The sequence below is a fragment of the Corvus kubaryi genome, unplaced genomic scaffold (genome assembly GCF_017639235.1).
Source record: "Corvus kubaryi isolate FWS band 111438036 unplaced genomic scaffold, C.kubaryi_AGA036_p1.0 137, whole genome shotgun sequence".
In the NCBI taxonomy this organism is placed as follows: Eukaryota; Metazoa; Chordata; class Aves; order Passeriformes; family Corvidae; genus Corvus; species Corvus kubaryi.
Genome location: NW_024580671.1, coordinates 8,809,066 through 8,951,493, shown reverse-complemented (window position 1 = coordinate 8,951,493; position 142,428 = coordinate 8,809,066). Strand labels below are relative to the sequence as shown.

Genomic DNA, 142,428 nt, shown 5'->3' with positions numbered 1-142,428 from the left:
TAATGTCCATTTGCTCTTCACAAAAAACTACTCAAGATCAAAACATCAGTGTGAATTACAGTCCATTGGTAAAATCTTCGCTCGTATTAAAGTATAGTGAAGGCTGAGCTAATGATTTTTAACAGTTGAGAAAAAAATACTGGGGTTTATTTCAAGTGAATTACAGAAGCTTTTTGATACTCAGAATTACTTAGGATGTGCAGAAACGAAATACAAGCAGTAATTTGCTCCCTGGAACAAAAATTTGAAGTGTTATTTCAGATTTCACATTCACATTTAAAATGTAACAATTTCCCTTGCCTGGCACTTTGAGAGCACAAACTTTCTAAAGCTGAATGCGAAAATTCTCCTAACAAAACTTGTATTTCAAATAGAAGGTTGTGTTCCAGGACAGTGGAGGGATTCTGTGCAGCATTCCTCAAAACAGAATACGGTACATAAAGGCACAGGCTAGAGGAAGTGAACAAAGACTCATGGTGGTAGCTAGCGGTAGGGCTTTCAGACTTTCCACTTTAACTGAACTGTCTTTATTGTAGTAATGATGAAGTGAAGTTCCGTGAAGACTTGATGAACATTGCAGGAACAACTCTTTCATCAAAATTACTTACTCACCATAAGGATCACTTTGTCAAGCTAGCTGTAGAAGCTGTTCTTAGGTTGAAAGGTTCTGGTAACTTGGAGGCTATCCATGTCATTAAGAAACTTGGTGGAAGTTTGGCTGATTCCTACTTAGATGAAGGTAAGTCTTTTGAGTGTTGACCGTATATGCACTTGAGAAATAAAGCTTCTGAAAGTTACACATCTATGTAAATTTGTTATAGGAAACATTACTGTGTTATTATTAAATTGAATACTAAAGATGAGGGGATTTTGTTATAATTATGAATTGTACTCCTTTTTTAATTGGAAGTTTTACAAGACCTTTCTGTTACTATAGGCTTTTTACTTGACAAGAAGATTGGTGTAAATCAACCAAAAAGAATTGAAAATGCAAAGATTCTTATTGCAAATACTGGTATGGATACAGACAAGATTAAGGTATGTGGCAGAACTACTGTTGAGATACAGTGTTTCTGTAAATGGAGTGTTGAGAGTGATCTCTCTTTTCTTTCATTTAGATTTTTGGTTCTCGTGTTAGAGTGGACTCTACAGCAAAAGTGGCAGAAATAGAGCAGGCAGAAAAAGAAAAAATGAAGGAGAAAGTGGATCGTATTCTTAAACACGGAATTAATTGCTTTATTAACAGGTATGTATTTCTTGAGAAAAGGGGAGAGTTACGTTGCTTCCCATGTTGTTCTAGTTCACTCTGCTGGAATAGGCAGTTAAGTGCCCTGCAGGCACTTAGGATCAAAGGACTTAAAGCATATGGCTGCCTGTGCTTAGTGTGATAGTGTTTCTTCAGAGGCAGGGTATTTCAAAAAGCATCATAGGTTGAATTGGTTTTTTTTCTTAGCATTTTATGTTTTCCTGTCACTGTGTTTGCTTCTGTGTTGTGTAACATTCCATGTGTGGCAGGTGCCTCATACGTTGACTGCTTTAGTAGCTTTCAGAAATCTGTCCTGTGTCCATGCTACTGAGAATCTGGTGTCTTTTGTTACTCTGTTGTTTTCAAAGGTTTGTTCTGTGTGTGATGGGGAGATGTGTTTTAATTTTTTAGGCAGCTGATCTACAACTACCCTGAACAGCTCTTTGGAGCTGCTGGTGTCATGGCTATTGAACATGCAGACTTTGCTGGTGTAGAACGTCTGGCTCTTGTCACAGGTGTGTAGAGTACCATCTTGTATGGAACTTGGAGGGGCACATTATTTGTTTGATCGTTAGTAACCGTTAAATTTACTTGAACATTGCTTCTTTTTCTCCAGCATCTTTGAATAAAGGATCATAATGGAAAACATGGGATATAATTTAGCAAGTTAGTGCCAGTTAGTAATTTTCTTCCATATTTTAAAAACATTTTTAGTTAAGTTCCCGACGGATAAGATTTTGAAATGTTTGTTTTCTAAGGAAAAGATGAAACTTAGCAATAAAAGAAGAACTCCACAAATTAATACTAATAGTTCTTGATTCTGTGATAATAACACTTTGTTCTACATGGCTGTTGTTCAGTTGTAATGATAGAAAAGACTAAAGAGCCATCCTTTGTTAAAAATGTGGGCTTGAGTTGTCGACTTGAGGTGGACCTGAATGTCCATGTTCAAATGACATGAACAACCTGGATATTCTGATAGTGGTCAGCATAAATGTGATTCTAGTAACTAATGAAAATGAAATCTCTGGAATGCTACAGATAATTCTCGTTGCTGAAGTTAGAGATAGTTAACTGGAACATCATAGTTGATTCTGAAAGTGATCAGGAGGATGAAGTAGTTTTGCAGGAGAAAGGAAAAGACAATGACTTATTTATCTTAGCAAAACTGAAGTAGCAATTGTATATAACTGTCAGTAGGCACATTGACAAAGGCAAATACGTGATTGAGAGGAGCATTGCTTTCTTTCTGAATTCAAAGCAAGCTTTCTAGGCAGAGCAAATGGGCCTTACCAGACCACACTGGCTTGAATAGTATAGCTGAAAAAAGGACAAGTTTTTAATATGCACAAACTCTCTGCTATGTATCTTGGTTTTCCTTATAGTGCTGCAACTACACAGTGCTGCAAGCTACTGTGGAATAACTGAGCATGCATTGGTAATGCAAAGAGTTTTCTCATAGGAAGAGGAAAGAACTAGAGCAGTGTTCTGTTCAAAGACATTTTGGTCTTTGTAGTACCTATTTTGTTGACAATATGGCAGTTTACAAATTGTGCACAGTATTGCTGCTACAGCATGGAATGAGACTTGTGATGCAGGAGAATGGTGGCCACTGGTTCTCAGCCATCATCAGGCAGGCAAAGTGAATACTGTCACAAGGTCAAGTTTTAAAGCATAAGAGACTTCATTTAGTATTTTCTAAATATTTAATTAGTAAATACTGTGAAAACTTGGAACATACTGACAATTTAATGCTAACGAAGATGAATGTTTATTCTGCTATCAGACACAACTCGAAAGCATTGTAGTCCTTGTGATGTGAAACAAAACATAGGTGTTTTAGGGATTTATCAGCATTGGTTAAAGGTTTCTGGTGCCATATGCTGACATGAGAAAATCTTGGCTTATCAGTATTGTTAATTTAAATTTATTTTGGGGCAATTACAAAGATGATTTTTTTCACATCCCCTCCCTGTCCCCTCTTGGTAAGACATTGCCTGAAGGGATGCTTTCGTTGTGAGCTCTGATTGCTTTATGATCTTACACTTGTAGGTGGTGAAATTGCATCAACCTTTGATCACCCTGAGCTAGTAAAACTAGGAAGCTGCAAGCTTATTGAAGAAGTCATGATTGGAGAAGATAAACTCATTCATTTCTCTGGAGTAGCAATGGGTAAGTGTTTTGTCACTAATGGTGTATGGTAATGTTCGTTACTGTAACCCTCTGCTAATGCTGTTCAGTTTCCAGTGAGGCATAGGAATTTTGTAATGATTCATGTCACTGTTTTTATTAAAGTCTTGCTTTTCAGTAAAAATCCTGTGTATGTTTCATGTTACATAAATGAACATGCAATCATTTTTAAAGATGGGAACCAAGACTTCTGCTTTGGGAGATTAAATTGACAAGAAAAGTAGCAATATATCATACATAAACAGCTTTGAGAGCTTGTTCTAGTAAATACCAATACTCTCTTAAGTTTTCAAGGAGTTTTGAGGTGATATTAATTTTCTGTTAAATTAAATAAGGTGTTGTGGAACCAAAGCAATAGCACTGTGTACATAATTTCATCCTATCTTTGAAATGTCATCACGCTTGCTTTTGCTCCCAAAATTAAGTAATACAAAACTTGTCTGCAGTGATAGCAAAACCATTTAAAATGCTTTGTGATAGCCTATTTTTGTGTCTTGGATTCTCTTTTTAATCCTTTTGCATTTGTGCTTTCCAGGTGAAGCTTGCACCATAGTTTTGCGTGGAGCCACACAGCAGATTCTAGATGAAGCAGAGAGGTCTTTGCATGATGCTCTCTGTGTCCTGGCCCAGACTGTGAAGGACACAAGAACTGTGTATGGTGGAGGTGAATATCAGATTCTTTGTATATGACACACATTTTGTATTACTGTACATCAGATATATAACATCTGTGTGTCTTCAATGAATAGGTTGTTCAGAGATGCTGATGGCTAATGCTGTTGCAGAACTTGCTGTCAGAACACCTGGCAAAGAGTCTGTTGCAATGGAGTCCTTTGCTAAGGCTTTACGAATGGTAGGTTTATTTAATCAGTTTGCTGGATTAAGAGACAAAGCTTCATGAAGTTTACTAGCTTATGACATCAGATAGTTGCTTCACTTTAAAAGTTTTGGTTTTCTGAAATAAACTGAAGTTTAGCAACACATCTTGGATAAACAAAGGGAGAATTTTGGTTTTTGTGTTAGGAAAAAGTACTGGTGTTTTAATAATTCTGCATGTTACAGAATTGTGGAGGTTTATATGCTAGCCCTCCTCTAATTGGTTCTTGTTCACCTTACCTGCTAGTTAAAAGTGCTGTAGAAATAGTACATAAAAATCTCATCTTACGTAGTTGATGACTGATTTAGAAAAGAGCGACCCTTCTGTTCCATTGATGCTCTAGTGCTCTTTGGGTGTATTCATACTCCAGTACTACCTACAAGTTTCTAGTCTTGGGTTGTAGATTGCATCTTAGTAGGAAGTAAGAGTGTCACAAGAAACATTAATAGAATTGTGCTAACAGGCTGTCAATTTGAGAAGAAATTTACTTTCTGCAATTTAAATTAGGCAAAACCTTTCTCCTAAGAAAATTAATTTCAAGAGCATAGTAGCACGTGACCTCTTCAGTCAGCACATGCAAGTTTGCACTGCTGTCACGGAAACAGTGAACAGAATGATCAGGTGGTTAATGTGCTTACCAGCAGGCTTGTGCTGTTTAAATGGAAACATTTCTTTAGTTGTAGTCTGAAATGATAAACTACAAGATTCTTTTTTTTCTTCTGTCCATGTAAAATGAACTGATAAATCTGCTAACATACTTCTGTCCTCTTAGATACTTTCTTACACCAGGATCTTGAAATTCTTGGAAAAGTAGTTTGGATTTTTTACTTTTTCTATATCTTCTGAACACAGTAACAGATCATCTGCCATGTTTCTGAAGCATCTTTTTGAAATTCAGTTGTAAACTTAAAACATCGAAGTATGTTTCATGTTTATTAGGGATCAGTCCCTGTGTTAAGTAAAAACAACCTGTGTTTATCCCCTTAGATCCCAACAATAATAGCTGATAATGCTGGCTATGACAGTGCTGATTTGGTTGCTCAGCTCAGAGCTGCTCATAGTGAAGGGAAGACTACTTATGGACTGGGTAAGGGGTTCAGTTTTACTTCTGTGTTTGAATTTCTGTTTGGCAGGTCCATTAGGCTCATTAAAGTTGTTCACATATGTCTGTCACATATTATCAGCTGGGAGAACTGAGTATGTTGATTTGTTTGCTTTGCATAGAACTTGGGTGTACAGCACTATGTTCCTTTTCTGTTCAACCAGGCTTTTGACAGTGGAGTGAAAACCTTTATGTTTGAAGTGGATGGTTTACACCTCTAAAAACCACTTTCCTTACACTGAGTCTAGTTATAGGAAGCTTAAAAAGAAAACATTGTTTTAAAACCAGCAACCTGCTAAAAACCCAGCAGAATCGAACACATCCTTCCCCTTGCTCCTTTCTTCCCCCTCCACCCCCCGCCCCCAAAAAACAACCAAACAACAACCAGAGTTGTGGAGAAGAACCTTGAAGTTAATATATCTAAGGGAATAGTGTGGAGAGTCCTGTTGGGATCTTGTCTCCTTATCACAGTGTATAAAATTTTTATCATTAATTGTTTGTATGTAATTGCAACATTAGGCTTAAATCAGGAGTCTTGAGGTAAAAGACTTTATTTAATACTTCCCTTACTATCAGTGTAGTTCATCTGAGCATGTAAGTTACTATGCTCTCAGCTTCTTGTAATTTCCTTAAAAAAAAAGCCAAGTTAAAAAAAAACAAAACCGAAAAAACTACCTCTTAATGTATTTCTTCTTCCAGATATGAAAGAGGGTGTCATTGGAGACATGTCAGTTTTGGGAGTAACAGAAAGTTTCCAGGTCAAGAGACAAGTTTTGCTGAGTGCAGCTGAAGCAGCAGAAATGATTCTTCGTGTAGATGACATCATTAAAGCAGCACCAAGGTATGACCAGAGTATCTGCATGGTCGCTCACAGTGGTGTAGAGTAAACCTCCTTCTGTGGAAGAGTAGTGGTGCAGAAAAGTCTTGTTCTAAAAATACTTCACTTGAAATGGAGCCTGACACCTGACATGCTGATGTTCATATTAGATAATTTTACTGCATTAGCTAGCAGTATTGTCAGGCCTTTAGAGCCATGAGCAAACTTAAATTGCTGTGCCTGAGTAATGCCTAGTTAATCTTAGGTCACCAGCTGCTTGTGTTGTGTATAGCACTCAAGCATCTGCACAAGTGGCTGACCAAAATGTAAGGGATCATGCTTTCTTTTTTCTTTTGGCAAGAGTTGTAGTGAAATGTCCAGCTGCTTCTGAGATAGAGTCTGCAGCTGAAACCGGAACACGTTTGTTAAAAGGTTTGGGAAGAATTGCTGCTGTTAGGCAGGTTATCCCATGGGTGCCTGCTACCAGGTAGTTTTCAGTGCTTTTTGAATCACAGGATTTTTTTTACCATGGTCATAGGTGGTGTGTTAGCTTTGAGGTGATACTGCTTTTTGTGCTGTGAGATAAAGATGTCACTGAATGCAAAATACCAACTAAAGATTAAAAATAAGGGTGGGTGGGGAGGGGCTGGTGGACATCAGCGTGGTGGGAATTTTCTGATTTTTCTTTTTCTCCCCAGAAAACGTGTACCAGACCATCGCCCCTGTTAAATTTTCTTCAGTTCCTGAGGATGTGTGGACCAGATCTCACCTAGTAAATTTTTTTAATGGTCTAGTTTTTGTGAGGTTATGGAACAGAAGCTTGAGATAAATGTCTCCATCAATGGCACTGTCTTCAGTTGGTTTTTACTTACTGGAGCTTTTATGTGTTGTGGGGAGGAATTCACTTTCAGGGGTGTATAAACCAGGGGTTTTATACAACCCTATTCATTCTGTTCCTTCCCAGGTTCCACTTAAAATACACAGAAATAAAAAGCTAGAAATAAATAATTCAGATTCCCCAAAGTTGTATTTCTTTTCTGTACAACCAGGAAGGGCAGATCCATTAGGACTGCTGTGGTGCACATCCTCAGGCCTTGGATGCTTCAGGGAGTGACTAAGCCCTCGTTGCTCACTGGTTCATGTTGGCCTGCTGTGTTAGTGTAAGTGGTGTATTCCAGTCCTGGCTGCATAGGTTTTGAGTTGGGGTTTTAGAAATAGGCTCTGAAGTTAGATGATATCTTTTTCTAGGGGTACTGGAATATTACTTTTTTTTTTTTTTTTTTTTTTTTATGATGGAAGAGAGAGAGTGGAAGAGGAACCTCAGTCAATGCCCAGAACTACAACTAAGTGATTTTACAGCTTTTTACACCACAGATTCTACATTCTGCTGAGGGGAGTTGAGAGGAACATGGAGTTTGGGAGAGATAGCAACATTGTGGACCAAACAGTCTGAGTGTTGATCTCTAAAGTACTGCGCTGACTTTACGAACACTTACAATAGAGGGCACTTAGCAGTAGAGGGCACTTAGCAGAAAACGTGCCAGGCTCCATAACATTGACTTCCTGCCCTTTCTGCCCTGCCCTTTTCATGTCGGTTGTAGCCTGTCTTTATATTCACTTTCCCATTCTAGTAGTTACTGCAAAGGCAACATGTTTCTTAACTGGACTGGTTTCTTTGTGCTTAGGTTGTAAGGAAGCCTCTGATGCCTGCAGAAGTCTGCATGCAGATTTATGATGACTGTAAGCACAGACAAGCAGGGGCCCTGTCTGTGTGGGGGCCCAGAATGATGCCTGCAAGGCCTTGTGACCTTTCTGGCCCTTGCAAGTATAGTAAAGCACCTGGCAAACACCAGGGCAAGTCTGCCAAAGCAGAAAGATTAAATTGAAATAACCAAGTATATGTGCAAACATTTTTCTCCCTTAGATTTCATAAAATGAAGGGAATCTGCTTAGAGAATCCTCCCCTTAACTCTTGACAGAGACTCTTCAGCTCTCCAGAAGTGACAAGACTGGAGAGAGCTGAGTGCAACACAAACCACTGCTAAGCAAGTGGAAGTACACTCTTCCCCATCCCCTCAGCTGAAGACAGTACCAGCTCAGTTTTATGGGTTATAAAACATTGACCTTGGATATTAAAAAAGCTTTGTTCTACTTTTCTTTTTGTAGGAAGAAATTGTTTGAACAAGACTAGATAAAGAATTTGCTGTTAATTCCAAAGAAGGATGGTTTAACTTGGCAAGATGCTAGTATACTTTAATTTGACTAGTAGCACACTACATGGGTGCCAGCCAGATCCAAATTTGGACTTCATTTAACAAGACAACACGTGCTAGCAGAGTATATATATTCCCAGATAATTTTTCAAGCATGTAGATGACTTCAAGCAGTCATGAACTGGCATGGAATCAAATCTTTTCTGGGAAGTCAACTGCTGCTTCTGCAGGCTGCACTGCTGAGACAGTTCTACTAGAAGAGCGTGCTGCCACGGCTCTCCACCCTTTTAAAACAGCTGTCTTTCATCTAATTCAACCATGCTATGGAGTCTAAAGTTTAAAATGTCACTTTGAGACAGATTTCTGTTACTCAATTAAAGCAAAGCCTAAAAAAAAGGGCATTTTTAGGGGGATCTGGGCTGGTCCAAGCTGCAAGCTTGAGAAATACGCAGCTGAAATCAGTTGAGTAAAGTTTGCCTCACCTTCAGATTATATGCAAGCCTGTAGTGACAGGCTTACAGCCCTGGATTTTATTCATGCAAGTTTACCTTTGCAATTCTTGTAGCTTTTCCTTTTCAGTTAGGCTTTGATTTTCTTCTTTGCTCCTGCATGAAAACTTGTCCTGTACAGCTGCCCTTAGAGGCAGTGTTGTCAGTAACAAAACCCAGCAGTAAAGCCTACAGCTCTCCTCACCATCGTTTGAAATGCTGTTTGGCAGTACTCAAACAGTACCAAGAACTATTGCAGGAAGAAGGCAGCAGCAAAGGAGGAGAGCCCCCTTTTCATACATGCTGTTTCCTTGGAAGTGCAGCCAGGACTCTGCTACCACTTCGCACGCGTCAGACAGGGGAACCTTCAAGGTGTTGCTGCATTTCAGATAAGTAATTTGAGACAAATGCTGTGGGTTGCTTTAGAGCTGTGGGTCTCAGCAGTGACCATCTTGAACAGTAGCTTCCAGCTGAGCTGGGACACCTCAGCAAGGTGGAAGGGAGAAGAGTGAGCCCACAGGTGAAGAGCAGCAAGTCCATATGTGCTCCATGCAATCTACCCATAGAAAACAGCTAGACTGAGTCTTCATCTCTGCTGTGAACTCTGAGTGGTCCCAGCATGGGGGGAGGGGGAAAGGGAAGAAGTCTGTTCTAGGAAGAGTGCTGGGTGGTGCACAAAGACAGGTACAAGATGGGTCTGTACAAGAGTTTTGCTGTCGCATTATCTCCAAGCTGGTGCACATACTCCTGATGACTGCCAGGTGGTGTGGTGATCCCTGGACACCAGCAAGCAAGGGCGAGGTAGAGGTTGGGCAGTGGCGAGTGCACTACCACCTTGGGCAAAAGGAGCAATTGAGCATCAGCAGGGCTCAGCTTCTGGCTCGGTCTTGGCGGCAGGAGGTAGCAATGGTTTCTCATCGAGCGTGATTTCTATCACCGCCCCGGATCGCTTGCGGGGCTCAGGGGTCTCCTCTGACCATCTCCCCACCCTGCGCACCCCTTTGGCCACTTTGGGTGCGTTCCTGCAGGGGTTGTGGTCGTAGATCACCAGCTTCAGGCCAGGGAGGTGAGCTAGGCTGGGGAAGAAGCGGATGGAATTGCGATCCACGTCGATCACCTCCAGGAAGGGCATGTCCAGGAGCACGGGAGGGAACTCGGACAGCAGGTTTCCTGACAGCCAGATGGTGCGCAGCTCCTGCAGGCACTGCAGCTGGGGAGGGAGCGTGCGCAGGGCGTTGGAGCCGGCATGCAGGGTCTTGAGCAGTCTGAGCTCACACACCACTTCGGGCAGGTACTGCAGGCAGTTGGACTCGATCCAGAGGGTCTTGAGGTTCTGCAGGAGTCGGAGCTCGAGGGGCAGGCTGCAGAGCTTGTTGTTGCCCAGGTAGAGGATGCACAGCTGCTTCAGCGTGCACACAACTAGGGGCAGTGCTTTGAAGTTGTTGAAGTCCAGTGCCAAGATCTGCAGGTTTTGCAGCTGCTCCAGCTCCGGGGGCAGATGGTTAAGGTTGTTGTCACTCAGGTACAGCTTAACCAGTTCTCTAAAAGAGCAAATATGCACAGGCAGCTGCCTCATCTGCCTGCCACTCAGATCCACCATTTTATCCACTGGCATCTCTTCTAGGTCTTCTAGGAGGTACTTCTGGCACTTGTTAGAGGGCACAAAAGCAGCTATGGCTTTCAGACTGTTGCCCATCTCGGGATTTTGTTTTGGGATGGCCGGGACTGCGAGGGACGGAGAGGCCCGCCTTGTTCTTCTCCTGCTGCGCACTGGCCTGTTGGTAACTCATTCTTCCCAATATAAGGCTCTGTTTGCATGGCAGCAGCCTTTAATCTCAAGGGCTCTGAAATGTTTCTGATAACTGAGTGTTTGGTGACGGGGATTATAGACAGGGCGACTCAGGGCCCAGGTCTCCCTCTCTCACTCACACTCCCACTTGCTCACCCCTCCCCAAAACATTCCTTCTTGCCTCTTCTTGCACACTGTAAATGTTCTCTGATTTTGCCCCAAACAAAATCAGGGTCACGCCAGTGCCCCAGCCCCTCACCTCTTGCTTGCAGCCGCACTGTCTGTGTAGCCAATGCAGGCAGCAGGGATGGGCTTGGGAAACTAAACACTACAGCAGACCAAATTTTTAAGCTCAGATGTTTAACTTTCATGAAACTTTCAGCAGAAATGTCAGATATAATCAAATAGTGATTTAAAATAACTGTCAAGACTTGACTGACTTTCAAGATGAGTGGCACTTTCAGGATGTATTTTGAAAGGTGCCAAATACTTGGATTTCAGAGTGTAACTTGCCACCCAATACCTATTTTAAAGCTTTAACACTAACACTTGGCAAATTGCTATCTTGAGCCATTCTACTATTTATATTCCTAGTTTAATGGTATTTATTATAGCCTCTGGCACTCTTGACTGTGTAGGGCCTTTTTCATTACATTATGTTTTACTCCTTGTCTGAATCCCAATGTAATGTGCTATCGCAAACTGCCAAGGCTGTTCTCCATTCACCTTCCAACTGTGCTACTGCAGTTCCCGTGTCTGTACCAAAACCTCTCAAGAAACTCCCATGGATTTAATTCCATCAAGATTCTCACTTGTTATGAGTGACATAAATCCAATGTTGCAAAGTTACGGCTATTTAGATGTGACAGTATAAACTGTTCTCCTCTCATCAAGACCCATTTTGCTATTCAGTTCTAATTTCCAGGAGCATTCCCATGTATAGGAACCTCTGCATAGTTTGACTTGTTGAGCTGCTGCTATTTCAAGCTTTCCTGGGGACTCATATGTATCCCTGCCCATGGCAGGGGGGTTGGAATTACATGATCTTTAGGATTCCTTCCAACCCATCCCATTCTCTGATTGTCCTGCCTGTGTGTTGGCCATGGCTCTACCATGAACTTTGGACGTTAAAGCTGGCAGAGTGTTTTAAGGTAAAAGAACCTTTTCATCACCTGGCTCTTTGCTTTGATATCTACAGCTCATTGCTGTCATTTTCCACACTCTACCATAATTTAGGGAGAATATTTTCTTCGAACAATCAGCAATTGGTTTAGGCGTATTAGGTTATATACTACCAAAATCCATGACTGCTGAGAGGCATATGCTCTTGAAAAACAAAAGGCTGAGCAAACAAGATTGAGGAAAAGGCACCACTTAAAGGGGCCTATAGATTTCTGGTCAGATCTGGTAATACAGAGCTCTCTACTATCACTAGCTATCAGTTTGGTATAGGATGTTTATGAGCCTTTTCCCCACAAGGTGAGTGGTTGTGCCATGCAGCAGTGATGCTATGAAATGTATGGAGGGCTTTCCTCTGGGAGGAGAACAACAGAGAGCACACCTGGGAACCAGTATTGCAGCAGGACGGAGAACGGTGAGTGCTGAGACCTGAGTGCCATAAAATAGGGTTTGGATGGAGAAGCTGGGCAGAGTATCAAGCCTGGAGAACAAAGATAATGTCACAGTCGTCTGTGGTGGTGCTGTGGAATAGAAGGCCTGAAAGTTTCCTCTCTGATGGCAGGATGTGCTGTGCATGGCACCCCAGCAGCAAGAGGCTGGTTTGCACTGCATGAGCATATCCCTCTAGACACTTCTTTCTGCTTTGACACTCTGTGTCCTGTCAGAGGACCACTGTGGGGAATGTGTCAGCAGGTTTTTGTATTTGTTTTTCATTTCTAAACAACCGTGGCACCTTCTGAAGGCAAGGGTCCCTCCCCTTAACGCACTGTAGGCTACAGGTGTGGAAAACCAAATACATTTGACATGATCAATAATGAATGTACATCCACAGCAAAGCCTTGTCTTTTAGACAAATCTTTTCAGATAACCTACTAATCATAACAACATAAGAGCATAGGTAAGAATATAGTAATGATTTAGTTTAGGCATATTTTTCCTCAATAATCCATATGTAGACAAATAACTTTGCAAAGTACCTTGTGTCTGCAGATACAGATATGGATGTATTTTTTTTCTACTTGAATTATTTCTACTTAATGGAACTTTTAAGCTGCAGATAACTATTTCTTAGGGATGCTCTGCATTGTAGTTTAATCATTATTCCAGCTTATCAAAAAAAGTCACGATGACCTTTTGTTGCCGCATTTTGTACCTCTGTTAGCTAAATTAATGTCTGCTTGGAACATAGTGTGAGATCAGAGAATTTGGGAAAGAATAACCTTTGTGTGTGGATTAATAAAGGACTACACTTGCAATAAAATTAACAATCATGTTCTTTCTGAGAATCAGCCACTCAGTGGAGGCACCAAGGCAAAGGCAGTCCCCACAGTAGACCCAGGCAGTGTTTTGAAAGCCACTTCATGTCTTCAAAGTTATTGTGGTGCCCTCCAACACGAACATTAGCGACTTCCCAGAAACATTTGTAGCATTTGAGGAAAAGTTCAAGTGATAAGGGCACTCAGCACAGACATTGTCTTGCTCTTGTCAAAGTGACACTGCCTCACCCAAGGGCATGACATCTGCTCTGCTGTGCATCAGATGACAGGTGGAGGCTCCTTGAGAAATGCCTTTGCTGTCTAGAAGTTTGCATATGACCACATTTTGCTCACCATTCTCATTTCCAGCACCCAGCTCCTGCAGCTCAGTGGCTGGGATGACTCTGGGACAGAAAATGTGATCATTTGCTGATAACTTGTGTAAAATCTCTGAGTCCAGGAGAAATATGGAATATTACTCAGAGCTAGATAATTGAAAAAACTAATAATAATAAAATAGAAATCAATATAGAAGATGCGTTTTGGAGATTGTATTATTTTTTGAAATAACATATTATAATAGAGATGCTGGTGCTTTTTCAGATCCAAAGCTCTGCCTGCAGCTGTGTGATGGCACCAGACTCAGTCTTTGCTGAGTTTTTTTAGCCCTTACAGTTTTGGAGGTATGCTGGCAAAAGCAAACTATGTATTTCAAAATCCCTGGAAACTAATAAATAGAGCTCTAAACTTATTGATTTTAAGGCTCTCATGCCCCTCCTCAATCAGTTTGACATAGCAAGGGAAGTGACTGAAAGGAACAATTTTGGTTTGCTTTGCATTTATTTAAAGTCTGTGACAGGCGTTTAGACCCCTTCTTGGCTCACAAATGCTGTGTTTGGGTTTTTCAGCTGTTTTTTCTTGACATTGCTACTAGGGCAGATGATGACAACTCCTGCCACCTCCATGTCCTTTGACATTCATTCCTTGCTGTGCTGTTGCACATCTGCTCTCTTTTGAGAGGATTACTTAGTTCCAGTTCACTTTTGCATAGTGAGCAGTTTATTTTAAACAAGTGGTGTGTTGCAAGGAAAGAAACATGGTTGCTCTTTTCCCAGCATCCTACCATAGCCTTTTGAACAAAAATGGCTGGTTATTCAAAGTTAGCTTTAATATATAGGCTGCAGTACATGGTTGCTTCCTGCACTTTCTTGCGCAGAGGAAAGATTCAAAAAGTCTTGTAAGTAAATTGCAGGCTCAGTGCTCAGCTTCCTCCTAGGCAGCTGATGGTTTTGGGGTTGTGCTCTGCCAAATCAGCCTCTTTTTGGCACCATTATTTCTCTGCAGACTTGACTTGAACCCAAGTGTTAGGCAGGGGTGGGAGCCACTAACCTCAGGAAATTTGCAGGAAAATAAATCCAAAAGAACTCTTCCAAATGTCTTGCTGAAATGTGTGCAAAATTATTGCTGTTTTTTACTGTGTGTTGCAGTATTGTACTGTTGTGTTTTTTACTTTGAAGATCCATTTTATGGGGTGGCAGTCACATTTATGTTTAGACTGGAGCTCTCCCATAAATAGGGAATTAAACTTCAGCTGTCAGGGGGTGACTTGTCACAAACCCATCAAATGTCTGTCTGCTCAGCCCTGCTGAAATGTCTCCATGCAAAAGGGAAATGGTTATAATGTCCTCTTTCTCTGCGTTGAACACTTCTGAGCAACATCTCACTAAAGCAACTTGAAAAGCAGCAAGTCCTTGGACTGCTTCCTCTTCCTCATGCTAACAGGAGCCAAGCTCACCCCATGTATTGTATTTATGTAAAAGACATTTAGGATTGTTAGTGAAATGTCTGTTTGGTCTAGACTGTGCCCTGGTTATCTGTGCCTGAGTAGCTCCACTGGACACCACTATTTGCACAAACCAGTGGTTAGTCTGAGAGTAAATTAATCCCTTTTCTGCCAAAGCACTGACCTCCTGCGATTGATTGACCTGGCAAACGACCCTCAGCTGACAACGGGCCATAAAAAAGGGACTTCTGAGCAAAGGAGTGTCATTAGCTCTGAACCGCTTGGAGCCATGCGGGCAATACTGTTGGCTGTGGTTTGCATCCCATTCATCGTGGCTGTGGAAAGGTAAGAAAACATGTCTGGCTTGGCTGGCACACATCTCAGCTGGCTTCATGGGGTGACCTGTGCTTGTTGCTACTCGAGGTCTCAAAAAAGAAGCCTTTTAAAAAAAAATTGAGTATATGACAGTTCTAGAAAGGACAGTCTGTTATTTTTTTGTGTGTTTATTTTATCTGCATAGAATCCCCTTGATTCGATTCAAATCTATCAAGAAACAGCTGAAGGAAAAGGGAGAATTAGAGGAATTTTGGAGGAATCACCACCCTGATGTTTTTGCCCGGAGGTATCTGCATTGTTTCCCTGCAGATATTGCTTTATCAGTAGGAACTGCTTCAGAAAGGCTGTATGATTACATGAATGTAAGTACAGTTTTGGTAATGCAATCATTAGGACTCATCGTTCTATTGAAGGCAGGTTTTTTTTCCCAGCACATTTCAAATCTATTCTGTCAATGAAATTATAGGGCTTGAGGTATCTCGTTGCTTTATGCTATAAATATTAGAGCATAAAAAACCAGGTTGAAATCTGCGAAATAGAGCATGTCTAGATCTAGGATAGCATGGGACCTGGGTAGAAAGCTGATGTAGAGTAGCAGTGGTAGTCCTGTGACAAGCTTTATTTTTATATAGGTCTGTGTTGGACTCCATTGGGTCCCCAAAGAAATATGGGAGTTTTGCCTGTATCAGTCTTGGGGAAGCATAGGGTTTTTCATAGCAGAATCTGATTACTTCATTTAGTCATATTCTATTTACCAGACACATGGATGCTTCTGTGTTATAAAAAAATCCTCCAAATCTCATTTATTTGGTCAGGTGGAGCCATAAATCAGCGATAACAAAGACCTAAGTAGAGTTTTTTATTTTTCTGCTTTTATCTCTGGAGTTTTTTTATGTATTAAATATTGGAGACTGACCTGGGAGGATCTACCATCTAAACTGAAAAAGGAAAAATATTAATTTCACTGGATCTCAGACAGGCAAGTCAGCAGGTCTACCATTTTGTAAGGTGTCTTTCCTGGGTTTAGAATTTTGTCCATTTGGATGGTCTCTGATTTTTGTTTTATTTGGTTCTTCTGCTATGCTTATCTCAAGGAAAACTAAGCTGCAGAAATGTTGTGAAGTCTTCATCTGAATAGGGAACAGAATTGAAGGGAAGGCCAAATTCATTCAGCAAGAGCTTACTGACACTTGAGGGCCATGAAGAAATAAGTATGTGAAGAAGAACAAAGGACACTGAAGAATTTCAACCTGCTTTAAAGCTTATTTCAAAGAGGCATAAATCTCAAAACAACAAAGCAAAACCCACTTCCCCATCATATTCAGGTACCACCAGGAATGGTTTCATTGCAGTGTGTCTGGAGGTTTTACTGCAGTGTGTATGTGGGTTTTCTGGTTGTATGTTTTTTGGAATTTTTTTTTTTAAATGAACATCACTTAGGTTTATTTAATGCAGGAAGAAATACAATCCTACTGTACAATTGGATATTTTCTTAAATGGCATGCTTGCTTGCATTCTCAGGAGTATCTCAGACAGTAAATTCTGGGGTCAGAAATGTCAGTGTATTAATTAACAAGTATGCACTTGAAGGTACATATTCAAATACTTGTAGTGCTGAACAAAGTTTGGCACTAGCTATTGCTTCTTTATCTGTGGTTGAATTCCAGAAATGCCTCTTCCTAAAAATAGGCCTCTTAATGCTGAAGTGCTCTTCCAGGGCCAGATAGGAGCACTTAGACACTTGTATATGGGATGTGGATAAGCACTTCACTCCAGCATTCACGTGTTCACAGATTATCTCAGTATCCAGGGATGGTCAGTAGTTTCTTCATCTGCTGGATGAACTTTGTCCAGTACATCAGGAACAGTTTGTGCAACACAATACTTTTTGACTTGCTATAATACCTGATAATTACAAAGGAAAAAGGGCAGCCACATGTGACAGTGTTTGTGCCACTGGTTGGAACCCTCTGAAGCTGGCAGAGGCAGGTCATGCTGACTTTGCACTGATTTTTTATTGACATCAGTAAGGAACAGCCTGAAAGACTGTGTGGTCATGTGAGAGTTTCATCTTGGAGATGACCTTGCCACCTCTGAAGCCAGTGAAAGTGGGTTTGTTGACTCCATAGGGAGCCCAACTGAACGTTTGCTTAAAACGCTTTCAAAATGCCACACTGTTGTGCATTCAGCTGAAGTGAAACCTGCTGCCTGGAGCCACTGGAACCAGACACGCTTTGTGTGGTGTGCATTTACTTTTAAGTGGAATTGCACAGAACCCCCTGAGGAAGTGCTGTGTGATGCTCCCCAGCAGGCCTCTTCCTCAGGAATAGCTGGCTGGAGGCTGCCCCGGGGCTGAGCGGGTTGTTCCTCCTGCAGGCGCAGTACTACGGGGTTGTGAGCGTCGGGACACCGCCCCAGAGGTTCACCGTCGTGTTCGACACTGGCTCCTCCAACTTCTGGGTCCCTTCCGCTTATTGCATCAGCGAGGCCTGCAGTAAGAAATGTTATTCTCCCTGATGCTTCTCGTGTCTTGGGTCCAGAGACCTTGCCCACTTCTCCTTTCCCAAGAGGCTTGTCTGCAGCAGGGATCTGCAAGGCGAGGATTTGGAGCATCCCTTAGGGCCGCTCTCCTCTCCCCAGTTTGCTCCTCTGTCTCTGTCCCTCGTGTCACGCTGCAGCCAGGGCAGGCGCCGGCTGCAACTGCCCAGAGTCCCTCTGCACCATGAGGTAAAAGGCATGACAACAGACCTGGGAGACCTACCAACAGAGGTGGAAATTCCCATTTTTGTTCTAGTTTTTCTTTAAAATGCAAAATTACCTCTCAGGTACAGAAAAACTGGTGTGCCTGCAGGGGAACTGAGGTACCTGCAGTACTTCTTCAACACTTTTCTCATGAGAGAAGCAAAAATCTGGCTCTCCTACATCTCATCTGGTTCCGCATTGAGGAGTGGGTGCAATGCCAGGACCTCCCCTCAGCGTAGAGATGTCATTTTTTTTTTGTGTAGGAGTGCATCAGAAATTTAAGTCCTTCAAGTCAGATTCATATGAGCACGGAGGGGAAGCCTTCTCCTTGCAGTACGGCTCAGGACAGCTTCTGGGCATTGCTGGCAAAGACACACTGCAGGTGAGTGCCCACCTAAAATGGATGTCAGCCTCCACATCAGCTGTTTTCAGGGCAGTTCAGATACTGTCCTTGTCCTGGAAAACCTTGTTCATTTAGGCAAGGGCAGGGTGAGGTCCCACCAAGCCAGGTTCTGAGAGGTGTGGGTGCTGCTCCAACACCCACACCTCTTTGGACTACCAACACAAATGCCTCAGATTTTATTTTTCATTTCTGCTTGTCTTCTTGGATCCTATCCTGGGTTTATGAACAAGCAGCCACGTAATTATGGCTACTAAATATAATTCTATAATAAATAATTTTAAGGAATCAGTGCAGCCTACCTGCCAAATGGGCACGTGCTATATTGATGCAAGTCGCACAAAGATACCGAGGCTTTTTAAACTGAATGAATCCATTGATATGGATCAGAAATATGGCTAATTTCTTGATATAGATGGTGTCATTACTTTCAGTTGTGGTTGTTCTTTGCTTGGTTGTTTTTTGCTTTGTTTTTTTACCAAACAGATAAGTAACATCTCCATCAAGGGACAGGACTTCGGCGAGTCAGTGTTTGAGCCAGGAGCAACTTTTATCCTTGCCCACTTTGATGGTATACTGGGCTTAGGCTACCCCTCCTTAGCAGTGGGCAATGCTCTGCCTGTGTTTGACAGCATCATGAACCAGAACCTGGTAGAGGAGCCGGTCTTCTCTTTCTATCTGAAAAGGTCTGTCTTTAAAATGACACTGCCAAAAAAGAAGTAAATCTCTTTCAACAGTTGATAGAAACAACTGTGCATCTCTATAAAGCTTCAACCCTAGAAAATGTCCCCCTTTTTAAAGATTCTTTGTGGTTTTTTTTTTTTTTTGTTTTCAATTTGACATTGAAGATTATGGCATGAAAAGAAAAAATGTTATGGGGAGGATCATGACTTTTTGGACAGAGATTTATTCTTTTTGGAGTTGGTCATAAAGAAGAGAAAAGTTCCCAGCTCAGACTCTCCATGTCTGTTGCCAGAGGTTTCCCTCTGGCCCATGGAGATGAACAGAAATGCTGTGTTACACCCAAATAGCCACAATTCAGAAAAATACTGTTCTCTAATCTGGACCTAGCTGCAACTCCACCTATTTCACTTGTGTTTATTCTTAGCTGAGAGTAGCAACTGTCTCAGCCTGCTCCTGATGCCCACCTTGGTGTCTACAGTAAGTCTTCTCAGAGGTTGTTTGGAGGGTCTGAGTTGGGGCATATACAGTTATAATTTAGAAACAATCCCTTTCAGCCACCCATACCTGAATTTAGAAAGGGCTGTGATTTGTCTTTCGCTTTTTAAGTGTAATCTCACTGGTGCCTGCTGGCACACTCCCATGCCTGTGTTAAACTGTTTTCTGCTTTCAGAGGAGACGACACCGAGAATGGTGGTGAGTTGATTCTGGGGGGAATAGACCATTCTCTCTACAAAGGTTCAATCCACTGGGTCCCAGTCACAGAGAAAAGCTACTGGCAAATACACATGAACAAGTATGTATGTATATATAAAAAACCTGGTGGAATTCACCTCCTTTGGTAAACTCCCAGAGACAGAAGCATCTGGTGACATGGGTGCAGGAGGACTCAGCTGCAGTGTTGTACCTCCATGCCTCTCAAAGAGGGGTTTCTCCAGGATGAGATTGGGGTTTGTTAGTTCTCTAAATCTGCTGTGATGTGGGTAGCTGGTTTCTGGGAGAGCACGTTAGTATGTTTTAATATGATGCACCAGTGGTTGAGTTGAGTCTTGGTGGGCTGTTCATTTAAGAGGTTAAGGCACCCAGGAATGGAATCCAGCTCTGGGTCCTGCTCTCATCGGTCCTGATAACTTTGGTCAAAGTAGCCAGTGTTCCTTTGTCCCACCTCTAGCACCCTGCCTAAATTCATGAGAACACATACCTGGGGATGAGGACAAATTCATAAGCAGGAAGCACATGATTAGAGCTGTAGGAGACCTGAGAGAGAACAGTGGGTCCACAGACATTCTTGTCTTAAGCAAAGCTTGGCAGCTAGTTTTAATCATAGAATTACAGAATCATTAGGGTTGGAAAAGATCTTTAAGATCATTGAGCACAACTGTAAACCCAGCACCACCACCAAGTACACCACTAAACCATGTCTTCAAGTGCCACATTCATACATCTTTTGGACCCTTCCAAAGATGGTGACCCTACCACTTTCCTGGGCAGCCTGTTCCAATGCTTTACAGCACTTTCTGTGAAGAAATTTTTCCTAATATCCACTCTAAATCTACCCTGGCGCAGCTTGAGGCCATTTCCTCTTGTCCTGTCACTTGTTGTCTGGGTTTAACTTTGGTCAGTACTCTGGTACTTTAGCTAGCAATAATATGGTGTTTCAGTCACAGTGTATATGCTGTTTGCTTAAAGCTGCTTTTTTGTTTACTTACAGTATAAAGATCCAGGGCCGGGTGGCATTTTGCTCCCATGGCTGCGAAGCCATCGTTGACTCGGGCACTTCTCTTATCACCGGCCCCTCTTCACAAATCAGGCGATTGCAGGAATATATTGGGGCAAGTCCTTCAAATACTGGAGAGGTAAAAACTGTGCAGCCATAAAACAGCTAGAGAGGAAGAGAAACTGGTATTTGATGCAAAGAGTTGGAAAATAACCAAAATGATTGCTTAGACAGGTGCCAGTGAAAGCCTTGTTTCCAGGACAGCACTGAACTCTGAGCCAAGCTGCTTGCGACCTCTATGCCTCACCCCAGCTCTCCTCCCAAATGTTCACCTCCTCTTCTATACTGGTGTGTAAGGAAACAATGGGCACATCTGTTTGAGGAATCGATCTGTACTCTGCATGAGAGAGAATTTTCTTTTGGAAGCTCAGAGGATTTTCAAGACCCCCAGCTCTAGCTGTTGGCTCTCCCAGGCCAAGAGGGATTTGGTGCTGATGGCCAGCTATGTCAGCATCAAATGGAAAGGGAATGGTATTTTAATGACAACCCCACAGTGGCTTCACTGACAGGACCTCTCACTGTCAGCTTGCAGTGGAGCAGTTGGTGTCATGCCGGAGCTCCTGGGAGGGAGGCACATCAGTGTCACTCACAATTCTGTCTCCTTGCAGATGAGTCAGAGGGTACAGGACAAAGCTTGCTGTCTCTTACTCTTCCTCCTGAACCTTATTCCTCTGATCACTTGCTGGTTTTCCTTTCTTCCCTGCTGCTGTCTCCTGCATCTCCCTTGCAGACACTCCTCGCCACTCTTTCCTGTCCCTGCCTCCAGGGAAAGAGCAGCTTATTTCTAGCGTGCCTTATTGCTGGTCCTTGGCTGACTCCCACAGGTCACTAGCACGTTACACAGCTCCGGTGCCCAAGGAAAGCTGCTGTGTATGGCTTTTGTTAACTTTGCATTTCACAGAATATTCTGAATTGGAAGGGACCAACAAGGATCATCAAGTCCAGCTCTCAGGTGAATGGCTCGTACAGGGATCAAAACCACGACCTTGGTGTTATTAGCACCATATTCTAACTAATTCGTCTTTATCCTGACCCAAAACTGCTCTTGGAAGAAAATTAAGGGTATTACAAGTGCCCAGTGCACTGGACAAGGAGCAAAGACAAAAGTAGACTCTTGATCCACTTTCATTTGTAATAGGAGGGCTTGGAGTGACATCTGTAACTCCTTAGGCTCCTGATTCTTTCTCAATTAAACCTTTTATCTTGATTTTGTTCAAATTTTTAGATACATGCTGAAGAGTCTGCTTTGATAACAAGTTGATTTTATAACAGTTCATGCTAATGAATATAGATAAAATACGTATTTCCAATGTGCTTATACTAGCCTAATACAAACAAGGAATGGGTCATTGCTGTGTAAGTTCATATATGCTAGTGCTGACGGAAGAACACTCAGCTGGCATCTCAGATTCCGCAAGAAAGCAGCCTGAAAATAAGACTTTCTATGATTGATTTTTAGCAATCGAAGACAGACTGCACATATCAGCTCAAATTTATCCCAGTAAAAGTGACTGTATCCATCCAGGATTTTACCAGAATTTTCATCTCTTTTCAGCAAGGATTGATTTGTTCTGGATATACTATTCTGTAATAGCTATGTAAAAGAATTATATCTTGCTTCTTGTATCCTACAAATCCTTTTACTGGCTTTTTTTTACCCTTGTCCTCTGTATCCCATGGTTTGTTTTGTTCTAATGATATGACAGTTGGTAAGTGTACACAAGATGTAAGGTTATGTTTTCATAAAACAGATCGAAAAACAGCAAAAAGCAGATTCTTCCTTCTGGGAAGCCTCTACAACAATGGCTTTAACCACTACACAGTTTACAGCAGCTCTGGGACTTGGAGCACTCTGCAATGCCATTTCACACACCAGTTGTTTTATGAAATAACTAGAAAGGACAGGAAATTATCTTCTCTCTTACTGTAACTGAATGTATTATTTATGGAAATTAACGACCATGCCAGAGTTTAGTCCTTCTACTCTTTAAATCCCACTCCAAGGCAAAGTATAAGCATAAAGTGCTGTATTCCTCACTAGCTGTTTTTCCCCTAACGTGATGGTATTATGGGAGGACCTGGGGTGAACTGCAGCCATCGGATGCTCCCTCTGTGGCTGGAGCAGCTCCCTCTACCCTGTCAAGGTCGGAGCACTGGAGGACTTTTGCTCAGCAGACCTTGCTGATGTAGGCTCGCTGGGGCTCTCACACTTCGTTTTGCCTTTGAGTTGCACAGGGAGGATATTAGAGCCCACTTCACCTCTTTTCTTTTGGGACTTGCAAGGATTTTCATCAACTCTGGGTCCCTAGGGTGCTGTGGTGTGGGCTGCTGGGCTGGTTTGACCAAGTACAGGAACTGGAAAGCTGGGGGGCAGTGTTAGGCTGTTAGTCAGCCCGATTCGGGCTGTTAGTCAGCCCGAAACAGCTGTTTCTCTGTAGTAAATTCACTATTACCTACTCCAAAAGCCTTGAACTCAAAGGGCAATACTTAAAGAAAGACAAAGCGATCCCGTCTCAGTCAGTGCATCGTGTCCAGTTTCTCGTAGACTGCAGAAGATTGTCGAGCTTGCCTCACATAAGCTTCGCGATCGGACACCGCGAGTACAAGCTGACTGCAGAGCAGTACATCATCAAGGTGCGTATCCGCAGCTTCCCTGCTCCCTGTTCCCTACTCCCTGAGCTGGGGAGGGAGCAGGCTGCTGCAGGGACAGGTGCTTTCTCTTCCAGGAGTCTATTGATGACCAAACCTTCTGCATGAGCGGCTTTCAGTCTCTCGACATCCCCACTCGCACTGGCTCGCTCTGGATTTTAGGAGATGTCTTCATGTCTGCATTTTACTGCATTTTTGACCGTGGGAATGACAGAGTGGGATTTGCAAAAGCTGTTCACAGGAAGGATTACCACTGAGCCATAATAGCATTTATTCTGTCTTTACTCAAATGTTAATGTAATGATCTTCAACACATGTGTGAAGAAGAGCTTTTACTGAAACTCTGGACCTAAATGCATATTGTGTTCTCTCCCTCCACATTTTAAGGACTTTGCAGTGATCCTTGTCCCAGATTATATAGTTTGGTTAAATATCTATATGTTTACAACGGAGAAACAATTTTTCCTGAGTAACTCACGGACACTACAGCTCCCAGGATAAAGCAGCAGAACAGCTCAGCACTCAGATTTGCAAAAGATCAGGAAGAATAAAAATGCTGAACTGTGTCAGGCTAACAAGATAGCAGCTATTACTGGGCAAAACTAATCCTAGTCCTGTCTGGTCTGGCTACCCTTTTTTTTTCTTCTTGCGTGCTAGTTTCCACCTCATTTCCTACAGATTTCCTTTTCATCACTATTTTCCATGGTTTGGGTCTTGTTCAACTTTGTTTCCTGAGTGCCATGGAAATTCTCTTTAAATTAGCTTGCTCCAACCAGCTTATATAAAAGGGAATTTGACTGATGCCTGTGGGGTGACTAATTTCGACTACTGTTCCGTGCACAATTTCCTGCTCCTTACACCGTCTCTCAAACCTGCTTTTTCCCTTGGGCTCATTATCCCTTGATAATTCTCCTCTTTTGGGTCTCAGCATTTGATATCTGTGCCTTAGGTCACATGCTGCTATTAGCGCCTGACTCCTCTGCCCCCCGGCACTGTGAGCAGCTGGAACAGCATCTATTCACATAAACCAGACTGAAAACAGAAAACAGAAAACCCAGACTGCAGCCCGTGCAGAGATACCACAGTGTTCCTCCTCAGAGGAGGAGTTGTGGGACCCATGCACCAGCACTACACATCTACTGCCTCTTGCTCAGCCAGTTCTTGTCAGCAGTGGCAGCAGTTTCAAACAAAACAGCCACAGGTAGCTGTGCTGATTCGGCAAAAGTTTCACTGAAATTATGCCCATTGGAGTATTTGTTTGGATTGCTAAACATACTGCCCCCATACACATGAATAAAAATTAACCAAACAAAATCTGCTTTGATCTTAGCACTGTTTCAGTTACATTTTATGGTTTTTTACAGTGGTTCCAGCGCTGGAGAGGAAGGGGAGTTGGGGGTGGAAAACCAATTGGAAATTCAGGTTGCTCTGTGTCCTGGAGGGAAGAAAATGTGATGTGTTGGCGTGTTTGGGTTGCTTGTATCTTTCTAAAGCCAAAAAAGTCTGCAGTCCCAGCCCTGTGCACTGGGCACCTTCCCAGCACGGCAGAGCCATGGGGAGACAGAGACTGGCCCCATGGTGGCATCGCTGGGACAGGGGTTGGTGGCCCTCAGGGACTTGCTGCTGCCGTCTGTCTGGATGCACCTGGCACAGACCAAAGGCAACATTCATTGCTGGCCTTGGCGGTATCACAATCACAGCCCCTTAGATTTTAAGTTGTCAGTTTTAAGACTCAGTAAGTATTACAAAACCAGGATGGTTTACTGTAGGTATCTCTGAAATACTGCTCTTGCCTTCCAGTATGAAATACTCCTTCTCTCTGGTGCCTGTTCTCATGATTCTGTTTGCAGCCACATTGTGTTACACATTTGGCATCCAGGCTATCAACCTCTAGCAAAGGAGACTTTGCTGCCAGCTGTCTCTTTCTGCAGACAAGACTGAACTGTGTGAAGTTACTGTGTATTTCAGGCCAATCTTGCCTTGATTGCCCTTTGTCCATGTCACTCCTAAAGAATGGATTGACCATGAGCTAACTTATTTGTCTAGAAAATGCCATTCATTTGGTTAGGAACCCAGACAAGCAAACATCTATAAAGCCCCATCCCTCATTTAACAGCAGCAGGGTATTTTTGTTTTCTCTACTATGCAGCAGACTTAACACTCTGGTACATTTTCATTATGTATAAAATATGCATATATTCCTCAAATATGAGTTTGCAGTCAGAGGTAGAGATCCGTTATTTACGACAGAAGATTTTAAGGGTGTTGGGACATGTCCCCGCAGCCAGTTGGTCCCAGAACCAACATCTTGGCTCTATGAATTCCAGCTCAGAGTGTGAACACATCCTAGAAACAGGTGGAAAGTCAGGCAGCATGCAGAAGAACTAGCCCTCTCTTTGTTCTGATATATCTGATCCTGCTCAAGATTAACACCATCTGATGGGAGCAAATTGCTGCTCTGACCTACTTGTCTATCCTGGCCCTGTTCTATCCTTTTCCAGCTTTGCCAGTTTCCGTAAGTCTGCCTTGCTGTTCCTCGTAGACATCAAGTTGATTTGCACGACAGGTCAAACCTTTGCCAGAAGTGTTTCTTGAGAGTTCAGTACAACCAGGACGATGGTGTTTCTCAACGTGCCTTTATTGAACATTGCTTATACCCATGAACATGAATTGTAGATTGTTGGGTTTGCTAAAATAACCCATTTACCATGCTATGGCAAATAGTTTACTGAGAGAAGTGCCCAAGAGAACCCATAATCCCAAAAGATAATTTAATACAAATCAGAGTCCACAGATGTTTGCAAAAAGTGAGATAACAGAGTAAATAAGGAGAGCAAATTTTTCTGGTAACTCATCCCAGCACTAGCTTCTTCACAAGCAATTAACAGATTACTGTAGCTAATGTGGAGCTGGCCCACTGTGTGAAATGTTGGTTGTGTATTACAGATTGCATTGTGTGGCTTCAGAGCTGTAACTCCTAACTTAGCATGCATCTACATGTCTAATAGACACCTCTGTGGGGCTTAACTGAAGCTCTTACCTACCTAATGGCTGCTGTGTGGCCACCTTCATCTCCATCAAATAATGAGCACAGTTTCAGGGCCAGGGAGTGCTGGCAGAGTGAGTGGGAGAGGTAGCAAAATCATTGCTGATCAGATGTCTAATGTCCTGGTGGAAAGCAGCAGCGTGCATCCTAGGCAGCGGCCAGGCTGAGAAGAAGATGAGCAGAGCTGGATGATGAGAAGCTGGGATGCTTAGCAGTGCTGGAATGAAACAAACTGGTGTCTGGGTTGTGGACACAGAGCACTTTGGTCCAATACTTTAAGCCCTGGTGGAAGCTGTGTGGGGTAGAATGAGGAGGTATGGTGGAACCGGACTCTCAATGCAGATTTGTGGTGGACACTTGAGAGTCATCTCTTATTTCTGGCTTAAATTCCCTTACAGTGTGAAGCACAGCTCCTCAAGCTTATATACTGTGAGAAGAGAGCTAGATAATGGGCCAGGCTTCCTTCACAGCTGCTGAAAGCTCTTCCTATACATGCACGGCTGGAAGGAGTATGGCCAAACTCCCCAGGAATTTGTATTGCTCTCCTGACTTTAAAAAAGTGCTATAGAGGGGAGCAGCAGTTACTTTTACTTTGTTTCTAGCTGTGTGACTGGAGCTGTCTGGCTATCCTTAAAAATGTGTTGTTGATACTTAAAATTTGCCATTTATTTAAGTTAAGCTCATTGGCAAATTAAGTTCCTTGACAATTGCAGATACAATTAGATTGAGAAAACATTTAATTGGAAACTGTGGCTTCAGCTACAAGAAGAAAGAAGGAATTGGGAGAAAAAAGGGAATGCTTCCTGAAGTTGGGTAAGGGGCATTCAGAAAATTGGACTCCTAGGCTGAGGTGCTGTTTACTTCAGTATAATTTCACTCCATAGAGTTTCTCATTTTGTTGGTCAAACCTGAACATAGCAACCTGAATTGCCTGAAGACTTGTGGAGTGGCAAGGGTGAGGTTGCACCAGAACACTGGACTCCAAGCTGTGATCAAATTTCAATAAGCTGCTGTCAGACACCAGTGTCAGCTCATCTCATGGTGTGAAGAAGTCTGTCCATTGGTGCCTGACAAATCTGTGCTTGGCTTTTCTGCATATCTGGAATTCCCATAATGTGGGTTTAAATGGTGCTTCCTTGGGCTAAGTGTCCTGTGCTTCCTAAACCAATGAGATACATGTGCTTTTGTCTAGTGTCTTTGGAGGATTTGAGAGTGTGGCTCTGCTCAGACCTTGCCTAATATACAGCAGCAGGAGCCAATTCCCAGACTGAAATAAAGCTGGAAGAAGTAGAAGTGAGGAGAGTGGTTGATTTTGTTCAAAGCCTACTCAGATGACATGGAGTCCTGCTGTATGTGACAGCCTGCTAGAAGGGCTTCTCACCTAAGTTGTTGGCCATAGGAGCAGGAGCAGGCAGGTCTGTTCATCCCCTTCCCAGTTTCAGGGAGTCCTAAAGTCTCCCAGGAACCACTGGTGTTGCCAGTTACCCATGCAGAGAGGCCGGTTTGTTTTCTGAAGTGCACCCTTCTGAGCAAGAGGGCTGGGTGGACTTGCTGTCCATGCAGCCATACTGCCTTTGCTGGCTGTAGCAGACTCATAACTTTTGGTCTCCCCCTCTCTCTGTTCGTTCCAGTCCCTGAGCTTCCTTGTCTCTCCCTTGTCTGGGGAGACCCTCTACTTGGATACTCACTCATGGGAGAATGCTGGCAACATGCTCCAGGCTGCACTTCAGTAAATGTGGGTGAGAGCAAAACCAAGGAACTGTGGCAGCTTTCCTGGCCTGCTTTGAGACATCTTGCAGGAGTCATAGCTGAAAGGCCAGGTCACTCCCAGGAGGTTTAGGGAGGTGGCTTGGTCACCCCTGGAGTAGCAGGAGCCACCTAATGCTGACTCAGGTTTGTATGTGTGTGGTACATCTGGGAAGCATGGGAATGGGGGACAGGTTTAGGAAGTGGAGAACAATTTTGCTAGCAGCCATGGACCACTTTGTTTTCTGCCTGGGATGACTACAGCCCGTGCGCTTCCAGCTGGAGATCTCCACAAGACTGGAGCCCTAAGCTTAGTAGCACCTGCAGCTCTATCAGCTCTTGATAGAGTGCTGAAGCCCTGTCATCACTAGGGAGGCTGCCTGAGAGCCTCCTTTTACAATAGACTGTCACCACATATGTGCTCCAAGGCTCAGACATCCCATGCCCAGCTCATCAGCTGTTTTGCACCTTCCATTTTTAAAAATGAAATTAAATATTTAATAATTTTAATTTTTCTTCTCTTTAGTGGTATAGCCTCATCAGGAGCAGGGCAAGATACTGTCCTACACAAATGAGGGGCCTGATTTTTCAAGTGTCCCTTCAGGCAGTGAGAGATGGTGGGCTGAATCTCTTCAGGCTGAGAAGGGAATTGAGCCCACCATCTTGCCTTTGAGCCACATAAGCAGAAACCAAAACTGTTGGTGGATCTTACAGGGATGTCATGGACTTCAAGCTGATGGAGCAGACAAAGGCAGCAGAGTTCAGTGTGTATCCAAAGTGGACAGAACCACCCCCACTCTTCTGATAACCTTAGTGTTTCCTCTAGCTGAGCCTACACAGCTTGCTGCCATATACACCAGCTGAGTGGATTTGCACCCACTCCTGAGGCTCCCAGTTCTCTGTGTAAATGTATTTCCCACAGGGTCACAGATTTCAAGCCAGTGACCAAGTGGCTTAAAGTATGTCACCTCCTATTTAGGTGCCCAAATCCTCTGTTGGTTCTTGTTCGTGACTTGTCTGAGTATTGAGTCTGCCCTTCTGCACTTCCAGCAAATTTGTATGAGAACCATGTACAAGAGAAGACAAGAAGTTCAGTCAAACCCAGAGGAAGAATGGTCAAAGTTTTCTTTCACTTTCCTCATGAGAAAATTCTACTATGGCTGTTTCTTTGCTGTCCAGGTTTTCCCATAAGTCCTGCATCTCAAATGTTTGCACAGCAGAAGCAGAAGTAACATTTTTTTCATCACTGAATGTCCTTTGTTGTGAAGTTGTCCCAGAATTTGTTGAAGGCAGTGCAGCACCAGCATTTGATGCTGTACTAGGACTATGGAAGCTTGGTAAACTCCATCTCTGAAGGCTTCTCTCATGATCTGTTATGAGACCAGCTATGTTACTAACCTGGGGCTCATGTTTGGGCTCTCCTATCACACTAGGAAGTGACTGATGCACGTCTGAACTTGAGACGTATGGAGTCATTTCTGGTGGGAAAAAGTGTTGGTTCAGAAGGGCCACATTTGCCTCAGATAGGATCCTTTGGAGCTTCTCTTCTGGCATGCTTGCAGAGCGCTCTGTGGGCAGGTCTGGTTTGTCCAGCATATCAGGTGCAATCTCCTTGGCTTCAGAGATGATAACCTCAGGAACTGGCCTGTTTGTCTCGGATGAGGTGTCACTGTCACCAAACTGTGCCTCGTTCCTTGAGGTTTCTGTTATGGGTCCAAGCTCTCGGCTACCATGAAGTCTGCTACTTCTGTTAACTCCTTCATGTTTCTTCTTGAAGCTTGAGGTAGAGCGCCTCCCTCTTGTGTGCATTTCCTGCAGCTGTCTGATGTGCCCCTTTTCATCTGCTGGGAAAAAGACCGAATTCTCACTTGTCTGCCGACTGTAGCGGTGGTGAGTTGGGTACGAAGGACCTTCATGGACGCTGAGAAACCTCTTGACTCTTCTCAAAACAGAATATTGTCTCTGATGCTTCTCTTCTTCCCAAGGCCACTCCTCCCCATAGAGGAATTCTGTATCAGCCAGCCTGCCAAATAAAGCCAGGTAGTAGATGTCACTTAAATATAGGAACCATTGGGTTTCTGTGCGCATATATATCCCTCTGTTTCAGAGAGAGGAACCAAGACACAGGAACCAAGGCCCTAGTGTGTCCCTAAAGAAAAGCAGGAAAAGGATGAGGGTGCCAGGAAAGAGTGTCAGTGCCTTTGATGCAGCCAGATCACACAGAGAACTCTCTACATCCAGGTGTCGCTTCTCCTAAGGACCAGGCTGGGAGGGCGTCCAGCCAGGCATCTAGCACCATTTCATATTTGAGCTGCAGCCTTCTGAGGCAGCTCCACATCATTAAGCTTGTGCTAAGGGTGAGGGAAAGGGGAGAAAGGAGTAGGAACTCGGTGCTGTAGTTACTTTTTCAGGAGAATCCTACAGGCAAAATAACAACAGTGAAAAAGCAACTGCTGGAAACAGAGGACAACAGTTTCAAAAAATGTTGAAATTACTCAGATGGCCAAATCTCACTTACTTCTGGGGCATGACAGTGTGTCTGGAGGTCTCACCTGTACTCGGTACTCTTCTCCTGCACAGCCTTGGTGCTTCATGAGAACAACTACTGCTGCACGTGCCAGTCAATTCAGTACATGTCACTGACTCAGTGCAGGCCGGACAAGCCAAACGGGCCCAGTTACCTGTCCTAAGGACAAGAACAGCAAAGGGGCTTGGGCCAAATCTGAGGCAAGGAGCACAGGCAGGCAACACTAACCTGGAGGGACAGAGGATCTTCATCCAGCATTTGTGAAGATCATGGAATAGTTTGTGTTGGAAGGGACCTTTAGAGGCATCTAATTCAACCCCCTGCAATGAGTGGGGACATCTTCAACTAGATCAGGTTGCTCATTGCCCCATCCAACCTGGCCTTGAATGTTCCCAGGAATGGGACATCTACCACCTCTTTGGGCAACCTGTTCCAGATGTTAGCTTGAGGTGACTGGAGAAGACTTTGGTTTTGGGCTCAAGCTTTATATATTTGCTTTGGACTTGGAAGAATTTTTAGAGCTTGTTTTTGACGTTTGATAAGATCTACCCATTATTTTTAGAGATACAAACAGAGAAGTGGTTCAGATGAGAAGATAATTAATAAAAAAATCAACACATCAGAGCTGTTTGCATTCCACAGGGGCTATCAGGGAGCTACTTTTCATTCACTCCTTCCTTAATTTTTTTGTGTGAAGTACTTCTTATTAAAAAATTGTTTGCTGACTTAATGATGCTTCTTCTTTGCCACCTTTTCCCCCTAGAAATTGCCTTAAAATGAATTACATTCTATGAATTTTTCTTCTTTACTTTTTTACTTTCTTCTTTACTTTTCTTTTTGCCATTTTATGGTTTTTCCACAAGGAAATAACTTCTGAAAAGGCGGTATGTGATAAAAGGAACTCATATAAACCATTGTCCTTTGTAGTAGAATGCATGCAAAAATGAAAAAATAAGAGGAACAAAAATGAGAAAACCACAATTTTGAGGCCAAATGAAACAAAAAATTAAAGACATTTTATTTTGATAATGGTGGGAAATGATGGGAAAATTGTAAATATCTTGAGATAATTTTTAAAGTTAAAAAAATGGCTTCTGTAAAGTTTTAAAAAAGATTTTCAGATGAGAACATCTACTTGCCTGGTATTTTTTCAGGCATGATATTTTTATACTTATTGACCCGCCTATATTACAGCATGTCACAAGTATTTAAACTAACAGCTTCTAAGCTAACTTGCCTATCCCTGATTTCTCATATAGATCCTGACAACAGGGGGCAATCCTATACCCTCTATGTTTCTTTCTAACCATTGTTCTTTGCTGATCTCTGCAAATAAATCCTCTTCATACCCTCACAAAATCTGACCATTTCAACTTCCATGCCTAGATTATTAGCAGATGAAAAGTCATACAACATTTAAGATGACTTCTTGTTGATCTTCACAAAAATCTGAACTGATTTTAACTGTCAAAGAAATAGCTATTTTACTAACTGGGGATGCATGAAGAAGCTGTAGTAAAGAAAGCACTATTAAGAGAAATCAGTCACTGTCTTCAGGTATCATCCTGTGCTCAGAGGCTATCAACAAACCCTCCCTGCAAACACGCTCTATTTATTGGTTATACAATTTAAGATATGCATGCACAATTTGGATGAACACATGGACCGCTGGAGACATCATCCCACCAATACCAGCCTGTCCACTCCCATCTAATTTCTTTTTCCATTTCCATCTTGCCCTCTTGCAGTACTGTCAGAGCCCGCATCCCTGCACTGACTGTCTGCCAATCAGCGTGGGCTGTCGGGGTGGTGATCTTTCTGATGGCATTAAGGACCCTTAGTGCCACTCACCCCATTTCAATAGTTGATCCAAGAAATGAAGGAATACAGTAATCAGCAGCTGCTTTTGTGTAGGGTGGCCGGGCAGAGGTATCATTCCAGTAAATATCTTTCTCCATCCTCGGCAAGTTCATGTGCATCTCATCCACCGCCAGAAGTGAAACCTTAGATTTTTTTTGTATAAATCATGTCACTTTCAACATAGTGCAGTATAAGAAATAGTCTGCTTTATACTCCCTGGGTCAACATTTCTTTCAGAAACCCTTTAACATAAGCTGTGTATGATGGCCTGGGCATTAGGAAGAGACTCAGTATGATAAAGTAATCCCCCTATATCTGCCTATACTCATGAAAGCATAAATTTTATCATAACTTGAGTCTTCTGTACTGCAAAGATATTTATGCCAGATTGAAGTCCTTCCCACATATATAATGAGTTAAATGTGATCCTTCACGTGCTATGGAAAGTCTGTGTAAAGTATTACACGTGTTCCTTAAATGTCCAGAGGTCAAGAATCTTTCTGATAGGTTTCATTGCCATTTTAAGACATTTTGAATCAAGTATGTGAATATTCTTCTAGTAAGTTTTACACAACAGGCTCTAAGGCACAGTAGCATGAATATCCTGAAGTGGTGCTAAGCCAGAGGGCATCTTTGTCAGTGTGAAGTCCTTTCCCATTCTTGCACGTACCTGCACTGATTACTTTGGTTATTTTGCTTAATTTGGTGGTTTGTTTGGCCCTTGCTCCCCCTAACTCCTGGGCTCTGCTTTGCTGAAGTGGAGTCCGACAGCAGCTCAGCCAGCCCTATGCTTGGCTCTATGCAAGGGGAACAGCAGGTGCTGTGAGACCTCCTCATATCTCTGAGCTCCTTCACAGCACAACAGACAGGGCTCTTTGGGAATCAGGGGTACCTGCAATAAACACGTGCCCTTGTCATCTCAAAGCTCCTGCCACTGGGGACACTGGCTCCTGTGCTGACCATGGATACTGCCGTGCCTGGCAGCATCAGAACATGAATCATGGTACTGGCCCTGCTTATTAGTTCAGGGCCCTGCTTGGTCTTTTTTAGTATTTTTGATGCCTTTCTTTTTAAAGGAAGGTTCATGTGCAATATTTTAACCTCAAGACATTCAGATTAGCAAAACATGTTCTTATCTATGCGGGAATGGCTTCTGGATTTTGCAGGATTGACCTACATTACAAGTTTTTCCAGGCATAGAGTGATCTTATAATTTAAGGTCAGCTGTTTGCATGCTTATTCAGGCATTTTAAATGCCAAATACCAAAATCAAGACGAATTAGCTTGTAAAAACAAACTCTGTGGATCACAGCCATAGGTAAACCTTCAGGGAAAGAGTATGTTTTGCTGACACTTGTTGCCCTAATTTGTTCCTCTATATATGACATTGTATTAGATGTAATGATAACGTATGGTAGAGTAGAGCTGGAAGTAGAAATAACAACAGCAACCTGTAAATTTCTATCGATGCACCAGTTTGTTTCAAAATCATCATCATCTTCTCCAAACGGATTAATGAGTTGTTCAGCGACCTGGAAAGAAAATGAGACAGTGAAGAGAGGTTGGAATGTCATGTCAGAACTACTGCTGCAGAGAAAGTAGGATTGGATTTTTCCCTCTCTCCCTGCCTGTCACTTGCAACCATAGCTTGAGCTCTGTGTGATGGTTCTGCCAGCCTAGCAAAGGAACAGCTTGCTTTCACTATAGATTCATATCTCTGTGCCTCGCTGGTGCTGTCAATCATAATCATCAGCACTGGCCTACTGGGAACTGAGATATGTCTGGACCAAGGTAATTGTCACATACAATAGTCATTACCTTTCCTTAATGTTGTCTTTGGCTCATTAAAATGAATGGTTTAGCAGCTAGAGGCTGTTATTGCACTATTGTCTGCAATAGTCCACCAGCCCGTGGGGTCAGTATTCCCAAGCCTTGCAGTTGGACTCTGCTGGAGGGAGTAGAGCTCATCTCTCCACCTCAGCCCTCAGCCCCTGCTTCTTTATTGGGGTTAACCCTGATGGCAACCTTCCAAGGCTTTTGAGAAAAAGCAGCCTACAAAAGAACTTTACTCAAGTCAACTCTGTGCATCATGCTAGCCAAATCCAAGAGACAGAATCCGAGTCTGTTCTTTAATTCAGCCTGCTGGTTTGGGTTTCTGTACCTGAAGTGGTTGAAACTGCAGGGCAGAAGTTCATCCTGTGGAGGACACAATCAAACAGTGAGCTGAGACACCTTCATGGTGAGGCACCTTTGTCTGGGAACTAGTCTGTAAAGGGAACCCTCTCTGGCTGCCCACATCCAGTGGAAAAAACCCAAAGACTGCCCCCCATCCCACAATCACTAAAGTACATTGCAGGGAGTAAGCACATAGCTGCTGTGGGAGGAAAAAAATACTAAATAGAAAAAAAAAGTTTTAGGAAATTCAGACTGCTTCTCTATTTCCTTTCTCCTCCATGCTTTTCTCCTTCTGTTTATATTTTTAATCCCTGGTTTTGAAGCTGATCACATTCTTGATAACCCTTCCAAACCTTCCTAGTTGTCATCAGGGCCATGCACAGGAGCAGGAGTCAGGTCCTTGGTTTAATGTGCATATGGGTAAAGCGACTGTATGATTAAACACTCCTGTTCATTAACCTCACTGTGGACAGCTATGATCTAAATAACTTACAGCTGTATGGTGGTTGGTCCCTGGATATTTTTCCTACATGCCTCTAGGTTGTATCTGTGGAAGCACTTGCTGACTGTCCGAGGCCACCACTTCCCAGGCCAGCACTGACACACAACAAAAGAACGGCTGAGTAGGTTAACACTACAAAAACACCTGTAAGGTGGGAGGAGTGAAAGGAGACATGGGTCACCTCTGCTCACATTCATTGACATGGTATTAAATGTTGGGTACAGCTGCAATAGGAAGGAACCAGAACACAGTCTGTGTTGTGGCTTTCCAGGGAAGACATGAATTAGCTTCATGTAAACCAGCAGATCACCACCCAAAAATCCACCATAAAACCTATCACATCAGCTTAAAAATGTGAACAGGACTGGGACAGAGTAAACAACAATGGTGGCCTTTTTTTGGCTGACCTGGTCCTGGCATGTGAGACATGACTTTATTCTCCAGAAAGGAATATAGTGCTGGACAACTAAACTCTGTATTTGGACAGTCCATCTACCCCTGTAATGAAAATGGGGATTTAGAAATGTCTCATGTAATGGGAAACTTTGGCCCTGTATTATAGGAATAACAGACCAGGCTTGAGGCCAAGGAATGAGCTCAGTTTACCCATTATTTCTGAGGAATTGCCAAGTTACTGGAAGTCAATATCTCAGGGCCCTTTTTGCTGCCTGGCAGCCAAAGTCCAACACACTCAGCCGGAAACTGGCTGTAACCTTCAAGACAAAAATTTCCTGACTTGGGGCACTGAAGGTTTGGACAAACCTTCAGTCTGAGGAAACACTGCTGATATTAAATTAGCTTTTTAAAACTTCTTCTCCTCCCTTTCATTTCCTTATGCAGAAGATTTTTCTGTTACAATGGCACCTCATACCTGCCACAGGCAGGAGTTGGCTGGAAGCTCTGAGCCTAGCTGGAAGAGATGCTATTAACATCCTTGGGTGCTGAAGAAGGAAAACCTATTTCCTCTCAGGAGCACCAGCAGGGCAGTCAAGAGGAACAGCTTACAGTTTTTAACCATCTAGTATAACCCTGGAAGACACTGCCTAGAGATAAAGCCTCACTTTTCTCCAGGAGAAGTTGCTACCTTCACTGTACCAGCCTCCCTTCCTCTCTCTTCTGCTCCCATTCAGGCTGGTCCCTATGCAGCAAAATACCTTTCCCCCGATTTCCTAGGACACAGGACTAGAGGGGCTTGTCCTGCAGGTGCTTCACTTTTCCTCACAATCTGCCAGCTCGGTGTGCTGCCTTCTCTACTCTGCCCTTTGGAGCTGGCTGCAGGAAGGTGTCTCTAAAACTGGCCAACTTTGTTCAATTTATATTCTAACAGACAAGATAGCTGTATGTTTTCAGCCATGATTAATAAACACAAAAGGAAATCTTAATGTGCATAGACCCCAGTGTAACAATTTGCTTTTTATTTGAAACTGTTTTCCGGTTAGTTTATTGCAGAGGAGAGAACCACCTTGAGGTATGTGGCTTAATAACTCCACTATCAGATTGATTGTGATATGTTAGCCTAGCAGTCATCAATGGGCTGATGGACAGCATCCAATTCCTCTATAACTCTTCTTTTTAATGAACATTTTTATGCAGCGGAGTTCTAGCCAATATTGTCTGTCACTCTTTCATAGCCCTCTGGAACTGAGGACCGTTAATTACCTGCATCTGATGAGGCTAACAGCAGATACTACTGGCTTTGATCATAAGAGGAAAGTATCATTCAGTCCCTTTCAGCTGATGCCAGGTCTGCAGCCATATTTTCTCATTGCAGGATGGAGTGGGAGAAAGTTTTTTTTTAATCTCTTTTCTGTCACTTCATAGTTCAAGTCCTGAGACCTGATTTTTGTGGGAGTAATACTCCCTTGGGGAGTTGTGGCTGCATTGGTACTACTAAAATGGGTTCTTTCATATTCACGGCCATTTCTTACCATACAGTCTCTCAGGTGGAATTAAAAATGCATTGCATGATATTTCTACATGACTACAGAATACTTCAGGCTGAATTCACCTCTGGTGTAACTTCAGTATTCACTGGTGATTTTCCATGTGTGTCATATATCTTGACACCTTGACCAGACCCCCAGGGAGGGTTCCCCCATCACCTGTCCAGAAAGCTAATTTACCTTGAGCCATCCTGCGTAGAAGAAGAACTGCAGCAGCGTGAAGATTGGAATGTAAATATCTAAGTCATGTCCCTGATACCCTTGGTCAGTATCCAAAAATTGGCGCCCTATCAGGCAGGCAAAGAAAAAAGTATAGACTGCGAGAGTAACAACCTGCAAAGAACAGAACTTCATTGAAATAATGGAATAATACAGTCTTATGCATAAGGCAACACATACCCGAAGGCCTTTGACTGCCTTTTGCCATATAATTTATAAATCTGTAGGAGGTATTGCACATACAGAGGCCACAGGAATAATTATGACCAGGAAGAACACTCAGCAAACATAAAAACATTTCAGTGCTTCCCTCTTCCAAATTATGCAAGATCTTCAGAACATCTCTGCATTAAATATGCCTTAAGTAGTTAGCCAGGCCTCCACAATCCTGCATGAGTGAACCCATGCTCAATATCTCAGAGATTCTGGTTAAGACTATGAATGTTTTATACCATGAATGTTTTGTACCAACCCCCCCTTTTATGGAAATTGTGTTTTGAATTTTTTACAGAATAATAGCTCAGTACCTGGGTATAGACCAGTGGAATTCCAACCCAGTCATAACCAAACAAAAGACTACACCAAGACCGGTACTTATTCATCTCCTAAGAGGGGGAAAAAAGCCACAAACAGCAAGAAACCACAACAAAATATAATTGTGTGGGGTACAATTCTGAATTATAAATATTTTGTTACAGTTCATTTTTGCACATATAAAAAGACAGGGAGAAAAGAAAGTATAGTTTATATAAATTGATACTATAACTGTACCCAGCACCCCATTTGAATATTGACTTGGTTTATGGAGTTGGAGTGCTTAGTATACTTTGTATTTCTTCACAATTCATCTTCTGTTTCCATCTTATCCGTAGTCTAGTGATACATGAAAGAGAATATATTATATCATAAAAAGGATGTTTTACCACTTAATGAAATATTCAGGGAGATTATCGTCTCTGAAACGGATAATAAAATCTTCAAAATGCCAAATTATTCTCATTTCTCATATTCTCAGCAATGGAACAAGTATGAATTTACAGTGATGTTACAACAATTTTTTACCCATCAATTTGTTGCTTCTTTCAATACCTTCTTAGTCATATTAAAAAAAAATCCCAGGGAACGCTGCTTTGTGTGTACATTGGTACACAAAGAAAAGTGGGATAAATCCTGAGTAAGGTCATTTAGATGACACAGGAGACTTGTGCACACTAAATAGAATCAATTATGTAGGTGAAAAGCTACCACATAGCAATTTTGGATTAGTTTTTTGTAGATTTGCTACTTACGTTCATCAGTGTCTGCAGATCCACACTGTCTCGAATTCTTCCCTCTTTTCGTGCCTTCGATGCCAAATTTCCAAACCAGACAAATGGGACCCAGTATTTCAGGTGTGGAGACTTAAGGTCATCAAAAAGTTTTCTTTCATATCTTGTCATAAAACCTGTTTACCAAAAAATGGAAACAACCTTCATTTATTCTGTGCCTTCAGTGCTATTGATACTATAAATTTGGAATATGTTTCTATCTGTTGATGTAATGTTTGCATAGAATCCTGCTAAACACAACTTATAATTCTAACTAGTAACCTCCTCTTTTTGGTTTTTTTTTTTTTTTCCAGGACAGGTCTCTCTTGAAACAACTTCTTTTTGCATTAATTACCTATGTTAAATTCCTCTTTACCAATACAGGCAATAATTTGCTATCACTGTGTTCTCATATGTAACTGCTGACATATGGTAGATACATAGAATACTGAGAATTGTACAAATTACTCTCTAGTTTCCTATTCTACTTTCAGAAAAATAAGGAACTGGATATATCAGTCAAGATACAATCACTTTTCAGCAATGATGGCTTTCAGAAGCATTTCGACATACATTGTAAGGGCAATTACATGACCTGAATCTGATAATTTTCTGTTAAATCTGCAAAGCAGTGAGCAAGCAACAGAGGATACAAGTGCACGCATGAAACAGAGCCCAACAGAGAGTGTGCCTTCTGCCAGTGAAATACTTTCCTGACAGATTGTTTCATGTTTTCGTTTGGGTTATGAAGGCGTGCAAAGAGATGAAGAGGGAATCATGCACAGAAATCCTGCTGCTAAGTGGACACTGGGCCAGGTGACATGCTGTGGGGCTGCAGGCTGAAGCTGCTCTCCGCCTGGCAACTTGTCTTGCTGGGGTGCTGGGAAGGTATTAGGTTTCCTGAAGAGTTCCCCTGCCTCGTGAAGCCCTGCTTCCCCCTGCTGCAAGCAAGTCCAAGGTCACATAACACGGGAGCCAGGGCTGCGTGTGACAAATCCTGCACCAGAGCCAATCACTGCCTGGGACTGGCATGGGAGCAGCTGGCTTTTGAAGCAACACCTCCTCCCCCTTGGGGAAGAAAACTCTGCTCTGCTGTACTCCTTCCACCCAGGCTTTGACAAAAACAACCTCAGAAAATTCACATTTTCCTTTTTCCAAATCCTGGATTTTTTGATATTGGAGCAATCATCATGTTTGGAGGATCTTAGTTTTTGCTCACGTTTGTGACATCTATCAGGGTGGGTATAAAGCTTCTTTTGTTGTGTTGACATAGCTCTGAAACAGGACAAAGTTAGTAACATGACAGCCTCAAAATAGAGAGCTCAGCCAATCAATTACAAGTTTGAATGCTGAAAATCCAGTAAGGGAATTGACAGTAGACTCCAACTAGTAACTAAGGATATGTCCATTATTGCTAACATTGCTAAAGATACATGAGGCAGCAGACAAATAAATATATAGAAACTCAGTTGTGTTGCATAGAAATGTGAATAAAGTTAAAGGAGATTTGCTAAACACAGTGATCTTAAATATTTTGTTGTTGAGGGAAATGTCATTATTGTACAGTTGGAACAACACTACACAGGAGGTATGAAATACTGTAACTACTGAGAAGGAAGGCAAGGACTGGCCAGAAAATACTGTGGAAGAGGAAATATTCAGCAGCAAGACACAGTACTCATGCAGCATCATAGAATTTGAGAACAGAATAACATAAAGCTTTTAAAAGTTTCCTGGGCATTTTACAGCCATCTCTCATAATCAACTTCACAGAAATAATCAGGCAACCAGACAAATTAACCTGCTAGTCATGACTCCTGACTCCTGAAAGTTAGTCTTTCAGGCTGCCTTTAGTTTTTGTCTGGCCAGCCTGCTCATTACAGGACAGGAAAAGATGTTTCTGTCAGGCTGAAAGAACAGATAGAAAAACAAAAAATTGAATCTGGAGTAAACACTGGATGAAAGTCACTTGGAGGCTCTGGAAAGACACAGCCTGAGGGGGTGACAAAGAACAGCAAGGATCAGTTCAACTTTCCACTGAAATGGAGCACTTTTTGTTCAGGAAAGCCCAACAAAGTATGGTGCTTTTAATTATAAAGTTCAAATTGACATTAAAGTCTTTGTGTTAATATTGATTAAATATTCTCTTTGATGAATATTAATAATGCCTAGTATTCTTATTGCAGAAAATACGAATTCTGGATTGCTCTTACTGCTGGCAATACAGACAACATACAGTTGAGAATATCTCGCTGTTATTGCAGTGGTAAAGAAACACCTTATATTCCATCAAATACAGGGGAGGATATCAAACCTCAGCTATTAAAATTACATGGTTTCTTAATATGGTCATGCTATTTTTATTTAGGAGTATTCAAAGAATTAATCAAGAAACTCTATAAACAAGTACACTGGTTTTGACAAGCACTGGAAGACTGGAGCAGCTCCAGAAAACAGGAAATATTTGTCAAATATTGTGCCAAGATCTTGAAAAGGATGATCTAAGGAATGACAGGGTACTCAATCCTTGTGAAAGGATGAGAAGAGTGACATGGAGTGCAATCAATAAATAATCAAAGGACACTAATGTGAACAGTGTCAGCCAAAGAGATCTTACAGGAAAATTATTGATGAGAACACAAGCCTGGCTGGAAAAAAATCACTCATGCTCTCCCTTAAGTGATTCAAAGAATATTCAGTTCTCCTGTTGAAACTCAGTGGTTTGAGACAAGACTGGTTCAGGTTATTCACACTAAATATTTTGGTATAGTGATAAGAGAAGAAGGAAAATGATCAAGTAGATAGACGTTTCATTTTCTGGTTCTGTGTTATGTGGGAAAGGGTTAATTTAGGTGCCTCCTTCCAGTAGAGGATTTGGGACTGCAGACTTCAGCCATCCGTAGGTATTCATGTTGCTGAGCTCACACCTCATGTTTCTCTTCAGCACTTCCCATCAGCTCTTTTGGGCTGCTCTCTGCTCAGCTGCTCACTCTTTACTCTGTTTTTTAAGAGATGTGTTCTTCAGCATCCAACTTCCCTCTTGCACATTGCAGCCAACAGGATTGTTAGGCTCAGAACGGCTGCTGGACATTTGACACTCGTGGCATATGTGCCCCAGCACTCAGCATCATAAAGGAGTGAATCTACATGCATCTACTGTCTACAGTTCCATAAAAAGTGTTAAAACATGAAAAAGAGTCAGAAGGAAGGTCCAGCACTCAAGACTACAGTCTTGACTACAGTTGGTGAAGCTCCTGAGTTTCATTCAAGCCTTTATGCAGTCTGCTAACAGGCAACTATTGAGAGAAAAGTTATGTTTCCTTCTAATTAAAAAAATAACTCAAACCTATTACAAAATCCAGTGAATACAAAATAACACTGTGCAAGTTCAGACTGAGAATAAAATGTCACTCTTCAACAGCAAGTTCACTGTTGTGAATGTCTGTTCACCTAGGATGCAGTGTAGCCTCCAGTATATCCATCTGAATTTTAAATCTGGGCTGATTATATTCCTAGAAGGTATTATAGCTCAGTCAGAAATTGCAGCGTGATAGAGGATGCTGCTAGCAAGCTTTTGTGCCTTGTGTTACAGATGAGTCAGACTAGATTATCATGGCACTGTTGTTAAATTTAAGATCTTTGAATTTAAGCAGTTCGTTTGCTGAAAAAAGAAGTATGTAGCAATAGTTATGTTGTGGCAGTTCTCAGTTTGACAGAAAAATGCAAGATTGTCACAAGTTGTTTCAATGGTGACTGTCCTGCATCAGATCTGTGCTGCTCATGTTCATATTAAATGCTTCCCTCCCATGCAGTCTGATATGCAATGCCACAGGGAGCTAGGGAGGGAATGATTTCAGAGTATTGTCTAAGTCACTGGATGTTAATAGGAGCAAAATATACCCTCAAACACTCAGTACTGCATCAATAAAAATTCTGCAGCACAATATGCATTAAAAGTTACAAATTATGTACTGAAATACAGAGCTGACTACACTATCAATACTTACATACACAGTTTCTAGTAGAAGATTTTTCACTGTTAAAAAAACCAACAATCAAAACTTGCTTTCCAGTCTACAATTTTGGTACAACACTGTGACATTCTGTATCTTTGGAACAGATTGTCTTTAGCAATGGGGAGGCAGAGCTGGATTAGCTGCCTGGAAATGTTGTAATTTTCCAGTGTGCAGAAGAAGCAGATTGCTGGGGAGAGTGACAGAAGCTTCCTTGACCTCTCACAGGCTCAGGTAAACAGTTTTGTTGAACAGCACAAGGAAGAGAGCTTTAAAATTCAATGAATCCAACAAAAATGGTTTGGTTTTTTCTTTTTTCAGTAAGATCGGTGCATTCTGCCTGCAATTTTTTTTTTAATATCCAAAGCTTCTCACACATATTTGAAATGTGTATATGTATATACACACTGCATATTTTAACTTGCTACAACTTTGCTTACTAATTTCTGCCAAAGGAATAATTGTAAGAAATTCAAGACATTCGGTAGAAAACATGACTTCTATTTGGAACAGATCCCCATTATCTTTGCACTGGTATTCTACTTCTGACACTGACCATGCCAGTCAGAAGGCACAGTGTCACACCTTGCCTTTAAATACTGAGCAGCCAGTCTTTGATAGACAATCAAAGTGTTACATGACTGAACTCTCTTCACCATCATCACACTCATTGTGTTATTGAAAGAAACAGAAAACAAAGACATACTTAATACTTAGTATATTTATCCTTGAAAAACTAAGTTTAAGGTAAGATGTTCAATTTAAATAAAAAACCCTTAGGGTTGAAGGTTTTTTTGAGTAAATCACAACACTTAAAATGTACAATCTATTTAAAATACAGTCTACTTAAAAAAATTGAGATAAAGCTGTACTTGTGAAGTGCCTTCAGAGATCAGTCTCTGATACACCAGACCAGGTTATAGCCCAGACATTGAGACAGAGCCATATAACAAGTCACCATTCCTACTGCATCATGCTATATCGCAACTTTGTTATTTTTTGTGCTTTAGAGAATGTTGTACCTGCTCCATACACCTGAGTGTTTGGGGCAGGCCTATTGCCTCCATGATGTCTGAAAGCAGATTCATGTAAGAGTGCCAAACTTGTTTGATTTCTATGGTGTTGTATTGGAATTGAAAAAAGGCCCGGTGGCTCTGGTGGAGGGAGAAAATTGCAGTCCAAAACCAATGTGGCTGATAAGAGCAAACTCCGTTTATTAGCAATCCAGAGGCACTTATATAGCATACCAGCTTGTTAACTCTTAAGTGGCCCAAAACTTACCAAAGCGCATTTCTGGGTCTACATAATTGGACTTACACTGGCAAGCTTCTACAGTTATGTTATGATTAAAAGAATTCAGAGTTCACCTCCCTTCTCTCCCGGTCTTACCTACACAGCTGTACCTTCTCAAGACTCCCTTCTTGTTCCCAGCTTGGTTCTCACAGGGATTTTTCTCATGCAGAGTTTTTCTCACACACAGGCCTTTTGCTTGCAGGCCTATTGCTTGTATAGTTCTTTTATTGATCCCGTAATTCTATCAATGATCCATGCCCCTGATCCCTCAATAATTCTGCAACAGTGTTGCTAGATGAAGACTTTAAGAACATTAGAGATGCACTCTTAAGGTTACGTCATTTAAGTCACTAACTAAAAGATGATTGCTTTGACGTGGGTTAGTATGAGGCACACATGGGGCCACAGGAAAGAAAAATGAGGCTGGCTCCTTCCCTCCCTGAGCCCCTACCTCTGAGGGAAAGGAAAGCAATTGTGGGGAGGCAAACTCCAGTACCTGCTCCTACCACATGGTCCATGGTAGGGAACCTTTTGTACACAGCTGTGCTCACAGAGCGAAAGATCAGCAGAGATGTTAAATTCACATAACGCATGAGAGTCCTCCTTAGCAAGCGCCCATACTCATCTCTGCCCTGGACACAGCTGGAGATGAGGAACATCAGACGATCCGGCCATGGCAAGTTCACAAACTGGTTCCACCAGCGATTCACCACCAAAGTAACGTAGAAACCTGAGAGTTAGAAGGAAAAAACGTCCAGTGCCTATCAGGATTTCAGTTACTTTAATTTTAGTTTGCAGGCTATTGTTCACACAGCTAAGCTGCTACATTTCCCAGAATAAATGCAATAAGCAATGCCAAAACCCAGGATACAATAAATACTAATTATTTAATAGACATTGCAGTGTAACAGTACATTCCAGCTGAGTATCTCATACCCACGAACTTCCAAATTTCCTCTTCTGTAGTAAAACTTAGGGTGGATTTAGTTCATCGAAAGATCAGGTACAAGGTATCGGTGTTAGTGGGCACGATCTAGATCTAGATATATGTGTCTAGATCTAAATATAGGGAAATCTATTTCCCTAATAAGAATATATATTAAGAACATGAGCATAAATGTTGATGTGACAAAAGCAACTTGAACTTGAGGAGACCTGTTGGAAGCGGACGATTTATTGTGAACCTCTAACCTCCCACATGCCCCTCAGCTCTGAAACACTTCCATGCACCAACATTCACAAAATGCCTGAACAGAGTTCGAGAATAATTTCACATTTAACTGGTACTTACCAAGCACGAAAGTTACTGGGATTTGTTCAGCATATTTGTCACAGTAAATTGATAATTTTTCAAAGAACCGTTTTTGGCTACCTGTAAGAAAAAATCTGCAGCAAAAATAAAATGTTATCTGTCCTTGCATAATATTCTGGCACTAGCTACTAAGTGCAAACGTATAAATAATCAGATATGTGCACTGGGGAGCAACCTTGGCTAATGTCTTCAAGCAAATTCTTAAAGGTAAAGGCTGAACACTTTAGCATGTATTAAGGAGCCTGGAGGAGACAACAGTATTTTTCCCTAGTCTTTTTAGTTCTCTAAGGACTAATTTGACTGGCACTACTAATTGGATCAATATGCCTGGAGAATCAGTTTGCTGTCCCATACAGACCAAAGAGGTCTAAGTCTTCAAGTAGAGCTTACTCTCCTTTTTCAGAGTGGTACTTAATGGAAATGTTCAGGTCTGCTTGAATTGCAAAAAGTTACCAATATAATTCCTCCGATTTGAAAATGCTACATTGCTGCAACAGTTTTTTTTATTCTTACTCTGAAATTTTTCTTTTGCACAAGATTAAAATACAACTGTATTTATTTTGCAATGAGGAAAATATTCACCAAATGATAGCAAATGGACGACCATGGCAGCTTCTGCCCGTGGGAAAAGATACCTAGTGAAATACAAGCTTCAATATAATTTTTTTTTCATTTGTGTAGGTATTACAGTTATTCTTTCATTTCTTATAAAAGGAACATATAACAAGTACTTGGTGGGTTTTGCTTACAATTGTGCAATAAGAACTGGAGCACATATAGAAAGCTTTCTGTGGTGTATTTACCATGGTCTTCTATTGCCTGACATTTCAGTAAAACTAGATTAATTTAAATAACCGTGAGATTCTGTTATTTCTTTATATATTAATGCCATAATTTTCTTTCTTTGTTTACAGGTATAGATTACTGAACAAAAAATAGTGATTAATCAGAGACAAACTGAAGCTCATTTCCTCCTTGCTTCCAATAAAAAGCAGAGATCTAATTACAGATCATGGTAAGAATGGAACCATAATTTTGATACTTCTATGTAATGTACTTCATCCATTAAAAGTTTCACTGTACTAATTGATGCATTGCATCTGTCATACAGGTGTTTAATTCACACCTTGGTGGAAAAAGCAATTCTTCTTCTATTGTGTTCCTCCTGCGTGCTGGATGACACACAGATAATAACCACGTCCGGCTTCCAGGCAGTTTTCCTTGGTTCTCTGCAAGCTTAAAAATCAAGTTTGCATGCCTTCCTTGCTTTAAGCAAAACTTTGCTTTTTCTGGCTATATAACTTCACTCTAAAATTATTACCTCTCAAGGTTGTTATATTCCCACCAAGCAACCAAAACAGAGTTCTGCAGGGAGAACAAAAGGTCTATACCTATGACCTAAAGCAGCAAGGCATGCTCATGTCACAATGTCAGAATGACAAAAGCTGTATAACCTAGGCTAGCTTTGAGTTTTTATTTAGTCTAACTTCAGTGGGACGGTTGCTCAATGCTAGGCTAAAAGTGCAATCAGCTGAATATGATAAACAGTATTGACACCTTAGGTACTTCCTCTGGAACCTTAAAGTAAACATGGAAAGGTAAGCACGTTAGAAAATGTTCAAGGAAAAGACAATAAGTAAATAGTAACCTCCCCCCATCATTCATCAGCCTAACACAAGGAGGTCTGAAATTTCAGTATAACATTTAATGAGATGTGAATTGGAAAGAGTGTACCTGTATAATACACTTATCGCTGTGTAAAGAGTAGCAAAAACAATAAATTCTCTGTACAGCAATTTGTAGATGCTGCCTTTCCACCTTAGGAGTAATCTGTGAAATCCAAAGAAAGTGGCATTTGCTACTTTGCTGGAATAAGTGACTGTCATCGTCTTGGTAGGCTGGGCCTAGAAACGGTAGAAGAGAAGCAGGACACCAACAACATTTTAGACAGCATATCCTAACCTGAATGTACCCTTGTATAGATAGATACATGGATATACATGTAAATTTAAATATATAATTGAATGTGTACACAAATACATGGTGTTTGTATTCATATATATATATAGAAAGGGAGGGAAAAAATGAAAATCTTGCAAGCCCTGTTGAGATCGACTGATGCAAGGCTGTATTTGGGCTTTGCATCAATGACCACCCAAACCCAGCAGTTAGCACTGAATGTGGCCACCTTCCTGGGTGGCAGTGGCAGGGACATGTTACACCTCTGAAATCTCTGCTTACTCTCAGTTTGCTCCACTCTAGTGTGAATGAAGAATGGGAAGCAAATTTGTTTAAAATTTTTTTTCAAAACTTTTCAGCTTCTTGGTAAGAGAAGTAAAGCTAAATTCCACAAATGCATGTACATCTCCAGCCAGTATTTTTAGCTGGCTATAGTAATTATAATCATTTCAAAACCAAATGAGATTTGGAGACTGCCTCTTTCATTAACAGTTACGACAGCAGCTGAAATCAGCTGAGGAATGCTGTTATTTCTCTCCTTGGCAGCTAGACTTACTCGTCAAGACTTCAGCATTGCATGGCCATGCAAAACAAGCCATAGGGCTTCTTGGGTAGGTAGGGTGAGACACAGTGTAATTAAAATACTACTGAAAATACACAGGTAAATTGTGCTGGGTTTGGTACTTGCTTACCCAGCGTAGGGAAATGCTACAGGAAATTCTGTGTGCTTACAACACAAATCCTAACTCCAAATGTGGATGGAAGAAGTTTTATACAGCATGCAAGAAAGAGAGTAATTAAGACAAGCTCAAAATCTCAAGAAAGTTACTGTGTATCACAAATATGATTCTTGTCTATATTTTTGTGATGCCACTGTAGCAAATTTATTGGAGGGAGGGAGGAGAAAAATCTGAACTCCTAGTTAATAGATAACTTGGTAGTATTTTGTGCATCTTGGCTGTGTCTCTGATGCAGAGCATAAAGTAAGCCATTAAAATTCAGCTGTAAAAGTGCCACTTATTATTGTAGTCACCAAGGAAATCAGCAGGGAAAAGACACCATAAGCCTTGTACTGCTGACATACTGTCTCTTTTCCTCTGCAGAATGACTACTCAATATTTGCCAGCATGGGCCTGAAGATTATTTTAGGTTTGTTTTTTTTTAAAGAAGTATGGGTTTTGGTGTTTAGAATCCAAATGATAGTTTTTCTTTTCCTGAGCCTTGGCACAGACCTTTAAATTTTTTGTTGTCATTGTTGTACTCCAAGAAGTTCAATGCAAGAGCCAACCTGTCAGACTGGCATGGAAATGCAGTCCTGTCTGCTAAAAAGCTTGTGGTCAGGACGCAGTGCTTAAGAAAATGGAGGCAAAGATTTCCGTTCTCCAGCAGAGTGGGGCTTTATAAACGATGAAAGAAATCTGTGGGTAGGCTATAGGGGAGGAATGGGGTAAAAAAAATGCTTAAAAATACACTGTGCTTCCTGGAATTGCTGTAGGAGCCTTTAGACTTTGCACATTGATGCTGTGGAGTATGTGTTTAAGCCATATCACCAACAAGTGTGTCTCTATCTCCCCATTAATATCCACTTTGTAATGGAAATCTCCAGTAGGAATGACTGAATGTAGGGACTTAGATCTAGAAAAGATGTCTGATAATGGGAGGGTTTATAGCCTGGCAAGAATCCGGACCCTCAGCACAACACAGGGCCACAAACGAGAGGGTGAAGTTAGACAAATGCAGGATGAAACAAAACATACATTGCTAACTGTGGGGGCAGCCAAATATCAGAACAGGGGACTGGATAGTCACCCTCTTGTTTAGGATCTTTAAGCTGAGGGCAAATTGTAGGACAGAAGATGACCTTCAGGAAAAATTCACATAACTGAGACATACAGGGGCTGAGGGGCTCTGCTGGTCTTCCCTGGTATCTGGGCATCTGTTAAACTTTCTATGAGGTCTCTTGTGTTATGGGCCATAGATGAAAAAAGATTGCTTGCAGCACCTTCGCAGAATCTGCAGCGCTGCAGGAAGGCAGTGATTAGTGTCAAAACCATGACCCTTGGTTTCTGCATAGGAGGTTCAGGAAGGATTCATTCCTCCCAGGTATCTGAGACTGCAAAGAGCCAGAAACTAAGTAGCCAGTAGTTAAGCTGGACAAAATGGGTCTACCTTCTCTACAGACCTGAAGCAAATCCTGTCTTGCAAGGCCTAGTGGACGGGCTTTGGCCACAAATGGAGAGCTGTGGTGATAACAGGAATCAGGATTAAGAATATTTCCCCATACATTAGACTGGGAGAAAAGAGTTTTATCCATGAAATGCAATTTGTCTGCTTGATTCTAGCAATTATATTTCACTTAATCACACTCCAGCCATCCCTTAGGACTTAATGCCCTTGACTCTAAACAGAAACTCTTGGAAGATACTGGCTGCCCCTGCTTTTTTCTTTCTGCCTCTGAAATGGGGCAAAGAAAAGTGGGACTGTTACAGCAATTTTAGGTTTTGGTGCCTTCGTTTCTTTGCCTTGCCTTGCCTGTGGTACACTCTGTTTTATCTTCCTGCTAAGCAAATGCTTTCCCTAACATTTACCATTGGGTTCATATAGGGACTTCAGGATAATATAATTCAATGTCTTAAAATATACATTAGGTCAGATTAGGTGATTATAGAACAATTTAGCCTATATAAAGCTATGAAAGACAGCTATGTGTTTGTCTGGTTAGATTTCTCAAGACAACAAACACAAATTTATATCTGCATTTGTGGTTTTTTTCTCTGAGAACAACTACAACCATTTAGGTATGGCCTCCCTTTGCAACGACAAGTTTTGGTGTAAAGCCTTGCACTGACTCTGGCTGTTGCACGGTGGGTCCCAAGCCCTTGGTTCACGGGGAGCATGTTGGCAGAGAGTCCTTCCTACATTACTTATGGCTACAGGAAATTAAAAAGCTAAAATTGAGACAGACAGGAAGAGCAAAGCATAATGATGCCCCCCAGCACATTCCTTCCTGAGCACTCTTTTGGCCAGGGCAGAAGAAGGACAGAGTACATTAGATCAGATACCACAGGCACCGGTGTCATGAAAAACGTTCCTATTAATCACATTGCCCTTAAATTCATCAGCAGATATAGGGCTAGGCTTTTTGCTGGTATGGATTTGTGAGTTTTGAGGACATAAGTTATGCCCATTTGATGCCTGTAGAGACCTTGACTCATATCTACGATGCTGCTTTTTTTTTACTCAGTGTTTATTTCCTTTCTGAAACTTTCTCAAGCACAGACTGAAATCTGAGTTATATATTACTCCACTTTTGCTAAGATCATCAAAAGACTTAAGGCATAAACAGCTAAAATATAAGTGTGTCCTCTCCATTAATATCGAACCCAACTGTAAATGGGATTTTTGCCTGGCTGAGAATTTCAGGATGCATTAGGATTCAGAGAGAAACCACAGTAAAAAGTAACAGCTATCAGTGTTTCCTAACTGACCACGAAAGGCACATTACAGAATGTATAAATAAATAGTACCTCAAGACAGACCTACCCCTTATCATTGTTTACCTTATTTTTTAGTTTATGGCATAGAAGAGAAAGTGAGTGAGAGAGATTTGAGTTAAGCCAGCTATAAAAATATATTAAGCTTATGTTGTATTCACTGACCTGCTATTTTGATTCAGCAATCCAAGCCTGAAGGCAAATCCTGGACCCTTCCTCTTTCTCAGACGTCCTAAACCAAGTCCCCTTCAGATCCGCAATAATCACCTTGCTCTTCCCTTAACCTGAAGCAAGGGGTTGCTGCTGCTGAGCCCTAAGAGGAGTGGACTGACAAGAACAGGGGTTAAAATGTCTTTCCACTTCTGGAAGTCTGTTTTTGCCAAGTACTCTGTCCTGTCAGTTACACAGGGAACAAACGCAAGCAGCAGCAGCAGCAGCAGCTGCTGATCTTGCTCTTTTCTAGTCTATAATTATAACGCCACTTGCCATCGGAAGGACCTCTTTCATTTGAATGAAGAATCTTGCAATGGTTTTGGTTGGCACATACAGTTTTTTGCATTTTATTTCCTCCAAAATGGGATGGACAAGAAGAGAGCATTTTGTTCTGCAACTTCTCTTGAAAAGTGTTATGTCTGTAGCACGGTCCTGTGAAGACACATCAGTGAATAGCACTGAATAAATACATCTAAATAGGAAGACCAGAGACAACCCCACCAAACCTGAATATGTGCTCCATCTGCACCTTGATCCCACCCTGGAGCACAGATGTTGCTGCATTTCTGCTTTGCTAATTTGATTTGGGAAATCAGGTCTCTGGGGTATGCTGTAGAAATCACTCATGCCTCAAAACAGGCAGAGCTGCTGCTACCAAAAGTCTCAGTGGACCTATTCACAATTGTATATTTCAGCATGTGAAAACCCTTTGCAACTGGCGTTTTTACATAGGACTTCTTTCCCTCTTCCCCTTTGTAAAATGAGATGCACTCTGTCGTTTATGACACAGGGCATTAAGAGTGAGCTGTAAAAGGTGATAGACTGTGAAAGCCCAGGAGATATCACATAATGTTGTCATAAACTTCAACAGAGAATGAAATAATGTGACTGTGAAATAAATTCAAAAAAATGCAGGGTAAGAGAATAAGCAAGATTTATAGATTTAATTCATTTTATGATGAAAGGTTTTCCCCCCTGCCTTAGTCCCATTAAACTATTTGAGGCCACTTATTCAATTAAAACTCTCTCAGAAAGAATGGAAGTTTCTGCCATTGTCTGCCTTTCTTCTTGTTGTTAATGGCCGAAGGAAGACACTTTGATGTCAAAGCAGGCGAGATATTAGACTTTGGCATGTGTGTGTCAGGCAGTGGCCTGTGGCGAAAGATGACAAATCATTTTAGCATTCAGTGACTTGGCATGAAGAAACATACTGCCTGATCCTATTACAGAGACTGCCCTGTGAAGGGAAAATTCTTAACAACAGGGATATTTTAAGGTCATTGGTAAAATAATTACTTAGAGCTAAAACATTTTTCTTTGCTGAGAATAATCGTTTACTGGTCTCACTGAGCAGTAAATAATAGCACCTCTGTGTGTCAGTGGGTATCAGGTGGTTTTCCTGGTGGGTCTTCAGTTTTCCTGCAGATTGGAGTGGCTGAGATTGTTCTACTGGCTCTGAGCTGTTTTGCAGAAGACATGAGATTTAGAGCTCCTATGTTTTCAGAAGCAGAAATAAATACAGGTTTCCAGCTGTGTAGCTCCATTGTGACTGGTTCTGTAGGAAGTACTCCTTTTTTTATTACTAAGGTGTCCCTAATTCCTTGTCAGATATTTCCAAAGATAGGCAATGTTTTTACCTCTCTTCCTCTGTTTCCTTCTAGGGAAATGTGGTTTCATCTACAAAAACAGTTTTCAGAAGTTCCTTTCTATATGCAGTTCTACTAATGATCACCAATAATGGTGTATTTTGCATTCATTTTCTCTTGATGTACTTTGAACACACATGAGAGACAAAACCAGAGCATGATGTAACAAGACAGGTTTCTGCTAGTGTCATCCATGGGTGTTTAACAAGACAGCTCAGTGCAACAGATAGTAGAAATCCATCAAATAAAAGTTATTTAATATATTTATGCTTCCAGCTTCTCTTTCCTCTGGATTTTTGGGCCCATTTATACTGGGAGATTTCTGGAAGAGACATTAATACATATTGTGTGCTAGTGAAGCTTCAAACAAGCACTTCAGTATCTGTAACAACAACACATAATGCCAATATCCAAAGAAATGCCATAAAATACATTAAAATGTGGTCTGAACAACATGAAAGAACTTTCTTATTGGAAGGAAGTGAATAATTTAAGTGTTGGGAAGAGAGCAGTATTAAAGAACCTGCTGTCAGATTTTCTCAGATGAGAATAAATTGAGTTTTGTTATACTTTCCTACTTACTGTCACTTGCTGCTGGAATTCCTGTCTCAAATAAATCAGTAAATTAACATAAAATGTCCTCTGCCCATAGAATGAATGTGTAGAGACTTGCTGTGCTATCTAGCAGTCTCTTTCATGAGAGAAATTGCAATAATTAAAAGTTAATCTAGTGGGAGAGATACCACTGTACTTAGCATCACTCAATGTGGGTTATGGAAATATACTTTAAAGGAGGCTCTTTTATCTCCTGAAGTCACATGGTAGAATACTTGAGAGGATTACAAATGAATTTGTCTGCAGGATAAAGCCTGCTGTCCTGACAGATTAATTCTCTGAGTACTGTAAAACTGCAATCAGAAACACTATGCTTTGCAACTTCCTTGTAATGAAATAAACATCATTTGTTATGCAGTAGTGCTGAGTTTGCTATTAGAACTATTATTACTGTGACTCTTATCAGCCTCAACAATCCTTTTTATTGGCAAAAGGCACAGACACACAATGTCACCATGGGGCTTATCAGACAGATGATCAGATCAACAGTGCATCCAGGAATAAGGTGTCCAGGAACTAGATTCAAAAGCCAGTGCCTAGATTGACTGGGAGAGCTTTCTCATGACTTATGTCTCCAAAGTGCTCCTTATCATGCTCATCTGAAACAGTCTGGGTAGGTTATTCAATATATGCTATCTAGCTTAAGTGAAAGCTAAATGGTTAAAAGGCAATCACAGGAGTGGTGCTTGATTTTGCTCTATGGACTGGCTTTTCTGAAGTCAGTATCATTCTGCTTTGCAATATGACCAGAGTTTCAAAACTTCTTGCACATTATCAAATGTTAGATATTAGATCATTTCCTTACTTACCTAAAAATGCAGCTGATTGCACAACCATTTGCATTATAATTCTCTTTTTTTACATGCAGATGCTGCAAAACTGTAATTTCTTTCCTTTTTAAAGAATAAGTCATACTAACAAAATTTTGTATTGTTCTTGACATTGAAGAATATTGATAGTCTGTGCTTCATAATATATACTAATGTCTCCTGCACTTCTTAGGGAGTTAAATTAGAGAAAGACAAATATTTTCTCCCATTTAAATGTTTATTTTACACCAAAAAATATTCATCTGTATTAGAGTTAATAATGCATCTTTGCTTGCACAACAGGCATGTTTGTGCTCTCAGTCAAGATTTTTGAGGTATCACTGGAAGCCTCATAAATTCATGCTCTTTATAGCTTAATGTCCTAGGTTTTCAGTGAGGGATGTTACATCTCAGAATAGCAAATGATGACCCCTGTGCCCTGTATGGAAATATAATAACAACAACAACAATAATAAAAATAGTGTGTAAAAATGGACAATACACATAACACTACAACTGAGCCATTCTGTTTCTCCCACTTTACAATTTATAAGGACAGCTTTGCTTATTTGGAGAAATTCTTCATTTGATTATATTTTGGTTTGTGTCTATGAAAATCCACCTACAAGAATGATGATCCAGATTAGTGCACTACTTTAGATAATAACACCATGCAGTGATGAGTGATACAAAACTGTGGAGCAATTCACCATATATAACACTGCTAGAGGCATGATTAAACCATGCTGCAACTGGTGGGAGAAAGTACACCCTTCATTATCTCTATTCAAATTAAGGGGGACCTCAACCCAAAATTTAGACTCATGGTACCAGCAAATGCAAACAGGACTGTAAGGATGGAGGATTTTCTTGAGTTGTCTCTTGGGCAGAGAGGTTTGTTGGAGTCTCTACTTGTATGAGAGACAAAGGGAAAGATATGACAGAAGAGATTCCAAGAAAAAGATAGCAACTAAGAACAGAAGAGCATTTCCAGGGAAATATGTCTAGAAAAGGTGAGTTCTTTTGAGTTAGTTATTGTCTGGAAAGAATTTGGAATAGTTGTTGTTGCTGTATTTGTGAGAATAGGATTATTGGTATTTGTGCTAAAAAAGGATTACATTGAGATGGCTAACCACCATTAATTTCCTTTTTTTAAAGGGAACAACTCACATGAGTTTTTTCTTATTTAACTAGTTTTAACTCAAAGAACCCTAATAATACATTCTGGTATTCAAAGTAGCAGTAATACACATGCGAAAAGGATAAAACTGAGGACTTTACTCCATCAGCCAGGTGGTCCTACCAGTCCTGTATTAAAGCTAACTCTGGCTTTACTCTCTTGCATACTTCAATGCTATACATTTCCCTTAGAACTTCATTTGTCCACTTTTCAGATATTGCTTAAGAGGAGAAAAAACAAAGAGTGTGAAAAGAGCAAGTAGCATGCAGGAAAAAGAACACTGAGTTTGGTGAACCGACAGAGATAAACAACAAACCTTTTCTATGAATAACGAGCCTGGTAATTTCCACCTGAATTTCAACAAACCCTCTCATTCTCTGCTCTCTGCAACTTTTCACTTAGAAAAAAAATGCCTGAACAGCATGTAAAGTCTCATTGTTCCCCCAGACATGAGGTTCAATCTGTTAGCCAAGAGCAGATGAAACAAACCTTCTGCTTGCTGTGCTGCTGCTGAGCTAGTGCGTGGCCCAGAACATGCCCAGGCATTGAATGATGCTAGCTGGGGAATTTATCCTTCACTCTCCTCTGGGTAAATCCATGCTTTGACTATTTTAATGAGGTGACAGAAAATGTTTCCTACCACGGTGAGTGTGAGAGAACATTTCCAATCAAGGTAACAGAGATGTATATGATACTGGAGACTAGACTCCTGGGAGGCCTAGCACTTTTAAGGTCACTTTGGGAAGCGTAACAGTAATCCCTCTCTTTTGTGCAACTGAAACTGCTCTGGTTTCAATACTACTTAAGCATTTTTTACCATCTATGCAACTGAGTAAAGAATTCAGATTACTTTTCAGAAATGCCTCTCTGCTGCGCTGAACTTGCCATCATGAGTGTGCTGATCTGGAGAAGACAGAAGAAGACAAGAAGAAAAGGCCACTCTAAACTGGGAGGCATTCCTATGCCCAGTGGAGTGATGCCTGTACCAACTAGGTAACGCTAAACAGAAGGTGAACAAAACGGTATTTCTATCACACAGGGAAATGCCTGGTACCTGTAAAAACTTCTCTGTAAGATCAGCTTAACCTTATAGGGCAGAACTCAGCAATAACTGGTAGGCTTGACTGAAGTCTGATTTTGAATCTCTGCATCACTGAGCAAAAATAAAGAAAAAATAGCCCATTAAAGCCATACATTCCATTTTCATAGCAACTTCAGTCTGAAAGAATGAAGACCTTTGAAAAATTATTTATTTAAACTTCATCATTTTTGTACATGTTATGGGGAAGGAAGAAGAAGTTTCATGGATTTCATTTAGAGATGGAAAAATTAGGGCACAGGGAAGGTACCCAGGTCCAAAGCAGGCTTGTGAATAAAACCCAGGATTCCTGAATTCTCACGTGATGTCTTTCACTGGTTTTATTTTTGGTATTTGGTGGAGCTGTTTTTGGAGTCTCATCAAGTAAAAGAATTCTTGAGTTTCAACAACAGATTTGTCAGGGCTACAAAGTTTGTTTGGATTTTTGGAGAGTTAACTTTCATGTGAAAATGTATTTTGTATTTTTATTTTCTGTTTTCTGAGTTCAGGTTTGGTATCTCTGCTGTTTTCCAGCTAGGGATGAACATGTTGTACTATTTTTAATGGCACTCTGGATCCATTCCTGGCTTGCTTCTAAAGATAAACGAAGCCACATGTCAGTCCTTACATAAGTTGGTAAGGCCGTTTCAGTTTTTATGTTTCTTCTACTTGGTATTGTTACATTTATAAGTACCTCCAAAACAATCTAGAGGCATTATTTATTTCATATTCAACAGTAGAATCGGTCTAGTTGGGCAGCTTGTTTGCAGAATCAATCTTACGGTCAAAGCAAACAATTGTAATCTATCACGCTTGAAGGGAAAATTTCTTTTTAATGCTTGTCATTTTAATAGTTAACAAAGAATTCATATTCTTCATTAATTTGTATCTTCCCTGGTTAGGCTGTGTTCTGTGTATTTATGAAATAGTGTTGTTTTCATTTTTTTTAAATCAGTAAAGAGTGTACCATTTTTTTAATATTGTGCCAGTAAGTTCTACAGGTTGTGTATAGATATATGCTGTGCATAAAAGGAATTTATTTGCCAAGTTTATATTTTTTAGTATTCAAGCCTTGACTTTCAATTAATGAATACAGGACTTCAATGAGCATTCTCTTTTTGGAAATAATTTAAAGCTCGTTTCTGACATTGATTTAGTGCATGGACAACAGAGGTAATAACATTGATAACAGAGGTGAAGACTATGAAACAGTTTGAGGTTTTGATGCTGCAATGTATTTGTTTCGTGATTTGAGCATATCTTTTGAAGACAAATAGGAAAGAATTAATATATGCAATACAGACAGAGCGTGGTAAGGCTTTTGAAATTCCCTCCTGTGACATCTCATAAGAAAGGGAGGGGCATGCTGTCCAGCATAAGCTATTGTAAAAACAATACAAGATGGGTATGAAAACCCCACTCAAACCATGGTTTTAGAAGGTAAATTTTTCAACAAGAGCATCTCAGGTCAGAGGATCATTCTGGATCTGATGACATACAGTACTTTAATTAATGACTTGGCTGATGGAGTAGACAATGCTCTTACCAAATCTGCAAGATATCAAGGGTCTTAAACATTTTTTTTTCAGAACAAGATTAGAATTCAGTAAGAATAAATGGACACAGAAGAAAATTCACAAGTGAGGTCGTACACAAGCTGAAGAAGGACTGGTGAAGCAGCATTCTGCTCCCATAAGAGAAAAAGCAAAGGATCTTTGGTGGGATGTATAAGCAGATGTGTGATATTTTAAAGTCAGTGCTGGTCAGACCTCATCTGAAGTGATGTGCCTGGAACTGAGCACTGTTCTGATAAAGACTCACAAGAAGAAACCCAGAGAGAACAATAAAAACAATTGGGGATCTAAAAAACATCACCTATGAGGAAAGTTTAAAATAATTGTTTATTCTTTGACAAAATTGAGTGTATAGATGATGCTATCAAATGCCCTGAAGATTGCTGCTTCCGGTATCCACTAAGACAAGCTCATTACCTCTTCTACACTGCAGCAAGGGAGATGAGGTTAGACTTTGGAAGACATTTGTAACTCCAAGGTTAGTTCAGCGCTGGAATGCGCTGTTTAGGGCGGCTGTTCTGTCTTTCACAGTTGGAAGTTTTGAGAAAGAGCTTCAGGAGCAGTTAATATCAATCCTGCTTATCTTCTGTTATTCTGGGCCTTTTTTTAGTGTGTAGATTTGAAAAATAACACAGACCTCACCGGTTTTAACATTCTATTAGTTGAACAAGGAGGGCAGCATAGAGATAGGTTTTAGGGCTCCAATAAGCTGGAAGCTTATTTATGCCAATTTACTGATTGGATTTGCTTTCCTGAACATTTGCTTAGCTGAACATTGAAGAAATATGCCTGCATGGGGAAATACAGTTCCCAATATTGCTAGCACTGGTTCAACTGAGCTAGTAGAAGGGAGAGGAAACTTCTAAAATAGATAAAATTTATAGTCTCTCTAACTTTTTTTGTATATAGCGGATCATTATTTGTTTTTTTTCACTGTACTCTGGGGTTTCAACGCATGTGTGACTACTATTAATAGATTCATCCCTTGGTTTTCTTGAGTTTATTGTTTTATAATATCTTCACAAAAAGGCAGGTAATAATTACAGTTTATTCAATATAAAAAAAATTATTAAAATAAACAAGTAAGAAGTACCACAGGCAAGTAGAAAATGAGATTTCAAAGTTTATTTGCTTTATTTATCCATGAAATTGTTGGGACATCCTCCCCTACCAAACACTTGAACATCTTCTTCAAAGAAAACAACCATCTCATTCTTTTATTCCTCCCAACCTGTAGGGGGGAAAATTACATTAGCTGGCATTCGTGCTTCTGTGTAGAAATGAGAAACTTTAACTAAATTCAGATCAAAGAAAAATTATGCACTTGATTTTTTAAAAGTCCAGCAGCCATTCTTGCCTTCAACAGAGAGGCCTGCCATGGCCTGGTACTACCTTCTGTGAAACAGCCTTGTCTCTTCTGTTTTCTCCTCCCTGAAACAGGTTTCTTAGGTTGAGTGAACTATTAGGAAAGCAACCAACCACATTTGAAGATACAATCTCTCAGACAGATGGTTCAAATGTGACAGAAGACATTGACAGAGCTGCAGCTCAGGGGGGCTCTGTGCAGTGCAGGTACTGTTTGCAATGATTTTTATCACACCTTGCATCAGTATGACTGGAGAGAAGCTATGCAAGTGAGACTCAGTTTTTAGTATACAGATTGCTCCAGCCAGGTCTGTGCCAAAGGTACTATTCAGTGTTCCATCTAGCTGGAGAACGGGAATTTCTGATCTGGGCCATTTAATCACACTAGGGAGCTCAGAGCAAACAGACAAACTGTACTTTGTCTTGTGTGAGTCTGTGTTGGACGATCCTTCCTCGCATGAGCCTCAGACCTACATTACAGGTGTAGGTCTGCACATAGGTCATACATGTATGTCTCCAGTACTGCCTCTTGCTCTTCCTGACAAGACTCCCTGAATGGATCCTGGACTTGATTTGACATCTCACCTTGAGTGATGGTCACTGGTATATGACAAAGCTGGTTGCTATTGCCACCAGGCCCTGCTCTTGACTGTGCCCTCATTGGTGACCTTGGCTCTCAGTTCATGATGCCTGGAGGAGTAGCTCTGCCCTCACACTGATGTGCAGCTCAGGAAGCAGCAAAGGCCTTTTAAAGGAGCAAATATATTTTTCTTCTCCCCCTGCCCCTCGCAAAATGTTCCTTTCTCTTATTTATTACTCTAGATTCAATTCAATTTATTGATTCAATTTATTTTAGCTTTTAATTTTAACCATGTAAATGATGCTTTCTGTGGTTTGTTGCTGCCTGACTCTTTAAAGTATTACACACAGCAAAATACAGGAGTACTTTGACAAAATAAATCTGTTGGTGATTAATTTTAGCACAGTCAAATGTCTTTGGAACTGTATTGCTTTTATTTCTTGAAATGCAAGATGTCTAATCTGGTTAAGACAGCAGATTGTCATGCCAAGCACAGTCATTGTACAGGATTAAGAACTATAGGATTACAGATCCTAATTATAGACTCTTGTTGGTTTACTATGTCTTAATAGGTTGTTTTCAACTTCTGATTCCACTTGTCATGTCTCTTTTGCAACCCTGTTTTTAATAAACTTTCTGATGCATCTTCTAATTTGTCAAACCTGTATTCTGATAGCACCATCTGGATTCTATTTCATGTCAATATTAGCAAATTAAATAATTTAAAGTTTGAGCTCCTTGAACTGAACATCTCTGCTCTTTTGGGTTTTTTACAACCAATTTCAAGTTATACTGCTGTTTGAATATTCCATTTTTTGCACTTTGGTTTCCTGGTTTTCAGATTGCTTCCAGAAAAGCTATTGATGACGATGTTCTGTAGCCATTTTTTCTGCCTAAACCCCATTGTAGTCAGCGTAGATTTACATACTGGAAAGTAATTTAGAAGATATTAGTATTTATAGGTACTGTATTTACTTTATGACGAACGGCATTGATACATTTGCCTTCTGACATCGTCTTTGTCATATTATTTTGCTCTCAGTTAACTTCTCGCTTGGTGGATGCCATGGGGAATGTGCCACAAAGAACATTATTTGTCTGTGGCTACGTCCTGCAGGACTGGCCAAACAGGATTCTTTCACATTCAGTGGAAAGCTGTCAGGATAATTAAAGTTTCAATTATTGACTGGAATGCGGCCTAGATTCCTTAACTGATGAATGGGACAAGGTCTTGTTTACCTTAGTTTTTTGCTCATGTTTCTCACCGTGCAGCACACGGCTCAGTTCAGCTGCAGTAACAGCAAGGAAAGTACATGGTCCAGCCAATACTGCTGTCATTTGAAGCATATTCTTTGGCACTGTAATCAGACCAGCGGTGAAATGGAGTCTTATTTATAGCAGCTTTATAACACTTTGCCTATTGCCTTTAAAGACATAGGACTCACAGAACAGTACAGACCAGGACTTCAAGTGCATTAAGTACCGTGCTTGTGTCAGGGTGGCAGTGGGGATGCCTTAGGGCAAGCCCAGATGAGACATAGTAGTAATCACTCTTTATCAAACTACTGGGGCTGGAAAAACACCTCTTCTTAGCAAGTGAGTCCTTTTATAGCTCTATACATGGCCTCGTTTTAGAAATCTAGTGTGTAGAGTTCAGTCTTTGATTATGATATACATTAGGGAGGTTCACAATTTGGAGCAGTGCATGCCCCATGAATGAAAATTGCTGGATAATCATCTGGCATATCTTTCATTTTCTCATTTTCAATTGTGCAATCCGGTGCCTTTGTTACTGCATATCGTTAAACACGGAATTATTAACTTCCTTGTGTTTTTCACGGCAACAAAACACTCAGTTTAACAGCCCTGTCCTCGCCTGCCCTTGACCAGAAGCAATGTTTCCCTGCTTTAACCCTCTGCGACGAGCGCAGGCCCCCGCGGGCCCGGGCCGTTCCCTCCGTCCCGCCCACTCCCCTCACGGAGGTCACCCCCGGCCCCTAGGGGGCGCCAGCGGGGCCGTGCACACCTGCCCCCCCCGCCCCGCTGCGGGCGCTGCGCCGCGCATGCGCGGCCCGGCCCCGCAGGTCGGCTGAGGGGACGCGGCGTCGGCGGTGGCCGCTCCTCTCTCGAGGCTCGGCAGGTACGTGAGGCGGGGGCTGCGCGGCCCTGGCTCCGGCTCCGGCTCCGGCTCCGGCTCCGCCGGCGGGAACGTGGGGTGGCTGCCTGGGCCGTGGCTCCCCTCCAGTGCTGCTGCACCTGCCCGCCGACGCGTCTCCGGGAGCCTGTGCCCAGGCGGGCGGAGCCGGCGCCACCGGGGAGCGCTGCCCCTAGCCGGGGCGCCGTGACCGGGCGCGGGCTGGCTGTGGCGGCTGTGGGTCCCTGCCTGGAAGACCGTGGGGACAGGCGACGGTCCGGGCCGTGCTGCTGTCCCCGTCTGCGGCGGGAGGGCGTCCCCGGATCCGTCGGGGCTTGCGTGGGCACGGAAGGGGCAGTCGGCGGCAGGGATGCCCCTGTCCGCGAGTCCAGCCGCAGTAGAAGGCAAAACTGGGCAAAAGTAGTTCTCAGGGATCACGCCGGGAAGTGCCGGGAGCACCTGCCCGAGGGAGGCAGCAGCGGCGGACAAAGAGCCATCGCACCCCGGGCGCCGGCGGGTCGGAGCAGCTGCCGTGCTCCTCACGTAGTGCTTGTGCGGGGCCCGAGGGGAAGGGCGGCCGGGCAGCAGTGACCGAGACGAGGAGAGGAGGGATGCGAGAAGAAGCTGAGCTAGTGCTGAACGCTTCGCCTCCGCTCACAGAGCTTTCGGCCGGCGGGGCGGCAGGTGCGGATCAGGGGAGAGCGCCGAAAGGGGCAGAGAAAGAAGGGGGGGAGGGCGGGGCAGGGCCCCTCGTGGGGTTCGCAGATTTCACCCCCCTGGAGGGATGCCAGAGCAGCGTGAGCAGGGACCGGAGGGGCGTTCTGCGCTGTGGGACTGTGGGGCTGCGCTCGCCTGTAGCGTTTCTGGTTGCCTTATGGTCTGTCGAGCAGTATTGAGGGTCATACCTAGTCGCCGGTAAGTGGTGGTGTAAGCTGTACTAGTTGCGTAGCAGATTTGAGTTAGCTTTGATTTCTGATGTAGTTATGTTGGAGAGTAAGGCTCAGAAAGTAAATTCTGGTTACAAGTTGATTTCAAGCGATGGGCTATGCAGAAATTTGTGCTGCTAGAGTGCTGATGCTCCACTAATTCCCCGAGAGTCTCAGGGATCTGGAAGTAAGAGAACACAGAGTGACCAAAGCCTTAATGATACCCCCAGAGTTTGTCTTGGTGCCAAAAAGCTACAGTGCTTTTATGAGTTTGAAAGTATTGTCTGTTTTGTTTGCAGATACTGTACTAAGTTTTGTATTGCTTGGTTTGTCTGCTGTGTTCATTTTAAGGCATGTTCTTAGGAAGTCTCAGAAACAGTTATCTAGATAGATAAAATAATTAATCTTCTACAGACTTGCTGTAACTGTGAAATTATCAGCTTCTCTTTTGAAGCAGATGTAAGGTTATTCAGACTAGAAGTATGTACTGGCAGCTACCATCTGTTCGAATATTTGTATTCCTCACTATAGGGCAAAACCTGAAATCTTGTTGCTTTAGTATTTTTATTGTTGTTTCTTTTATAGATCTGTTTAATGAGTTTTTGGAAGGGTTAAAGTTTGGCGTTCTGTATTTGTGTCTTGGCAGTCATTCATCTGTTGTGCTTGGTTAATGTTACCTAGTGAGCAAAGAAGGATGAATAATTTACCTCTCATTATGCTTTTAATAAATAACAAATGGGAGTGCACCTCACAGCTGCAACTGGAATATCCATCTTGTTATGCTATATTTAAAAGGGGATTTTTTTTCTGTAGGAGAAAGAACAGTCACAAGAAGCATTTGATTGTAGACTGCAGCTGTCTTCATAGCTTTTATTGACTTGGTTTAAAAATTCATGTGAAATACCAAATGAGCTGGTCACTCACTCTTCCACTTAGGTTTATGGATTTTCTCAGAAAAGAGACGTGTACTTTGGATTTTTATTTTTAAGACCCTTTTTAATATGGCATGTAAAATATTGTCTTACTGTCACCTGACTGTCAAGACTTGTATTAGAGACTTTATTAACACTTACTAATGTACTAACCATTTTTTAATAAATTAAGAAAATATTTCTTTAAATGCATTTGCAAATACGATGTCAGGAAATTCATCGTAATTTTACTGAATTTTAAATTACTGAGTATTTTCAATGGTAACTGGAAACAAGAGGGTCTTTAGGTCCAAGTCTTGGCAAGAATAACACTAGAGTCATTGTGATCAGGTTTAAACCTGAGATGGGCTCGTGAAGTTGTTTCCTAGATAAGGCAGAACAATGCTCTGCTTTAAAAAGAACAGCATCTGCAAAGAGAATCATATTTTCAGTTTTATTAACTTGGTTTGAGAGTCTTTGTGAACAGAACAGCATTCTTTGAATGTTTGTTTACAGTGAAAGTTTGCGGTATTCTTTGCATTTGCAAAGCACTGACTTTTCTCTCTAGTAAGAGGTGTACTATCTACCAGAGTCTAAACCATGTTTATTTATAAGTTTCACAAGCACTTCATAAATATAGGTCATGGAATCTCCTGTGCTGCTTGTTTCTGTAAGAGAGACACTTACTGTCTGTACCTATGTTTTTCTAATTGAAGATACACCTATAATTAAGTTTTTAAAAGATATTTTTTTAATCATCAGTTCATCAAAACAAAAATCCTTTTAACTTCACAAAATCTTGCTATCAAGTAAACTGTGTTTCTTTTAAAACAGTGCAAATAGTGTTTTCAATGCATAAAGTGAGAATAAAAACAGAAAACCCACATCGTAGTATTATATGACAACACTAGAGGGAATGCAGTAGAAAAATACTCTCACATTAAACCAAGTGTGTTTCTGCTAGCTGTTAAATTCTGTAGACTTGCCGAGCTTACAGTTTACCTTCCATTTACCATCTTACCTAATTTATCACCTGTTGGTAAATACATGGTGTGAGGTCACTTGTAAATAAAAGTAGAATATGTTAAGACTGGAGTAGTTCAGTGCTTTCTTTTTCTCTCATATCTTGCTGGCTCAAAAAAACCCAAAAAAAGTTTTGTTTTGGGTTCCTGAAGCAGAAACTCCTATCACAATTGCAAAATTTTAGGAGTCGGAATTATTTTTTGCAAACATTAAAGGAATTCCTATGCCAAATCTTGAATTGTGTTCTTGCAATCAACTGGCATTGATAATGGTGTTTAAACTTGCTTGAAATCTCTGGCTAAGCTTAAATGTAAAACAGTTTAGGAAGAGAATCTACCAAACTTTGTCCTGTGCCTGCATCTCATGAACATCTGATACTGGATAGATGTAACTGAATTAGTTTTTAACTTGAAATTAATGCCCGTATATGCCTTACAACAATTTAAACTTTAACCTGCTTATTTGCATCTGATAGGTTTGAAGTAGCTCTACTTAATTGAACTGCTTCTTTAAAAAGTGTTCATTAGTCCATTTTTCTTAATTTCCTAAGTTCTTTAGAGTTAAAAACATATTACATTCCAGGCTCTATAATGCTACATATTTAATTTTTTTTTTCCTAAACTGACTGAGAAGAATGCAGGCCCAGTGGTGGGCTAGTGCCAGTCCTTTTGAGGAACTGCTGCAAAAAATTCCACTTTCTGGAGCCCTCCCAAATCAACTGAGGCAGATGGAGTTGAATAAATGAAGTCTTTGAGACTCAGTTACATATTAAAAGGCTTGCTGCATGGAGGTTAAACCACAGTGGCTAATAGGCAGTTTTTTTGAGAAATGCTAACTAGAATTTGCTGTTGATAAAAATATTTAGAGATGTTAACTTTCTTCCTTAGGGGATTTTTTTCTTTCCTTCTTACTTGAACAGGTAGCCATTCTGTAGTGATGGTATTCTTTACTATTAAAACTAAAAATGAGATTACTGATGTGTGAAATGTTTGGTGTTGGCTTTGCTTTTAAATGGACTATAGCAGTTAGGAGATTGTTCAGAGTTGTTCTCTTCCAAGTGTCTGGTATTCAAAAGCAATCTGTGAAAGACAAACTCCAGAGTTCATAGTAGGCGGTTTTCAACAATGTGGGTTTTTTTTTTTTTCCAAAAGGAAACAAACCACAATAAATTGCATTTCAGGGAGCTTTTTAGTATTGAGTGCTTTGAATCAGACAAGTAGCTAAACCCCTCTTAGAGTTATAACAGAAAAATTAGGTTAAGCATTTTGATTTGACTGCTGTAAAAAATGTTTGTGGTTCTCCATTTGTTAGAAGCTATAGGAAGTGTTTAACTGACTGTTGTAAACTAAAATGTACTACAAAGAAATCAGTTTAACTATTAGAGAAAATAACAGATTGGAGCGTAGTTTCTTCGTGAAGTTGTGGTTAGTCAGCAGTGCAAGTGTGGCAGCGAAGAGGTAATAAAAAGTGACATTTTGTCAGCTCCCACCAAATTTGCATTTTTTCCCAGATGAAAGCATAAGGAAATGAATTAATTTTGTTGTTTCATTCTGATTTATTACAGTACTTAACATTTTTTATGTGATCCTAATTGCATACTATCAACTAAGACAAAAATAATCACATATTTGGGAGGCACTAATGTGATTCCACACTTTCACCTTATATTAATGTAGGAGAAAAGGTATTTAGAAAATTAATTATTTTATTTTTGTGCTGGCCCGAAATGCCAGAATATCAGCTTTTGTTCACAGTAGCAGAACTACTACTCGGGAGTGCTGTGTCAACAGTGTGTGCTTTTTGCACACAGTCAGCTTGGCTCCTAGTAAAGCTCTCCTCTGCTTACCATTTGCTTCATGTTCCTTCACAGCAAGGCTCTTCATCGCTGCCTTAGCCAATAGTACGAATCCTTCCTGCAAGCCTTAAGGAAGCCTCTAATCTTTAATGACACTGACATTTAATGTGTGTTTTTAATCCTTCTCCTATTGGTTACCATTACTTTGAAGAGTTCTTTCCCAAAAGAGAGCTTTTAATTTTACTACCACCTGCCTTTTTGCTTATGTATTTGGTTTCATTAATGTGTGATGTGTCTTCATAATGGTGTTGGTGAGTCTTGAAACTGAGATACTTAATATGGGCTTCTTTGTCTTGTCTGGGTGGTGTACCCAGCTTCTGCCTGCTCACTGCCTAGTGAGAAGTAATCTTAGGAAAGAAAAAAGTTGTGAATGGAAAGTGTTTTACACAGATGGTTTGGTTATGAGTGCCCATTTGACAGGCTATGGGAAAAATATATCTGAGGGGCTTTATTTTCAGCTCTTCCAGGAATAACTTGTATAATTTTTTAAACTTTTTTACTTACTGTTTCAGAAAGAGGTTGTTCTTTGATAGTTGAGAGGTTATGCATAGGTTTGTTTACTGTTTAGGCTGAGGTCAATATTTAATGGATAAGCAGAGTGATAGTCTTGTAAATAAAATTCCATAATCTTTTTGGTTTGGGCTCTTTCTTTTTCTTACTGTTAAAAATAGTGCAGGATATAGACAGGTTAGGATATAGGCAGGTCGAAAAGCTGTAGAAAAGACTTAGGTGGAACATTTCTCAAAGGAGTGGGACCATGTAGGTGGGATAGAGTCCTCCTGTCCTTCCCCCCAAACATACTATTTTGGTATCGGAAATTGATGTGGTGGTCCAGAGGGGCAGCTAGAAATGCATTTGAACATTTGAAAGATAATAAGTAGGCTTTCAATTGTTGGGTTTTTTTTTTTTTTTTTGGGGTGTGTGTGAACCAGCATGGCCTTCTGCACTTCAGATTGTAGATGAATTTGTGTCTGTTATCACAAATATATGGAATGGTGCATCTTTTTACCTGTTGCTTACTCTATGTACTTAAAAATATTTGGTCCAAACAGATATCCCTAAGATTTATATAGAAAAAGTAAAATAAATTGAAGAACAACAAATAAGCTTTTATGGATCCTTTTTTTATTCTTGGGGAAGGTTAAGTAGTATTTTTTTAAAAATCACTTTTTTGAGAAAAAAACCTTGCGTAGCAAAGTTTAGCCCAATGGAGCATGTACTGTAGACAGTCAGCGGTACTGGTGATCTAAGTTCCATGATATCTCTACTGAGTATCAAGGCAGACCTTGAGTTTTAAGAGTGACTCGCAATGTGTCTTTCAAACTTGAAATAGAAACTAGTCAATAGCAGGGAGTATGGGACAGAAGCGTGTTCCTGTTTTCTTCTCAGGTGGGTCTGAGTTTCTGCTTTGGTTGTGTGGATTTGGGTGCACTTTCCTACACGCTGTAGAAAATGCAAGACATCCAGGCAGCCCTTCTACATCCTTGTTCAGGGCCTGTGTCTTTTGTTAGTTGTGAAGACTGGGATCCAATGAATCGGAAATTGGAAGTGACAGCTGGTGGTGTTGCCAGTATAGTGGTGTTGGGTATGGCTGGCTTGGTGTTCAAAGAAGAGGAGAGCAGTGGCAACAAAGAAAGGGAAAGCGTTTGTGTAGATGTGACCTTGACTTTGAGATCTGTGACATAGATGTTTTTCAATTGGGGTGATGAATTATAAAGACAGCAGTATTGTAGCTTACTAAATGTAAAAACGGTGATGTAATAATTGCATTGTAGAGCTGAAAACATTCTTGAAATTTAACTTTGAAGAGAAATGTCCTGTAGCTGTGTCAGTTCCTTCATTTTAATTTGTCTACTCAACAGGCTTTATCATCATGTAGAGCATGTAATTATAATGCTTCCAATAGTTAAGAAGAATTATAGGGAAAACAAACAGCAATATTTGCCAAAGTTACTTAAACTCAAAAATAAGCCTTTCATCTCTATTGTAATAGGAAAGCTTCAAAGCACAAAACTGTGACAGGGTTTTTCTGTGTAAATCATATTTGTGCAAATGAAACAATATCAACTGTTTTGATAGTTCAAAATAAAACAAATTTCTGCATAAAATTTTCTGCATAAAAGAAATCTGAAACAAAAATATTCCTTTTCATTCATGTAAGGTCCTTTTTGTCCTTTGAGTCCGGGCCGTTTCTTAGAGGGGAGTGATTTTTTTTTTGGTGGGAGCAATTAGCAGAGGCAGAGAAAAATTAACATACTCTTGCTGTCTGAGCAGTTGAATTTCTCCCACATGTACCTGCTGATGTGGTAAAGCTACTTATTTTGCACTGGTGTATACACACCGCAATCCTTGAGATGCAGAACAGTTTTGAGTAGTGTTCTTTGAATTTAAGGTGACCAGAAAGTCTTAATTTAACTAAAACATTGCTTCCTGTGTAATTTTGGGATTCCATTCTTGGTGTCTTCCCGTGTGTTTTGTGAAGTGGCTAGTGAACTGGAGGTACATATAAGTTGATGGCATCCTTTCTTCATGGTTATGATCATAATCTTTCTAGATCTTCTCCTTGCCTTGTATTTTCAAGTGTAAGATCCAGGCAACTTTCTCTGTAAAATACAATACATTATTTTGTTTAGATGCACAATTTTTTTTTTCCACATTAAGTATCTTTTTTGAGCCTTTTCTCTCTTCTGTATTTATATAACATGGAAAAGGTTTGTTGGTTTTTTTTTGCAGTGAATAATCAGTGCTAAGTAATTCCTTTGCAGATTTCTCCATACTGCTTCCAACTTCCAGTTTTGAATTATGCAAAGATTTTGGTCATCTCTGATAAACTGCTGAAAAATAGGACTTGTAAAAATCATGTGTTGTACTTGTTTTCTGTTGATCTGATGAAAAGCATATGTAATTAAAAAATAAATTGAAAGATTGTCAGTTAAATTGCCAATTTGTAGTACTTTTTACCTGTAATGTATTTTTGGTGTACTTGTCCACAGTTGTCATGTTCACTTAATCATGTGATGTGTTAAATATACATCATCATACTTAATGAGAAATCTTATTGGCTAAGTCTGTCATTTCAGTGAACTGTTAAAAGATCAGATGAGTAATTTAACCAAAACCACTATGGACTGTAATTTATTTAAAGGTTGACTGATTTCTGTTCTAGATTATTTGCTTCATTGAGATGAAAAGTTGAAGTTTTACACTTACAAATTTTTTTTTCTTCACTGATTCCCAGGTCTCCCCCTTTCATGAATGAAATACATTTGTTTTGATATGAAACAGCTCTAGATTGTATTAAAAATTACATTGTTTTATGATGTAGAGTATATTCTTGATTTCATCATCCCATTTAGATGCAGAGTCTGCTGTTAGATTTTCTGGACTCAGCAGTGCAATGGGTGGGAAGAAACATTTTTGGTGGTTGAAGTTTGGACTTTTGCAAGAACAGTCCAGAGTTTCCATTCTATCATGAAGTATTCTGAACATATTTGAGTGTGTTTCATTCAAATATTTAAATATATCTGACAGCTATTTCCTGTTTACTTTCTGATAAAGTGATTATTTCATTTAGGGATTCATATAATGAGGCTTTTATTATGGCCAGTGACCCCTTGGAAGGCTTTCATGAAGTGAACCTTGCTTCGCCTACTACACCAGATCTTCTTGGAGTAAATGAGTCAGGGACTCAGGAACAAACTACCTCACCCAGTGTAATCTACCGACCACATCCTTCTGTTGTGTCCTCCACACCAATCCAACCCAATGCATTAAATGTTTCTGACCTTCCTACACAACCTGTTTATTCATCTCCCAGACAACTGAATTGTGGAGAAGTATCAGGTATAAGGTAAATGCCATGTGTCTTTTTATTTAAATTGTTGATGTTTGTTGCATATAAACTGTTTGCTTCATAACAGATACAATTTTAATATTTACAATGTTGTAATATTAAATTGTGTCCATAATTATGTATTCACCATCACTACTGCCATTTCTAAAATACTACTCTTACTGTATTATATAAATAAAAAATATATTGCTTTCTTTACAGCATCAATGTTACCGACGCAGTACTTGGTTCTACCTCTGGACCCCAGAGTGGGTCATTCAATCACAGTAATGCCAGGAAGGAGAGCAATAACGTAGAGAGAGAGTTTTTGCAGGGCACTACAGTAGCAGATGTTGCTGAAGGAAATGAAGATATTTTTGGGTTGAGTACAGACAGTTTATCTCACTTACGGAGCCCATCTGTACTGGAAGTAAGAGAAAAGGGCTATGAACGATTGAAAGAAGAACTTGCAAAAGCTCAGAGGGTAAGGTTCGTTGTCTTCTTTCCTCCCGCTTTTTCTCTCTTCAAAGTGTTTCTAATATTGCAGAATGATAGATGGGCCAGAAGGTGCACTTGAAGTCTACTCTTTTCTTATAGCTTTTTTATGATGTAATTATTTAATGTAAAATTTTCTAAGTGCTGTGCTGATGTCTTATAATTATTCTTTGATAATGTTTTTTTTCCTAGTGCTGCTGCTGCTACTTAACCATGGAAACTTTTGCTGCAATATGTGGTTAAACACACTCGCTTTTTGAAATGCAGGCTTTCCTTCATTCTGACATTTGAGAATAGGAGTTAATTTTCTGTCATTCTGTTGTTACTGAATAAGTATTTATAGACACTGATTATATACCTTGCGAGTCTTCTTTCCTCTAGAGTTTAAAAGTGTAGCATGTGTCATGGAATTTATAAATGCTTTAGAAACAGGGATGTTTCACAGGGGAATGACTGCATAGGAAAGAAGCAGTAAAAATGTCTCTGGTGTTCTTTAGAGTACTGTTACACCACACTTCAAATTGAATATGGATACCTTTGAAGACACTGTGTCTCAATTCATTAATATTTGTAAAGCGCTTCGTCTTGTTTGGATGGATGGTGCTATATAAATGCAAAGCCATTATTTATCATTTTAACATTTCTCTGTGCTTAAGTTTTGAATAGGTTTTGTGCTGTTTGTATATGTGCCCTTTCTTCTCTTCTAGGTAATTCCATTCTTGTTTAGGGTTAAGCTCATCTTGTGTTTGAACTTGCTGCCCTCTGTTTGCTACCTCATCTTGTTGAATGCAGTCGTCATTACTGTCATAGTGAATCTTAACTATGGATTTGGATGTTGCTTTTTCTGTTGATTGTTTTATTGCTGAGCAGTGGCTTCCTTTGCTAATGTGTGTGTTTACTTAGCTTTTGACCACTGAAAGGAAACATTAACCTGAGCTACATTTGAGGACCTTGCATGTGAATATATAATCCTAGCAGTTAAACTTGGAATCCTAGAAAATAAGAACAAATTAACATTTAAGCTTTAGAAAAGCTCTTCTTTACAGTATACCACAACTCAGATCTGCTACTGATAGCTTGCAATGATCTAAAAATCTTACTGCAGTGTATCGCACTTTGTCTCTTAAATATTGAAGTGTTTCCTGCTTCACTCTGAAATTTGGTAAGGCTGTTAAGGAAATAGCATGAAGGCTGCTAGGACATACTAAACTGCATGTTATGTGCTTTCAAACTCTTTGTGTGGTCTTAACAAAAGCAATTCAGCACTAACTTGAGACTGTTGATGTCAAAGTTCTTGCTAATTCTCAAGTCCTCATGTGATTCTTACCAGTGTTATACTGGAGGGGTAGCTTACTTTGCTTGTCTTTCTAAACTTGCGCTGTTTCAGAATTGCTTAGTCACTGCAGGAGTCTGTACAGACTGTACAACAATAAACCCTATTCCTTCCATTATACTCACTTTCTTCCTCTTCCTGCATGAGCACTATTTTTTCCTATCCCTAATCCATCTCTGGTATCTTTCTTCCAAAACTCATGGCTGTTCACATAGTGCTGTATTCTCTCTGTGATACTCATATATCATGCAATCTTAAACTTTTGTTTCCAAGCATATTCACTTTTGTTGATGAGTACTCAGTTCAAAACCTGTAGGGATGTAATGAATAGGTAGTGTCTTTGTATAACTGGTTGTCTTTTACGTAATGGCTTTAAATTCTCTGTAATTCTCCGTGCTGTTTACTAGTGAGAAAAATGAGAATTTCAGTTTGCACTTGAATTTTGTGAGCTCATTGAACCTGGAAATTTTACAGGCTGCAGAGAGTAACAAAGTAAATGCAAATTTGCTATTTTGCATTTTTCATTGGTTCCAAATTTCCCACCCAAACTGTGTGCTATTGTACTATATGTTAAAGATTGATTTGAATTTGTTGCAGTTGTGATCAGAAAGGGAACTAGAAAGGAAATGGAAATTTTAAACCTTGGGATCCACTAATTTTTTTTTCATGTCTTTGCTTGGAGTTAAACTTTTTTCTTAATGTGCTGTCAGGTTTTTTATATTAGATAATGTATGTATGCCATGTAATTGTTAGACATTTCAATATGGTTCCTGAATAAATTATTCAGTAATAGAATAAGTATTATTTTCTTATTTTTCTGCTTTTGTATGCCTTGGATTTCTTAAGCCTATAGACTTCTTAAGATGAATGGCATTGCTGGCAAAATCGTTAAAAAAGTCTTTCAAAGCTTTGTTTCTTGATGAGAGAAAAATATACTTTCTACTTCAATCTAGATCAGTCGCTGCATCAAATCATGTAATAAAATTGGGAGAAAGGTTGGGTCAGAGGTTAACAGCAGTGCTCAACTCTGTACTAAAAGGGCATATAAGAGTTTACATACTTTTGCCTTAAAATGCTCCCTTAATTAAAATGATAGATTATTTTCAAATTTAGAGACCATTCAGATTATTTTTTGCTTATTTTTTCACTGAAGTCTTAATTTCTGGCTATATTCTAAAGGTGGAGATGGGTAGTGTTTGCTTTACATCATCTGAACCCTTCTTGTTTCGCTAATCTTCTAAAGCGGCATCAGGGAAACTGAGAAGGTGTTAAGAGGCTTAGTGATTGTAATGCCTGGGACCTTATATCCTCACGTCTCTATGCATTTGTATTTTCTCTGCTGCGTTTGGATTGAGCTCTCTCACTGTGGTTATTGAAGATAGCTCAACCACGTGTAGATAGCCTCCCAGAGAATAGTGATGGTATTTTGATACAGGGTATTTCTTGATGTACAAATTTAGTGGAGTCCTTGCAAATATATATCTTTCATATATACCTATATATACCGTATACCTTTTGCTTTTCATCTTAGTTAACCAGCATGCTGCATGTATTTTGGATAGCTTACCTATAGTTTCTGAGCTTTAGCAGTTTATAGTCACGAACTTGAATTCTTTCCTTGAATTTTTGTGTGATTTCGCTCAAAGTTATTTCCTTGTCAAACAAACTGATGTTTTAGCCCTCTTTGATGAGGAAAGAGCAGTCTGCCAGAGATGATGGTTCCAACACACTTGGTTTCCATGATTCCCATGGTCTTTAGAGTAAGATCTGTATACTTGTTAGTAACAAGTAAAACCATGTTTGACTTTTTGTAGTAAAATGTGAATTAATTATATTTTCCTAGTAGAGTAAAATTGATTTTTTTTCCCCCTCAATACAGTAATGCTGGTGAAAGAGGTGATAGTATAGAATGTGGCATGGTCAATTTCAACACAGTTTGAAAGCCTGATTCTCAGATTTAAAATTTTCTTTCAAAGGCTTCAATTTCTGTATACATTTTTCATCTCGGAAACAAACCGAGTGTTACAATTTGATCTCGTGTCTTCAGATCAGCCGTAAAATGTGATATTTTAAAACTCTGCATGGATTAATCAATAAACAGGTTCACAATGACTACCCAGGAATTCCAGTAGTGCTATACAGTACTATTCAGCATTTTAAAATTTGCGTTTTTTTCTTTAAAGTTAACAATAAAAATGAGGGTGTGTTAGAGCTGTACTGAAGAGTATGCTTTCAGTCTTTTCTAAAATCAAATTGTAGTTCAATTGTAAGGCCACAGGCTTGTGATTGTTGAGGATGCATATTGGTTCTCTGAAGGTGTTTTAGCAATTCCGAGCTGTCTTTGATGAAAGTTTCCACCCCTCTTACGCTGTCGCAGTGTATTGTAGGCAGAGAAATTTTCTCAGGCGAGCAGAAAGAAGACTGTATGAAAGCAAAATAGCAGCATCTTCACCCACACCATAAGATAATTCAGTAGTTTGTGAAACACTGCTAACTTTGAAAAGATATTCTGGATCTTCTGTCACATTAAACAGCCTTGTGAATCTGGTTACAAAGGACTGATTTTTATGTAGCTTGTTTAACTTGTGTGCTGAGTGAAGACCAGTCAAACAGGAGTGCATTTAATAGAAATACTTTTTTGGTGACTTCAGAATTCAGCAGTATCCCACAGTTGAGAATTTAGGTGATATCTGTAGAAAATGTTCTTTCCTCAGTATTACACGTCTAGTTCTGACTTGGTTAAATTGCTGAGCTAGATGTAGGATGATTTTCTTTCTAGAATGTGAAGTGTGAATGGTTTTGAAGCAGTAATTTGCATTTCTTATCTCACTGGTTCTTTTTAAAGACTCACCCTGTAGTCTGAGAAGATCAAAGAGAAATAAACAACAATATGACTCTTTGATACAGATTTCTTTTTAACTGTAAGGTGGGGTTTTTTTTCCCCATGCAAGTTAATTTTTTTTCTTGCCTTCTGTAAGTGTGTTTGAAGTGTGTTTTTTAATAGTTCCTCATCTTCATGTAGTTACTTTTTCAGAACTGAAGGACTGCAGCATTAATGGTTAGTCTAGCACACACAGTTGTCTTTTCTGGTTCCTTATTGGCTATGGCTGGGAAGTCTCCAGTAATGCCTTTAAGACACAGGCAGTAGTAATGTTTCTAATAATTGCCAATCTTTTTGCTTTGGGCACTCTTTATTTCTGCCTTGCCTAAAAAACCTGAGCTTAAATTTGCTTTACAAAAATAACGTCTTACATTATGCTTCTCCTGAATCATGTCATGGAAACTTGCCCAGTGTTTGACAAATCCAGCTAAGCAGCCATGCGTAGTAGACTGCCTGGTGTCGTCTTTTTGTTTTTGTTAAGAAACTTCACTCATCTGCCTAAATTTTAATTTAATCTCTCCTAATCTTTCCAGTTGCAGGCAAAATGTTTTATGTATGTAGTGGTAGGTGAACCTGGGGTAGTTTTACTTGCGTGGTTAGTTTGACAACTCTTGACCTGAATATTAATGTAACCTCCTCTTAAGGTGTATTGATGAGTATGTAGCCTCCCTTACAAATCAGAGAAGTAAGCCAAAGGAAATGTTGACATTTCCTCTCCATTTATAGGAAAAGTTTCAACTTTTTTTTGAGTTTTTAAGCATTTTGCATCAGAATCTTCCATTTCCTGATTAAGAACCATACTTTATATGGGAAATACTTTAAACCAACACAAAATAATTAAATTTTGTTTCCCCCTTTCTTTTTTTAACCTCTTCTTTTTTCCTTTTTTTTTGTGTTCAGTTTTTTTGTATTCCTTTCTTCTTCTCATGCCTCCATCTGTAGCTATTTTCCTGCTGCCTTTTTGGTGTTTGTTGTGTTTTTTTTTCTTGAGAAAGAGATAGGTCACTGTGTGCAGAATAGTAGCTAGCAAGTAAGATTTGAATAGAATTTGAGAAATACCGTGTTTGGAAAAATTCCCATCATTTAAGTGGTACCTTTCAAAGTAGTTGTGTATGGAAAGCAAAAAAATCCAAATGACAAACTAGACTAAAAATTAATGAATACATTCAAAGTTAAAGCCAGGTAAAAGAAGGATAATGCCTTTGATACGAAATGATTCTAGTAGAGTCCCTAAATTCTTGTCCAGTCTAAGAGCTGAAGTCAAACAGGACTCTTTACCTTATAGAAAAATCTATTGCCAATTTCACTGCAGAAATTGAGAGCAAGACCTAATACCAGCATGCTACAAGGCAAGATGCAGCTTCCCACATTTGTTGTATGCAACATTACTTGAATCATGAAGACTTTGGAAGAAATACTAACCACCTTCCAAAAACACAGGGGAAGCTTCCATTCGGGCCTTTTTTTGTGACTCTCTTGTGACTGGCCTCCCACAGTTTTCTGAAGGCAGCTATTTTTTACTGGCTTGTGGAGGTTTTCAGAGCAAATCATTGTTAGGTTGTATTTGAAGTCTTACTTACTAGTGATAGTCTTGGCTCTTGCATTTCAGGAATGAAATGCCTTTCTTGGTGGGGGGAAGGGGAAAAAGAGATGGATGGGGATGAGAACGGAGTTAGGGCCAAAAAAAGTTTCGAAGGTCAGAATTGGCTACTTCTCTTTCTTTTACTTTGTCTACATCGTTCTCTTTCTGCAAGAGATTCCAGGGTTTAATGGATGCAGAAGGGGAGAAGAACTTTCTTTCAAATTTCTTATCAGCCTTTTTCTACTTCTCTGCAAAGTACCCCAGTTTGTCCTCAGTACGGATGAGATTGGGCATATGTAACCCTTCTACTGCCAAATCTGTGTTAAAATCTTACTGTAAAAATTATTATGGTCAGACCTTCTCTCAAATTTTAGTGGTATAGACACTAACATTTGGAATTTCATTAAGTTGTTATAATTTTATTTATATATCTGTGTAAACAAGGGCAAGGATATAATTAAAGTATGATTTTGGAAACATTGTAAGGAGATATTTGGAAGACAGTATTTGCAGTAAAATAATGTTTTAAGATTTTAGAATTGCAGATTGTCCTGAGACAGTGCTTTCTGATTTTTTTAAATTAATTTTTTTATTTTTTAAAAAGGATTACTTTAAGTATATTTTAAGGAATGGGTAGATGAACTGGTGTTCTGTCTGCCCCAGTAATTAATTTGATCTATATTTTATCTGAATACAGCCTTTTATACTTCCAGGAAAAAAAAGGTTTTTTTACTTCTGGGTATTTTGGAAATGTTCGTGTTTAGCTTAGGTATACATTAGATTGGGCTGGTATTATTCTGTACAGCAGGAAGAAACAGCTATATATGCATAGCATTAATTTAATTGTTTTTAGTGTTAAGATGACTATTTTGAAAGGCTTTGTTTAGCAAAGGTTTTATGCTCCTCTGATTATTTGCTTTTATTTTTTGTCCCCCCTCTCTTGTGGTATTAGCTTTAAAAGGCCAAGTTACTACTCTAAGTCAGAATAAATAACTTTCAATTTTCCATAGGAGCTGAAGTTAAAAGATGAAGAATGTGAAAGGCTTTCTAAAGTGCGAGATCAACTTGGACAGGAATTGGAAGAACTTACAGCTAGTCTGTTTGAGGTTTGTTGGAGTCTTCGATGTGATATACTTAAGGGAAGCTGAGCCAGATGTTTTATGTAGAACCAGTATATTGTATGCTGAATTTTTCTGCAATAGGCATATAAAGGGATTTGTGTCCTGAAGACTTGGGTGTGTTGAAGTAAAGGCTTAACAGAAAGCAGCAGACTTTTCACTTAGATGCAAGATACCTTATTGAGCTTGTCAATCTGCCTAGACACAAAATGAAGAAAATAAGGAAAATATATCAGCTTATTTTTTGGCATAACTATTTTGAGACAGCTTCTCTGTCTGACAACAAGGCTATCTAGATAAGAGCTAAATTTGGGGTTGCCATGGTGACTAAATAAAAAAACAGTGTAGTTCCAGATGAATGGAGGTAGCAAGTACATAACTTAACCATGCTTTCAGCTTCTGAATTTTGGGTCTGGCAGCATGCTTCACCCACAGACTTCAAAAGAAACATTAGTGCTGAGTGATGCACCGGGGTGAAACCTGGTTACCAAGTGAGAGGCCTGAACTTTAAGTGGGACCATTGCATTTGAGGAAAAGGCAGTAGTATCAGCAAAGATTGTGAGATTGTATTACACGGAAAAAAAAATGCTAAATCTGTAACTTGAAGTAGGATCAGTTCTCATTTTATCTTAGGAATATATAGAGGAATGCTTTGGACCTAAATTGTGGCGTCTTTAACTGTCAGAATAAATTTCATAATCCATGGGTGATTTATACATTTACTAAATCATAAAGTATAGGCTTTCAGCATATGCTTAAGGATACAATATTAGGTATGTTTTAGAAGCAGTGTTTAAACCTGTGAAGTTGTATAAAAGTGCTGTTAAACATTTGAAAATACTGACATTCAAAATCAAATTACAAACTACATCCTGGTAGGGCAAGGTTACTTAAAATATTGAGCAGTTCCTTTGTGTAAAAAAAATAAAATAGAAGAGTGGAAGGGTATTTTTTAGCATAAATACTTGTGTATGCTGGGGGGAGGAAAATGTCGGGTAGGTATTTTAACTGTGGAGGAATAAAAAGAAAATTATCAGTGAAATTTTATATTTATGACATTGCATTGCTTAGAACAGTGTGTCAATTTGTTAAAAATATGTTTGAAATACAGTTTATTAGTAATAACAGTTTGAGTTTGAATTCTCCAGACTGTTATAGGCATGTTACCCAAGTTTTCTTTTGTGATTTGATTTCACTGAGAGGCTCTAACAAGACATAGTGGTGAGGTTTATTGATTTTTTGCACTGGGATCTGCAGCCCTTGAATTCATGTTTAATTTTGAATCCCACTAATTTCAGCAGCCATATAAATGGATATGCTAGGTCTTGCTAGGTTGTTGCATCCCAGTGGAGGACTGAGACTTGTTTTGCACAGCTGGGTGCATATATTACATTATTACACTGTAATAGCACAGTAACATGCTTTGCTTTCAAAGGTGCATCACTAAGCGGAAACTGCATGGTCAATGTTAAATGTATTTGTACACATTGTATAAATGTGTATGTTCCCATTCCTGCATGTGTCTTGTTACTTACTAGAATTTTACAGCCCCATATTATACAGCTGTGTTTGTATGCCAGTGGGAGCCAGATCTTTTGGTATGAAGATGTATGAACTTTTTTGTTTTATTTATATAGTGTCCAGATGTGCTAGGCGCTTTACAGATATGAAAAGGATCCTATCCCAAGTAATTTGGTTGATGGCTCTGATATTTCAATTTTTGTTGCCTTCAGTAAGTACCATGTGAGAACAGGAATTTGATCGTAGGTGCAAATTGCTGGATCAGAGCCTAAACAAATACATTTTACAGACAACAGGCTTAGAGGTATGACGTAAAAGGATGTTTGAAAAACCCTCAGTCCTTTTATGCTTCCTTCTTTATTGGTTTAGCCTTGTTTCTTTACTTGGATTGTTTTATTAGTGCTTTTTCCATTCTACTTAAGAAATGTTTATTAAATGATGAACTGTTTTTATGCTGTTGTTTTGTCTCTTTTATTGATGACGAGAATTTAGACTTCGTAGTTGTTTGACTGGTTTCCTTTGTGCAGAAATTTACAGTTGTCTAAAACTGGTTGTTCTGGCTACAAGAAGGGAGACGTTCTTTTGAATGTGCTACTGTGCCTGTGTTGCTTTTGTTGCTACTGGCTGAGTCTTTCTCTTGGGGGTCAAGGAACTTGTCAGCCACCAAAGCGTGACTGGAGCCTGGTGTTCCTGACAGGTATTGTTCCTGCTGGAGGGGGGTGGGTGGAGTTGCTGAATCTGGGCTCAGAACCAAGGAGAACTGTAGGTGCCAGTGATGAATCAAAATGATAGATTTGTAGGGATTTTTTTTTTAATGTAGCTATTTCATTTCAGACTATTGCGCAACTTAATATTCACAAGTAGTCTTCATGAAGCAAAAGTATGCCATTAGTTGTTGGGTTTTTTGTAAATTTGTGTGAAGCATTTACACTAGCTAAACATCTTTTATAGGAAGCACACAAAATGGTTAAAGAAGCAAATGTCAAACAAGCAGCAGCAGAAAAACAGTTAAAAGAAGCACAAGGAAAGGTGAGTTTTTCCCAGCTTGTTTTGTCTTTTCACATGGTTTTAGATCTGAAATGTGAATCATAAAGATAGAGCATTACCTGTATCATTTTTAGAATATATACTCAGTTGTTTTGTGTTGCTTGACATATTCTTAGCAAACACCCATGGACACAGTGTTTGTGTCATGTCAGCCAGCAAGGTGCATAGGAAGCCGATGTTACTGCAATATGCAATTGCACAGGCATCTGTGTGTTAGTACTGTTGGAAGATGAAGTTTTGATTTGCACCAAGATAGCCAGAGATGATGTTAATTGATGTAACATATTTATAAACTAGTATATTTTTGTTTGTTAATGACTTTATTCCCCCTGCCCCGTGAAGATTGATGTCCTCCAGGCTGAAGTAGCAGCATTGAAAACACTAGTACTGTCTACTTCACCAACATCTCCAACTAAGGAGTTCCAGTCTGGTGGAAAAACTCCTTTTAAGAAGGGCCATGCAAGAAACAAGAGTACAAGCAGTGCTATGGGCGGCAGTCATCAGGACCTTACCATGGTGCAGCCAATTGTAAAAGACTGTAGAGAGGTAATGTACAAGGATTGTTCTCTTTTTGCTGATAAACTGGCTTTATTGTTTTGTTTTACTCACAATAAATATGGTATATATTAATCTTCATTTAATGTTTACAATCCTAGAGACGTTTTTCATTAATGAAAGAGCTTCCTTTACATACCAATAAGGAGGTGTTTTTTCCAAGTCTTGTTTACCTTTAAGTCATTAAGGGAAGATAAGTTTTCATATATTGGAATTGCACATGGTAATTAAAAAACCCCAAACAATATAACTGGATGATATGTCCTGGTGGCTTTTTTATGAAGTCCATCACTGAAAGTTCGTAGACTTTCATAAGCATTGTATGAACTGCCATAGAAAAGAGGAAGAGTAGTGTTACAGATCGGTAGTGGGTGAAACAGGCCAGGGGAAAGATGAAATCAGTAATTTATTAGAGAACAGGTGAAGAGTCACTGGAATCCTGGGGCCTGTGTGGGTGTTTTTTTGGTATGGTTTAGGGTTTGTTTGTTTGTTTTTATGTTTGGTTTGTTTGCTTGTTTTTTAAATCTACTGGTATAACTGAAAATGGGGAAATAATGAGGTGAGAGCTTGGTACTTGAGTCCTTGGAATGGTAGTAGTAAAAATTGACCAAAGAGTTGAGAAGGAGCTTATTTTACTGGGTGGTTAGTAGAACAGCAGATGAAATCCAAAAATCAGTAAATGAGAAACGAGGCATCTAGGAAAAAAATGCAACTAGCAAGCTTGCAGTTGTGAATTTGGAAAGAGCTACATTGTACTGGAAGAAAAGATAGCGTCCTTGTTGATCACTGTCTGAAACCCCATCTCAGTGTTCAGTGATGGTCAAAGACCTACAGAGACTTAGAAGTCCTTAGGAAAGCAATAAATACTAAATAAAACGTATTATATTGTAGGAACATGTAGTAAAAGTTTGTTTCTGTACACGCAGCTATGATATATTCCTCTCAGAAAGGAAATTGTGAAAATACAAGGAAGTGTGACATATATGGTCAAACCTAATGGAAAGTTTTCTGTGTAGAGAGATAACTTGAGGTAGAAGAAAAATCTCTGCAATCTCAGGTGACATGGGGAAGATGAGTGATGAACAATTATTAATGAATTAATGAAAACTCTGGAAGTTAAAAGGAAAATAATTTTTAGTCAGTATATAATGAAACATTGTCATGAGGAAGCAAGATTAAAAATATGTTCAAAATAAAGTCATGCAAAGTGACAAAAGAAAAGCCTGTCAAGGTGTATAGAAGATAGGATATTTGGCTTAGAAAGCTTTTTTAGCTACAGACTGCTAGAAGTTTTGAGGCTGTAAAAGAATACACATCACTGTCTTTTCTCTCAGATGTCTCTTCAGCCAGCTCTGTGGCTACTGACTATTGTCAGAGGGGTAATATGCTGACTGGATCTTTATACTTTATTTTTCCAGTCATCATTAACTGCATTTGTACTAGACACCATTTTACTATAAACTTAGAAAATTAAGGCATCTTCCAGTTTGTGTTTCATACTCAAACTTAAAAAAAAATCAGATGACTTACAAGCTGCTTGCCCACTTTCAGTGGTATCCAGGATATTTTCCTTACTAAAACTGAGTCCTTGTTGCCCTTCAGCAAACAGGAGAACTGGGGTGGAATCTGGTTACTTTGTAAGCATCTGACCGAGGTCATGACTCAATGAATTCTTTAAGTGTTGTGCAAGAGTGAGAGATGGGAGAAATACGTTTTACGTCAGTTTCTCATGGAGAGAACGTGGTGATCATGGAGGACATGCTGCAGAAGAGCCAGTCTGCCTGACACTTTCTTCAGTTCATTCTCCTTCTTGTTGGCTGCATAAGGAGACACTTTGAGGCTGCTCAGGACTGCTCAAACTGGTGACTTTTTCTTCCAGTGACAGCCTAGGGAATCACTAAGAAACACATGGGTTTTCCACCCACTGGGACTTGAGTATTCTTATTTCTCTTCTGAGCAGGGGTATTTAATGGAATGTAGAATGGGGTGAAAAAAGCAGGAGTGCCTTTGGCATGGTAGGTAGGACATTGTTTTAAGCAGGGGAGGCATACCTTCCCATCTGCTCCTGTTATCCAGTGCTTTATTTACTGGTTTTCTTTATAGCTGCTCTTAGGTAAATTTTTTTGCATTTCTGGGAGATTGGGTCTGAAACCCTAGTTCTGTCCCCTTCTTGCTAGTTGTTCTTGCCACTGAGTTGTTACTCTTTGAATCTCATTCTTTTGATTCTGAGTGACTTGACTTCAAAAGGGGGTCAAGAGTACCTTTGCTCAGGGCTGTGTGTTGGCCCTGAGCCAATAGCTTTGAACCCTTTTGCAGAGTCTAGAGCTTTGTGTTTTGGGATGGAGCTGGGTGTAAAGAGGTCAGCTCTCAGATTTCTTTGTGGAATGTAGACAGAGTCAAGAGTGGCTGGCTGTCCACCCTAAATTGCAGTGGAGCTAGAAAGGTGCCAACATCCCAGAGAAATACTTCCTAGCATGTGGTAATAACCTTTATGATAAATAGACATGTCTAATGAATTTGGACATTAAAAAGATTGAGATAAGCCGGATCTTAAGCAGACAGGTAGCATCCCCTCAAGAAGGGGATCTCACCAGAAGTGTTGATAAATGCATCAGTGTTGTTCAAAGAGCTATTTTGCTGATGTCATATTTACTGTAATGGAAGCATAAAAAAAAATTTAACTGGAATTATTATTACATTTGATTGTATATTTAATTTCAGGTAATCGAAACTGGTATCTAGTGAAAGCATAAGTAAAGGCAGGGAGGAGATACACGTGTATCATGCATTGTAGATTGAAAAGGAAGAACATCAAGCTATGGTCACTGAACAGTTTTTTTCAAGGCAGCTTCTTTATAAACTGTAGGTTTGGGTAAAATTGAGTAAATCTGGAAAATAACTAAGTTAATAAGAAATGCATCTTAATTTTTAGAATTCTAGACTACAAATCAAAAATTGATGTTTTTCTGCTGGTATCTCTTGATTGTATTAATTTTAAAGCCAGACCTGAGGTGGGTTTTAAGTTATGGGAAACGTTCCCTTAGGAAGCAAGTTACACCTATTGAATTCCATTTGCACAATGAAGTTGGTGGCTTAGCAACCAGAACACTTACAGATTAGCTTAATTAAGGTAGTTGTTCCTGATTGTACCTGAGCATAGTGCAAGTGGCTCTAACAAAAAACAAATTTTCCAGTCTAATTTTTGTAGGTTACTTTTCAAGGAAAAAAAGAAAAATAATAAAGTTTAACCAAAAACCCCTGAAAGTGATGAAAGAAGCCCCCCAAAGCATACATGTAGAAGAATGGCAAAGTGCTGAGAATTCAGAGAAGGCGTAATGCCTGGGAAATGAAAAAGAGACTGAAGTTGGTTCAAAGCAGCATACTGATCTTTTAAATAGTATTAAAAATCAATTTTTAGTATATGCTATTTCCCCATTTCATTATCTTATCTGTATTATTTGTTTTTAATTGTACAAAATTATAAATTCACATCCTGGCTTATGTTTCTACTGCAGTGTACATCCTTTCTGGAGTTTTAGGAGTATAGGTCTGCTGTAGTTCAAGAAGGGGATTTAAACAGGGGAAAAGGTGCTGAAGCAGAATGTCAAAACCAGTCTGAGGATCGTGTTGTGGGGAGCAGGATGGTGTTGCATATCCCTTTGGGATTGGAGTTAGGTTTATATGTTGGATTAGGAGTATATGTCAGAAGCACTCACCCCGACTCCTGCAGCAGTGTTGGAGCCCATGAGTGAGATCTTTCTCAAGTAACCCTAAAGCAGACAATGTGCTCTGGGAACACCTCCGTGTGCTCTGGCTGTTAGTGGGTAGCAAGCCCGTGGGACAGGCTGCCCCATAATGGAAATGTATTATTAATAGCAACCTAGTATCCATCTCTGGACCACCACTCTGGGTGGGTGCCATTCTGCTGCTAACTGATCTCAGCATGGAGATGACAAAACAAGGTGTTTCCAAAGCAGGTACAATTATCTTTTCCTAACACAGAACACAGTTCATCCTAGCATGATTTAGTAGGTAATTTTAGCGTTTCCTCTTTGACTAGAGGAGCTGTGGGGCTTATAAATCATTCCCAGTGAGCATCCTTGCCTTTCTGTTGTAGGGAGGTATAGGAGAGGGTTTTGGCATAAAGGTGAAAAATGAAGAATAACAGTGTACTTTTAATTGAATTGTACATTGACTTCCTGTTTTCTTAGTGTATTCAGTGTGTTAGTCTATTTTCTTTTTGTGTTTGGATAGCAGCATGTTTGGGTCAGATGCAGCATGAATGTGTAAAATGTCTAGGACTGCAGTTGTTTTCTTTGAATTTCTCTGCTTTTCTTAACTCATATAAATAGAGGCGGACTGAAATACTGTAATGAAGATCCATGAAGATGGAAACTGTTTTCTGGCTCTTCATAAGTTTTTCAAAGCTATCTGTAAGCTTAGGAAATGGGGGAAAAGTAACTAACTTGTCCCTGGTGTAGTGGTAACCGGTAGATGCATTATCTCTGTGTACCGAAAATTGTATGTTTTGATTTGCTTGAATTTACAGGCTTAGGAAAGTGGATTTAAGAAAGTATTCATAGCTGAACCATAATAGCATTCTTTCACATTACAATAGAAAGCATTTTAATGCTTATTATTTACCTGTGGATATTTGCAAATGGTAGACACTAGTGTGATAATTACATTACTAAAATATTGAATCTTTGTGTGTTCTAGGCTGACTTGTCTCTGTACAATGACTTCAGGTCTTGGAAGGATGAGCCTACTATGGACAGAACATGTCCTTTCTTGGACAAAATTTATCGGGAAGATATTTTTCCATGTTTAACCTTCTCCAAAAGTGAGGTAATGGAAATGGTCTTAATGTGGTCACTGATGTCTTCCCCTTGAATATGTTACATGGAGCCAAAAGACTACTATATTGTTTTCAATATGAAGTCTAACCATTTTTGTTTCATTGGTGTGTGACAATTTACAGTGAAGTCCTAAAGTTTGGTCTGGAGCATTGAAATGACCTTTTTTTTCTTCACTATTCCATTAGTGCTCTTCCAGATACGGCCTTTTTAGATCTACTTCTTCAAATGTTACTCCTGTCTGTCTGATGTTTGTAGGGAGGGATGGAAGTTTTCTTCCTGATACTTCAAATACAGTGTAAAAGTCATGTTCTGTCTCTTGTTTATATAGGGGGCAGTAGAGACCAATATATTTAATTTTATGGACTGATTTTCTCTCGTATCAGTCAAAGCAGACTGCAAGCACAGTCTGGGCCTTTTCTTGAAGAGAGGTTTGAGTTACAAGAATTAGACTTTGGGATTTAGATTCAACAGGGGCCGTTTGTAAATATGGTTTTAGAGGAATCAAACTGAGACTTTTTCCCTTGTGTTATTCCTACACATTCTCCCATACAGAGGAAAGACTGGAGTTTTACCTATCCTGGGAATAACATGGAACTGATTACAGATCCAACTGATTTACTTAGTTTTTGTTCTTAAGCAGCATTTACAGGTTGTAGTTGTAGTATCAGTCAGTAGGGAAAAGGGAGCCTATTCTTAGATTTTTATTAAAAAATGATAAGAAATTTTAAAGTCTCTTAAGTATTAATACTCTTTCCCAATAAAGTTAAACACCTCACATAGAAAATCCTACGTTTTCTTCATAATGTTTATCTGTCGTTTTCAGGAGGTGTTATGTTCTTTACCCATGCTTTTCATCTACTGTTACTTTCTGGCCATAAGCACGTGCAGTCTTCTAGTTAATTGTACACCAGTTTGTTATGGTTGGTGCACAGCATCATATGAATCTCTCCCACTAAAAAGTTTGCTTGGTTACTATGGGAATTAAATTGCTTCTGCAGTATATATAAGTAGGCCATCCTGTTGTCTTTTGCAGCAACTTAATTTTGGATTTTGATCTTCAGTGGTAATATAATTACTGTAGATGTGTATTGCCTCTTAAGGGAAGAGTGAGGGTTCTAGCACTTGTCAGTTACACGATTTATTGTTTCCAGATGCTGTGTGTAGTGACCAACTTCTCACTTGGCTATTGATAGGCTAGCGTGCAGTTAAGCCAAACAATAATTTACACACGTGTTATGTTTTTGAATAATTGAAAATGCAGTTATGTGAATGACTGAAGTATTACATTAACTCTCAGTAGCCTCTTGTGTGTATGTGTAGTGTTTTTCTTTTGGGAGATGTCAGAGAGAGTATTTCATTTTAACTACTTCAATAGTAACATTCTGTTCTTAATTAAAGTACAATAGAAAAAATATCTTTATTACTTAGTAGGAAGGAACCTTGGCACAAAATTATTTCAATAGTAACATAAGTTGCACCTTTTTTTAAATCAAGTAATGGCTGTTACTTGAAACAGTGATCTTGGGCAAGTGTTCGGTCCAATCAAGCAAAAAGGTCACATTTCCAGTGTCTTATGATTGTTTATAAAGAGTGAATATAAAAAACATGAGCAAAGCTGCACTTTAAGTGACTAGTGTTCGGAAGTTGCAACTGGCTTTTCTATATATTGTTCAATCTTAACTTGTTTGAACGCCTTGCTAGAGCTATCCTTAGCTGAAAAACAGTGACATAATGTTTACTTGTTTTATTCAAGATAAGGATGGATGCAGCATAATTTTGTGTTTTTCATAGCACGCAATAAAATTAGACCAATTTTTTAAAATAAAGTTTGTGCCATATTCAGTCTCTGGCAAGAACACAGCCTGTACAAATACATGTGTTATTTGGGTGTATGAGGAAAGGCTGAAAATACAGTTAGTATTTTAAACATGCTTGACTACATTCCTGGCTGTAAAGGAAGTTAGCTTGCCTCAGGGAAGGCAGGGTTATTTGGAGGGCAGAATTTAAACAGGAGCTTGGAAATGGGACCTCTTGCTCATGATGAAAGTGAAATCTTATTTGGAATAGAATTTTTGTTTGGTGGGTTGGGTTTTGTTTTGTTTGGTTTGGTTTTGTTGGGTGGGTGTTCTTAGCTTCTTAGAAGAAGAAATATGTCCCTGCTTTGAGGCAATGGATGAAGCAGAGCTGTTTTTAACTGCTTTCTAAATTTCTCTTGCAGTTGGCCTCAGCTGTTCTGGAAGCTGTTGAAAACAACACTCTGAGCATTGAACCTGTTGGCTTGCAACCTGTTCGATTTGTGAAAGCTTCTGCAGTTGAATGTGGGGGACCAAAGTATGTTGAGCTAACACAAGGGGATAATCTTGATTCATTTGAGATCTCTTGGCTTGAGAAAATTGCTATCAACTGTTTACCTCAGTAAAATTTGTCTGTCTTAATTTCCTGAAATCTAAGACTTCAAGATTGTTGTTACAAATTTGATGGGAAAGTAAGCAACTAATAAATGAAACTTCAAAAAAAACCTAAGAACAAACCTTGCCTTTTGGGGAGAGCTGTTTGCTTGACTTTTGATGCATTGACCCCGAAAGTAACCTTCACCTCTTTGGAGAAGACCATTCTGATATTTAAAACAGAAGCTTTTGAACTAGGGCCTCTCAGCTGGAAAGCATCATGAAAAAAATAGGTATTGAAATAGTACAGGCTGGGTTTCCGAAATCTGGAGTACTTGTGGCATAAAAAATTTAGGACCTACGTAAAATGCTGACAAAGGTAGCTGAGGTATTGGAGAAATATAGAGAGTGTTAATCCTCCGAATTTGAGCAGGAGGAATGTAAGTGGGAATGAAGATGAATAAGAGTTTGAACGTAAAGTAGGAAGTATGCTTGAATGACAGGAAATTTATTTAGAGGTTCTGGAGTGGTCCTAGAGGAATGTGAAACAAGACTTGTCAGGTACTGATACAAACACTGAAGTGAGGTGGGAGGGACTTGCCTGAGGCACTGGAGCTTTGATGATGTGGAGAAGGAAAGGGATTGTAGGATGCCTTAGTGTATGTCAGAGTAAGAAAGGAAGGTCAGTCTCGAGATTAATCTGGAGCCTTCCAAATCTTGAGAAAGACTTGTCTTTTCTGTTGGAGGTATTTTAGACAAGTTGACAATTTACTCTATAATATTTGATTCGAGAGAGCTCAGTTTTACAATAGAAAACTTCAATTGAAATGTTTTCGTCTGACTCTTAAGATTTTTTTCTTTCTCACTGCCATTGCTTTTTAATCCTTTTTTTTCTCTGTTGAGTGGAAGAGAAACTACAATTAACACATCTCAAAATTCTTTCTCTTTAAAGAAGGTGTGTAAAATGAAAATTGTGTTTTATGACTTAGTCTTTGATCCTTTCTAGCCTACAAAGTTCAAGCATTCAAATATTCTTCAACTTCTCCTGTCACTAGAACACACACTTTTAGAGCTGTAGCAGCCTCTCATCAGAAGGGCCCACACCAGTTTTGGAGCTACTCAAGTGGTAGTGAATTCCTATCCAAGATTTGCCACTGTAAGCTATGTTCCATGAAAGCAGTAGAGAATCTGGACAGTCAGAAACTACTGAAACAAGTAATGTGTCATTAAAGAACAATTGGCAAATGGATTTAAAGTCATTGTGGTTCAAGCAACTTCACTACATCTTGGTGTGATGAAATACTTAACCAGACACGAGATTCAATTTCATTATTCAGAAATTTCTGGAGATTTTTAACCTGCTTTCTCCAGTGTAGGATAACTTTCAAATCAGAGCTTACAAAATCCTTAAATATTTGCAAGATAGAGATTAGTGTTTTGAGATGACAATGCACAATTTGTAATTTAGTTATTTTAGGTGTATCAAAAGGTTAGGAAAATTCTTTTCTCCCTTTTCCAACTCTTCTGTACCGACAAAAACTTGTAGATAAGTAATAGGTAAGAAATACGCAGTATTTAAGTGTAATTTAACAGCAGTTGTGCTTTGCCTTATGTATTATTACTGGCACTGAATGGGAAACAGGTGTTCCAGTTTTCCCTGAATTGGTGTAGCAGTTGCAGGTTTTTATTTTCATACGGTGCAAAACACTTTTTTAATTGAAACTGTCTTCTTAAATGGGTAACATAATATAGATAAACTGAAAATAAATGATAACAAAAGCTAGAGTAATGTTTTTAAAGAAGTCATTTTGTTGTGCATTTGTGTGGGGGAACAGATGCATAAAATAGTGGTTAACTGCCCGAATAGCACAGTAAGGAGCGGAGGACAGAGAGCTGTGGTGGTAGTGCAGAAGGGTTCTTAATATACAGAATTTCCTGAATGGTGCCTGTGATGGTGTGCAGTAAGTGCTGCCTTAACAAAAGACAGCTGGGTTTCCCCAGAAGATTCAAATAATTGTCCCTATGGGGAACAAAGCGCTGAGCTGCATGTGCCATACAGCGTGAAACTGAGTCACTGGCAGACACCCTCAGCATTTAACTGGTGTGATGGAAGACAACATAGAGAAGGCAATTATGTAACCAGAAGGAAAAAGGGGTTTTATTATCCTAGCATTGAAGGTTTGTCTTCTGACAAAAGCTAGACTGAAACTGTGATCCAGCTTGCTTCAGCTAGTATAGGATTTCTTGTATCAATGAACTACTGTCAGTTGTCATAAATTGCCATGGAAAATCATATACACTGTTCAAATTTCTCCTGTTTTACATGGTTCTGTGGACCAGCTGCAGTCAATTTAAAAGGGCCCATGAACCACTGTTCAGAACACAGAAGCTTAGTAATTTTTGTTTCACTTTTGAAAGGCAAATTGTTCTTAGACTCCCTAATTTCATGAGGTAGAAATGGGAGAAAGAACCAGCAGCTTTTAAAATTAATGAAACAGTGGTTGCCATGACAACTCAATTCATCTGAGATGCTGTAATACAGACATTCTGAATAAATCAAATTCTTCTCATCTTTAAAAATTCATTGTTTTCCTAAATTTTTTTTTTTTTTTTTGGGGAACAATTTGTGGTGACTAACGGCTTTTCCTGAATACTGCATAGTTGCGATACACCAGAAGTAAATTTGATTATTTTACTCTCACTTTTTGTAATGGTAACGAAAAGAATTATTGCCAGACAGCCCATTTTCCTTTGTCCCAAAAGATTTTATACTCTGAATGTAAAATAAGATTTCAATTTGGGCATAAATGCAAAGCTGGATTTAAAATGCATCTAAGAGAAGCTTCAAAGAATTGACTGCTCTTCTATGGTGCTGATATTTTTTTTATAATGAAATACAATATCAAGCAGAACTTTAAAAAAATCTGTTTAAATGTTGGCATCAACTAAAAATTAAAAAAATGTTTATTTGACATATCAAGAGTTAATTAAAGAAGTCCCACTGTGCCAGAGTTGTCAAGCTGGCTTAAATTAGTGAATATGAAAGTGCATTCCCAGACCTGAAGGAAGTTTTAGAATTCAAAAAAAGCATTATAACGCACCAGTATTGAAATTGAATTAGGCCTTGTGGAACTAAAATAATTGACAACATAATGTAATAATTGCAGCTTTTAAAATGAAGGTAGATACTCATCTATCTGTGCCAATATGAAACAGTTACATTAATGCCATAAACACATGCAGGTGTTTAGACATTAATGTCAGATTTGTTTATTGAATCATGTGACCTTTATATTTGTAGGAAATGTGCTCTCAGTGGACAAAGTAAGTCATGCAAGCATAGAATCAAATTAGGAGATTCAAGCAGTTATTACTACATTTCTCCTTTCTGTCGTTACAGGGTAAGTAGATTTACTGTGATTTAATTTTGTCTGGTAGTTATTTACTGTTTTTTTCCCATACCTTTATACAAAATTATATTAACCACCATTATTTTTATATGAGTTTAGATCACTTCTGTGTGTAACTTCTTTACATATATTCGATACATCCAGCAAGGGCTGTTGAAGCAGCAAGATGGTGAGTAAAAAAATTGTGTTGGATGTACATAAAGAGATGTTTACATAGTGCCTGTGCCGAAAAGTTGCTATCTGTGTACAATAGCTGTGAGCTGACATTACAGGAAAGCCATCAGTTTATAGTCAGTGTTGTAATTTCAAGAATATGGTGATATTTCACCATATTTGTCTCCAATGAAGTTACATTTTAAAACAACAAACCAGTGTATTGATTTTCAGTCCATTTAAACCCCCCCTATACAGTAAGAAATGTTAAAAAAAAATCTAACTAGGGGAGTTAGCCAGAGTTTTTCCACACAGTAGTCATAAATCAAATCTCTGTTACAGAATATGGAGGGATTTTGGGTGCAAAAAACTTGCATTTGGTTTGATCTGGGCCATTTTTTCTTTAGCTTGATGTTTTGGCATGTCTTCTCGTTTTGTGCAGTGACAATTGAGACAGCTGTTCTTGTCAGATTATTTTTTCAGGGGAAACTGGCAAGAAAAGAGAATATTTTGGGTTAAATTGTGAAAAGTTAACAGGTAACCTTTTATAGATACAGAAAATCTGTAATCATTCATCTGACTGCAGCTGAGAAATCAGAGCATTGCAGTAGTATGGCCAAATCTCGATTAGGGCTTTGGTTATAAATGTAAGGCTTGATCACCCTCCACCCAAAAAGAGAAATGTATTTTTTACTGACATTGCTTCAGGCTGTAGCTTGTGGGGGGGGTCCCTACCTTTGTTACCCAGTTGCTTTGGTCATGTTAGAATATCATATCCAACAACTGCCTATTTAAACTGTGTCTGCACAGTAATTCAGAAATTTGCTTAACTGTTCTAGGTGGTTTCAATATGTCCATATAAAAGAAGAAAACATTATTTTTGTGAATATGTTCATGAAGACATATTCACTGTAAACCTAGTTACTTAATTCTGGAATTTAAAAATATATTGGATGTTGGAGTCATAGTTTTGTCTTAATTTTCAAGCGCATTTTACGTGTTTATCACTATAAAAGAAAAGGAAGATGGTTTGGCTGTGTTTAAACTGCACACAGTTGATTTAATGGTATTTCCTGTCCAGGTCAAAGGATATTGCCAAACAGCTTTCAGTCCAAATTTTTTTTGAAGCAGGTCATATCACTTAGGCTCCCAGAAATACTGAGCACAGATAGTGGAAAAAGTGTCATTAGCCCTGTGTCAATAGTAAATTAAAATATTTGCTTTCACTGTGAAAATGTAAATTTTTTTTAGTTCAGTTGTATTTTTGAAAGTAAAGTAAAACAGTTAAACATTGTAATGTTTATGGATGTCTGTGCATTTCATTATTCCAGTTTTCGAGTCTCTGTGGATTTTCTTCATCAAGAATTTGGCTAGAGTTAGCCCTGCTTTGCTACCTCACCTATAGTCATCTCTTCCTGATGTTTCCAAATTTCAAGAGCTCAGGATTTTAGCTACACCCAAATATTTCTAACCTGAAGTACTCCTGAGGTGATAGATAGACTTTTCCTTACAAAAAATAATGCTGTTAATTTTCATTGTCAAAAGGTCATGGAATTCACCTGAAATGCAGCTATTTCATATATTTAATTATGTTTAATAAAACCTTCAGATGGTGGTAATTTTTACTGATTTACTATCATCACTGAAGACCTTGAAAATGTGTTATTTAAGTTTTAGTATGGTTTGTAGTTAAAAGGCTTTTACTTTGACCAAAAGGACCTGTGAATTTTCAACTAAAAATTGTTTATTTTGCTATTGAGATGAAAAAAATTAATGGGTTTTTTACATCATATAATGAAATACTTTCAGCATTATCAGATTTATTTATTCTTCACAAGAAATTTGTAAAAAAAATTGAGTTTGGTGTTTCAGCTCAGTTGTCATCTTTACCACTAAAACATAGAATTTGCATTTGTAGCTTTATGTAAGGATTTCAACAATACATTCACAAGAATGTAGGCACTCATCATAATTGTCTGTGTAGTACCGCTGCATGCATTTGCACTAATGCACCATATAATTTTTAAGACAGAGGTCACTTTTACGAAAGTGTTTTTTGAAATACGGTAGGGAAGAGCTTGCACTGTTGTTCAAGTTAATGAGATTTGTAGACAATCTACATCGGGATCTTGACTGCATGGAAATTTAGTCTTGAATAATTACATACTCCATGATTTTGATTTATGTTGCTGTGATGTCTAGAAGCTTAAGCTATGCACTAGGCTTATTGTGTTTAGGAAGATACAGATGAAGTAAGAAAAAAGGGTTTTCTACCCTTTTTTTTTTCCCTACCCAGTTTGTTGTTGCTGGCAGATTACTGTAGAAAAAAAGAGCAAGAAAGGCTATAAATGGCAAAATTATAACTAAATTACAGATTCTTTGGTGAAACAATTCTTAACAAGCTCTCTTTTTTTCTTTTTGTAGTCATTTAGTTCCACAGAAAATGAGTCAAGGGGCAGGGAAGCTTAAATAAGAAATTGCAATTAATTGAAGCTGACAAGAAGTACTGATATAGTTCTGTTCTCCATTTTAAAGAAATCTAAAATCTGAGGAGTTTTTTATAGAAATCTCATTTAGAATGTTTAGAATATGTACTTGAACAAATTTTATCAAAACCAAGCACAATTAACCCTTACACATATTTATGCTGGTTTTACCAGATGTTTGTTAGGAAGTTCCCCTAAACTCATGTAGAGTAAGGCAGCCTGAATACATCAGTTGAAATAAAATGTGAATTTGGTATATTTAATGATATTTCTGTCTTTTTTAGTGGATCAGATGTTCTGGGAAGTTATGCAGCTGAGACGAGAGATGTCACTAGCAAAACTTGGGTATTACAAGGAAGAGCTCTAAATCTTTTTACTCTTGCGCGTGCATGACCTTCATCGAATATACATAACTAAAATTGCTGAACCTTTTTTTGTCATTTGATATTTATTTCCACAAAGTGGGTCCAAGATGTTTCTCCTTTTGCAGATGGCACTAAGAAGTACTGTGATTGTTTTAAACTGACCTATGCTGTATATGCATACCTATAATACTTAGTTGAACTTGCAGGTGTATCAGTGATTGTAATTTACATTTAAAAACAAAACTTCTGATTAAAGTGTTAATCTGAAACAGTCTCTGTCTTCTGTTCTTTGTGATGCAGAATGATGTGAATCTCCTCAATAACACACTCTAAAATGTAAAACTGGTTTTATGAAGACTGAATAAATGCCTGGTATTTTCTTCATTGTAGTGTTCACGTATCCCTACGTAGCTCTCTACGCATGTATGCCAATACACTTAACAGACAGCTGTGAGAACTTGGAATTGTTTGAAGGCCTGCTTTCTTAAAATTTTTAAAAATATGTACATAAGAAGAGAAATACATATATTGTATATTGAAGAGTCACAGCACAGTAAACCTGAGTATCTTCTCTTTAATGAAGGGTGCTTCTCAAATATGAAGGAACAATAAAATTATCTTGTTTGTTCTTTGGTTAGAAATCTGTTCTGATCCCTATCTGACTGCTAAAAACTTTCTCTTTCCCCCTAGTTTTCTTTCAGTAGATTTTTTCATTCCTTTAAATTATTTGTTTTTTTCTCCCACTCTTCTGGGATTTCCAGTTTTCAAAGTTCTATACATAATTTTCCCAGCAGTTGTTCTTGAAACTCGGAAATTTCCATTATGTGATTTCTTCAACATGCTGATGATAATTTCCATATGATGATACAATTTGTGTGTGTGAAAAAACTTGTCAGAGAACCCAAAAAAGGATCATGGCTCTTAAGAAAGTTGCCTTTTCTGTTGGAAGTGTTACTTTGGCACTTGAAGTTCAAGTGATCATTTTTTTCCTGGGCATTGTCTCAGCTGAAAGCAGGCAGTTGATGATGCTATGAGGAACATAGTTGTGGGTATGTACTAGACTTGCCTTTTTGGAAAAATATTAGATAGAAGTCCTGACAGGCATTTGTCAGTTGCACATAAGATTAAAACTTTGGCAGGTGAACTGAGAAACATTAGAAGGTGAGCTTATTCAGCTGGTTTTTTAACAAGAGGCATCTCAGTGGATACAGATCTCTTTGATGCTGAACAAAACCAACAGTATTCATCATTATCTTACTGCAATGTTCTCTGTTTTCATAAAAGTCAATAGAATGAGCAGTGAAATTTAATATCATACTTGTGTTGCTTGTATGTGCCTGAAAACACTTTGCAAGTGTTGGCTTTGACTGGGCATTTCAATGTTAAGGTAAAACAAACAACTGAACCTAAATATTACTAGTAATGGAGTATGTATGACCAAGCTGGGCTATTTTAGTACTGAGGGAATACTTTTATCAATCTGTTGTAGAAACCTGGAATAATTCTACTAGCAACTGTTAAAGGATTGTTTGTTCATTCAATAATGCTAAGGAAGTCTGACTTTAGTCACTCCTAGAAAACAAGCTGTGTTTATTGGTGTTAATGTTTTATGTTAGGCTCATAAATGCTTCGTAAATGCTTGTTAATCCTTAGTTTAGACAATGAGATAGAGCTGTTTCCATGATTAGCTAGCAGTAGGCAAATGGTAGCCAGTAGCTGGTGCTATTCTGACTTAATATCCTTTACAACAACAAAATCCTGTTGCTCATTTAAGCAGAGAGAAGGGTCCTTTCTATACATGGTAGTATCTAAAATGTATTACGCTGTATTTTCTTGTATTAGGGATGACAAAGCTGGGCCCCATGTAGTACATCTCAGTAGTAATGACTGGCTCAATTACATAACATCTTGTAAATGCTGACTGGCTTCTGTTTTCATGCCCATACTCAGGTTTTTCATATGAGCTGTTCATCATGAGAAACCTGTGTCACTGTGAGTGCCTGGGACTTGTAAAAATTGGGCAACAGTTACTTGGCTGGTAGATATAATTACTTCCAAAACTGTCCTAATTCCAGATTTCATTGGAACTTTTGTTCATAACCAAATGCCTTTTTTAGATGTCTACTCAAATCATTTGAGTATTTTTCTCCTGTTAGCTTAGTGGTGACAGAATGAGCAGTTTTCAGTGTTTAAAGATGAACTATGAGAAAGTGGAGTTTGCTGCTAGCCTTAAAAGAGCTTTGTTCCGTGTTCTACTTTCCCCAATGTTTTCCAATGTTACATTAGACAAACAAGTTAATATGTCATTTAGTTTGTTAATAATAGTAACAACATAGAAGTTCTACTTTCCTACCAGTGATGGCTTTGCTCTTGCATTTTTGATTACTGTTGCTTTCATCAGTATTACTAATTACATGACCTGTGTGAAAGTACAAAGACAAGATAAGTAATTTTTATTGCTGCATTTTTTGCGCATGTGTGATTAGTACTGGGACCAAAGGTCCTTAAAACGAGAACATTAGACTTACTGACCAGATAGAACACACATCATCTTGCCTCAAAAGCCTTGTTAGCTCTCCTTTATGTGTAGTTTAAGTCCTTTACATAAAGCCTAAGTATAACCCTGGCTCTAGTTATGGAGGAATGAAATCAGCTGGGACAAAGTCATTGAAACCTCTGACAAAAGTATGATGTGTTCCTTGGCATGTTCATAATCATCTGGACGAGAGTGTGTTTGTCCCAACGTGAGCTCTTCAAGTAGCAGGAAAGCAAAACACTTCTACTGGCTTTTCATGGATGTGGTGGGAGAAAATGAGGCCTTGCAGCAGTTCTTTGAAGGTAAGAATAGTTTCAAGAGAAGCCTTAACAATTTTTGGTGGCAGCAAACCCAGTAATTGTTTGGGGGTCACTGAGGGAGAAAGGAGGAAGAAAAAGTGCCCTGAAACCCAAAGCTATATTTACACTAAGTTATTGTGGAAGACAATACCAGAATGAAGTATTACAAATAGTACAGATGTGCTGCAGTGCCTTTTTCTTTGTGCTCTGGCCACAATACCAAAGGGAAGGCAGACCCAGCAAACCCTGTGGTACTGGCGAAGTAATTGCCTTGAAGAAAAACTGGGAAGTGACTGAGGACTCATTGCAGTGTAACACTTCTGAAATTGTAGTGCTTCTCATGTGGTTAGAGATCTCACTTCCTTCTCAGTTATAGCATGTGAGATAAAGAGGGTTTTCTTTCCACTAACATTCTTCTGAAATGGCCTGATTGTAATCGGTAAAATGGTAATTGTGCTGGTATCCTCAGGACCCTTCTGAGGCGTTAAACTTAGATAGTTTTGTCTTTTGCCTGGGATCATCTGTCTTTCTGCCTTTTTCTCCAAGACATTTTCTATTCAAGCTGGTCCAGTTAGTTTCATAACTTTCTCTTACTACACAATTCACTTTCTAATAGATTCTATAATAAAACTGCATTTTTTAGATTCTCTGATAATGTGTTCAAAGGCTTTTTACTTTTTAATTTTTTTACTATTTTCGTTCCCTTCTTCCAGTTCGCACTTCGCTTTTTGTTTTGTTTTTAATACATTAACCATTCTATTCTAAGCTGTTTTTGTTGTATTTGTTTTCCATCTATTATCTGTGCAGGTATTCACTGATCTCAAAGTAACTTGGGAAATAACCTTTTCTGTCATGATTTTCTTTGTCTTTTGTTTCCCCTGCCCCTTTGTTGGCCTGGGTGAGAGGTGGCAACTGTAACTTTTAAGTTTTGATTTCAAACTAGGAAATTAAAAAATTGATCAAGGAAATACATTTAAGCCAAGAAATTTAAATTGGTGAGCTACAATCTAGGGCTGCTAGCCAGCAAATGTGTGGTGTATAGATTGTAGGAAATCCACACCATGTTCCTTAAGTTGAGTTTACATCATGGAGTTGAAAAGCTAACAAACTTTTTTGGCTTTGCTTTCAGCAGCATAATATTTGTTTTTATCTGGCTTTTTTTTTTTTTCAGCTGCTGCATTGCATAGCTGTTAAATACTCAAAATCATGTTGAACATGAATTATATTTTTAAAAAATTTTTTTAGGAACCATCTTGGAGAAAACCACTTTCTAGGGAGTATGGGTTAGGTTCTGTTAGCTTTTGTGATGATGATATTTTGATGGTAGAAGGTATGGCAGAGATTTTAGCTGAGCTCTTTAACGAGAATTAATATTTTTAATTATATAATTATTACTTTAATTCTTTTTAGAAGGTTTTTTGGTAGTCTGCCAGTGTGAGAGGGAGAAGCTCTGTTGATTCCTTTTAGTTATAGGAAAAACGAACCTCTTGGGATGTCATGTCTCTTCCATAATGTGTGGTTCTGCTGTGTTCCATTAGGATGTGACAAAGGTCTGCTAAGGGTATACAGCATACGGTGATGCTGTTAGATGGCTGAATTTCATTATCTGGACACAGGTATGTGTCAAGGCTGCAAGAGCTAATCATTTATTCAGCATGGAGTAGGCTCTCTTGCTGTTATAAACCATAAGTAAGTCTGAAAAGGGAGCAAGCTGAATTGAAGAGGTGGTTAGCCCTCTTTTCAAGCAGGGGTTATGTTTACTGAGTGCAAAGCCATCTTTAAGTGATGGCGTCTCTGCAGCTTAGCACTACAGCTTGTGTGCTGGCTTTGTAACACCTGAATGAGGCAAAATCTCATGAGGCAAGAGTAATAAACTGCTAGTGTTGGTTTGGCGGTCTCTGTGATTAGTCATAGCAGTGTTAGAACATTGTTTTTCAAGGCTATGAAAAAACTGAATCTTGCAGTATCAAGTGGAGAATGATGCTACTGAGTTGTTCCTCAGTGATTCAGTTTTGGCTTACAAATGCATCAGCTGGCAGTTAATGAATCTATAGGTCTGCTTTGTAAGATGATTTGAAATTCATGAACAAAAAAGATCCCCTCTCCCCTGTGCTTTAGTTCCTTACAGTGCATATTTGTTTTGACACTCACTAGTAAGATAAAGTTGTATCTGCAATATTGAGAGGGGGCAGTCTGAAACAGGATATTTTTTTTCAAGGAAAGTGAGATAATGTTTGTTTTCCTGACAATCACTTCTTTGAATGATTGATAGACCTTTTGCATTAGATATGACTCAGGGATTTGACCTTTGCTTTTTCTCATTCAAGTAAATGGCTTTTGTGTTGTGTGGCTGGGAAGTTATCTTTTTTTCTGTTTCATTTCAATTGCATATTAGAGAATTCATCTTTGATGCAGGCTTTTTCCCTATTATTCCTGTTGAAATGAGTATTTATAATTAAAACATTTTGCATTTTACAGTCACAAAGTTCCTATTTGTCAAGGGAAGGTCAGGGTTCCTGATTAGCTCTTCTGCCTGTGTGTGGCAGAACAATCTGTTCTGGCTGATGTTATCAATGGGTTGAGAGACCTGATGGAGGGTCAGCCTAGTTACTGTTGAACTCAGTCTTCTCTTTTGTTGTAAGTTACTTTGAGGTGTCTGAAATGTGTTTTGTTTGTGCTGTCTGTGATCTAAAGAAATCTCTTCCTTAGTGGAACCAACACCTCTCTGTATACTCATGCTCCTGCATGGGTAACATGGAATATAGATTAGAGTTTGTGGTAAATAAACCAAGCCACTGAAGAAACATGCCCTTAAAATACAAAACACTTAAACCCCAGAGATGCCACATACCATTTTAGGGATGAGAGATTGAAACAGGAATAAAAGATTAAATGAAAAATATAAAATATTAATGGTAAGATTTGTTTCTACAGAAAATGTTACTTTGGGGGGGAAAAAAAGTCTATCTTAACACAAAGTCGCTCCTTACACTTTGGAGTTACAGGTCTTCCTGAAGTTGAATAACCTAGGCTGGGCTACGTCCTGGTTGGCTGCAGCGCTGCTAGCTACATCTGGTTTATATTTACAGCCCTGTAGCTCTGCAGCTTGTGTCAATGACACCAGGTCTGTTCTAGTCAAAATGAGCTGGACTTTGTGAACAATTTAAATGGCAACCAGTCCTTGGAGTCCTTTAGCATGAAAAAAGGGCCTATAAGCCCCATAAGTAATATTTACCTTAGTAAGTCAATGAGGTTCAGCTGGACTTTCCACTGAGCCTGTATAGTGGAGCTCATAAAGTGCTGAAGACTCTTTTGGTAAAAAAAAGACATAATTTCATGATAAAGTATCTTTAGATGGAAATCAGTTACTAATTCTCAAGCAGAAACATATCCCTCAAGGTGCAAGGGTTTGTAGCAAACAGTATGAATTGGTCTGTTCAGCAAGCAGGTATTACTGAACACTGATTATGTTCTCTGGGCTGTTTTTACACCTTGAGCTGTATATAGGGATTGTTTCCTGTGTAAAGTAGCTGATATCTTAACACTAATCTTACTACACATTGCTGGACTTGGCTGGAAGCTTCCTGGTGTCCTCTTCTAATGTCAGGAAATTATTAGTTTAGTACAGATCTTTAGTCAATACTATTTCTCTGTCCCCTATCCTTCACTTTCCATTTAGATACCACTGAAAAGGAGGCAGCCGATTTAAATGCAGATATATATATATAAGGCTACATGAAAGTGTTGGGAGAATTGATCAAGGTAGGTTTTCAGGGACTGAGACTTGGCTACAGGACTGTAGAATGAAGCTGAGGAGCCAGGTGATGAGAACCTCATGTCTGGAGGAAAGAAGGGGATGACTGCCAAAGAGTAACTGCCAAATTAAGAGGCTGGAATTCATACTTCTCCTTGTGGGCCTGTGGCTGAGTATTAGGGACAGGCAAGAAAGAACAGGGAAAGAGAAGACAGTGGTAGTACTGACAGATTTTAGACTTGGGGACCAAACAACAGAAGTATCAAGCTTATGAAGAAATGAGAAAAATTATATAGTAGTATTCAGCCTGTGACTGCAGTGTGTGTTCTGCAAACATCTCTGTGTGAACCCCCTGCCGTGGCCCTGCCTTGGCCTTTCACCTTCATCTGTTTGTTGGGTAGCTGGGAGTTCTCTGCACAGTGAGACTGAAGTTGAATGTGTCACTCAGTGCAGACTCTTCCAGAGATGTCTGGGCACATTGCAGCGTGAACTGCAAGCAGAGATCCCCAAGCACAAGCTGATGATTGAGGCTGCTGACTCCACATATCCTCCAGCAGCTCTTAGCCATGCATATGGTTTTGTGCAGGAAGCTGTATTCACAGAAGCCTCACAGCAGGGCTTGTCCTGCCACATACACGCAGTTCTCTGCTCTTACAAGCATGCAGCATCCAGGTGAGTGACTGGCTTGCATACCGCCCACATCTGTTAAGTACGTACTGTGATCAAATGCCTGTGAGGTGGATGCCACCATTTAAAATAAATCTGCATATGATCCAGTAAGTCCTCCTCTGCTGAAACAGTGCAAGCCTGTGATGCCACTGACCTGGAAAGTACATTAACAAAGTTCCACAGGGCAGCAAAATGTACCCGCTCTTCCTTTCACCTGCTCCACAGACATTCATTAGTCGTGGGCTGTCTTCCTGGTGTGCTTCCTTCCTCTCCCAGTGCTGCTTATCCTTTCATTGTCCTCCTCCCCATTTAGCTGTTCATGCAAAGTGGAGAGATTAAGAAGAAATGATAGATACTTCTGTTGTCATCACTTAGCAACAGAACTGATCTCTGGACTGTGGGATGTCCATTTGAAAGGCCTTGTTTAGAGCTGTATTCTTTGATTCAAAAGAGCCTGTCTCTGATCTTGGTCAAAATGAAGCATTCTTGGTTGTGTTATACAGGAAAAACACTTTGTATTTGACCTCTGGCCTCAAGTTAGTAATGAAATTATATCATTCTGCATGAGGGTTTGGTAGTTTGAACAGGAAGAACAGGTGGGGTAAAAGAAGAAGGTGATTGAATCCTTTTCCTGTGCACTACATTAGTAAAAGGAGAAGGGTTTGTAGTTCAAGGTGGGGTTACACTGTATTCAGACATGAAGAATGAAAAGGTGAGAACTCAACAGGTTTGAGGAAAGCTGCTAAGGAAAGTTAAGCTCTTTTGTACTCATTAAGCTGGTTTTGCAAAGTGACTTGCTGCTGCTTCCAGACTTTGTGTGTTCCAATTTTGCTAAGTCAGTGGGCTGCACCTATTGAATCGGTTCTTCTCTGGTGTGTGTGGGACAGCTTTGTATACAACATCAATAAATTGAGATGCAAGGATCTATCAGTAGCACACCTGCAAGTTGCTATCCCCCAGTGAAAGGCAGTCAAAATTAAGCCTGCAGCACCAACAAGTATACAAAACCTAGATTAATTTACTATTCCAAAGCAATTTGGGAAATGTCTATTAGCAATATGAATTTATGTATTAAGATAGATACAAGAGGGAATTCCTGTGCAAGGTTGTGGATTTTTAGATTCTGCTTGCATGAATGTCCTTTCTAAGCACTAGATCAAGAAGGAACACTATCCGAGAAAGACATCAGAAAAGGAACTGAAGATATATTAGGGTAAGTGTACTATGCAGGGCAGTACAGTGAGAAGACAGCAAACGCACTAAAGGCAGTGACTACTCCTCAGCCAGTGGCAGTGATTAACCTTTTGTGTTCTCACACGCTGCAGCTGAACTGAGGGGTCGTGGTTGGTGTCAGACTCCAGGGTTGAGCCTCGAAGCTCTGAATGTGTGGGCTGGTCCATTTTATCATGTATGAAGTGGTATAGAGGCACTTGCAGCTCAAGCAGGAATGTCAAGGTCCTTATCTTGTTTGCACTCTGACTGGCCACACCTGTATTTGTGGAAGACTTGCTGCAGAGGTGGGGAGCCTGCAGAGTAGGGCTGCTTGTCTGGGTTTTTTAATGAGTGCCTGATGACTTTCTACGAAAGTTGACATGAATTCTGGAAACTTTATAATCATAAAATCTGTTTATAGCCTCCAGTTACTAAGCAACAAAGGACAAAGTACGGAACCTTTCTCTTTGCTAATACATTTAACATGTTAGTGGGCTGGATTTTTTAGGCAGAATAAAAGGAAGCCACCAATCAAACATTTTTAAAGCTTTATTTTGGCTTTATTTAAACTCAGATGGTGGATTTTTAGATTGAGTGTTTCAGAAACTCACTTGCCGTACTTGTGAGTACTAACGCACAAAGTGGATCTGTGTACGACTATGTCTGAGCTTCAACCCAACAGACTGTTTTGACCTCAATGTGAAAGAGTTGGAAATGATCTTCAAAAGCCCTTTTCTCAGTTGCAGACTGGAGTCGTTCATCTTCCTGCTGTAGTAATTCACTGAAACCTTAATGCCATGCATTCAGTGGTGTTTGCCCAGTGCTACACTGTCATCTGCAGTGCCCTGCACATCATTAATTACTCTGCATTTCTCATCATCCTTTTCCCCAGAGTGACTAAACCAGAAGCATAACCCTTTCATTACACATGAGACAGGCGAGATTTGGTTTTCCTTTGTGTAGGAACATGGGCAGCATTACTTATTCTGAAACACCGACAATTCCCTCTGAATTTCTGTCTTTTTTACTTTTAACTTCAGGGCAAGATGTCCATGGAGCCTTGGAAAATCCCATGGTGGATACAAGCCTGTTGGAAGAATTCATTAGTAGCGACATAGAGTTTGGAACTTTGTAAGTATTATAGCAACATGTATTTCCTCTCCTTAGCCACAGCTTTTGAATTGTTTTCATTGGTGCCATGATAAAATCTGAGTTTCAAGAGGATTGTGGCTCTCTTGGCATTGTTTCTTGAAGCTGCATAGGAAGACTTAGAAAAAATTAACTACAGCCAGTAATGGAAATACGGTTGTCCTCTTGTTCAACAGAACGAATGATAATGAAATCTGTGTTGGTTCACAACTGTTGAGCTAATTGTGACATTAAATGCAGAACTGGTACTTTAAAATTCCTGTAAGTGCTAATTTACTGTTTATGTACAGAATAAGCGATAAAAGTAAGACTACTGTATAATAAATTGAGAGAAAATGGAAGTCTCCCAGTTTGAAGGAAGCAGAGTTACTGTTTTCACCCTACTTAGTTCAGAACAGAAACTATCCGTCAGTCTCTTTTGAGACTAACTTTAAAACTATCAAAGGATGCATAGTGCAAAGGCTTATGGTCAAGGGTGGAAAATTATGTATCAAAGACTTAAACCCCAAATCTTTCATCTAGACAACTGTCAGATGATTGTAGTTCAAGGCAAAATACTATTAATAGTATTATTACACTTGCACTTGCCAAGAAGCAGAGCAAGAAGGGATGTTTTAAAAATAATTAAACATGGAATTTTTCATTCTAGACAGATTCAGCAGCACATGTTTACTTAAAGTGGGCTAAATAGGCTCCTACCTGATCTAAATCATGAATAATGCCCACACTATAAAAGTAAAGAAAAAACGATTAGGAGGTTATATATAAATATCCATAGCCTTTATTTTTAGAGTGACTAAATGTGTTTTAGGTTAACAAGATTATTGAACTCCTGTATGACAACTTTAAAATATTATTTTGCTTTTATACACAAAATACAACAGAAATATAAATGTATATATAAATATGCTATTATGTAGTTTAAGGAAGTTAGATATTATAGTTACAGTGCTACAAAGTATTTACATGCAAGAAAACCATCTGTAAAACTATCATGGGTTTGGAGGCTGAACAGGGTTTTACACTAGTACTACAGTCCTACTTCATTATTTATGGGATTAAGAATATTTACTGAATCATTAGATCTGTACAGGTCAAATTATTAAGTATTTGTGTGTAGTGCAGACAATTTGTGCATAAACAGAATAGAATCTCATAAAGGAACTTGTCAAAACATATCAAAGGAGAAAAATATTAAAAGCCTCCATATGCACATATAAAATGCAGAACTTCATAATGTCACGTGCAATGAAAAGGGTGCTGTTACCACCAAGGTCTTGGGTGTACATTGAAATTTCCATTGAAGATCAACTTGCATCAGAAAGACCATCAGCCTTAAATTTATTCTTCTCTTACGTCACATGTGAAGCACCATGTGATTTCCTCATCTTTTTCTACAGTAATACCTTCCACATTATCAGTGAAAGGAGAAAAAGGGTTGCCATGCCTTTTTCTAAGCAGGCATTTCATTGATATACTGTTTGTAATATAGGATCATTTAAAATACAGATTATTTTCTTTTCCTTCAAAAAGTATCAATTTCAGTAAAGTTTTAACTTGGAGATATATTCCTACTACCTCTGTATTCCATAAATACTTTCTCCTAGAAAGTGTCTGTCTGTATTTTACTGAAATAATCTAAGTTAAAGCAGAAATCAAGTACCCAAGGCCACATTTGAAGCCAGAATATGAGCTGAATGTGTAGAAGGGAAGTTTTAGACTTTTACATATGTATATTTTTAAATTTTACAAGGCACAATTGGAATTCAGTATATATGGATCAAGCATCCCACAGGAAAAAAAATTAAAATGAAGTATTTACTAACTATTCAAAGTTGAAAACAAGGTTTAGGGTGTAGTCATGGTATTTAAAAGCATCAGAGAATCTATTTTGAAGGAAATTAAAGAAAATTCTAATGTGGAATTTTAAAATTTATTTTTAAAGAGGAGCCATGTGGTTGAAGCTAACCCTAAATGCAAGGTTGTGGATGTGACATGTTAGAAGACCAGTAGCAATACCATTATGAAATGCATGAGCACATGTCAAAAGTAATAGGCTGTAACCAAAAATGAAACTGCTCTCTTTAATGCTATCTATACTCAGAAATACAAAACCTGAAGTGAAAACAATAGAATGAAAATTGTCCATTGATGCTTGAAAATATTTGCTGTGTGTATGCTTTTATGCATATGAGGGTGTCCCTTTAAGGAATTTTATTTTATTTTATTCAGCGTCTGTGAGAACACTAGGCTTTGGTAAAGGAGGTGTGTCTCATTAGATTTTTCATCTTTCCTCTGCTGTAGCATTTTTAGCCTAACATGCATCTTAAGACTTGCCTTTCAGGTCAGGCTTCAGAGCAGTGTTTCAGCTGACAATTCATAGGAATACCTGAAAGGACTGAGAATCCATTTCTTGAACCTCCATCTATTCCTAATGTAACAGAAGAACCCTCTGTAGTTCATTTGGATGGCAGCAAGATGGCATAGGATTTTCTCTTCCTTAAGAGAGATGAAGATGCTATAGGTCTTTAACCTTTAGTCTAGAGAGAATGGGGCTTAAATCCCTTGTGAGCGCCATATGTTCAGAGTCACTGGTGTGCCTGGAGGTAACTGAAGAACCACTCATGGGAAGGAAGGAGGATTGAAGTCAGTGGGTTGTGAAGGGTGGATTTGGGTGAGAAGGGATGGGATGGGGTCTTCCTGCATGGCAGAGAGGCGGAGGGCCACAGGAGATGGTCTGATGAAGTGTAAGTGACATTGTCATGTGAGAAGAGGCAGCAAACATGGTGAACAATGCTTCCTGAAGACCCTTGTCAGTAGCCTGGTGGTCCCTCTCCACTTGCTTTCAGCATTGGCTGTTGTCCTCCATGGCTTGCTCCAGCAGAAATTAAAATCTCTTTTTCATGTTTAGGCAAAGCCAGTTGCCAGACTCCCCACCGGACTCCAGATCAGAACCATATTCCCCACCACAGCTACAAAGTAGGTGATATTAACTTTGGCTTTTCCCAAGCTTGTAGGAAGATCTCCAGCTCCTCTTCCTTGTTCTTATTCTCTTATCTGTTTATTTTTCCCAGCCCCATGGTACAATACTCTGTGGCCCAGTGGGCTGCAGCCTCCACTGCCATGCCCATCTGCCATGGCACCCAGCAAGCTTCCTTGTGGGTTCATGGAGACTTACTCTGACCCCAATGCCATGAGGCAGCTTTCCACCATCTCCCAAGACTGCTGCCTGAAGACAGAAAATGCTGTGATTCCATGGAATCATTCTACATCCTCCAGCTGTTTGGGTTTTAATTATTCATGCTTCCAGCCTAACGCAGCTCAGATTTCTGGGTAAATGATAAAGCTTTTATGCAAAGGATGAGACATGCAAAAAACAGTAGAGCTGGTTTAAGATTGGTTATAAATCCCTGTGGGTGTAGGGTTTTCCACAGGATGGCAGTGTTTAGACATTTTTGAGACCCTTGTGGTTAAGGGTTCTTTAAACCATCTTGATTGAAGTTTAGATTGGAAGTAGGAATGGATTTCAATTTTTAAAACCGAAGAAGGCTAATGATAAACCAAGAGGTTTTTCATAACTGGATTATAAAAATATTCAGGTGTTTTGCAATACCTGTTGTAGAGATTTGTGCATGAGGATCTTGTAAGTGTTCTAGCAAATGACATAAGAGAAAAAAATTCTCATATCTATGTAAGCAAGTGAAGCAGTAATCATATACTACCTGCCATATTAACCCACCAGTGCGTTGTAGGTGCTTAATTATTTAAAATGGCTCTGGTATTTTGACATTAACTGGTAAAAAGTAAAATTATTCAAGATAAAAGCTGTGATTTTAATGCAAATGTCAGGAAATTAAACTCCTGACACTTATGGACTGTGTAAATTTTTAAATGGGATCAACTTCTTTATTCATATGAAATAAAAAAAAATGTTTTGGAAGGAAAAATTTGGATAATTCAGTTTTAAAAACCCACCAACAATCTCCTCCCCCAACAAATCAGAATTTGGGTGACAGTGCAGTTAAAATGAGGTAATAGAATCCTGAGTGTTCTTTTGTTATGATTTTGTAATATCTATATTTAAACTTATAAATGAGTAATGCAACTTACGTTTTTACAGAAGTATTTCTGCAGTGTCAAGCAAAAAAAGGAAACTCTCCCAATTACTAGGAGATGTCATCGATTCTCCAGTGCAGTCTCAGGATTCCAGACAAGGTAAGCAAGTGTGTGAAGATGAAATGTTTTATGCCATAGACAAGTGAATACTTGAGGAGCACAGCTCTGTGCCTTACCAGAAAAGGTAATGGTATTAATGGATTGTACTTCACTACCAGGTTTGGAGGAATGCACTTTTTTGGAAAACTAGGACCTATTTAGATTTGGCAAAGAGAGAAGAGCATTAGAGGTTCATGTTTCCTGAGGATTTTCTGTATAGAATATTCTGCCCTTTTCCATATGTGAATCTCCAGTATGGAGATGATATTATATTTTGCTAACTTTGCTTGGCACTAACTTGACAGGGCAAAGAAAGCATTTTGGGTCAGATTAACAGGGAATTAATGGGGTGGATGAGCAAAGAGATTGCATTTTCCCATTATCTCCTCCACTCCTTGTTTTTTTTCTGCTAAGTGTATGCATGAGCAAACTTGGTAAAACCTGTATGTTCTTTCCCACCTATTCCCCATATTGATTTGGTTCATTGTTTTATCAAGATAAAAGTGCTAAGTTTATACCAATTGATACAAAAAAACTTTATCAGGCATGTACAGAAATGAATCAGCTTCTGTGAAGCTTCTGTGAGGCTCTCTCTGAATGAGCAGTTTGTAATGACCAGTTTATCTGAGGAATTTCACCTATGTCTGTTAGTGAAAAATCTAGGAACTGCTTGTTATTTCCTCAGAGTAAGTTATTTTCAGCATTAAATCAATCTTTTAGAACACTTTTAATGAGTAGAAACTGGATTTAGTAGGTTGCTTTTCCTTTGATATCTTTGATTTAATCAGTGTTTCTTGATTGTGACTACTCCTCTAAGTAAACCACTGCTGAAAAGAGAAGACAAGCAGACACTTCTGTATCTGAAATTGCTATTGCTGTTTTTAATATGAAAAGATATAACTTTGAAATAGACTTTCTCTGGGTGTCATTTCTAATAAAATCTCACTGACATGTGCATTGGAAAAAGAACAGAGGTATGAGTAAAAATGGCATGGGGATCATTTAGAAGTGAGGTGTGAATTTCTTTACTGTGGTGTTCTTTCTATCTATCTATCTATCTATCTATCTATCTATCTATCTATCTTTACACTGCTGTATGTCAGAAGTGAGGACTTGCAAATGAAGCTTGGGCCTGAAGTGATTCTGAAGGCTCTGTCTTACTGTGCTGTCACTGCCTGTGGATGTATCTTAGTTATATGTTCAATGACATATTTTCTCCTATCTTTACTGCACTCTATTTATCTGTTTCTCTTATCACATTCTCCTCTGTCTTCATAAAATGTATAATATGTCAGAGAATTGTGGTTGACCCTGTCTGTCAAAGAATTCTCTATCGTATAGGCAGAAAGCAGTAACCAGATTCATTGACCAGATGTAGTGGTGAATGTGCTTGTTATTGGAAAACTGTGCCTCCTGTAGTATATTCTTCAATTCAAACCCATACTAAAGGGAATGGGAAACAAATGTAATTATTTTGCTTAATTGCTTCTTGCAGTGTTGCAGATGTACAGTAGAATTCTTAGCTTTCCTTCTGCCCCCCCACCAAGGGAAACTATCCATCCTTTTGGAGAGAATAAAAAATAGGAAGTGCTACTTGTGTATTGTTGTGCAAATCAGGAAAGCTGAAAAATTTATTTTCTAGAGCAAGAGAATATAACACAATCTTGTGGAATAACTGCAAAGGATAATCACATTTAAATATATATGCAATGCATTTGTGATTTATATATATATGTGCATTTATGTAAATATATTTATTAAAATGTCTATGCAGGGTTTTTGGCTAGTCCCAAAAGAAATAACTGAATTTTCACTATCTCTCTACAGCAGCTGTAAGGGACTGTGCTGCTGAAGTGCAAGAATATGACAGTGATGGACATAATGCTGCTTTGGAAAAATGTGGTCAAGCACTTACATGGCAACCATATCAAACTTCTCAGTGGAACAGCTTATTTAACTCTAATTATGAAAAACTGTAAGCACTAATGTTTGCACTAGAAAAAAAATTGTTTCCTCTGGTTTTTTTTTTTTCCTTTTTTTATCTGTTATTGTAGTTTTGTAGGAATAAATGATACATTTGGCATCCCTTGTTCTTATGGAAAATAAGAACAGAGAAGGAAATACAACAGGTATGATGAAATATGAACTTGCAGGTTTTTCAGATAAGCTGAACTTGAAACACTTGTTGAAATTAATGCCAGGTTTTCTGATTTCCCTTCAGGGATTTAGGGGCAAAAGGAAAGTTAAGATACCTGGTAACTTTTATTTATTTTATCAAGTGTGTTGGGGCAAGTAATTGCTAAGCATATGGCACCTTTCCCTCTAGTGGCCTAAAACATTGAAGGAAAACATTAGAAATTACCGGTATTACTTCTGTGCTCATACAACTTAAATCTTAATCATTATAGACAAGTGTGTGTGACATGCAACTGTTCAGTCAAAGATTTAGAGTTTTCCTGTGTTAATCAAACGATGAATAATTTTTTTTTGGTCACATGATCTGGAAAAGGTCATTCCAAGTTCACTTTACATCCCTGATTTTCTCCATTCTAATATTTAGTGTATGAACCCTTTAAGCAAATTAACCCTTTTCTACAGCATCTGGTTAGTTCTTCAGGATTGGTGCAAAAAATTTGTCACTGTCTCCACAGGACTTATATAGCACAGTAAATTGTAATGTTCCTCTAGCCCAACCTGCCAAAATATCTCATGGGAACTGGGTGCATATCAGTGCCATCGCTGGACACTGATGTTACCTGTTTGCACACAGGGGATAGGGGCATTATACATCTTACTATGTCCCACACAGCCCTTCTTCTCAGGTACTGACATGACAAGAGAGCAGACCTTCACACTCCTTGGGAGCTGGATGGGTCCAGAAACCTCCAGCTGTGTTTGTAATATGTGTATTCACTCTAAATTGGGGTGGCTTCTAACTCCTGTTACACTTTGAGCCAATGACTACATGAGGGCAGTGTGCTCATGGTGGGAGATTGCTCTCCTGCCACTGCCCAGTTACTTGTTGCTTCCCATACACCTAAAACTGAGGTTCCAGACTCACATTTCTTTGTGACTTGGGTCAACAAAGACAATGTGATGCTGAGCAATAAAGTATCCCAATACATGCTCTGCTGCTGTTACTGTGCAAGGGGATTGAGATGTTATTAGCAGAGGAAGTCAGTATTACTTTGAAGTGGGGTCAGTGGCAGTGCTGCTGTTCCAAGATGCACTGTAATTACAGCACATTGCACAGATTTTCTGAGTAGTGATCCTGTGTTCTGTTGGCCTCAAAAGACTCGCACGCTTCTCATTGCTTAGTGTAGATGGATTGATCCCACACCTTCAAATTGCTGCACCCACTTGAGGGGTATTTCTCAGGTTAATTATTATTTTCCATTTTATTCATACAGTACTTTAACCTCTTAGTTATTTCATTTTCACAACAAAAATGCTGTTAGCTGAGGTAGATTCATTAGAAAAGGTTACTCTACCATTAATTCTGCCCTTCATTGTGTCTGCTTGGCACATTCTTGGCCCTTGTCTCATATTGGTGGTGCTCTGTCCTAATGATTTTAAAGTCCCTGAACACTTAAATTCTGAATAGAAAGAGGAATTTGAAGCATATTTCTGGTAGGGATGCTTGTGTGACAGGGATATCTCTTGCTACATAGAAATTATTCCAAATTTTACTGTACTTCTTGGTAAGACTCATCATTCTTTGTGCACTAAGGACAAAATATGTGTTTGCTCTTAATTAAACTATATACTCAGAAAATTATAATATGAAATTGCTCTTTGAGAGTCATTGTTCCAAACACTGCAACTTGGAGACATGGAAATTTGTAATTTTGCTTGTCAAGCTGCTTGCCTATGTGTAGGCAAATAGTCTGAGATTGCATTAAGAATATTGGCTAATGAACTTGCTGCACACCTAAATATGAAAAATTACTCCTTTCCCTACTATGAAATATAGTCATTTCCTACAAAAATAAAAAAAATTGCCCGCTGTAGGAAGAAACTGAAGAAGTTTTACTTCTTTAATAATGATGGTTTGAGGAGATGGTAGAACCTTCATTATAATTTTAAATATGAAGTAACAGATGACTTAGTAGTTTTGAAGTAGTTAAAAAGTAGTTTTCTCTTTATTCCCTGTCCCAGATAATCAATAGTTAGTTGAAAGGAGACTTCTGTTGATAATTTATAAAAAGATAATAAAGTCTATTTATGTCCTATAAAGTCTGTACATTTTAACTTTTCCAACTAGTAATGGAAGAGTTATGAAAAGCCATCTTCAGTAGTTGTATTAATGAGAGGTCCTCAGTAGCATCCTACAAGATCATTGTTATCAAATTTCATTAACAAGAAAAGCAAGTGTCTATATAAGAGAACCTTGCCACATAATTCTGTTATTTCAGAATTATCCATCCCTTAAATCAGAGGACTGGAAACATTGTTGGGATGGTGAGTTCACCCTCTCTAATAGAAAGATCTGTTGATACCTTTACTTGTTTACCGTGAGTCATAGAGACAGAATACTCTTGCTCTTTAGGTGACCATTGCCCTTTGAAGAAATAAAATAGAGTTGCTTTAGCTGGAGTAGGAAGTACAATATATAAAGGAGAGTTTTATAGTCAGGCCAGAGGGTTGCTACTGATAGCTTTTCTTTTAGCTTAAGTAAAGCCTTATTTGAATCCAGTAGCTTCTGCAGAAGCACTTGGTGTGGGAATTTGTGAACAAAGTGGGGAGTCTTGCTGGCTCATTAGCTTATTGTTGTCTGCAGCACTAGCTGCAGCCTGCTGTTTATAGTGGTGTTGTAATGAATGACTGAATTCACTAAAAGGTTCGTTTGTGCTCTTAGGTGCACAGAGTTCCTTTATATCAGATTTGTAAGTGAGGATTATGTAAGCCCCTCAACCCCTGGTTTCTGAACATTTCATTTTCAGACTAGAATTGGAGGACATTTTATATGCATTTTCATTTTTACACCTTTGACAGGTTAAGAAGAAAATAGTGGTAGAACTGGTGATTGTAAGGATGTATTTTTGGTCCAGTTTTGTCACTAAAAATCAGATGGCTTTTTGGACCACTTTAAAAAAATAGGAACTCAAGATGTCACTCAAGTATGTCAGTACCTAAAGTTGCTATTCCTTCTCCTTGTTTTTGTAGACCTGCGGTAGGATATCACATTGTCACAGATAAAGGATTTAATTTTTCAACAGCAGATGATGCCTTTGTGTGCCAAAAGAAGAATCATTTCCAAATCACAGTTCATATTAGAATCATTGGACAACCGAAATATGTCAAAACTCAGCAGCGGAGAAAACCAATAGAAAAGTTTTACTTGAAAGCTTATGGAATTAAGGCAAGTGTGTCTCCTCTTTGAGATTATTACTTTTAATTATCTATATAATGAGGTAAATAATTGAACTGTTTTATTAGGAATTTTTTGACTAAGAACATGTAACTGCCTTATGTAGGTTCAGTTCTCATGCTGAATATCTGCGGAATGGAATGAGCCAATAATGGTCTGGATTCAGAAAACATTTTTTCTTTTGTAAATTAATGCACTTACTTTCGTTTTTTTTTTTTCTCCCTTTCTACTTACTTCTTGGGTCTTCAGAGTAGATGTCAATTATCAATTGATCTTTATTAATTTGTATGTCATACCATTAGAAATGAGTGCAATTTCACTGTTTTAGGCACAATTTGCCTGTTAATTTCTATTTCAATTTTTATGTGTTGGAAAATCTAATATTCATGCAATTTTTGAAAATTATTTTTGTCTTATAGATGGAAACTCCAGATCAAACAATTGCTATTGAACAGTCCCAGTCAGATCGAAGCAAAAAAGCTTTTAATCCTGTTAAGTAAGTATTTTGAGAAAATTATTCCATTTTATTTCAATATGTGTGATTGGTTTGAAATATGAAGTAGTTGCTTCTTGAAAACTTACGGTAGCTCTAAGCCAGTTTTCTGATTTTTGTACAGATTTCATTGTGGATGCACACATAGAATCACAGTAGTAATGCATACCTGGTCACACTTTGTTAAGGAAAATTTTCAGCAGTTTTACGGATGTGTTAAGTATGTCTATCCAAAATACTTATATTCAGCTAGAAACACTCTTCTGTGCTGCTTAGAGCTGTATGGCAGATGCATTTCCAAGCTTAAAAAATGTCAGAATTTTCCTGTCCTAGATGAGCATGAGATACATTTGCAGTACTTTTTAAGGAGGAGTGCCACTGCTAGAAACATACGTGCAGCATCTTTCTGGAGCTCTGCCATTCTTGAGCATTTAACTCACTGGCAGAATCTATGTTTATTCTTCTGGCATAAGTTTCTTCTGTTGGAGCAGCTCTGTTCTCTATAAATAATTAAATAGGCCTTATAACACAAAGAGATAAGACAGTGTCAAGTTAGACAGGGCAGTGCTGGGATAAAGGCTGCACTATATTATCACCTAAACTGAACTTTGAGCTTGGAATAAGAGCTTGACTTTCACTAAATTGCCTCTCTCATGGCATTTTTCTTCCTTTTGTGTACTGACAAATAGATTCTGTGTGTATGTAAATTATTTTATGTGTGACTGTTTGGTGAACTGTAATTTTATCTATACAGACTCATTATTTGTATTCTTTATCTCTTGCTGGAGGACTACCACTATGTATTTGAGACACAGGTGCCTGCTGTGTACTTCCAGACATGCAAATTAGGTGCAGATGGAAAGAAGGACAAACAGTAAGATCTATTAATTTTAATGTAGAAATTCAGGCCCAATAATAAGCAAGCAGTTATTAATCCTGTCGAGCAGGAAATAGCCATCATATGGAACATATACAGTTTTATTATATTCAAAACTATGTACAAACAGACCAAGAAACATAAGACTCTTATTAGTAAGAATGGTTCCCTACTTCTGGTGCTTTATCCTGTTTATCTCCCTGATGTAGTCACTGTTTTTAGTACATTTTTAAAACCAGGATTACTGCATTTTTACTGGGGTTCCTCTGTTTTATTAATTGTCAGTTTTTTTCAGAACTGTTTTAACGAGTTTGTGGAAATCTGGTTTGAGCAGATAGATCTCCAAGCACTTACTTCCCTGATCTCGTTTCATTTTCTGTTTTAGAGTTGATCTGCCAGGGGACCAGATAACTAAAGTAACACTGGGAAGGCTGCATTTCAGTGAACCAACAGCAAATAATATGAGAAAAAAGGGGAAACCTAATCCTGATCAGAGGTATTTCTGTAGCTAGTTGTCCTGTGTGTTAAAAGTAGAAAAGAGAAGGTCTACTTTAGAATGGAATTAATGTTTGTGAAAATCTCTGCTATCAAATCTGTGTTATTTTTCAATTTCTCTAATATTTGGTATGTGCTTACAAGCCTCTTCCTCTACAGTCACAGAATGATATGAGAATAAAAAACCCCAAACTTCATCCTCATGGTTAGAAATAGTTTCAGGAAATCATAGCCAGAATACTGGCTGACAAAATCAAGAAGCCAAAAAAAGCAAAATAATGGTAATTTTCTTCTGAGGCAGGAAAGGTTTTCATCTTGGAGGCTTCATTACCTAAATTCGTCAAAATTATTGTATTCTTTGTTAATTTGCAGTGATTGTGGGGTTTGTAAGAGCATATTTCTTAAGAGTGAAGGAAATACTTTTTCTTTTATATTGTAAGAAATACATTTAAAAGCATTGTATTTTTATGTATCAATAATAACAGCTGTATTTCAAACATCTTTTTCTGTGAGAAGGAATTACTTCAATTATTGTCTTGATTAAATCAATTTCAAATTAGATACTTCATGCTGGTAGTTGGACTGTATGCTGTTTCTCAGGACCAGTTCTACTTACTATCTGCAAATGTCTCTGAGAAGATCATTGTGAGGGTAGGTATAAATTTGGATTACTTTCATGTAAAAATATTTACTGTTTTGATATTCACAGGAGATTGAGGGGTCATGATTCTCAGGCATAAAATTACCCCTGAGTCAAAAAGATTGAGGAAAAAAACTAGAATTGCATGTTGTATGAGTATGTTATCTTTTAATTATCAGAAATTAAAAATGTTAAAAGTAGAGTTATAAAAAGATTTAAAAAGAAAGCTTGTTATGAGTTCCAATACTAAATATATTGATTTTTCCAGATTCTTTTTTTATTCGAGGTGAAACAATTTACTTCTCTTGCCAGGAATTTTGTAAATGCTTTCACTAGCTAGAGTCTTCATTTTCCGAGGAGGATGAGAAGGAAAAAAAAGTAAGGGAAGAAGGTCAAGCAGCTCTAGGAAGATTAAGACCCATAGCTTCACTTTTCCAGTGTGTTTTCAGAGTGTCCCACCTCTCAATTTGATGGTAGTAATATAGGTTTCAAATTAGAAAAAGGAAGAATAATCTCTTTTCCTCTTAACTGTTACTTTTCAGTTCCCTCATTCACAGAACATTTTTCTTTTAGTACTCAGCTTTAGTCTACAGTTAGACTCGGAAAAGAGAAAAATCCCAAATCCAGAATGTAACAAGAGCTATGGAGAATTAGGGTTAGGGGAGAGAGAAAACACAAAGCCCCAGCGTGAGTGGGATTGCAAGGGACTGCCAAGGAAAGGTGGGGGCTGCTGAAAGCTTTCAGTCCTGGCTCCTTTTTCATGTGATCTGTGGGTGGTGGCTAATGTTTGAACTGGGCGTAGTCTGGAGTTATATTTATTTCTAGAAGCATACTATGTTTAGGGCTTAGAAAGATGGGGAATACATAGGTGCCATGTGGTGGGGCTGCAAAAGATGGAGAGGGCCTCTGGAAGATTGCAGTCCACTGAACTTTTTAGTGGGGGTCAGCTGAGGAGCTGCTTCTTGTTTGCATGGACTCTTTCTAGCCCTTGGCTTATGGAGAGGAATAGGCTTAGCATTTTGGTTTGGAGTCTAGTAAGACCAAGAGCTCTGGTGTATTAAGTGGAGCTGGGAAGAGGCTTCTAAAGTAAGTTGAGGGCTGTCAAAAGCTTTCAGTCCTGGCACCATTTTTGCAGGCCATTGCTTGGGCCTGTTTGGCAGCCCAACATCTGCCTAGGCTTATGACTACGGTTTGGTTTAGCATTTGGTTTTGGACAGAGCAGAAGGGCAAATCTCCAGCCCATGGGGTGTTGCTCAGGGGTTTCCAAAGGAAGATGAGGGCTTTCAGATGGTTTCAGTCCTGGCTCCTTTTTCATCTGGGGGTCCTCTTGTGCTATAAACCCTCTTCCTGCAGTTACAGTTAGGTTTTTGAAGGGCATTATGGCCCAGAGCTCCTTTCGGGGTGGAGCTGTGAAAAGGCTTTGAAAGCAATGTGTGGAGTTCAGCACTTTTCTGCCCTGCTGAGAAGTTTTATCATCCTGGCTGCTGCTGTGGGCTTTTTCACTTCAGGATGCTGAAGCACTGTGTTTGCATCATCCCTACATATATTATAGTTATTGTCCTTTATTTGTCCATTAATATCCACAATTCTGTTTTCATCTGAATTTCTCTTTCTGCATCTAACAGTGTTATAGATATCACATCATTAATAATTTGGGGAAGCTGTTGAATTTTCACATTTGTCTCATACTTGTTACAAGATATATATTTTTATGTAAGATTTAGAAATTTACATTTTCCTACTATTTTTAATATTAGATTATTTTGAAATTTCAATGAAGAGGGCTCCTTCAATGTATGTGAGACAGTTCTTGAACAGGAATTAATGGAATGAGATTTTGCAAACCTGATCACTCTTTCAGACAAAGGAAAAAGAAGGCAGTAAGGCAGAAAGATCAAGAGGCTCTGGTCTGAAGTAGTGAAAATATCAACAGGAAAGATAGAAAGAAAGAAAAGGTCATTTTTTAGATGTCTAACAGGGCTTCAATGGCAGGGTAAAGTGAGTCAGCCACTGGCTACCTTAAAGTGGCAAAGCTGTGCAAGTACACTATGAGAAAAAGCAGCTCATCTTCTGGCCTTTCATACACTCAAACACAACAAAGCTACCAGCTGAGTGGTGGTTGTCAGGCATATCAGATCATGCTCTAATTGTGACAAACAGTGGTGAGTACACAGTGCCAGGCCTTGTAGCTGGCAAAGCCCTGTGAAAGCCTGGCTTCTTTTTATCATGATTGTACTTTGGCCTGAACTCAAATTTAAAAAAACAACCCCAGAACAACAAACCACCCTAAAATGAGCTATAGAAATCAAATGCCTTTTCTGGTTATACATGTTCTGTCATTTTATTGGTGTTCTTTAAAAGACCCTGTTTCCTTGATATGAAATTTCTAATACGAATTAATTTGAAAAATTACAAAGGATTTTATGAGTCACATGTGTTTATCTCTTCCTTGTTTTCTCTTTTCTGATTTTCAGTCTCAGCTAAAATTTAGTGGTAGATAAAGAATGGTTATAATGTCAAAGTTAAAATTTGGAAAGCTTTGGACATTGTCAATTTAGCTTAAGGTGCTAATAAAGTAGAATTCAAGGGGAAAAAAGGGAAGAGGCCAGTCCTGTGTGAGCACAAACACTCAGAAGTGACTCCACTCTTGTTTTTTCTGTCAGTGTGTTAAAAAGCTTTTGAATACAATTTCAATATTTAAGATTTGGCTTTTCATTTTCCCAGAATTTCTAATAGAATAAACAATAGTGCATCTATGCTATACTGTACCTTTAAACAAAAAATTTCCTTCCAGGCATCTAACCCAGGACAGTTTGAGAATGACAGTGATGTACTGTGGCAGCGAGGACATGTTCCAGAGACTATAGTGTGTCATGGTCGAGTAGGAATTAACACAGATGCACCAGATGAAGCACTGGTTGTCTGCGGAAACGCCAAAGTTATGGGCAGAGTCATGCACCCATCTGACAGCCGAGCAAAACAGAATATCCGGGAGGTGAGGGCCATGCAGTATTTAGGGCATTCATGTTTGCACCACAACACATGTGTGGATCATTGTTCTGACACATGAAGCAGCTCCTATATCCTGGCTCTGCTGAAATGCTGGCCTGAAGAAACCAGATGTACCACTGTGCTCTGTAGAACCTATAGACTTTGGAGAGGGCCCTCTGTAGAAACTGGGAGCTGTCAAACTGAAGGGTAACTGGCAATACAAATACAAACAGCACTCTGATAGTGGGGAATGGTAAGATTGTCTATGTTTTTCAGTGTGATGATTGGCCAAATGACTGTGTCAGGCTAGTTGCTCTCTCAGTGGTGTCCTAGATGCCATGCTTAGTGTTTCAACATGTAAATCTTGGTATTTTTCCAACTAGGTCGATACAAATGAGCAGTTGAGAAGAATAACACAAATGAGGCTGGTGGAATATGACTACAAGCCTGAATTTGCATCTGTTATGGGAATTAAAGATACCCATGAAACAGGTATTAAGTCAGCTCTGTTCCCATTTTTCATTAACATCTACTGATATTTATTGTGCCATAGGGCCTTTTAACATCCTGCTATTTAATCCTCATTTTTTAGGTTACTGCAATTGCACACTTTGCTGTCTATCTCTTCTGGTATAAAAATGCCAAAATTAGGTATTGTCTGTAATTTTACAACTTCTGTTTCAATTTTTAAAGACGGGGAGTTTATTTTCCAGAAGTAATGAGACTGAAGTATGTGCTTACAAACAATTTTGTTCTTACTGCAGAGAAATGAGAATTCTAAAGGTTTCTAGTTTTTCTCTGTGGAATGGAGAAAAAACCCTGAAATACTGGATTTTTGTACCACAGAGAAATTCTAGATCTTTTTTTGCTCTGCCTGTAGTTTTTAGAATAGTCAGTGGGTATGCCAATGTGTTTCATGACATTATTTTTTGTTACCTTGCAAACAGGAATAATAGCCCAGGAAGTGAAGGGGCTTTTACCTGAAGCTGTTAGAGAAGTTGGAGATGTTGCTTGTAATGATGGAGAAAAAATAGAAAACTTCCTCATGGTTGACAAGGTATGGTCTTGAGGGAGAAAGTGGGGGTGTGTATTTAGACTGTTCTTTCATGTGGAGAGCTATGAACACGCGCTGTGCCCCATACAAAGCTGTAGCTCTCCACGTGCGTTACAGAAACGGCCTTTGGCGGATTACCGAAAAAAACTGAAACAACAGCTGTTTGCAAAGGACTGAATCTTTTAATGACAAGAAGAATCTATACTAAAAACTGATTACAATACTATATAAACTATAATACAGTTAAAAAGAAAAAGGCCTAGCTTTTCTGAATAAAAGTGGATAGCGATTTCATAGCATTGCTTCAACAAGCGGGACTCCAAAACATTCTTTTGTGTTGAAGTGTTCAGTTAATTAGGTGTTCCAGAAGTGAATTAAGCAATGATGTCATTCATCTTGTTAAATAAAAACTTCCTTACTCTAATCCTGGTATAACCTCTACATACCAAATCCAAGTGAAGGGGGTTTTTTTGGCGATCTGAAATGCTTTTTATAGGTTCAAAGTCATATGCTGTGAAATGGCACACAAAGTAGTTACCATGCTCATAGGTTGAAAACACTGTCTGGGTGTTGTCCTGTGCTCTCTTCCCCTCCTTTTCCTGTAGAAATAGGACTGCAAGGAACTGTCAGTCACAGAGTCCAGTCACACAAGACTGCAGACAGCACTTGTCTCAGAGCAGCCCGTCTGTTGAGCGCTGGTTCACTGCATGCCAAAGACGACTTCCCAGCTTTTTCCCACTTTCAGCTGATAATGAGAAGAGGGAGGTTTTAGAGATAGGTGACCTTATATTTTCTGGATGTTATTATGAACACAATCCGGCATTCATTATCATAATGCATTCTTTCATTATTCTGTAGAAATCACAAGTTTACACCACCAAACTTGGGGAAAATACCTATAAAAATACTGTATTTCGCTTGTCATCTCTTGCTAGTCTGTAAATAGTTTAAATTCATAGGTTAAATCTTCTAGGTTGTATTCCATATAAAAGAAGTATGAATTAGATACCTTTAATAATGTTGTGGAAAGAGCACTTCTGGAGATACTGTTGTAAAGGAGATGTTTAGAAAATGTGCTGTATTTGGTCAGGGTTCCAGCCTGTAGCTGATTTCTAGATGCTAGTAGAGGAGCAGTGGTGGTAGGTGGTGGCTCCAGGTTAGTTTTGCCCTTTAGGCCTTCCTGTTATATTGTATGACAGCTGTAGCATCATTTGCATTTTTGAACGCCCCCAAAATTGATTTGGGGTAGTCAGTTTTTTGGTCTGACAGAAGATTAGGTGGGAGAGTTGAGCTTTTGGTTCATATCTCTTCCTTGCTGAAATATCACACAAAATACCATCTCTAACAGTGCCTCACACCACTGTCTTTTGGGCCCATCATGTTCCCTTTCTTCTCTGTACCTTGGGTCTCTGGAGAGTGCTTGCCAGGGTGTCTTCCAGGGATATGACCTACAAATGGAGAATGCCTGCTTTCTACTTCATGCCTGCGGGATGTGATTCTGCTGTGTATGTGGCCCATGCAGGAATGGTTCGTTACAGCAATGGCTTAGTTGCTGCTTGGCATTTTCTTGACTGCTTGTCTAGATCTGGACCTGGGATTACTTCACAGACACTTTGGTGTTTTAATATGGTCAGGTAAATCTGTGCTTTCTCCTCTTTTTCCTAACACCTGTGGCAGAGCATATGAACGTCAATTCCATGAGCTTTGGGGTGACAGGAGCTGGAGAGATGCATCTAACAATATAAGATGTATACTGAATTCAGAGATTTGGAACATCTTCTGTCCAGGTGGAACATCTGATATAAATTCCTGAGCTCCCAGCTCCGAAATAGCTCAGCACCTTGGATAATAAATGGACAGTGCTTCATAACTTTTTTTTCAGTTTGGCAGGTGATGACACTTTGAAATTTCTTATCTCGTATTCCAAGTTTATTTCCAGATAAGTAGGGTGCTGGTGGGTGTTGTGTCTCTTTTTCAGTTAGCTGTTTGGAGCTGTTAAACTTGGTAAAATTAATTGATTGTATTACACATTTGAACCAGGCTCTGCTACTTTCTAGAGAAACATCTCAACTATGTGAAATTTGGTTTTTTGAGACAGAATCTTTCTTTTCTTCTCAGTTGCAGTGTGCTCAGTACTTTGTCACGAGAGAGGCAGTAAAACTCTGATCAGTTTTTTTTCCCCAAATAGAGTGTTTCTTCATTTTGCCAGAAGAGCCATTTTCTCAGCTAGTTGAAGCCACCTAGAAGTGATTCATGCTTGATTTGAAGACAAAGGAAAGGGCAGCTGCTCACATGTCATTGATATGAGGGCAAGTGACCATATAAGTGATTTCACAGTTCTAGGCACAGAGATTATTTTGAAGTCACTTTTTATTTAGATGGGCTGTTGGTATCCTGGCAGTAAGGAAGCTTGTGACTTACCACTGATAATGTGCTCTGATTCTGATTACACAAAATGCTGTCTGGTTTTGTGGAATGCAGTCACCTTTTAAAAAAAGGTATGCATGGCTTTTACAATGTGAAAGGAAAAACTGCTTTTACTAGACTGGAACACTTAGCAGTAATAACTTCATCCAATGGCACCAGTCTGGTTGCACATTAGTATGAGAAAGCCATTCTTTCAAACACAGCAAACAAAGTACTCTGCTACTATGTTCCTGCAGTGGATCAGTAACCATTTTTGTCTCAGAAATGGATAAAATACTTACTACCTGGATGGTTATACTGAGGGCTTCTCCAGCAGCAGATTGATACCTAGATGATAAGCAGGGGTAGGAGAATAGGAGGCTTTTCCCTGGTAAAATATCCAGAAGGAGTAAATGGAGGGTGTCTGAACTGTTTTAGTTGCAGAGATGACCATGTTACTAGAAACTACAAGACTCCTGTAAGAGACTGGAGAGGCTGAAGGGGAAAGCAAAATATTATGCAATCACAGCTTGACTCCTGCTTTGGTTTTAACCTGTCTCACCTCTGTGTGATTAACATTATGTGTACAACATGAATAGAAACTCTGGCTTGTCTGAGCCTACCTAATGCCTGTAGGTAAATGGTTGGATGGACATTTTGCTAAGCAATTCTGAAATCTGTGTTCAGCTGCAGCACTGAAAATCAAGTAGTAGATGCCTGTTGGAACAGTGTTAAGGTTTCAGTACAGTATGAAGGTAAAATACAGTTTAAATTCTTGGTGTAAAAATCTCTTTAGCTTCTTCAAATTTTTCTGCAAGTCCTCATTTTCAATTTACTGCCATTTAAATGTCTAGAAAAAGGCTTTTATAGTCATACGTGCGTCCCATTTACAATGAGATAACTTGTGTTTTTATAGGCGAATCCTGCACTTATTTCTTCTTGTTACATCTGATTGATGAATATACTATGGATCTACTTTTGTTACTGTTTGCTTCTCAGGATCAGATCTTTATGGAGAATGTTGGTGCTGTAAAGCAGCTTTGTAAACTAACAAACAATCTTGAAGTCAGAATAGAAGAACTGGAACAGTGGAATAGGAAACTGGCCAGGCTGAAACGGCTGAGCAGTTTAAAGTCAACAGTCAGTGAAGAGAGCAAAGTCAGGTATGTTTGGCTGGTTTTTTTTCTAATAGTTGTCACACAAATTGTTAAAGTGATCTCTGTGATAGAAGTGAAAACTGATTTTGCTTGACAGTAGAGTTCAGCTAATTTCCAGCATTTAAGTTGTGCAAAACACCCCAAATTTCTCATATTTTTTTTTACTCACTGACAAAATTAATATTTGAAATGGCTGTTAAATCTTTGTAATTGCTTCTGTTGCATAAAGCAAGGGTAGATTATGTCCAGTTACAGCTCTGGAACTTGGAAATTGCTTCTAAGGCAAATCTGCAGAGCTTCTTCTGCAAGAAGGAATCTTTAAAGAAATTGGGGCTTCAGCAGAAGTGATGAGCATTTCCTGTTTCTAAGCCATTTCCCCAAGTTTGCTTTGAAATCAAATGTAACATTAAAGAGCATTCACCTGAATGAGTTAACTGCAGATCTTTGTCCTTGAAAGTGAATCTGCTGACACTTCTGCCTTTCCCTTTGTAAATGTTAGAACTGAAAAGCAAGATGACATTAACACATTAAAAAATATCTTTTCATCACTAATTAGTTGCTGAAGCATTTGAATGTTAAAGAGATCTTGTCTCTTACAGCAGGTACAGTCGAGCTAATAGTCTTTTGCCATCAATAAAACCAGTCCCGCTAAAATCCAGGAAGGTGAGTGAAATTAAGTCCTTGTCTGAGTCATTCATTGTGATTTGCTTTCACTTTCTCTTGCTTGTATAGTGGTATAGAAAGCCGATACCCCTTTTCACAGGGATTGTATGAGGGAAGAAATACATACATTGACCTTTTTCAAGACAGTCTTCCTAGGCTGCCAAGTCCCATTCTTTAAGATGAACCAATGCTCATTTGCCTACCTTGCTTCTGCCAGTGACAAAGAGCAAGAGAATATAATAGGTCAAATATTCTTTGTACCATAATGACAGTCAAATGCTCCATCATTTAAGATCACCCTACTTGTTCGGAAAATGCCTTTCTTCTGTATTTTTACCAGTCTTGCTTTAACATGGTCTGAGCACATACTGAAAGCTGCTGAACTTTTAGTTCTGGCCACTTATTGGGTTCTTAATTTGATTTTGAAATACTCAAAAGTATGAAAAATGTCAGGAAGAAAGGACGAGGAGCTGTTACTTTTAGCTATCCTTTCGTCCTCTGTAATGTTTTTGTCCCCACACTATCAACAATGCACAGTGCACTCGCAATTTTAGGACCCTTTAATAACTGAATTTTTCCTCTGTAGATGCTGACACCTATATAAGGGTGATCATGAAAGAAACAAGGGTGAAGTATAGTCAGCCTAGTGTAGTATTTCTTAATCTACTAGTAGTGGCTTAGATATGTGCCACTTGATTTAACCAAACTTTTTTTTCCCCCTAGGTTTGTTTGTCCAAGACCAAAGAATCTTGCTCCATGAAGATTTTCCGAGTGACTGTAATAGCTTTGCTTGCTATTATGGCACTATGGTAACAATTAATTAACAACAATTTGACTTGTTTCTCGCTTCTCTTTTCTACTTACCTGAAAGAATATAGCACTTTTCCCCCTTCTTTTCCTTTCCTACTCGAAGAACGCAATGTGTTAAAATTAACAATGAATATCCTGGTAATATTGTAAAGTTGAAACCATTGTATAAAAGTGAGGTACTCAGGTGATGGACACACAGCTGATCTCTCTCCATGTCACAATATATGGTGCAACTTGACTGTACCTCAATGGCTTGTGCTACAGGTGCAAAACTGGACTCTGCATGTTTTATCCAATCATTCTGTGCCTAAGAACAATTTCTGATGTACAGAGTGATTCTGTTGTGTGAAATGAAGCTGAACTCATTCCCATTGTGGTGGGCAAGTATGTGACTGAAAGTTTAGCTTGTGACATTGGACTTGTGGAAAGGAAAGTATGCTCTGGACTTCTGAGACTACCATTTTCAGTTTCCAGGCCAAAAACCTGTGGCTTACAATCTCTTTGTGAACTAAGTACTTTGAAGTGGTGTTGTGATAGTATTTAGGTTGGAAACTGGCCATATTTTGTGTTGAATACAAGTATATGAACACAATATTGTATACGGGTATCTCATCTAAACCCCATTATATTCAGCTGAAATTTTTCCTGCTAAAGGGAAAGTGATGAGATAGTTAACACTTGCATGACTACATTTGGACATGGTGCTGTCAAGGTATTATTCATATTGTGTTGTATAAAAAGATGGATGTAAATCTATGGAATAATTCTCTTTCTACAGTGCTTTGACAATATGGAGCCTGTATTTACTTAGCATTCATGACAGACGTTTTGAAAAACATCCAGTGTACAGGCAAGTAAATTACCATTAGTGAATTCAAATGAGTAGAATTAGTAATAGATTGTGGATCAATTTGTTATGGTCCTCAACTCTAATGTTCATTTCTTAATGAATTGTTTTTCTTCGTCAGCAGCAACTCAAGTTCTGTTCCAGTCTCTCCCTCTACCACCACAGCAGGTACTGTGTCTCTGCTGGTCTGCATATACATAATGGGCTATTGTAAAATCCTGTACACAGCATTTGTGAGAATTACGGTTTTGTGTTTGTTTGTTTGTTTTGTTTGTTTTTTGTTGTTGTTGTTTGCTTTAGCATTGCAAAGGGAAAGCACAATTTCTCAGAGTACACAGCCCATTAGCAGGATCCCTGAAGTGAATTTCTGTGACATTTTGCCTTGTGACAAGGTCTATTGTTGTCCAATTCATCAACCAAAAGTCAAATCTCTAAGTTATGAAAAAAACAATGCAAAGGAAAAAGGTAAGTTGAAAAATTAGTTATTTATGATTTGAGCAGAGACTGTATGGAAAATGTGGGGGAAGGGGCAAGAATATTTAAAGGTAGTTAGCTTTCTACAAAAGAGCTTAGTCCAGAGGATTTAAAAAATCTTGATATAACTAATCATCACTACAGTCAATATGTTTTTGAAAAATCTGGCCTGGTTACCCTTAAGAATTTGGGGCCCTAAGATGTTTTTCAGGTGTCACTGTTCTTCCTGGCCATTCTTGGTAAATTATTTGATGTGAACTGGAAAGTCACCAATCCCTTTAATTAACCTTTGGCTACAGTTGGATGGGAGTTGATTTGGGGTAGTAGAGAATGAATTAACAGATGTAAAAAACCCCCCAAAAACGGAATCGTGTCACAATGTAATGATACTACATCTTTTCTATGGGCAGAGATAGAATTCCAACTGCCTGAAAACATAAAACTTACACTTCAAACTCTGATTGTTCAGGCAGGGGTTTTGGGTAGTATTATTTGTAGGCAGAGCTCTATAAAATAAAATACTTTAACTGGAATGAATTCTTTACTGATATTGTCTGCCAGATGTTATATGTGTAGTGTATGAGAGGGTGTGTTGTTTACAACTTTTATAATATTTATAAGAAAGGATTAATGCATAAAGGTATGCATAAACTATGGGAATCTGTATTCCTCTTTCCCAGTCCTTAACATTGCCAGTGTCTGGAAGCAAGTGTTAATATTACTAAACCAGCATTCATACTCTTCCTGTCTTGGCCTTGGAACAATTCTTGCACCAAAGTTGACAAAGTGGGGTTAAACTGGGGATGGATGCAGTTCAGCCTCTGAAGTACAAATGTCTGCCCGGGCAGGCATTACCAATTGCTGTGGCACTCTCAGCATGACCTGTTTCAGTGGGACTCATCCACTGGTCATTCCTTACTCTGCAGACAAGCTGTATGCAAGTGGTCCTTGTGATTCTTGTGAATAGTGCTGCAGTAAGCTCTGTGGCAGATATAGCTCACTACAGTGCTTTCAAGAGGTCATACCTGAGTAATTTGTGTTGCTCTGAAGCCTGAAAGAGTGTTGATTAATTAAAAAGACATTAATCTCATTTATAAGTGAGGGAACTGTAGATGGGTCAAAATGAAATATGAAAACCTTCTGTCCCCAGCTGGCTTCTTCTGATATTAGGTGGAAAGAGAAGATAAGAATAAACACAAAGCATTACCTTCTCAAGGTCTTATGCTCCAAATAGCATTAACTGTGGATTCAAGAGTGAAAAATCAGCACAGTACACAAGCTACTGAAAGATTTCAGTTCTGCATAAGTTTAATGAACCTGAATATATCCCCAGATGGAAGGTAACAATGTCAATATGAAATCCAAACAGAAGGAAAACCAACAAGCTGTTTAATGTAGCTGTAACCAAGATAGATGAAAATGTTTTCAGAACAAAAAGCTAAGAGTTAAATATGGGGAATAATCAAGATAAAAAGTGGATACTTTAGAATCAGCTGATTAATCTGATTAATGGAAAGGTGGAACTGTTTGAAATTGCAATTGAATTAAATACTAATTTAGGAGTTAGTACAGGCCTTTTGCTGTTCCACAATGCAGTACCTGAATTCAGTGGGAGCAGACTACTATGGAGTGCATCCATTGGAGCTCCTAATCCTTTGCATCCCAGATTTGTTGATGAAAAGTCTGTTAGGAAAGTTCAAGCAGAAGCAAAAGCATTCATAAGCAAGAGAAAATTTATTAAACAACAACTCAGCACATCTTTTTGTCGTCTAGCTTAATGTGGCCTTTTTCCCTCATACTTTCTTTTAATTGATTTCTCTGGAGGATTTAGGCTTTTGAACTTCCACTGATTTCAGTGGAACTGAGGAATGTGAATACCCTTCAGCATTTGGGCCTTTTCTGCTCTCTGCTTCCATGCCATCAATGCTCATTGCTCTCCCCTTAATGTTAAGCGTCACCAATAACCAGGAGCTGTACTTGCTTCCTCCTACAGTGCTGTTTCTCCCCAGTGTCTCTCCCCTCACAATAAAAGTTTGGTGGGGGTTCCTGCTGGATTTTGGTCAGCCTCATGCATTCACATTTATTGCCTTCAGAGGGTAGTTAACAGATTCATGGTAAAGTACCACCACCATGAGAAATCATTAGCAGATTTTTCCCCACACTGCTTACAGAATATTACAACTCACTTGAATTAAAACCACAGAGTGTTTGAGGGGAAAAAAAAAAGGCTACCACATTTATTGGATGAGTTTTGCTTAATCTTATCTGAAGATGATTGTTTTCCTCATTATGTTCTTATCATGCTTGTAGTTCTGTATGTTATTGAATTGGATTGTCACACCCCACATGGGCCTTTAAGAAAACCCTCAGTGTTACTATATGTGAAAGAGTGGAATTTTATTTACAATTTATTGAAGGTTGCTGTGGTGCTTAATGGTAATTCTTGGTGTTCTCAATTGGCACCTTGTATTCCAAATTTAGAATGCAGCAGCTTAAAGGACAATGAAATGGTAATTTTATGATGAGTAAAAGCCCAAGTGAAAATAAATTTCTACACTGGTTACTGACTCCGTTTGAATAGTTGAAATCTTAGTGAAGTAAATCTGTCTTTATCCTGATTTTTGTACAAAATTCTGATACTGCTTAATACTTTCTTCCGTCATCTGCAAAAGAATCAGTTTTAAGTGTTCGGTAATTCCAAGTTTTTAATATATATTCCTGCCAGTGCTTGCATGGGCTGAACTATTTTGTCTACATAGAGCAAACTTTTATCTTTACTAGGGGATTTAGGTTTTCTACAGAATAGTTCTCTGTTAATGAAAATACAAAATTACAGTGTTTAATGCATTGCTAGCATATCTGGATTATTAAGAGAAATCAGGAGAAAATGAAGGTGTGACAATTAGTTTGTGAATTAAAGGGAGGAATGAGAGAATGAACAGGCTTTTGTTAGATCTGCCCCAAGATGACTGTACATGTACAAGTGATTGCATGTGTTCAGTGGCCATTTTTCTAGGTGTGTGGAACCGTATAAAGAAATGGAACAGCAGATGACTACTAAATGCTGCAATTACCACAAAAGCTGGCAGAACCTGCAGATCTGTATGATGAGCTAGTAAATAGAAAATGGATTCAAGGAATAGCTGGCAGCAGTATGAGAGGTTCATAAAAAATCACAAAACAGATTAAAATCCCAAAGAGGATTTTGTATTACATTGCTTCTGGGCCCTTGGATTCCAGTTGTTTATGTTGCTCCATGCTCTTGGTCACTTACTAGCATGAGAAAAAACTGGATTTTCTTATTTCCCAGTACTGAAATGAAATCCAAATCTGGAATGAATAAGAGAACAGTCAGGTCAATCCACCTGTCTTGTTTCAGTATCAGTTATAATGCATTTTCATCCTTCCTTCCTATCATGAAACTGTCATTTCTATTCTAAGCAGCCATTCTGAAATCAGAAAGATTCCTTTGGGAAACATGGGAATGGAGTATTTTGGTATTCTAGAAATGGTATTTGATGAAGCACATTAGTTTAGGCAAGATTGGCATTTCCCAGTGCCAGTTTCCTGGTAACACATCTCTGAACAGATTCTTAGCTGGCAATTTTTGTAGAAGCACAAATTAATAGCATTAAATAGCATTAAACTATTTCCCATGGGCTCAAAGGGCCTTTTGCCTTCCCCAAGTTGTACTGTATGATGATTATTCAAAAGACCTTTAAAGTTCACTTTTCTAGAGAAGTGCTGAGAAAATTAATAGAAACAATTAGAAAAAGAAGTCATCAGCTTATATTACCCAGCCTAGTTCATTGTTTGAAGTTACAGAGGTGACGTCAGTGAACATGGTGATTGTGCTGTTAGAGCTGTGTATTAGCTTTTTAATTTGATTATGCATCCTCTCTCTGAAGCAATGGCTCAGTCCTCAGTATCTTAACATCTCACATTCAAAAATCCAAGTTGTTCTCCCAGCTTACATTTGCATGCAGATTGCATTCCTAATGCCATTTTCTCACTAATAAGAAAGATGTGGCTTTATGATCAGATTTGTGCTGAAGTGCCTGTCTGCTTATTGACCTTCGCTTTGGCGCTCTGTTATAGAAATTGGTGATGTTCTCTGTGTGTGGTGAAGCCTTTTCTACTAGGCTATTTTTTGGAAATATTTTCAATATCCTGTAGATGTCAAAAGCTTGTTTCTTGTTATCTGCAAACTTACTTTTGCTGTGTATATCTTCTTCTGAATAGAGGTGGTTTATATTTTAAAGACTTCTCTTGTGGTTATGCCTGACTTTACTCAAGAGATAATTAAAAAAATATCTCCTGGGTTTGTATTCATACTTTGCTGTTACAGCTGAGCAAGACTAATCTGGGGGTTGTTTGTGCATTCATCCTTTCACAGGAAAAAAAAGCGACATGTTACCCAAAAGACATCTGGTCAAAAAACCTAGTGGAAGACCTGATCTTGGAAATGACTGTAAGTCCTATATTTAAATGAGAAAAAAAAAAAAGTTAAAATGTTTACTTGTATAACTTTCAAGATCTACTTTTAGGCTTGGAATTCTGCTTCTGGAATTTAGAGAAGTTTCAGCTATAACTCATCATTATAGAGAATTAGCACTTGTGAGTCTAGTTCCTGTGAACCACAGGAAACCTGTGATTCACTGTAATTTTCAGTTTATTCTTACATCTTCATTAAATTTTTATAGATTCTGACTGCCCTCTCTACAGAGTTCTTAGGCTTGGCTTCAGATACAATAAAATGACAAGTGGCATTTTCCTTGACAGGGGCTAAAATCTAGTGCTTAAGTATGTGAGCGTGATATTTGTGTGCAGGAAACTCATGATGCAGTGTGAAGGAAGTGTTTTGGGGTTTGCCTCATCTCACCTAAGGGATTAAAATGTCAGCTGCTGAAAGGGGCCATCTCTGCCTTCAGATCTTGACACTGCCTGCTTCAGAGGAGATGAAATGAAGTTCCTTGACACAGGACATTTGGCTGGATTTCAGGTTCCCCTTTTAGAGACTGTGCACTGCTGTCAGAGCCAGTCTGGGCTGAAAATATTGATTCTTTTATGTAAAGACGAGTATCTGCTGACTACATATGTTATAACAGCATGCTCTGGCATTCATTCAGTATGAGCAGGATTATGCCTTGTGTCTTTTTGGTTTATGTGCATCCTCTGTTTTAAGGCTTGTTTTTTTAAATAAATATTTGATTAAAGAGTAGGCAGTATTTGGACGATAAAACACTTAGACTTAGACATCTAGACAATGCACTTAAAGCAGGTGAGAAATAGGTTCTGCTTGTTGCCTAGATGTGCCCCAGTGGGATGATCTGGGAAAAATCATTCCCCTTCTGATTTTTTTTTGCATGGGTACCCACACCCCAGACAAAATCCTCTGAGGCATCACTATGTTACATGTTGTAATGAGATGCTCTGTCACAGGAAAATGTTCTCCTGTGCTAGTTCTCTGAGATGAACATACTCAATTTCCCTCTGTCACTTGTAGATATTTGCAGGATGAAATTTAAGTATATACTTCCACACAGAGATTTTATAATCAGAGAACAGGTCAGCCTATACTCATCAAGTTTCTTTGCAAAGCAGGGAATGGTTGCTGTAGACCAGAGGAACAGAAATGCAAAACCAGCATGCACAGCGTGATGTGAAGGGCTTGGGCCTGCCGAACCAAGTCCTCCTTGTGCTTTCTGCACCACAGACTTGGTGAAGGGTCTGCAGGGGAAGCCATATGAGGACCAGCTGAGATGACTTGGTTTGTTCAGCCTAGAGAAGAGGAGACTGAGGGGAGACCTCCTGGTGACACACAGCTTCTTCCTGGGGGGAAGTGCAGGGGCAGGCACTGATCTCTTTGCTCTGGTGATCAGTGACAGGACCCGAGGGAACAGTAGGAAGTTGTGTCAGGGGAGGTTTAGGCTGGGTATTAGGAAAAGGTTTTTCACCTCAAGGTTGGTCAGGCACTGGAACAGGCTCCCCAGATAAGTGGTCATGACACCAAGGCTGCCAGAATTCAGGAAGGATTTGGACACATGGTGTCCTGTGCAGGGCTAAGAGTTGGACGCCGTGATCTTGTCAGTCCCTTCCAGCTCAGGATTTTCTATAATACTATGATTTCAAATCACCCAGCCCTTTCCCAAACCATTGTCAGCATCAGCTTAGTTCCACTCAAAGGGATTAAACCTGTTCAGCCCCTTGTGTTTAAGGGGCTGCCACAGTGCGTACAGAAATGGTCTGGTTTCAGAGTCTGAGGTGCTGCAGGTTCTAACTGTGGATTGGATGACGTAGATGTATCCAGAAGAAAAAAGGCTTTCAGGATGCAGCTCAGTGAAGCTATTCCCAGGCCAGCTGTGAAAGCAGAACCTGTACTTCTGTGTTAGCACCCTAGTTCTTGCTGCCTAAATCTAACAGGGCTAATCTGCCCAAGGGAAAAACAGCGTTATCATGGCTATGCTCATCATCTATATGTAGAATATTACAAAACTCTTGCAAAACCAAAAGTTCTTGCAAGTTCAAGGCAACACTTTATGAAGGAATTATGTTTTCTTGCACAGAGAATTAGAAACAAGTTTTGTTGCATTCCATATTATTTGTCTCAACAAAGATACGTTTTTTCAAGTTAATGGTTACTTGAATGAGTATGGCTTCTAGTACCTTAAAATGAATATTGACACATTTGTGTTCTACTTGGGCTGCCATCAAAGCAGCCTTCAATGTCTGCCCAAAAGAAAATGGTACAGTGTTAGGTTCCCAGGATATTTGTCCTTGCAAACTAAACAAGGATCTTATCTCCAATGGCAGAATGAAGGTAATCAACCAGAGACTTTTAACTGAGTGCTAATTTAGACCTGCAGCAAGTCTTGTAGTGTCAATCAAGAGAGTAGACTAACTGCAGTTTTGTTATGCTCTTATCTAAGGTTTCTGAAATAATCAGGAATAAACCATTGTTCTTAATACTTTTAGGGATTGATACAACAGTCAGTTCCATACAGATTTTGGAAACTCAGCAAAGCATTGACAATCGCTATTGTAGAAAAAATCTGCACTGCAGGTAGGTGAATTTTTTTATTATGCTGTGGTGGAATAAAACACCATTAATGTGGCCTGGCTGCCTGGCTGGCTCCTGCTCACAGTTGTTTCCTCTAGCATGCAGGAGCCTTTGATACCTTTTTATGTTTCTTTCTGTTTAAATTTAAATGCAGTTTTCATGTTTTGGCAAAGATACTGTCTATCTCAAATCCTATGTGTATTAATGCAACCTTTTTCAGCTCTGGAAATTTCAGCTATGTTATTCCTATTAACAAATACACACCCATGGATGTAGAAATCTCACTGGAAATAAAGTAAGTACAATTAAAAGGAATACATGCAAAAGACTGCAGTGGTTCATTATTTGATAGAAATTCTTGCCTGATGTCTATTGTTACACAAATGTGTCCTCTTCAGAGGAGTGGGAAAAATCTATGCACAATTAAATTCTTAATGCAGACCTTTGGGTAGATTCCTTGCTCTAGCATAGGCCCAATACCATTCTCAACTCAAGGAAAATTTCACCCAATGTTGCAGATACTGAAATCCAGAAGCTTCTATCCTAGGAATCATTTGAGCAGACATGTATGTGTATATTGGCAGGATTGTGGCCTCTGGCCTGGGGATCAGCTTTTTTTTGTTGTTGTAGAGAAACATTATTAGGAACATAACATGAGTAACTCCAGAGAGTACCTTCTTTGAGCCTGTTGTGCCAAGCCCTGTAAAAGGGGGATTCTTGTGAAGGAGCTTCTGGTATCACATAAAATTGTGACTTAGGGCAGGGAAAAGCAGCAGACTTATTCCTCTCAGCAGGTATTTTCTCCTCAAAAGCCCACCTCTATGTTCTCCCAGAGGGAACAAGTCCTTTCTTTTGGAGTTTTATTCTGAGAAAGGCCAGTGATAGCCAGAACAGCTGCCAAACTATCTGCTTGATGACACTTTATGGCTCCTGTCTCTGCAAGAAAGGACTCGTCCAGTCTTTTGATCTTCAATGTTATCCCTGTAAACATCTGCCTTTTTCAGATAAGATGACATGTAACAGTACTCCTGAAGTACTGTTTGTACTTCACTGAACACTCCTGAAGTGTCTGCTTGTTTTCTACAGCCACTGAAAATTTATCTTTTAAATGTATGCCATTATAATCCAATAGTACAGCCCTCCCATGTAGGGATCAATACATCACACTCAGAGTTTCATTGAGTATGAATTTATTTTGAATATTGGTTTGTGGTTTGGGGGTAACTGATTTTATTTTTAATAAAGTAATTTATCCTTATTTTTCTCTGTTTCTTGAAGCACCACAGAACCATTAATTATATTTCTCTGCAAAGTCACATTTGGAAATTATTGCTCCCATTATTCTTCAAGCCAAAACAATAGGAAGGATTTCCAAGAAACCACACAGGTAAGACTTTTGCAGCAATACTCTGGCCTGTGGGGATCATTTTTTATAAAACTAATGGCTGCAAAATTGTGACTTTTGTTAAAGTACTAAAAATCCAGTGGTACTTTGAGTCTGTCAGTCATGGCTGACTTTGGCATGACCATAATGCGATGCAATAACTTTTTTGGAGTCAGTTTTCTGCTGACTTTTACAAAAATCTATCCAGTGATTCTCTGCAAGGACAGTTTTAATTCTGCTTCAGCCTAAGTCACCACTCTAACTCATTATAACTCCAGAGATTCTTTAAAAATGGGAATAACTTATCACTCAGAGCTTTAGGAGACAGAGTCCTCCAAACTCTCATCTACTTTATGGTTTTCATTATTATCTTATGGGTAATGAATTCCAGTTTTAAAGTCTTGAATTTGCTGATAACAATGGTAATATTCCCCTTTATTTCTGTGTGAACAGGAGTTTACCAATAAATCCCTCTAGGGAAAATTCTTAATTTTAAAAGCAAAAGTTGTTTACTTATCATTCTCTGGATTGCCTCGATGGGGATAAAACTGTTAAAACATGTTAGCTTTTCCCAATAAAAAAATATTTAGTGACCAGGTCTTGCAAATCTTTAAGCATCTCCAGTAAATTGATGAAGGCTTTAAACTCTCATCGAGTTCCCTGGACATACAAGACTCCTTAAGGCCCCCATTTGTCAATGTTTGTTTGGAAACGCTTATTCTGGCTAAAATGGTAGGAAAGGCAGAAGCAATGATAATAGCATTTCTGAACACATTATAGGAGAAACATCCCTGAATTTGGAAGTAATTTCAGAGTCGTCTTTAGGATTCTGATCTATGCTCCCATACATAACATGTTTTTAATTGATTTTAATTTTTTTTTTGTGCTTAGTCAAATTAGAGCACTTGAGATACCTCCAGCCTTAAACTGCCTTTTTGCTCAACTTTTCAAATGTCTTTGCAAAAAGTTGCAGGCTTCTCTCTAACTGTGGCAAAGTCATCCGAAAGCCCAGATTTTCTAAGTTTTGACCTGTCTGCTGTAATTTCAACAAAATTGGAATTAAGTCAGACATAGCGAGTATTGCAATGCAGAAATGTCCTTGAAGCTTACTGACAAAACTGGTCAAAGAGATTTCGTGTGTCAACCTGAAATCCACATCAAAAGACTAAAGCTAACTAGCCTCCAGCAGCAGTGAGCATTCAGATTTGATGTGACTCAGAATAGAAATGCTGCCTAGTTGAAGAGGTTTCTTTCAAGAGGATTTTTCTAGGGATTGGAAGGCTTATTCCCTACCAAAAGGCAGAGCAGCAATCATTTGGACTCAGCAGTCCCACATAAGTTTTGTCACGTGAACATATCATCTCCAGCAGAGAGGATGTGTCAGAAAGTGAAGTGAGGAGAAAAAGATGAAGAAGTTGAGACACTAGAAATAAAAGTTACCATGGATCATTGGGTAAAAGAGAGGTGAGGATTGAATTTTGTTTTATTCATTGTAGCATAAACATTTCAGGTATAAAATATATTGTTTCACTTGTACATGGCAGTACACTGTAATAAAAATTAGCATGAAACCTTGCAGGTATCTGTTTTTGAAATACTGAGTGAAGACACTACCCACATCTTCAGAATGTAAAGAGGAACTTTTCTGTCTTCTGGGCACTGCTAAAGTTGCTGGCCCAAAATCAGCAGAGCTGCCATTTGCTACTATTACAACTTAAAGCTCTCAGACCACCTGGCACATCAGGAACAATCCCTATTTATTGTGGGATTTGCTCAGAAAACAAGTGAGGGAATCCAGTTATTCAGAGCCAGCTGAGTGTCACTGGGAGTCAGATGCCTGCAGTTCCCATGTGGAGCTGATCAGAGTAAACCGACATTCACAGGGTTTAGTCAGCACTTGGTCTTTAAATACTTTGACTACAGCTATCAAGGCTTGGTATTGTAATTACTTTGCACTGCATTTGTCAATTAAATATTTCCAGAGCTTATCCTTCTCTCCAATTCCCCATGAAATAGGGTTATCTAATGTCTCCCATTTATCACCTAGGGACGCCAGCATGTTTGGGCTCTCCCTGTAGCTAAGCTGTATGACAGCGCATATTCTTTCCGTGTAGCTGTGCCGGTAAGCCTTTTCAAACAACAACATAACAAAAGACAAATAGCATCTGAAATGACAGAAGTTCCTATATGAATCTCTTTGTTTTTCTTTTGCAGGGTTTTGCTAGCTGCTTGACAGACCCTTATTTTGCTGGAATGTTTTTTACTGATTACTACTTCTACTTTTATCGGCAGTGTAACTAAAATGTTGCCAAACATTCTGTTCTTTGGGGAAAAGATGAAGAAACATGTGATATGAAAAAGAGACTTGCAAATGACCCTGGATATTTTTTAAGCCTCTTACTGAGTTGTGTGGGACTTTCTTGGTTTTTTTTCAATTTTAGATTAAAAAAAAGTAGAAAAATAAAGTGTTTGACAACAACCATAGCTCTGCATTTCCAGAAGTTGTTTCTAAAGAGACAAGAGGTAATGGAGTATATGATGATATTGTGGGTGGAGTGGGAGCTTCAAAGTTTATTAGAGAAGCCCTCCCATTGAGTCACAAGGTGCAGAATGACCTCTGACTTTCTAAACTCAGAGAGGAGTGTAGGTGCAGTTCGATCCAATCTTAGCCCCAGACTTGGTCAACGGTTTAAGTCAAAGGAATTGTACACATGTGATTGAACCTCTGTACAATTTTGTCATGCAGGATTAAGGATGGCAAGCCAGATGTATAAAAATGAATGATTTATTATGATAAATGTTTGGGCAAAAAGATCTTAATCAGAATTACTTACTACATGGTATAGAAGCTAATGCTACTAGTATAGTATAGGATAGTGTACTGTATCAAAGCAATGATATTAAAGCTACCAAAAAAACCCCAATTATTGAGTAGAGATCAATGTTACTCACCCATACAGATGACTGTGGGCAAACATCTTTAGCTCACCTTAAGAGGCATGCCCACCCAAGGGAGGAATCTCCACGCACGCTCCAAGAAGGGGTATGCTAGAAATCCCTCTCATTTGAAAGTGGCACTTATATAGTGCATATATGTAAGTGGTACTTTTATAGTATAAAGTGATTCACTGTTACTCATATGTCTCCAGGACAGCTGTGTCAGCTCAGCATCTTTAGATAAGGATACTTTACTATATCTGCCACACCTTCACCTCAGTATCAGGATGTTTAACTTTGGGGTTGATGAGTCAGATTTCATTTTGCATAATTCAACATCAAAAGCGGCATGACACCTCTTCTCAGTTCACCACTGATAGTTTTGCAAAACTTGCATCGCTCAAGTTTTTACTGCATCCCAGACAGAGCATCCTGCTACAGATGTGTAAATAAAATGATCATATGGATCATAGTGAAGTTATATGATATTGTACATTAAACAGACAAGAGCAAGTGGGTAGGAGCACTGCTGAGTGGAGATACACTTCAGTTTTCAGAAAATGGAAAGATGATTAAATATTATTTGCAATAAGGAGACCTGCTTCTGTCCTACAGGCATACACCTTCTTTTAGTATCTGCTGCCCATTTTTGGATATAAATCTATTTATTTTTTTGCTAGCAGAACAAAACCCAACCAAAACTCTGAAAGAGAAATGTAGCACTGTGAAAATGCCCTCTAAAATAAGTGTAAGTTAGGTAACAACAGGTCAATTCAGTTGCCTGTGTGTTTCCATTTCAGAAAGCAGTCCCATCATTACCGCCACAGTTGTGATTTAATAATGCTACTGCTGTTTCAATGAGTTATGTTTTAGCTACCTTTTTTTTTTTCCCTGAAACTGTACAGCAGGAATGAACTATTTACTCCTAAATTCAGGTTATATTTTTTTTTGGTGTTTGTGATTTGTGATAGTGTGATGAAAGAATAGAAATATTGAGAAGAAGAATATCTTGCCAGTGTGGCTTTCTAAGTTGCATATGGATACACACCTGCATGGGAAAACTCTTTCTGTTTATATTTAGGAAATACATTTTTAAGGAAAAGCTATTTGAATGAGATTTTACATTAGTTGCTCAGAAGGAAATCAGATATAATAATCAAGTAAAGTATAAATAGTGTTATAGGGTATGTTTAGATCAATCCTTCTTTTTGTGTAGAGAAAAGAAAGTAAATATAACACAGAGACTTCAGGTTTTTAAAGATTTATGATGTGAAAGTTACATTTGAACAACTGTTCTCTGAATGAAATTATTTAGCGTCGAAAGGGAAACATTAGGAAGAAAAATGAATGTCTAAAAAAGACCTTGCCACAGTCTTTGTAAACACCAGTGTGCCTTAATTGTGTATTTATGGCCTGACAATGTGATGGGAGAGTTTGTTTCTGTGCCTTGATTTGGCATTTCTTTTGTCACTATTTTGGGATTTCCTTTAAGGATGTCCTTCTCACTGATTTTTTTTTAGATGTATGTGCTTAGTTGGGGTCAATTGCAATGTCAGGCTTTTTTTTCCTTAAATGACTCACTAGTTTGACCTTATGTGTTTAAGGGGTTTTTTGTGGTGTGGGTTTTTTTTTTTTCTGGGAATTATTTGTGGTGTAAATCACTGTTCTATAATATTCCAGAGACTAACTGGTCTTGGAACTTGGGATACAAAATAATCAGAAGTTTGTGCCTTTAGTTTTTTGTAGTCCATACTTGAGGGAAGAGTCAACCGGTCACAGATGATAAAGCATGTGCATTTTGAACAAAAATTCTACCTTTTTAGGCCCACCTGGTTTTCATCACACTGTTCTGGATTCTAATAGTCTTCCCAGTGGCACAGAGCACTGCAGCAGGAGAATATAAACTCTAAGTGTTTCCTGTCATCAAAAAGCTTTCTGTAATTAGAGTCTAAGGTGAGGTGCGTGTGGGATAGCAACTCTTTTCTTTCTTAAAAAGCTTGTGGTGATTTAATTACACATCAGTTTGCCCATTTAAGAATTTTCAACTAGTTCTTTACTCCTGTCCTATGTTTGTAGAAAGATACTGTTGAAGATTTCATTCAGATTTAAGGTGACACGAAGCTTGTATGAAGGCTGTGTTCTAACATGTCTGAGATAACAAATACCAATCTTGGCAAAAGCTAGGGAAGACCTAGCACAAATTACGTACTTGGAGTTAAAAGAACTGTGGCTGGGTGCTGTTTAGCTGCTTACTGGGGTTAAACTGTGACACAGCCCCACCAGATACCCAGTGAGTGACTGACCTACATGACCAGAATTTGATCCATTTTGGACTGGAAATATAGAAGCTCTAAGAATGATTCTCACTCCCATAACTGCGGAGCTTTCACTTTACTATGTTTCAGGAAGTGGAACTCATCTTGACAGCACTGGACTGGTGACATTCTTGGTCTCCTGCTGTCCTTCTCCCTTGTATGGCATTGAACTAGAACTACCACAGAAGAATACCACAGGGAAAACATGGCCAGCAGCGTTTTCCATCCTGTACAGCCAAAGGAAGTACGGATTGACCTTTCCAAATGAAAAGGTTCGAAAAATTTTAAGCGCGTCCTTTGTTAGGTTTAGGTTGGGGGTGTTTTTTTGCCATTTCTGTAACCATTCTCAGTAACAAAATTACAACAGTTTTTAATAGCGGTCATTCTAAGTTGAAACAATTCTTGTGAATACTGAATAATGAATTATTAATGGTTTATGTACATTATACTTGGAACAGGAGATTCTCTTTCCCTTATCTATTTTTACCACGATGTGGTTGTAAGAGACCTTCAGACATCCATCACTGGAATATTTCTGCCTAACTTAAGAGGGAGCTGAGGCAAAGTACACTGCCAGTCTGTGTGAAAGTCACAGCTGTAAGTTGCAGGAGGAAATCCAGGGCTGGAATGGGGTGATCTTGTACCATTTGATCTGGGTTTCAAACCGTGCTGTGCATACCAAGAGCATGATGTGGCAATTCACGTTTTCATTTGACTGTAACACAAATTACTTCACTGTGCTTTTACTGAGTTTGATCTAGCAGTAGCAGAGGCATTTGAAGTAAGAACCTGAGATCACCTCAAAGCCCAGTGCACTAAGCCAAGAGGCTGTGAATGCTGAAAATGCTGCATGGCCAGTCCATGGATGCCAAGGATGAGGCAAAAGAGCAGAATGAGTGGTTCTGAGCTGTGAGTTTGCAGCTGGAATTGCTGATAGCCTTTGGCACAGCTGTAGACAGCTGTGAGCAAAGAGGCATTTTGGTCTCTTATAGAGCTCAGTTCAAGTGACTCTCCAGTTAAGAGGCTGTCTGGTAGCATGATGTGAGCCCACCCTGAGAAGTTAGCAATCCCAAAACTGAGCTTGGAGTCCTGCACAGCACAGGTCTGAAGGGAGACCTGGAGGTGAGGTTTTGATTAAGTCCTGATTATCTACATTTTTCTAGGATTTTGCTTGCTTTATGAAATCAGAAAAGTACTTTTATTAATATTTGCTATTGGTTAAATTCTGCTCACAGTACAAGAAGTTCCTCACTCAGGAGTCACTGACTTCTTAAATGACAGATCTGTTGCATAGAACCTGAGCCAATCCATCTGCAAAATGCAAACCTGGTTTATATCAGGTTTACTTTTTCTATTGGTAAGAGTGCTACAGAGTGTGTTTAAAATAAGCCAGTTCATTTTAGGTGTAGAAACTACTTTCAAAATACACAGAAAACATCCTAATTTTTCAATTGCAGTGCTGTAAGACTTTTCTATGATGTGTTGCTCTATATGAAGACATGGCCTTTGTATGTGACATTACAGTACACTTGGAAGCATTGAACACAGCTGATGGAAACTCACAATAAGGAATCATTTACTGATCTTACCTTAATCTTGGAATAATTCTATTGATGTCCCAGATAAATAGTGCTACAGAGAAACAACTTCCTTCAGATTTGTGTCTGGTATCGCTGACAGTCTGCCACTGCAAAAATCCCAGCTGCTCTGCTGGCTTTTGTGGATTGCTCCTCCACAAGATGTTTGCTTCCTCCCATGTTCCCTAC

General features: G+C 39.1%; 6 protein-coding genes across 15 annotated transcripts in view; 4 read left to right on the top strand and 2 right to left on the bottom strand.

Moving 5' to 3' along the window:
- Positions 1 to 7,240, top strand: part of CCT2 (chaperonin containing TCP1 subunit 2) — an 11,025-nt gene extending 3,785 nt beyond the window's left edge. The window contains exons 7-16 of the mRNA XM_042017794.1: positions 537 to 739; positions 938 to 1,038; positions 1,119 to 1,246; positions 1,658 to 1,761; positions 3,299 to 3,418; positions 3,972 to 4,100; positions 4,186 to 4,289; positions 5,301 to 5,400; positions 6,115 to 6,256; positions 6,931 to 7,240. Coding sequence (XP_041873728.1) covers positions 537 to 739; positions 938 to 1,038; positions 1,119 to 1,246; positions 1,658 to 1,761; positions 3,299 to 3,418; positions 3,972 to 4,100; positions 4,186 to 4,289; positions 5,301 to 5,400; positions 6,115 to 6,256; positions 6,931 to 6,961 — 1,162 coding nt within the window. The 3' untranslated portion in view covers positions 6,962 to 7,240. The remainder of the gene's footprint in view (positions 1 to 536; positions 740 to 937; positions 1,039 to 1,118; positions 1,247 to 1,657; positions 1,762 to 3,298; positions 3,419 to 3,971; positions 4,101 to 4,185; positions 4,290 to 5,300; positions 5,401 to 6,114; positions 6,257 to 6,930) is intronic.
- Positions 7,241 to 7,477: 237 nt separating this feature from the next.
- On the bottom strand, positions 7,478 to 10,708 carry LRRC10 (leucine rich repeat containing 10). The gene has a single exon (XM_042017795.1). The coding sequence runs from the start codon at positions 10,627 to 10,629 to the stop codon at positions 9,793 to 9,795; it is 837 nt and encodes a 278-aa protein (XP_041873729.1). The 5' UTR covers positions 10,630 to 10,708; the 3' UTR covers positions 7,478 to 9,792.
- A 1,102-nt stretch (positions 10,709 to 11,810) lies between these two features.
- On the top strand, positions 11,811 to 24,327 carry LOC121659574 (cathepsin E-like). Its single transcript, XM_042017796.1, has 9 exons — positions 11,811 to 15,285; positions 15,461 to 15,638; positions 17,653 to 17,770; positions 18,282 to 18,400; positions 18,905 to 19,104; positions 19,773 to 19,895; positions 20,811 to 20,955; positions 23,412 to 23,510; positions 23,603 to 24,327. The coding sequence occupies exons 1-9, from the start codon at positions 15,230 to 15,232 to the stop codon at positions 23,780 to 23,782; spliced, it is 1,218 nt and encodes a 405-aa protein (XP_041873730.1). The 5' UTR covers positions 11,811 to 15,229; the 3' UTR covers positions 23,783 to 24,327.
- Positions 24,328 to 26,126: 1,799 nt separating this feature from the next.
- Positions 26,127 to 51,314, bottom strand: BEST3 (bestrophin 3). 3 transcript variants are annotated; one of them, XM_042017786.1, is made up of 10 exons: positions 51,087 to 51,314; positions 47,203 to 47,372; positions 45,448 to 45,542; positions 44,653 to 44,886; positions 38,833 to 38,987; positions 38,071 to 38,148; positions 37,505 to 37,657; positions 34,156 to 34,236; positions 32,696 to 32,847; positions 26,127 to 30,340 (listed from the first exon to the last, which is right to left on the bottom strand). In XM_042017786.1, the coding sequence occupies exons 2-10, from the start codon at positions 47,352 to 47,354 to the stop codon at positions 29,434 to 29,436; spliced, it is 2,007 nt and encodes a 668-aa protein (XP_041873720.1). In that variant the 5' UTR covers positions 47,355 to 47,372; positions 51,087 to 51,314; the 3' UTR covers positions 26,127 to 29,433. The 3 variants fall into 3 exon arrangements, with proteins under 3 accessions (XP_041873720.1, XP_041873721.1, XP_041873722.1); XM_042017787.1 differs by lacking the exon at positions 38,071 to 38,148; XM_042017788.1 differs by lacking the exon at positions 47,203 to 47,372 and having other exon boundaries at positions 51,087 to 51,167.
- Positions 51,315 to 62,038: 10,724 nt separating this feature from the next.
- On the top strand, positions 62,039 to 95,125 carry LOC121659571 (RAB3A interacting protein). Of its 4 annotated transcripts, none has more exons than XM_042017791.1 (11): positions 62,039 to 62,121; positions 70,405 to 70,680; positions 70,885 to 71,146; positions 77,964 to 78,059; positions 80,544 to 80,621; positions 80,982 to 81,185; positions 85,914 to 86,042; positions 88,272 to 88,384; positions 91,742 to 91,841; positions 91,950 to 92,019; positions 94,774 to 95,125. In XM_042017791.1, the coding sequence occupies exons 2-11, from the start codon at positions 70,430 to 70,432 to the stop codon at positions 94,854 to 94,856; spliced, it is 1,386 nt and encodes a 461-aa protein (XP_041873725.1). In that variant the 5' UTR covers positions 62,039 to 62,121; positions 70,405 to 70,429; the 3' UTR covers positions 94,857 to 95,125. The 4 variants fall into 4 exon arrangements, with proteins under 4 accessions (XP_041873725.1, XP_041873727.1, XP_041873724.1 ...); XM_042017790.1 differs by lacking the exon at positions 62,039 to 62,121 and adding an exon at positions 62,778 to 62,799; XM_042017793.1 differs by lacking the exons at positions 62,039 to 62,121; positions 91,950 to 92,019 and adding an exon at positions 62,603 to 62,799.
- A 3,757-nt stretch (positions 95,126 to 98,882) lies between these two features.
- MYRFL (myelin regulatory factor like) lies at positions 98,883 to 137,893 on the top strand. Of its 5 annotated transcripts, none has more exons than XM_042017782.1 (24): positions 98,884 to 104,455; positions 107,385 to 107,452; positions 107,548 to 107,806; positions 108,594 to 108,688; positions 110,516 to 110,663; positions 113,855 to 114,050; positions 114,479 to 114,555; positions 115,815 to 115,925; positions 116,485 to 116,575; positions 119,359 to 119,559; positions 119,939 to 120,047; positions 120,503 to 120,612; positions 124,015 to 124,178; positions 124,772 to 124,835; positions 125,559 to 125,644; positions 126,424 to 126,495; positions 126,617 to 126,660; positions 126,793 to 126,957; positions 131,363 to 131,437; positions 133,942 to 134,029; positions 134,247 to 134,321; positions 135,305 to 135,413; positions 137,458 to 137,532; positions 137,625 to 137,893. In XM_042017782.1, the coding sequence occupies exons 1-24, from the start codon at positions 104,253 to 104,255 to the stop codon at positions 137,709 to 137,711; spliced, it is 2,772 nt and encodes a 923-aa protein (XP_041873716.1). In that variant the 5' UTR covers positions 98,884 to 104,252; the 3' UTR covers positions 137,712 to 137,893. The 5 variants fall into 5 exon arrangements, with proteins under 5 accessions (XP_041873717.1, XP_041873716.1, XP_041873715.1 ...); XM_042017781.1 differs by having other exon boundaries at positions 126,614 to 126,660; XM_042017783.1 differs by lacking the exon at positions 134,247 to 134,321 and having other exon boundaries at positions 98,883 to 104,455; positions 126,614 to 126,660.
- Positions 137,894 to 142,428: the final 4,535 nt, after the last annotated feature.

What these genes read in the sequence shown, in the direction of transcription:
- LOC121659574 (XM_042017796.1), top strand. Translation starts at nt 15,230, where the DNA reads ATGCGGGCAATACTGTTGGCTGTGGTTTGCATCCCATTCATCGTGGCT. An exon ending in TTCATCGTGGCTGTGGAAAG is followed by an intron (nt 15,286 to 15,460) that starts GTAAGAAAACAT and finishes TTATCTGCATAG; the next exon opens with AATCCCCTTGATTCGATTCA. An exon ending in GTCCTTCAAATACTGGAGAG is followed by an intron (nt 20,956 to 23,411) that starts GTAAAAACTGTG and finishes CATCGTGTCCAG; the next exon opens with TTTCTCGTAGACTGCAGAAG.
- MYRFL (XM_042017781.1), top strand. Translation starts at nt 104,253, where the DNA reads ATGAGACAGGCGAGATTTGGTTTTCCTTTGTGTAGGAACATGGGCAGC. An exon ending in TCCCTCTACCACCACAGCAG is followed by an intron (nt 126,661 to 126,792) that starts GTACTGTGTCTC and finishes TGTTTGCTTTAG; the next exon opens with CATTGCAAAGGGAAAGCACA. An exon ending in ATTTCCAAGAAACCACACAG is followed by an intron (nt 135,414 to 137,457) that starts GTAAGACTTTTG and finishes TTTATCACCTAG; the next exon opens with GGACGCCAGCATGTTTGGGC.
- LOC121659571 (XM_042017791.1), top strand. Translation starts at nt 70,430, where the DNA reads ATGGCCAGTGACCCCTTGGAAGGCTTTCATGAAGTGAACCTTGCTTCG. An exon ending in TAAAAGAAGCACAAGGAAAG is followed by an intron (nt 80,622 to 80,981) that starts GTGAGTTTTTCC and finishes TGCCCCGTGAAG; the next exon opens with ATTGATGTCCTCCAGGCTGA. An exon ending in TTGTAAAAGACTGTAGAGAG is followed by an intron (nt 81,186 to 85,913) that starts GTAATGTACAAG and finishes TGTGTGTTCTAG; the next exon opens with GCTGACTTGTCTCTGTACAA.
- LRRC10 (XM_042017795.1), bottom strand. Translation starts at nt 10,629, where the DNA reads ATGGGCAACAGTCTGAAAGCCATAGCTGCTTTTGTGCCCTCTAACAAG.
- BEST3 (XM_042017786.1), bottom strand. Translation starts at nt 47,354, where the DNA reads ATGACAGTCACTTATTCCAGCAAAGTAGCAAATGCCACTTTCTTTGGA. An exon ending in GCGATAAGTGTATTATACAG is followed by an intron (nt 45,543 to 47,202) that starts GTACACTCTTTC and finishes TTTTTGCTGCAG; the next exon opens with ATTTTTTCTTACAGGTAGCC. An exon ending in TCTACGCAGGATGGCTCAAG is followed by an intron (nt 34,237 to 37,504) that starts GTAAATTAGCTT and finishes TTTTCTTTCCAG; the next exon opens with GTCGCTGAACAACTCATTAA.